Source organism: Lissotriton vulgaris, unplaced genomic scaffold, assembly GCF_964263255.1.
Source record: "Lissotriton vulgaris unplaced genomic scaffold, aLisVul1.2 SCAFFOLD_2894, whole genome shotgun sequence".
Lineage (NCBI taxonomy): Eukaryota > Metazoa > Chordata > Amphibia > Caudata > Salamandridae > Lissotriton > Lissotriton vulgaris.
In genome coordinates, this window is record NW_028252619.1 from 48,883 (window position 1) to 193,061 (window position 144,179).

General features: G+C 47.7%; 1 protein-coding gene and 1 long non-coding RNA gene across 2 annotated transcripts; both read right to left on the minus strand.

The window, feature by feature from the left end:
- Positions 1 to 3,981: 3,981 nt before the first annotated feature.
- Positions 3,982 to 46,030, minus strand: LOC147662095 (uncharacterized). The gene is given in 4 exon segments (XM_086951115.1): positions 3,982 to 5,136; positions 14,756 to 15,250; positions 22,509 to 23,961; positions 44,007 to 46,030. Coding segments are annotated over 4 exon segments (4,596 nt in total). The 5' UTR covers positions 45,500 to 46,030.
- Positions 46,031 to 46,348: 318 nt separating this feature from the next.
- Positions 46,349 to 106,728, minus strand: LOC147662096 (uncharacterized). The gene is made up of 3 exons (XR_015305981.1): positions 106,677 to 106,728; positions 49,794 to 49,874; positions 46,349 to 46,544 (listed from the first exon to the last, which is right to left on the minus strand). It is a non-coding gene; the product is annotated as an uncharacterized LOC147662096 (long non-coding RNA).
- Positions 106,729 to 144,179: the final 37,451 nt, after the last annotated feature.

Consider the following 144,179-nt stretch of genomic DNA (forward strand, 5'->3'; position numbering starts at 1 on the left):
TGCTGCGCTGCTTAGAGAACGATATCCTGTTTCAGGCGCGCCACGTCCCGGGGGTGGACAATGACATTGCGGATGCTTTGTCTCGTTCCCAGTGGGAGAGGTTCCATGGGCTAGCCACGGCGGCGGACGAGGTCAGGACGCAGGTGCCGAGAGCGATGTGGTCGGTGGGCGAGCCCGGGTCGTTCAGCTGGTGAGGAGGTCCGTTGCAGCATCCACGTGGAGGTCATACGAACAGGCGTGGGAGGAATTCATCAGGTCTGGCGCGGTAAGGCAAGGGGACCGGTGGCAGCGCGCGGAACAGGTGGTGCGGTTTATGCTGGCGCTCATGGACAAGGGATTGTCGCGGGTCACTATTGCGGGCAAGTTGTCGGCGGTGGCATTCATGGGGAAGTTGTGGTGGGGTTTCTCTCCGTCGGCGGGGGAGTTGGGGTCCCGGCTGCTGGAGGGGTGGGCGAGGGAGAGGATCGCGGCGGCGCGGTTGAGGCGTCCGATCACGGTGGCCTTGTTGGAAGCCATCATTGGCGCGCTGGCAGTGGTGTGCAGGGATGAAGGTGAGACTGTGCGATTCGCGACCTTGATGTCTTGGCTGTTCTATGGAGCGTTTCGAGTGTCTGAGCTTTTGGGTACGAAGGGGGTGCCAGGCTTGTTGTGGGAGGATGTGGACTTGCGGTCGCGTGAGGTGGCGGTGCGGCTGCGGCGTTCGAAGACTGATCAGAGGGGGGTTGGAACTTGGGTGGTCCTGGGCCCAGGGGTGCGGGAGGGAGTGTGTCCCGCGGCGTGGGGTAGGAAGTTGGTGGCTGTCCGGATGGAGGGAGTGGGGGAGGTGTTTGGCCGGGGCGGTGGGGGCGGAGTGACGGCGGCGCAGGCTTTGTGGGTGCTGCGGCGCGCCCTGCGGGGCTTGGGTGAGGACCCCTTAGCTTTTGGGACTCACTCCTTCAGGATTGGTGCGGCGACAGAGGCGGCGCGTAGAGGTTGGGGGAAGGAGGAAATACAGAGGCTGGTACCGGACGTATGTGAGGCTGCGTGAGGTTGAGGGGGTGTCGTTACTGTAATTCCGAATTCTGATATATGTCTCTTTGCAGGTGCTGTGGCGGGGCCAGAGGTGGCTGTGTTGAATTTGTATTTGGTGGGACACTCATTTGTCAAGCGGGCCGAACAGGCGGAGTGGGAAAAGCATCATGCACTCAATTTGGGATTGGATGGAGGACTATATCGTTGTCATTGGAGGGGAAAAGGGGGCATGCGTTGGCATGAATTGTTGCCTTTGTTGAATTCAGTGGTTCGGGGGGGTGTGTGTCCGGATGTGGTTGTGATTCATTTGGGGGAGAACGACCTTGTGCAGTGCAAAGGGTTGGCTTTGGTTAAACAAATGAAGAGGGACCTCAGGGAGGTCAAGAAGCAGTGGGCGGGGTGTCATGTGATCTGGTCCGAGCTGATTCCCAGGCGGGTGTGGAGGGGAGCTGAGCGCCCCGGGGCGATTGACAGGGCACGGAGGAAGATTAACCGTGTGATGGGGGATTTCTGTGCACGTGAAGGGGTGGGGAGAGTGGTTCATCCTGAGTTACGCTATGGGGCGGTGTATTTTTTCAGGGAGGATGGGGTCCACCTCTCCAGGTATGGCATGGAACTGTATATTGTACAGTTGAAGGAGGCGCTGGACGGTGCTTTGGGGGTGCTCAGGTATTGCAGGAGGCAGGAGTCCTAAGGGGGGGGTCGGAAGTCGAATCGGCTTCCGAGTGGCATGTTTTCCTAAGGAAAGGGGGGTAAGCACAGGAGGCCTGGGTCTGTATGGACAGATGGGGAAGCGGAGGTCAGGAAGGTCAATGAGGTCATTGCAGTTGGGGGTAGGTTGATGAGCGGATGTGGACACTTTATTGCATTGTTGGCGATACATTTAGGGGTGGGGGTGGGGGGGGCGTTAGGCAGTTGCTATTTAGCGAGCTTTAGTTTTGTTCGGCACAGGCCAGGCGGGTGTTTTATGTAGGTGCACCGGATTCCAAATAAAGCGGCCTTTATCACACTAAGTTGGTGTACGTGTCAGTGCTTCCCCCCCCCCCACCTACTGGTGTGCCCCAATGGGGATTTGGGGGGGCAGCCGACCAGCGGGAGGCGCCCACCCGGGGGAATTTGGGGCAGCAAGGGGGGGGGAAGGTGAGCACTGAGGGTTCCCGTAGTTTAGTAGCACTGGGCGGTTTTGGGCTGGTTGGGCTCCTTTCTGGTCACCTTGGGCGGTTTTGGTTAAAACCGGACATTTTGTGGGGTCAGGCACCATTTCAGGTGCAGTGACACGGCAGCCGGAGGGTGAATTTAGATCGTTGTCCCGCCCTCCCTCCCCGTTTCCCGTGGGGTGGAGGGGGGGTTTCAGGGTGGTCCAGGGGATTGAGGGGCTTTCTTGGTTGATGGTGCATCTGAGGTGAGGGTCAGGAGTTGTGTTGTCGCTGGAACAGGTGCTGGAATGGGTCCCTCTCCCCTTCTGTTCTACATTTTGGCCACAGGTGTGGTCTCCACAGGGCCTATATTAGTTCGGGGAGGGGGCCCTATGGCCCCTTTCTCCTTTAAAAAACAATGCCCTAGGTGATGGAGTCTTATGAGGCTCGGGGAGATTGGCCACATGGGGGGTTGGCTTTACATATGGTAATACAATATTACTTTAAGTTAATTTTTAAAACACTAGAAATTCACTAGAAAGACCAAAGGTTATCTGAAATCTGGCACAGACCATCTTAATGTCTGCATTTCTGCAAGTACAGCATTTTAAAACCTATTACAAGTTGTACTACACTCAGGGGAAAATAGCTAAATGGGGTGGAACCAGAAACAAGCACTGTTCCCGATGCCATTCACACGGGGCACATTTAATACGCTGTTTGCAACCTGCCCAGCCCAAGGTGGCCTCATTGGGGACATTACTGAGTTCCTGGAAGGAGGGCTGAGATTAAGTATAGTACAGAGCCCGTAACTTATATTACTGGGGATTAGTAATGAATCAATCCCTAGCCAGGCACAGGCATTTGTGTTTATTGTAATGACAGATTTTCGGCTAAGCTTGGCTACAGCATGGCAAGACCTCTCCGGACCATCGGTCCAACAATGGCTCGCTCGTCTAATGTGGGCACCTCTGTCGGGTGGGTGGCTACACTTGAAGAGGGATAGTAGAGCATTGTTCTATTCTCTATGAGATGTGGGAATAGGGGGTCAGTTGGGTAAATTTTTCCACAGGTGTCTCCTACGTGGGAAAGATAGGAATATATGTATAAATGTTTGATCAGTGTATAAGACGTGACATGAATTAACCTTAAGAATGGACTGTCCACTTGGAGAGGTACGTTTAAACGTAAGCTATAAAATGTGCAATAAAGATATGTTTAAAAGAAGAAAGGAAAACATCAAGTCATTCTCAAAGCTGTTGCAAAGGTAACCCATGAACCTTAGAAGAGGGGATGTGAACTGTGCCCGGTAGACCCAAAGACCTATTTGAGCAATTATCAGCGTCAACTTTTTGAGATTGGTAGTAAACCAGTTTTGCTCTTAGTTTAAGTGGTTTACAACCACTGCAATGGATATGACAAGTGCTTCTGGCAAAGGGTATATATTTAAGGTTTTTTACTCAGTGGGGGTTCTCTCATGTTGAAAGGCATTCATTTTACAACTCGTGTTCCTGACATTCAGATCAGTGATAAGGATTTGGCATAGGACGCGTTCTTGAATTTCACTGAAATTAATTTTATGAATAAAGCTTTTCTGGCATCCAGAACACTAATAAACACTTTTCCTTTAGAACATGGATCTTCCAAATGAATCTTTACATGCCTTCATAATACTCATACTTTTTTTTAGCTAGTATGGGCTTTTACATGTGGAGGGAGAATTATTTTATAACTAAAGCTTCTCTGGAATTCAGAGAACTGAAGAGGTTCTTCCCCCATTGTGTGTTCTCTCATGAACAGTAAGGTGACTTTTCACACTGAAGCTTCTCTGGCACTAAAGGCACTGATGAGGTTTTTCACCAGTGTGAATTCTCTCATGTAAAGTTAGACTGAGTTTATGACTGAAGGTTTTCTGGCATTCAAGGCACTGATGAGGTTTTTACCCAGTGTGAGTTCTCTCATGTAAAGCTAGACCGAGTTTATGACTGAAGCTTTTCTGGCACTCAAGGCACTGATGAGTTTTTTCCCCAGGGTGAGTTCTCTCATGTAAAGTTAGACTGGTTTTATAACTGAACATTTTAAGGCATTCAGAGCACTGATAAGGTTTTTGCCCAGTATGGGTTTGTTCATGGTGAGTGAGACTAGCTCTTTCACTAAAGTTTTTGTGACATTCACAGCACTCATATGGGTTCTCCCCAGTGTGAGTTCTCTCATGGAAAATAAAACCAGTTTTCAGCCAATAGCTTTTCTGGCATACAGAGCAGTGATATGGGTTTTCCCCGGTGTGGGTTCTTTCATGTTGAGTGAGAAGGTATTTACGACTAAAGTTTTTTGGGCATTCAGAGCACTGATGGGATTTCTGCACAGTATGGGTTAACTCATGCCGGCGTAGAACTTTTTTCCGACTGAAGGTTTTCTGGCGTTCAGTGCACTTATAAGGTTTTTGCCCAGTATGCGTTCTCTCATGTAGAGTGAGATCTGCTTTACATTGGTAACTATTTAGGCATTCAGAGCACTGATAAGGTTTCTCTCCAGTGTGAATTCTCTCATGTTGACCGAGAAGGGTTTTACAATTGAAGCTTCTCTGACATTCAGAGCACTGAAAAGGTTTTTCTCCAGTATGTATTCTCTCATGCCGAGTAAGGCTGAATTTACTTAGAAAACCTTTGTGGCATTCAGAGCACTTATGAGGTTTTTCCCCAGTGTGAGTTCTCACATTTCGAGTCAGATGTTGTTTGCGAGTGAAGCATTTCAGGCATTCAGAGCACTGATGAAGTTTTTCCCCAGTGTGAGTTTTCTCATGCTGACTGAGACTGGATCGACGACTAAAGCTCTTCTCACATTCAGAGCATGTATGAGACTTCATTTTGGAGCCAATATCTCCACATTCGGTTTTGTCTTGTATACATTCCATTATGAGACAAGATTTCTTTCTGAAGTTAATATCGCCAAGTTGGGATTTTTCTAGCAGAAACGCCATAAGACAAGGCTAAATCTTATTCAGGATGTGTTTAGCATCACCAACTCAAATGTGCTGCCCTTATTCAACTTAACACTTGGACATTTATTTAGCCAAAGATGACTTCTCTGTGGAGTTCACAGTTTATAACTTCTGTAGGCAACCTAATTCGCCCTACAACCTTAATATCAGCAGCCCCTGGTACTTATTGGGGAAGCTTCTCATGGTATTATTGCCTCTTCATTACATCCATGTGGATTCTCAAACCCTTTTCTCAAAATTATTCATTTATGAGTTAATGAGGCACTTATCAGGTCTTTGGTTGGTTTTCAGTATTTCAAAGCTAGGTACATATTCACTAAGCATGGGCGAATTTTGCGAATCTCGCGTTCGCGAATTTTGCGGATTTACGAACTCGCAATCCGCAAAATCGGCGAATTCCCGCGTTTTTTTTTTTTTTGTGTTCGCGCGTGTTTCTGCCAGTTCGCGAGGGTTTTTACAATTTCGCAATTTGCGAACTTACCTGTCGGGTCGCAAGTTTTGCGAACTTGTTGTTTCTACGTGTCCAGCCTGTTTGGGACACTCTTCTTCATCACTGCCACTCTCTGTCACCACTGCCACTCTCTGACTACTCATGCCACCCTCTGGCCCACCCATGCCACCCTCTGTTTCATCACCACACCCTCTGGTTGTCCAGTGTACATTATTTTCGGCAAAGCAAAGGACACCTTCCCTGCCTCAAGTGACCTGAATTAATTTGGGGCTGATTAATGTGTCACAGAATATTTTTTTAGCTGGCACCTGCTTCCTTAGTGCTTCCTGATTAGTGATCTTTTGCACTTGCTAAGTGCTTTCATTGTTGCAAAATTAGTTACAACACCTGCCCTGCCCCAACTGACAATAATGAATTAGGGGCTGATTAATGGATTTTAACTTCCAGCCTGGCTCCTGCTTGTCTCCCTTAGCTGTAATTCAGGACCTTTGTGGCATATGTGTAACTATTCTGAGGTTCAGAGCAGGGTCACATAATAGTTGCAACTGGCAACTGAACTCTGGAGAGGCCCCTCAGGAAGCACTACAGGAAATGGCTACTAATGATGAGCCTGAACTTTTGAACCTGGTAAGTAGTTTCAGTTTTGCTAAGATCGTATTTCTGCAATTTAGCACTTACTCGCGGGGTGCGAAGTTGTACTGGCAAGCCGCGAACTCACGCGAACAGTGCGAGCAAGCCATAAAATCCGCTGCTCGCGGATTTGCGGATTTCATGGGAAATTCGCAAATCTCGCGGATTGCGAATTTACCGACAATCCGCAAAATCCGCGAGCGAAACGGATTTTCCGCCCATACTTAATATTCACATAATGTATTGGCATGAACATTAAGAATACTATTGTGTATCAGTAGCAGCACATTGTTTCTTGTCACCCTTCTTACGGATGTCTTCTATGTCTGTATATAAGACTACAATAAGGATTTTGCAGGTCTTGCAAGGTAACAAATACCTGAGGTCACTTCTAATGGGTTAGAATGGTAGTGGACATGTGGACCTGGACTACAAGCAAAATGGTCATTGGTCACAGAGGAGCATTTATTTTCCCTCATTCTACTTCCCTTGGTCCCAGATATACCCACATCGCTAGTTCGTAACTAGCAGTTATCTTGGTCCTAACCTGACTACCTGGTCTTTTAAGCAGCTTCATTAACACTGTATAAGTGACCAACAGATATTTGTTTAAAGACAATTCACTGGATATGGTGCTCAAGTGTCCCATTTGCTGAGGTCTGTTAAAAACTCTTCAAGTCCCACTTGTTCTGTGTGTATTATCTTCTCTTGGATCGATTATAACTTTAGACTGATGCTTGTCCTCTCTGGTTCAGACAGATGATCTTCCTGCCCTGGGTTAGCATCTCCAGGAAATTCTTCATATACCATTAGAGCAGCTGGAAATCCATTTAGAGAAACTGCTTTGACATTCTTTATTTTACTCTAATCCGAGTTCCTCACATCTTTTTCCTGGATACTTTCCTCTTGTTGGAGCTCTGAAGGAACTTTACTTCTTTAGCATTTTTGCTTTAATTGTCTTCAATTATTTGCTTATTACCGACTACCATTTTGTCTTCAACGCCAACACTTCAATCATCTGTGGATTTAAAACCAGAGATTGTTAAAGAATGAAAACTGTAACAAAGGAATAACATTTATTAGCCAATACAGACATCCAGAGTCTGAGTTCATTTTGAGAGAGGGATGAGAGAGCTCAAGGCATTCTCGAGATAGAAAGCTTGAGAACAATGGAACACTAGGTTGAGGTCTAAAGATGGAAATTCTGATGAACAGTTTTGTGCACATGAGTAATCATCAGTAAGCTTTTCAAGTGTCTGATCAAAACTTTCTCCAACTCACTATGCGGTATACCTCTTTGCACAAGTCCCCAAACCAGGCAAGCAATATCTCAAAGAACAAGCATGCCCACCCTCATAAGAGTCTCCCCTTCCCAGCACCACAAATAATGCTACTTCTCCCGGGCAAGCATGTGTTAACAACTTAGAGTCGACAATAGACAAGATAAGAATAGAATTATGGAATATCATGGCCAACCTTAAGCTGGCAGTTGAAATAAAAACGGCTCAGGAAACTAGGAGACCGCATAGATCTCCAACCACCACAAACACACAGTATCAAGCACACCTAGATGGATCTCTATGCCTTTGCCAAATACAACTATACGCCTCAACAGGACAACAAACCAGATGTTAGTTGTGGACATTGATGACCTTTGCCAATCTTACATAACATACCCTCACCACGTAAACAACTTCTAAAATACACACTATAGCTGTAAATACTTCTCTGGAGCAACAAATCATAGCTTCTACTAAAAACCTCTCAAGAGTAAGACAGATCACCTTCATCACAGGTAATCAAGACAGAAAAAAGAGAGCCTAAAAAGACACTGAAGAGCTTACTGCACAACTGCAATCAGAAGCTAAATATGCCAATGACATAGCCAACCCCATCCTGTCACAATCTAGACCAGGGGTGTGGAATTTAATAAAATATCTACTTGTCTATGGGGCAGGTTGCTTCATAAATCTACTTGTCCTGTAACAAAATCCACTTGTCACTTTAGTGCCATGAAGTGTGGCGACACATTATGGCAGCAATCTCCTTATATAAGAGCTCTGATATAGCTTCTCGGATTATGAGAGGGCTCTTAGCAGAGTAGTGTTTGAATACTTGCGGTCTCCTTATGTTGCCACGTTTCTGCAGATCTACATACTGGGGCTTAAGGTAGTGGTACACAATAGTTCTAGGGTTAGAATGCCTTTTTGAGTCTGTGCAAACCTACTAACCTGTATATTTTAAGGGTTTTCAACAACTCTTCTCTGACCTTTTCCCATACTGAGAAATGTTGAAAATGTACTCCTTACAATGGCAGCCGTAAACCTTCTTCCAGAGTTGGGGAAAAAAGTGGTTAGTGGGAAAGTAAACTTGCAAACACTCAGATGTTCGCATGAGCAAAGATACACATGCATATTTGCTCATGACAAAATGCAATTCAGAAGTATTTCCTAGGGGTACTATTTTTTGTCCTACTTCTGTAAATTCTTGGGAGTTCATGAAAGCCGTATAGTTGCACTTAATGCAAAGGACATAGAATTCCTTTAATAATTGAGCCCTTAATTTGGTCTGGTGTTGACCATGACGCTTTGCATTTATTAAAATGCTGTCTCTCTCTCTCTGTATCGGCTGGCTTCACTGTGAGTGACAGCATTCTGCTTTCATAAGAAGCATATCAGCACACAGTAGTTTTGCTCAATGCCAGTAATTACTGTGGCAGTGTATGCTATTTGAGACCAAAAACAATTGTTGCTTTTTGCAAAGTTTGTTATAATGGTGAGGGGCCCGGCAGCTCCCACACCAATAAGGTTTTACAAAAACCATGCCAAAACAATTTGCACATTGACCAAACTAAAAAGCTGACCTGGAATTTCAGACCTAGTGGCTTGGTCGATGCTTGTTTATTTTTGTTTCCCATAATCTTACTGAAACTGTTTTTTTTTTTCCAAGACCTTTATTAGATGCACAGATTGTATACCCAGCTTTTTAATGCCCACAACCCGAAATAACAGGCCAGCAGCAATTGAATGTATTGTCGCAATATCCACCCAAGAGGTGGTGAGGAGCAGTTTGTTAACACAGCATGTCGCCTACAACCCTTCCGGGCCGGCCGCATTGTAAATAGATCAGAGCTGCTACATATTTCGTCATCTCACAAACATGTTCCAAAGCCAGTCTTAGGACAGCAACTAGACATTAGAGGTCTATTATTTTATTATTTTCACCCCCCTCCACCCCCTCCTCCCCTCAAAAACCTGAGAACAGATTTGAGGAAAACCAAAGTATACATTCTCTCCCTCATATATGACCACCATACATAGTATGTGACACAGCTGAGTTTCTGGGGCAGAGCGAGTGGAGGTACTGATCCCCCTTCAGGAGCATGATGAAAGCGCGCGTGGAGCACCCTGCCATCCCTTAGCTAAATGTACTGCAGAGGGAGCGGAACTTATGTGGTCTGTGAACATGTCCGCGATCAGGAAAGTGCACTATCTGCTCATGCGCTGCATGTATTTTGTGCAAGTAGTTGTGTGTTGGAGACTAGTGTGGGGTGAAAAAGCGCACCGGGTGTCCCTAGGCAGGCAGTGTAGGCAGGTTAGACTGAGGTCGGCCTTGAAGTATCCACTATAATTATGGCTCGTGTTCCCCCGACTGTCCCCGAGCCGACATTTATGCTTGAGTTGTGGAGGTGATTGTGCGGGGGGTCCGGGGAGTGGGGGGGAGGGGGGAGGGAAAAGGGGGGGTCTTAAGGGGAAAATCTATCAGGGGATGGGCTCTCTACAGGTTCCGTCTGCCGCTTTGCGCGGACCTGAGCTATTTGAGGGTCCGGTTCATCCGGTTCGTCGTCCTGAGTTCGGAGTAGGTAAGCAGTGAGAGGTCCCCATAGGTCCTTGGGGCGCATTTTATGGGGCAGCAGGTCAGCATAGTTGTGGAGTTGGTCCTGCCAAGTGGACATAGTTGACAGCCAAGTCTTGAATTTGGGGGCCCGTCCCCGTCCCCAACTGCAAGCCAAATGTCGTTTTGCCAGCAAAAAACCCAGTGCAAAGAATTTTCGGTGTTTCTTAAGTGAGGGGGGGGATTGCCCCAGGAGTGCTATTTTGGGGCAGGGAGCGATCACCAATCTCACCATGTCGGACATAGCATTAAAAACCTCGACCCAGTACGACGCTACAGCCTGGCAAGTCCAGGCAAGGTTGGCGAAGTCAGCACCCGCATGTTTACAGCGGAGGCAGCGCTCATCAGTGCGCAGTCCGAAGCGACTTAATTTAGCGGGTGTATGGTAAAGGCGGTGCAAGAATTTGAATTGTACCAGGCGGAGGCGAGCGTTACCCGTCACTGCGTTAGTGTGGGAGCAGCTTTCCTCCCATTGTTCGTCAGAGAGGGGGGCATCAAGGTCCCCGTCCCAATCCTGTCTAGCCTTGAGAGGCGGAGGGTCAGAGGCAGCATACGCGTGCTTGTACAGCATGGACACCACGTGTGTCGGTGTGGAGGAGGGCATGCAATGGGGCGACGGTTTCCGGTTCACCCGGGAAATCTGGAGTGATTGCCCGAATATTCTGCCTCGGTCTCGTGTACAGGAAAGTATCCATGACCGTAGGCATGTGCACACCAAAGAATTGCGCAGCGGTACGGAAACGGCCCTGAATATACAGGTCTCCCCACGTATGCAATGCCAGTTTAGTCAACATCTTGCGACCAATTTCTTCGCGGGTGATGCTTAGTCTTTGATCATGCGCCAGTACCATGCAAGGGGAGTATAGAATGGTAGCGCCCATTCGTTTCAGAATCCTGCGCCATGCTAGAACGGTGCAGTCCACTGTAGTGGGGTCGCGGTCAGTGACCCGCGTATCCAAGTAGAGGTAGCCAGACGGTTTTTCAGGTCTCATGTAACCGTCTTCAACAGCAAGGTGAGCCATAAAGGGAGGAGGGTGGAGCCAGTAGGCGGCAAAGTGGCCCTGCGCACAGTCATAGTAGAGGCGGAAGTTAGGCACGTCAAAACCCCCCTGATGGTAGGTAAGCATGAGAGTTTTTAGTCTGACCCTGGCCTGCTTTCCTCCCCATATAAGCCGGGATATCTGGGAGTCAAGGGCCCGGAAGAAGTATGCTCCAGGGCTGTAGGGGATATTAGTAAAGAGGTATAGCAGCTTGGGGAGCACCACCATCTTGATTAGAGAGATCCGCCCCGCCATAGACAGAGGGAGGTGGATCCACTTAGTGACACTGTCTGTCAGCTTATCAAGGACTGTGCCGTAATTTGCTCGCATAAGGGCTTTCCGATTTCTGGTGATATTTATTCCTAAATATTTTAGTTCTTCGTTTTCCCATACTAACGGGTAATCAAGAGGAAACTGTTGGGTCTTGTCTGTAAGGGGGAAAAGGGATGACTTCGCCCAGTTTATCTGTATTCCCGCGATGGCGCCGAATTTGGTGACCTCGCGCAAGATGGGATTTAAGTTTTCCTGTGGCTTATGAACATATAGTGTCATATCATCAGCATATAATGATATGAGTAGTTGTCGTTCAGGGTAGATAAGGGATCTGTGATTGTGGCTCTGCCGGAGTTTGGCAGCCAGGGGCTCAATTGCGATCGCGAAGAGGCCCGGGGAGAGCGGGCATCCCTGTCCAGTGCCTCTATATATTTCAAAGGGGACTGAGCGTGCGCCATTTAGGAGGACAGAGGCTTGTGGTTTATGGTACAATAGACAAATCCAGTCCAGGAAGCTAAAGGGGGTACCCATTCTTTCCAGCAGGTTTAGAAGGTAATCCCACTCTAGGGAATCGAACGCCTTTGTGGCGTCCAGGAATATCGCAGCGGCCTCGCAGTTGGGGTCTATGTCCTGCAACACCGCCTGGAGAGTGCGGAGGTTGTGAGAAGTGGCGCAATTTAGGACGAAGCCCACCTGGTCCGGCAGGACCAGGCGCTCCATCAATAGATTGAGGCGGGTCGCTAAGACCTTCGCTAGTATTTTGACGTCAGTATTTAACAGGTAGAGGGGTCTGTACGAATCGCAGTGCTCCGGTGGTTTACCCGGCTTTAACAGGGAGGTAATTAGGGCTTCCCGCATACTTGTCGGTAAAATGCCGTCGTCTAGGGCCGAGTAGTACACATTTTTGAGAATCGGGCCAGTAAGTATATAAAAGTTTTATAGAAGTCTATCGGTAGGCCATCAGAGCCCGGGGCCTTGCCCGATTTCATGGACATGATGGTGTCTTTGATTTCATCCACTTCCAATTCCAGGTGCAAAAACATTTGTTGGGTCGGGCCGAGCCAAGCAATCGCGGTGTCGTCTAGGTAGGTAGAAAGATCTAGCGGTGTCTGCCTATGGGAGGTGTATAGTGTAGCGTAATGATCCGTAAGAACCTTGAGCTGGCCTGCGAAGTCTCTCTGGGGCGTCCCATGACAATCAAGTAATGTAGTGACAAAGTTGCTGTGTCTGGGCGGCCTGATTGCAGAAGCGAGCGCTCTACCCGGTCTGTCCCCCTCTCCGTATATCCGTGCTGTAAAGGGTTTCCCCATGAATTTACATTCTTTGTCTGCAGCCTCAGAGTAGTCATTAATTTTTTCCCTGAGTTGAGCTTTGACTTCGTGTCCGCCTGACCCTTGGGAAATTTCGCTCTCCAGTCTGCCTATTTCCACTTCCAGTTTCCGCAAGTCACCGCGAAGGGACCTGAGGACTCACTTGGAGATGCACCAACCGCGCACAGTGACCTTGAACGCCTCCCAGACGGTGGTAAGACTGGAAACTGAGTCGACATTGCGGTCAAAGAAATCCGATATGTCTTGCTCTAGGTCAGCTTTAAAGGCTGAATCAGTTAGGTGTGCGTGGTTCAGGCGCCAGCTTAGGTAAGGGGAAGCATCTAGGGGAACGCGTAGTGTCAATAGAACCGGTGAGTGGTCCGAGAAGGTGCGGGGAAGGTGTTGTGCCTTGACAAGCCATGGGGTGAGACCAGCGGAAAGAAAGACATAATCAATGCGCGCCCAGGTGGAATGGATTGCGGAGAAATGTGTACCCTGTCGAAGAGAAGGGTGTAAGTGCCTCCATGTGTCAGTCAGGCGGTGCTCTTCTACAATGCCCAGGAGGGTGCGTTGTGTGTGCGTATAATGACTGGCTTGCGGGTGCGACCTGTCCACTGCAGGGATCAGTGCAGTGTTAAAGTCCCCGCCGAGAACTATGTGAGATATGCCAAGGGTTTGTATCTTGCCCCACATGGTGAGGAGGGCATCAGGGTCGTCAGTGTTGGGGCCGTAATAGTAGGCGAATAGGACAGTGTGTGAGTGTAGTTTCCCCCAAATCAAACAGTATCTTCCATCAGAATCTACCTCTGAGCCAAACGGGGTAAACACCATACCTCTTTTGACCAGGACAGTGGTGCCTCTAGCATAATTTGAGTAAGATGAGAACACTCTGCATGATGCCCATCGGGAAGCAAAAGAGGGGGACGTAGTAGGCACTAAGTGAGTTTCTTGCAACAAAGCGACCGAGACCCCATGTCTGTCCATATATCCCAGTATCTGTCGCCTCTTCCTAGGGTTATTCAACCCGCGTACATCCCATGCTACAAGCTGAAATTGCACAGCTGGTTGCGAGTTGTTCACGTCACCCATCCCACCCTAGAAATGAAAACATGGCACATGCACGCAGCGCGCAACAGCAAACAGAACATAGCAGTAAAACCAGTACTTTCGCATAGCAGACTTTCCAAGGCATTCCTCAAATTCCCAGTGATGTCCACCGCGGCTGCGCAGGTGGACCTAAAACAGGTAATATACCTAACTTGTCCGGCAACCCCAACAGGCCGGTAATGCAAAACAGCAGTAGCTCGTGACGTGTTGTGCAAAAACACAATGTGAGCTATCTCAGTATGAAGACAAATAAAGTCCCCACCCACACCAGCATTCCCAACTGGCCGGGAATCAAGGACTCCCTTTCCCCTCCCAAACTTTAACAACCCCAGAACAAAAAATACGATAAAGGTTTGTAGGGGATCACCCATTGGGGACGGATATCCAGGGGCGCCAAACCTGCCCACCACCTCCTTGCTTTCACCCGCAAGACGCACGGAGGCCCTAGCTATCCTATGCGGGACGGAGGTGGGCGACCAAGCACTTTCTCAATCTTAATCCAGTGAGATTTAAAACAGAAATTGTACCTCACCAATGAACGCAGATTTCCGTCACGTGGAAGGCCTCAGGCAGCATCGTTCTGATCAAAGCGGTATCTCAGTTTGTCAATCTTGTTGAGACATAGGGGACTGCGATCTGGAGCGTCGGGTTTCACCCTTGTCCCCGGCGCGTTCTTTTTGGTGGCGCTTAAGGAAATCCTCCACCTGATGCGGATTTAGAAAGAAATGTTGTGCACCCTGGTGCGATATTTTCAGTTTGGACGGGTAGAGCATGGCATAAGGAATTTCCAGGGATTGGAGTTTCTTCTTCACCCCTGCGAACTTACGTCGAGCCTCTTGGACTGAGGGGGTAAAGTCAGGGAAGAAAGAGAGCGTTGTGTTGCCATATGTCACTGTTCCCACCTCCCTCGGCTGGGCACCTGGTGGAGGGCGGGCAGCGAGAGATCTATGAGCTCTCTCCACTATGAGGTGCGGGGAGGACTCTCTACCAAACAGTTCCACGATTAGTTTTTCCACAAACACCTCCATTTTACCTGTGTTGGTGGACTCTGCAAGTCCCAGGACGCGAACGTTGTTGCGACGGGACCTCGCTTCTAAATCCTCGTTCTTGTCCGCTATTATTTTGAGCAGTCTGTCCATCTGCGTGACTTGCTTGGTAGTGGAGGCAGCGCCATCTTCAAGTACCGATATCCTGTCTTCAGTCTCCTTGATACGAGTGTCATGGTGTTCAACTTTCGCGACGACACTGTCCATGCGTGTATTAATGGTGTCTATTTTGGCATCAATCGTGGAGAGGCTCTGTCTCATGCCCAGCAAGAGCGTTTTCCAGTCTTCTTCCTGGGGCGCAGAAGCGGTGGGGCTGTCCGCTTCCTCCGATTGCGTTTTGGACGCCTTTTTCTGGGTTTCAAAGGGTATTTTTGACTGTCTAGCGTCATTGCGACCCATGTCGCGCCGGGGAGCCAGCGATGTTGCGGCCAAAGAGGAAGCCAGGTCGCGGGGCGTTAGCGACCGAGTGGCGGGCTGAAAGTGGCGGGAGACGAGTGCCACAGTGCCAGCGGGGCGCAAGGCTGCAAGTGTTTAGGAGCCTGGCTGGTGCGCGTCTCCAGCGTCGCGCGGCTTCCAGGTCCCAGGCTGCAGGAGAAGTGATCGTGTGGGTCGTCCGATTTGTACCAGCCGCCAGCCCGACCCAGTACCACCAATGTAGGGAGAGAGCAGCGTGCGGTCGGAGAGGTGGCTCACAGGCACTCGGGTGCCACTAGGCGCGTTTGCAGGGTTAACGCTATCGCTCCCAATCGAGAGAAGAGGAGGGTATAGGCCCGGCAAGGGAGGTCAGAAGGGCCCAATAGTAGGCGAGCCTGATCGCAGGCCTCCGTGGGTGTGCGTTGCATGGTCCCTCAGAGGCAGGAGGCAGGGGGGCCAGAGCCCGAGCCAGTGTTATGGCGGCCGCTCCGGTTCCGAAACAGTCCGGTCGCACGCCACAGCGCTGTGTGGAGTAGGTGCCGGAGTCAAGGAGGGTCTCGCGGGACAGTTGACAGCAGGGCGTTTAGATGAAGCACAGCGGGTGTAGCGCGGGCCGCCCCCGAGCCAAACCGTACATAGGGGCCCCAAGGATGGCAAGGAATCTGGGGAGGGGGGGGCAGCGCGTATTAGCCCACTTCCGGTCGGTGTAGCTGAAGGCGGCAGGAGGGTCGCAAGGCTCACCCACCTCTCCCACGTTTGGGGGCTGCACCACGTGTCCTCCAGCAATGGCAGTGAAGATGCTCCCAGACGACCGGCCGTGGGGGTGGGGGGGTCCCCCACGGCGAATCAGCCTGGGAGGAGCTGCGGGAGGAACTCTGGTCTACACTGGCTCCGCAGCAGGCGTGAGGGGGCCCAGTAGGTAAGCACTGTGGGGGGTTGCACAATGCCCAAGAGTGAAGCGCAGAGTTGAGGGCTGCCCCGGAGGCAGAGTTCAGCAGGTCCCTTCTGGCTCTGAGCTGATAGGCCGCAAGCCTCGGCCTGAAGTGAAGCTGGGTCCGGTGACACAGTCCTGCGGCAACTCCTCCAGACGTACGTAGGTATTTCAGGCGTATTGTAGGCGGCCTCCGGTAAATGCCGCGCATCAGGGGCCAGAAGTGTGTTGAGGCTCGGGGGGGGGGGGAGAAGTGCGAGCCGGCCCCTCCGCCGAACGAAGACGCCACGAACAACCGGCGGCGGGGGTCCTGAGGCGACGCGCACCACACCAGCAGTCGCAGAGCAGATATCAGCTCCCGGGAGATTTGCAGCAAGCGATAGTGCCGGGGAAAGAGAGGTCTTCCGGCCGGCGTGTGTAGGCCCAGAAGCACCGGACTTTCCCGACTGCCAGATCCATCGGCAGTGGTCGGGGTCCCGAGGCGCCACGCGCCACACCAGCAGTCGCAGAGCAGATATCAGCCCCCGGGAGAGTTGCAGCAAGCGATAGTGCTGGGGAAAGAGAGGTCCTCTGGCCGGCGTGTTTAGGCCCAGAAGCACCGGACTATCCTGACTGCCAGATCCGTCGGCCGTGATCCGGGGTCCTGAGGCGACGCGCACCACACCAGCAGTCGCAGAACACATATCAGCCCCCGGGAGAGTTGCAGCAAGCGATAGTGCCGGGGAAAGAGAGGTCCTCTGGCCGGCGTGTGTAGGCCCAGAAGCACCGGAATTTCCTGACTGCCAGATCCGTCGGCAGTGATCGGCCCCTCCAGCATCAGTGACAGTCAAGGGAGAACTGCTCCGTGGCTTCCGATCCCGTAGCCCTCAGGGGGAGATCTTGGTATTGATCTGTCCGTCTCGGCGCCAGGAACAATCCGGGATATAACACAAGCCGTTTGCACTGGAAAGGATGGTGAAGGATCGTGTGAGAGCGCTCGGTCAGTCGGGTGCCTCACACCAGTGCGGCCATCTTGGTTTGGCGCCACCTAGCGCCCCCTTACTGAAACTGGTTACACTGATTTCCCATAATGAACAGTTTTGGGAAATAGTAGAATGCATTAACACGTTCCTAAATGATGCTGCAGCTGCAAAGAAATGGTACCTGAAATTCTACAGTAGTTTAGCTAAATGTTTTTTTTTTCTGCATAGAGTTGCCAATTTAGATGCTTTGGGTACTTTGCACTGCTGATCAGTGTCAAAGTACAAGTGTTCCCTGTGTAAAGTGTAATGGTAATTGGTTGGCCATGATTGGTATGTTTGCCTTACTAGTAAAGTCCCTAGTGATGTGCACTGCGTGTGCCAGGCCTAGTAATGCAAAGGTGCGCGGAGAAAGGAACTCAGTCCGGCAGTGTAGGGCCTGCGCGCAGTTTGCTAAGTTAGGATGTTGTACTGACAATTGCAACCACTTGTCAGCCCTCATTTTCCCTTTTGCGTACACAGTGGGCACCCCTGTGGTAGGTCCCGGGTAACCTCTGGGCAGGGTACAGTGTAAGTAAAAGGCAGGTCATATACTGAGGTGTGTGCTACTTCGTGACAGGAAAAAACACTCCTGCCATCCTGCCCATAGAACAGACCCAACCGTCCAGTTATACAACCATTTTCTAACCTTAACTTCTCAAAAACTACTGAATGGATTTACATTAAATCGCAAAAAGAACAGTCTGTGGACCAAGATCTAGCTTCCTGCAGAAGTTGGTGTAATTCCATTAATCAGTTTTTGCTGTAGCCCATCCTAAAGAAGTCTATGAAAAATGCATGGGGATTTTGCGATTTGTGACCCTCCCTTTTATCTTGGCCACAGCTTGCTGTGTCACCACAAAACTTTCCAGGAAGGAGATGAGGTAGATGAACTCTTTTTTGAAAAGTTGGAAATTGGGTCAGAGTTATTACCAAAACACCCAAATACATTCTGTCTCGGAAAACAGACCTATCTATAACTTCCTAGTGACAACACCACTAGGTACGAATATGCTACTTACCAGTATGCATCTGTTCTTGGCATGTAGGGCTGCTGACATTCATATCTGTGCATAGATCGCCGCCTAGTGTTGGGTCCGGATGATTGCACATTGTTGTCCTGGAGAAGTCTTCGAAGTATCACGAGATGAATGGCTCCTCCCCTGGACTACAGTGCGCATGGGCATCCTCTCCATCCTCAGATTGTTTTTCGCCATTGTGGCAATGATGGAGTAGATTACGTAAGTGATGACCATGCTAACAGTAATTCTGAATGCTGCAGCCGCTACAGGCGCCGGGGAGGAGGGTGGGCGATATGAATGTCAGCAGCCCTACATGCCAAGAACAGATGCATACTGGTAAGAAGCATATTCGGTTCGAGGCATGTGGGCTGATGAATTCATATCTGTGCATAGATTGCATAGAAGTACCTCCTTTTAGCGGCGGCTGCCCGTGCCAGCTGCAGCAGTCTGAAAAAGAGTCTTGAGAACAGCCTGTCCTACAGCTGCTTGCTGTCTAGAGTGTACATCTACGCAGTAGTGTTTCGTAAATGTATGTATAGTGGACCATGTGGCTGCTCTACATTTCTCTTCTAGTGGAATGTTCCCTAGGAAAGCCATGGATGCTCCTAACTTGCGTGTTGAGTGCGCACGTGGAGGAACCGTTAAAGTGTGTTTCGCTTTTTCATAACATATCTGAATGCACTTAACGATCCACCGGGCTATTCCTGACTTTGAAATGGGGTTGCCCTTATGCTGTGGAGCAAAGGCAACAAACAGTTGTTTGGTTTTCCTGAAATCTTTCGTTCTATCTATGTAGTACATGAGGGCCCTCTTGACATCTAGTGTATGCAGGGACCTTTCTGCAACATTTTCAGGATTTGGGTAAAAAACCGGCAGTTCTATTGTTTGATTCATGTGGAACTGCGAGATCACCTTCGGCATAAATGTAGGGTTTGTACGTAGTACCACTCTGTTTGGGTGAACTTGAATAAATGGCTCTTGAATGGTTAGTGCCTGGAGTTCACTAACTCTTCTCAGTGAAGTGATAGCTACAAGGAAAGCTACTTTCCAGGTAAGAAATGGAATCTCACATGAGTGTAGAGGTTCAAAAGGAGGTCCCAATAATCTTGTAAGGACTACATTCAGGTTCCAGACTGGTGAAGGTGGATGTCTGGGAGGGATCACTCTCTTGAGTCCCTCAAGAAAAGCTTTAATAGCAGGCACTCTAAACAGCGATAGGTGCTGTCTGTTCTGCAAGTACGCTGCTATTGCTGACAAATGTATGCGGATGGAACTATAGGCTAGATTACATCTATATAGGTGTAATAGATAACAAATAATGTTCTGAATAGATGCATCTAGAGGGTTAATGTCATTATTGTTGCAGTATATGACAAACCTCTTCCATTTTGCTGCATATAATGCCCTAGTCGTGGGTCTTCTTGCTTCCTTGATGATGTCCATACATTCTGGAGGCAAGTTGAGGTATCCAAATTCTAGGACCTCAGGAGCCACATCGCCAGGTTGAGCTGTTGCGGATCTGGGTGCTGAATTTTGCCATGGTTCTGCGTCAAAAGTCTGGGTGTTAGTCGCAGCCGACTGATGCGGCACCACGGAAAGCTCTACGAGCGTGGTGTACCATGGCTGGCGTGCCCACGTTGGAGCAACTAGGATGAGTGTCATCGAGTGTTGCTTCAGTTTGCGTGCCACTAGCGGTATCAATGGAGCTGGGGGAAAAGCGTACGCAAATCTGCCTGACCAGTTCATCCATATCGCATTGCCCTGAGACTGCGGGTGTGGGAACCTGGTGGCGAAGCTTTGGCATTTTGCGTTCTCCCTTGTAGCGAATAGGTCTATCTCTGGATGACCCCACTGTTGGAAGTACGGTTGGAGTACTGATGGATGTATATCCCACTCGTGCATCTGACGGCTGAGCCTGCTGAGCAGGTCCGCCATCTGGTTGTCCTTGCCCGGGAGGTGCTCCGCCATAAGGAACATGTTCCTCTGAATGGCCCACTTCCACATGCTCTGAGCCAGATGAGACAACTGTGGAGAGTGTGTTCCTCCCTGCTTCTGTATGTAGTACATGGCAGTCATGTTGTCCGTCCGGATCAACACGACTTTGTTGCACAAATGTACTTTGAAAGCTTTCATTGCCATGAAGATTGCCATCAGTTCTAGATAGTTGATGTGCATCTTTTTCTGCTGTGTCGTCCATAGTCCCTGCACTGTGTAATGGAGTACATGAGCTCCCCATCCCTGGAGAGATGCGTCTGTCGTCAGTATTATCTGTGGTACAGGCTCCTGGAACGGTCGCCCCTTGCAAAGGTTTTGTTGATTCCACCAATGCAGAGAGTTGTATGCCCGACCTCTCACCAACACTAGGTCTTTCAACTGTCCTTGAGCCTGATTCCACTGACGTGCCAGGCACTCCTGAAGCGGGCGCATATGTAGTCTTGCGTGCGGGACTATGAAGATGCAGGAGGCCATCATGCCTATCAACTGCATGAACACTTTCGCTGGAAGAGAGTGTTTAGGTCTGAATTTCTGTATCAGCAATTGCATGCTGTTTATCCTCACTGAATTTGGCTGTGCTTTGGTCGCCAGAGTGTCTATTGTCGCGCCCAGATACTGCCGTACGTGGGCGGGTTCTAGATGTGACTTTGGGTAATTCAGTGAGAATCCCAGATCGTGAAGGAGATGAATGGTGTGGGACATGTGGTTGGCACACAGCTGGGCAGACTTCGCTTGGACAAGCCAGTCGTCCAGATAAGGGTAGACATGTATGTGCTGCCTCCGTAGGTGTGCTGCCACTGTCGCCAGACACTTTGTAAATACCCTGGGTGCTGTTGTCACTCCGAAAGGTAGGACCTTGAACTGGTAATGTTGGTCCTGAATGGTGAACCTGAGATATTTTTGTGTGATGGGTGTATTGGTATGTGAAAATACGCATCTTTCAGGTCCAGTGTTGCAAGGAAATCTCCCTGACTTAGCAACGGTAGCACCTGCTGTAGGGTGAGCATGTGAAAATGCTCTGACAGAATATACTCATTCAGAGGCCTTAGGTCGAGTATGGGTCTTAGAGACCCGTCTTTCTTGGGAATTAGGAAGTACAGTGAGTACACCCCTGATCCTTGTTCTGCTAGAGGCACAAGCTCTATGGCTCCTTTTTGCAGCATGCTGGTGACTTCCTGCTGCAATAACTGCAAGTGCTCTGCGGACATAGGACGGTGTCTTGGTGGTATGTTTGGTGGAGTGTCTGTAAGCTCTAGACAATAACCGTACTATACAATATCTCTCACCCACCTGTCTGTTGTGATGGACTTCCAGACAGGCAGGAACTGTTGTAGTCTACCCCCAACAGGTGTTAGATGGTCGGGGGCAGTGACAAGACGTCACTGTTTGTTGTTAGCAGAGGATCTGGAGTTGTTGTTTCCTCTTCCTCTGTCTTTGACGTTGTTTCCTCTGTATCCACCTCTGTTGTTTTTACTGTAGGTGGGTTGTGAACCTCCCTTGTTGAATTGGCCCTGTTGTGTATTTTGGCCTCTTGACGGTCCTCTGTTGCTTGAGCGACGAAAAGAACCGCCACAAAACTGCTAGGTCTGTAAAGCCCCCATTGATTTTGCGGTTTCCGTATCCTTTTTTATTTTCTCTAGTGTGTTATCTACCTCTGGGCCAAACAAGTAGTCCATGTTGACTGGTTGATTAAGAATTGTTGTCTGTATCTCTGGTTTGAACCCGGAGATTCTTAACCAGGCGTGACGTCTCAGCATGACTGAGGTATTAATAGCCCTTGCTGCAGTGTCAGCTATGTCCAGTGCACACTTAATAGAAGCATTAGATATGAGCTTCCCTTCTTGTATTAGCAGTTCTGCCCCTTCTTTGTGTATGTCTGGGAGGTGCTGCAGTAAAGCTTCCAGAGTGTCATAATGAGCTCTGTCGTATCGTGCCAGAAGTGCTTGTGTGTTGGCAATGCGCCAGATGTTTGCTGCCTGCGCTGCCACTCTCTTCCCCGATGTTTCTAGCACTTTGGACTCTTTATCTGGGGGAGGCGCTTCCCCGGAGGTTTGTGAGTTCGCCCTTTTCCTTGCGTTAGCTACTACCATGGAGTCTAACGGCAATTGTCCTCTAATATAGGGTGGATCCACCGGGGCTGCCCTATACTTTTTCTCTATCCTAGGGTTTATCACCCTTGCTCTGGTGTTTTCCTTGAAAATATCATTGGCGTGTTTGAGAACGCCCTTGAGCATAGGCAGAGTTTTTACATTTCTTTCAGAGGTTGCGAATGTGTCCATAAGGAAGTCCTCTTCAATGGTGTCACTGTAAAGTTCCACATCGTGGTTTAATGCGGCCCTTTCAATGAGGGCATTGAAAGCTGCAGTGTCTTCGGTAGGCGATGTTTTGACATGATAGACTGTGCTATCGGGGTCATTTCGAGGGTCGGCAGGGTCTGCCCATGTTAGTGTCTGATCGTCACGATCAGGGTCCATGGCGTCGTCATCACCATCATTGGTGTTGTCCTCTGCTCCTGCATCTGTAGGTGATTGGGGTTCTTGATTAAAAGTCTGCACCCTCTCCATCATTACCGGCGTTGATGGTGATCCCCTTTTCCTCTTCAGGGGTATCTTGAAGGGCTCCATTGGCTTTTCTGGGGTTATCTTCCTTTTGAGTATGGAGAGTCTCCCCGTCTCCGAGTCAATAAATTGTCTCGGTTCTTGTTCTTCGTCTTCTTCTGCAGCCCTTGGAATCGCTGTCGATGGTCTGACAGGTTCCGCAGTCTTTCTCAGCTGGAAGATCTTTGGCATGACTGGCGGCAGTAGGCCATATTTTATCGGCTCCGACGTAGCCAGTGCGGTAACCAGCTTCGTGGCCGTTGTTTTCTTTGTTCCGGGCATTGAAGCTTTATCCTTGATCCTTTGGAACGACTCCATCACCCTTATGGTCATGAATTTAGAGTCTTGAGCCGGTTCGACAGATGGTTTTGACCCAACGGTATTCTTCGGTCCCATCTTCGTCCTAGGATCGACGGCTTGTGTCGATTCGAGCCTCATCTGGGCAACGACTCTCTTCGGTGCCAGTTTCTTCGATTCGATGGCTTTCTTGGCCTTCGTTACCGTGGTACTCAAATCGAGGGCTTGCTGGAAGGTTCCAGAAGCGAAGTCCCTCATTTCTGTTGTCAGCTCCGAGGGTATCGATGCCTTGGCGCCGCCCATAGCCAGTTGCAGTTTCGGTTTCGATTTTGTCTGCAATGGCTTCGGTTTTGTTTTCATGAAATCAACTAAAGTTGGTTTCGAAACCGATGGCTCGTATATAATGTTTGAAGCCGGGCCTTTTTGCGGGGCTGTTGAACTTGATTGTAGATCTTGGGTAAGGCCTCGTGGGGATCCCTCGACCTGAGCCGAATCGATATTTTGTTCATCGGCCCCCGTTTCAACGGTTGGGCCTAGCTCCTCAGAGGTATCTTCTTCGGCCCCCAAGGCCTGAACGTCGTCTCCTACCTCGTCGACGACTTCATGCTCTTGTTCTTCTTCCTCAAGATATACATCTTCTTCTTCCTCATACTCCGATGCCTCTTCGGATCCATGTTCCGATGGCTCGGGCTGGGTCTGTATTTCGATTACATCATCGTCTCCGGTCTCGAAGATGTTCTCCGGCTCCGGCGCTTCTCTCCTCGATTCCAGTCGAGCCGCGCGCCGAGTTTTGAGGGTTTTCCTTGACCTGAATAGAGCACAGGCCATACACTGTCCCTCGTCGTGCTTAGGGGACAGGCATTTGTTGCACACAGGGTGTGCATCGTTGACTGCATACTTTGCATTGCAAAGTGGACATCTTTTGAAGAGGCCTCGACTCTCCGTGGTTAAAAAACTCGATGTGAGAGAAGAGCGGAAGCCTCCCGAAGTCGATGTCTAACGAATAAAGTCTATCGATGCCGATCGCAAACGATACCGACGCTCGAAAGCCTTCTGGCTTCAAACTAAAAGTTTCCTAACTTGAGCTAAGATTTTTACCATCCGAACCCAATGGTGGAAAAAAACAATCTGAGGATGGAGAGGAGGCCCATGCGCACTGTAGTCCAGGGGAGGAGCCAACTATCTCGTGATACTTCGAAGACTTCTCCAGGACAACAATGTGCAATCATCCGGACCCAACACTAGGCGGCGATCTATGCACAGATATGAATTCAGCAGCCCACATGCCTCGAACATATAATATATATATACACAGACTTCTTTCTCCAAGACCTGGTAAAATCTTTGCCTTCCTTTGTGTTAGATACAGGTGATTTCCTCAAGAAAGTGTATGATGTAAGGTGGAAATCTAGCTATCTACTAATATCTCTGGATGTAACCGCATTATACACCAGTATACATCACATGGACGGCCTGAGAGCAGTGCAGCACTTTCTAGGCTCCAGACCAGAGGGGTTAAAAGACCATACCCGCATGTTTATAGACATGATCAGGCTATGTCTGGAGAGCAATTTCTTTCTATTTGGAAAACAGTTGTTTCAGCAAATCAGAGGAGTGGCAATGGGGGCCTGCTTTTCTCCCAGTTACGCCTGTCTGCACATGGGCTACTGGGAGGAGCAGGTCCTCTTGTCGAAATTTGCAGACACCATGTCCACCAAAATAGTGAAATGGTTGAGGTACATAGATGACCTCTTTGTAATTTGGGATGGCTCAGCACAAGAGGCGACTGAGTTCATTGACAAATTACATGACAATGGTTTGAATCTACAGTTCACTAGTCCTATAAGTGACAAATCCATATGTTTCTTGGACATAGAAGTTTTTGTAAGAGGGGACAAACTTGAAACCAAGCTGTATCGGAAAAACACAACAGGCAACAGTGTCCTCCATGCAGATAGCCATCATCCTGCCCATCTTATAAGGAGCATACCTTATGGAGAAATGCTCTGTATAAGACGGATCTGCAGTACAGAATCAGACTGTAAAGCAGCCCAACAACTATGCAGCAACAGATTCAGACAGAGGGGTTACAATAGCGAGGTCATAGAAAGAGCAATGAATCGAGCCAATTCGCAGGACAGGGCATCCCTCCTATCTGTAACATCCCATGACGCAGTACCCTCACAGTCCACAACGGTGCATAATAAGAAAGCTAAAACCCGCAAAATTGAAAGTGAAACCAAATTGATTTTCACTTTCAATAACCAACACAGGACTATTAGAAATATAGTCAAGCGCAACTGGTCACTGATTACGAGTGACCCAGTACTGTGCAATCAAATTGGTGGGGCACCGAGTATAGCGTACAAGAGAGCATGAACTCTAGGCAATTGTCTGGTATCAAGTAGCCCTGAGATCAGGACTACGGGCTTGTGGTTAGATTCAAGCAAGGGGTTTCTGAAATGCTCATCTTGCAAAGCTTGCAAGAATGGAGTAAGCAGAACAGAGTATTCCACGCCATTCAACAGCATACCTACCACCATCAAGTACAAACTGACGTGCCGCACCGAGTACGCAGTGTATGTGCTGGAGTGTTCCTGTGGTCTACGCTATGTCGGTAGCACGAGACCACAGGTGTACAAACGTATACTCCAGCACTTAAGGGCCATTACCAACGGGAACACTGCGTACCCGGTAGCGAGGCACTTTGGTGAGACTCATGACAAGAAAGCATCTGAGTTGAGGTACTTTGTCATTGACACGGTCCCACCTCAGAGAAGAGGCGGTGACCGGGAACAACTATTGCGTAGGCTGGAAACTCATCACATTATCCTACTTGATACCAAAAATCCTCATGGACTCAATGCAGGGGAAGATTGCCACACCTATCTTTAGGAAACATGCAAACAGTAATATTTGTGGTATTCAGTAACAGGTTAGGTGCCTCGGCATTTTCATTTATATTTTAACTGCAATAATATTGCATTTTTCTAATATTCACGTCAACAATGGGTATCACGCAACCTTTTTTAGCCAAGATTCAGTATTTGCCAATTTTGTACATAGGTCCGCTTGTTGCACATTGTGGTTAAAAAGGCCCACTGGGGCATAATAATGGTAACCTTTGGTCTATTAATATCTATGAGTATCAATCAACATCGGATGTACAATCATAAAAGGTGGAGTGCAGGAATTACTGGGAGATAACAACTTCATTCCCAGAGTGAGAGTATATTTTTATATATATTTATACTTTTATATTCTGTTGTGTATTTATTTTGGAATATTCATATATTTATCTAAATATTAGCACATCCCCCTCCCCCTTTTCCTCCAATTGCTGCTTCAACTGTATATATATGAAGATATTGAAGAAGTGTGGCTCACTGGTTAGAGGCGGCAGACCCGTAAGCAGAGGACGGCCCGGGACCAGGGTTCAATTCCCGACGCGGCAGGGTCGTGGACCAGGGTCAGCGGACTCGATAATTCTCGCTTTGGTGCCTACTCTAGTCAGGGACCACACTCGGCAACTCTGGGCATTAGCTTGCCTCATCTTCACAACGGCCCCCCCAGACCGCCGGGGATACTTGGTCGCACCTTGGAGATACCCATTAGGGACCATCTCTCAGGGTGAGCCAGGACGGGTTCCCCAGCGGTCGAAGCGCAGAGATACTCCTCCGGGAGTTGATTCTAGCGCTATATAAACCCACAATTAATTAATTAATTAATTAATATTTATATTGGTGATTATATATTTGTATTTATGCATTTATTAGAACCGATTGCACAACATGTTATTTATTGTTGGGAATTTACTGACCACCTCAGTTTATAGACCATTGATAACCATGGATTAACTTTGCACAAGTGTGTGTTTCTACATTCATGCAGTAATGGACTTTTAACCGTATGGCTTTTATGTCTATTGCATTTGGCACTGTATCATGGTATCGTATCACTTTAAAAGGAGCACATCTGCCCCAAGACGTTGTCATGTGATCAAGGTGCTTCGGGCACCGAAATGCGTCTTGGTCGAGTGGTGAAGAGCACAATAAACTGCTGAGCACTATACCTGGGTTTGCTTCGTCTTCTTTTGCTGCCGGACCTCTGCAGGACGTCTCTATGCCGAATATATATATATATATATATATATATATATACATACACATACATACATACACACACACACACTTAAAACTAAATGTTTTAATGAACACATTCAGATTAAAATTAGCAACTTGAGTTTGTAAAGCTTGTAGATATTACATTTCAGTGCACATAAAGCTTTATTGAAATTAATTGCCAGAAGCATCATTCAACTTGAACATTAGTGACACTGTTACACAATAACAGGGCGCAGCCCCTCCAAGTTGATGAACTGATGAAATGCATCGATCAGGAAATGAAACACCAAAAGCAATTTTGACCGGTACAGCCAAAGATTCCATTACAGGACATAAAAACCCATATCAGCCATGGTGCAGGGTGTGGACACCACAAATGACTGCAGAGTAACTTGTGACCAAACTTTAGAGTTGTGCCAGAGGCGGTAAGTCTTGAAAAAGCTGTTTATTGTTTCCTGGAATTACAGTCCCTGTGCAGACATACAAGGCCAGGAAGCTCTTAAAGTACACACAATGGAGATGGAGCATGCGCTGCAGTAGAGCAAAGGAAAAATAGAAACAAACACATAGGAAAATAAACACCAAACAGAAAGTGAAGGGAGAATTGAGAGTGAAAGCACAGTGAATGGATATAGATTTCCTTTATAAGGCATTCTTCACCCTCTAAGTTTTAAACAAGCTGTACATAATTACATTACAACACAAAGGTTTTAAACAGAGGGACTCAAAGAACAGAGCAGGTGAATTTTTAGAGACAGGACACAACATGCTTGGAGAAGGTAGCAAGTTATCCATAGTTATAACTGTTAAGTTTCTCAGGTCCTGGAGTGATGTGCTGTGCTAATTTTATTTTTTCTTTTCATTCTAGGAGTTATGGTCTTGTTTTTCCATTAGAAAACCAAGATGTCAAGGACTGGGTAATAAAGTAGGGGCACACAGTTTGTTTGGTAATTGGACCTGTGCTGCCTTCATGATTTTCTCCTCCAGCATCAAGTATCCCAGGGTTGCTGGAGTCATCTTCGTCATCTGTAACTCATGCTCTCCTCCTAGTAGAGCCTTGAAATATGATGAGTTGCGAGTGATGGTGTTCTCATCTCACCAGGCTGTAGTCATGGGGCCATGGACAACAGTGATCACATAAAGCTGAGGGGCTAAGTCGGTATCATCCTTGTGATGAATCCTCGACTTGGCAAGTACCAGATCGCCTTGTTGGAGCTTCGACGACTTGGCTGTGTGGTGATTGTCAGCATAATATTTTATACATTTTTTGCATCCTCATCCTTTTGTTGAGTTTGACATGATATTCATGAGTTTGGACCCTCCATACAGTAGGGCGGATGCCCACAAAGGCAGCAGAAGAGGAAGATAAAAGACAATGCAAGTGGAGACGTACAGTTCATCGTTGAAAAAGATTCCCAGGTTTCTACCTGATATATTGGGATGGGAGAGAGGAACTAGACAGTGCCTAAAACTTTGGTGCTATTCAGACACAGCCAATTGTTTGTCAACCATTTCTGTATGTGTTGGAGGCAATGACGCAGTTAACTTTTTTCTCTAGTTCTTTTGGGATTGTATGTATTATGGTATTGACAGCATGGTGGTAGCCACTGTTGATGTTGTCGAGTATAGAAGTGAGTGGAGCCATTGTAGGTGGTGAATAGAGTTGGTCTGAGAGATGAACCCTCAGAAACATCACTGGTCATTGCAGTTAGTTCAATGCGATCTGAGCCACTGGAGTGAAACACATTTGAGTCCAAAGAGGTCTAAAGTTGAGAAGACAGAATGATGCAGTTGTCTGTATATAAAGCTGCGAACAGGACTAGGAGGATCAATATGCAGCTTTTACTGTAGTCCATGGCAGAGAGGGATGCTTACCTGAGGTTCAATAGGATAGTTTTAATAATTCTTTGGTGCCTGATGACTGGCTAGAAGTCACTAAGACACTTCCAGGATTTAGTAATACTGGTCTAGGCCAGAAATCAGTCTATAATTGGCAAGGACATTCAAGTCACTGGCAGGTGTCTTTACAAGAGGTGTCATTATAACAGCATGTATGTCTGGGATGTTTCCTACCAACAGAGATGTTTTGACAAATATGGTGATGATTGTCACGGGGGCATATTGGTCAGGTTAAATGGTTTTGGCACTGTAGGTTTTTGAGGAGGTGGTAACAGGTGTTAGTTTGTTGATGATTTTATTTACAAAAGTTTAACTAGTGTGGCAAAGGAATCCCAGAAGGGGTGTCGGTCTCAAAAGACAATGATCTCATTCTGGCGAATATGAGACATTTATATTAGCGAGGATATTAATGATCTTGCCATTGGAAAACTTCACGTCAAATATGTAAAACCAGGATCTGAGGTATATTTCTTTCTCCAAACGTCCCTCAGAACATGAATGGAGCCTAGATCCAGCAGAGAACGAAGAGCTTTAGATGTACGACCTTTATACTTTCTAGAGCCTGTGCCTACCAAATCCACATTCAAATTTATATAGAAATCCCCACACATGATAAGAGGGAGTGGCCATAATGATAACTCGGAGTTTAACGACACAAACACCACTGGGTTATCTAAGATTGACCCATATACTGAACAAAGTGTAAAACCTTCTTTGGGGAACTGACACTGAGCGATGACCCAGTGTCCATATTGGTCTCCCCAATAGTCATCCCCCTTGTGAATGACTGTCCGTCTACTTTGATGACCTCCCCTGCCCATACCCCACCGACCCCTCCCCCAACCCACCCTACAGCACCCACCCCCTCACCACCCCCACCTCAAACGAGCAAATAGGTCAGATCTGACCCTGTTAATGCCACCCACTCCACCTTTCCCGAAGTGCCCCCAGACTCCAACCCTCATGTAAAAACAAGGGCAGAAAAAAAAGACAAACTAAGGAAAAGAAAGATTCGGTGGTAAAGATAATATAAGTAAGAAGAAGAAAAAAAAGAGCCCTCTTCTTAAAGTCCATAGACTGCTGGCTGCAGAAATCTCTACACAGATAATATTAAGGGAAACGTTTCATTCTAATCCTGGAACCCTGGACCATTCTTTGATCTCCTTCAGATGCTCTTGAGCCTTCATTTCAGACGTAAAAAACTGCACCCTCCCATTATAGATGACTTTAAGACGGGACGGATTTAATAGATATGCCTCACTACCTAGTCCCTGAAAGGATGAAATCAGCTGGCGTAGTCACAATCGCCTTTCCACAATAGTGTAGCAAAATTCTGGGCGGACAAAGAACGTATGTACCTCATAGGTGCCCTTACCTTCCGCTTGTTGAATATGGCTTACCTGAGTAGGAAGTTACCCAAGAAAAATAAAACTGCCTGAGGCCATTCAGGTTGTCCTGCCACTTGGTTTTTTTCTTAGCGTAATCGGAAAACAGTGAGCTCGCTCCACCTCAGCGTCCCAGTTCCACTGAGGTAAGTCAGAAAAAACTCCCTTAGAAGTCCCACCATAATACATCTGATATCACTCCCCTCAATGTTTTCTGCTAGACCCAGAAACCTAAGATTGTTTCGGTGCTGTTGGCTCTTAAATTCCTCAAGTTTCCGCATTACATCCGTCATTTGCGAATAATGTGCCTCCTTATGCTTTTAGAGTTTCCTGCCTTCCCCCTCTGTTACTCCGGCCCTTTCCTCCATAAGGGTCACTCTATCCTTCATTTCTGAGCAAGTTTTACTGATTTTCCAAATTGACCCTTGCAATTTTTTGTGGCCTAGTGAGCCCAACGATTTTCCAACCAGGCCTCCCCTTGCATTTGCTTGAAGGCTGAGTAAATAAGTTCAAGAGGGAGGTCTTTTGGATCAGGGAAGTTGCCAGAGCAGACTTGAGTTAAGCTTTTTCCTCCCCCGTCCTTACTGTAAACCTGATGGGTAGTAGAATAGTTCCATCTTAGTTTGCCGTCAGTGCTGGTATTCGTATGTTGGCCGGTTCAGCTGGTTCTGATCTTCTTTCTCCATTTTTGAGTAGCGATTTTGTCAGGGACTACCTCCAGGGCTGACTGATGAGCCTCGGTCCCTAATTTTTCAGCTCCATATAAAGTTTATGCAAGGCTAGACTATTTTTTTTATTTCCCTAGATCTTTTGCAGGGTTGCCGAATAGAGAATTATCCCATGGTCACGTCAGACCATAACCCTTTGGTACTAGAGGTCCCTCATCTAGATAAGGTGGGTCAATTGCAGGGTTGGTCTTTTGAACGGGATCTGTTACTGGATGATGCATACCTCCATTTTATGCAGGACTGGATTCCAGTTTTTATGTAAAAAAACATGGGTAGTTCCCCCGTTGGGATAATCTGGGATGCCTTCCAAGATGGGGTTCGAGGCAAGACTGACCGGTACAGCTGGGCCGTCAAAAAAATGAGAGAGACTCTTTCTGGGTGACCTCTATAAAAGGCTGTCACTCGCAGAAGCTATGGTGAGGGAAACAGTGGCCTTGGGTATGGAGACTCAGACAGCACAGCTGAAAGTGGCTGTGGCTAAAGCAGCAACAGTGAGTCTTTGGACAAAGAAGGCCGCAGACAAATTTCTGGCACAGCAATAACATTTTTTACAAATACAGTGAGGGGTGGGTCATCTCTTGGCGGTGCGGACTAGGCAGCAAATAGCCCAGTCTCATATTCAGGAAGTTCAAGATCCTGTGTCAGGAATAGTCTCGGATTGAGAAAGAACAAGGGCTGCCTTTTAGAGATTTTACCAAAGGTATATACCGAGGATGCGGGAGAGGAGTCTGAGGACTTTATAAGATATTTGAACTCAGTGATGATGTGGAATATAGGAGAGGAAGACCAGTAATATTTAGATCAACCAATCACTGTAGAGGAAATTGAGTTAACAACCTCCGCCCTCGCAGCTGGAACGGATCTCATTCAGGGAAAGTTCTAGAAGATTTTGTCCTCCTGCCTCAATGAGTACCTGCTGGAACTTGTGCTGATAGTACAGGGAGGGGAGGCGCCACATGAATCTTGGGCCTTAATAAAAATGGTGGTATTCCCAAAACAAGGGAAGTCTCCATTAGAACTAGGCTCATACCAGCTGATTACCCTAATGAACAGTGACTCTAAAATCTACTCCAAGATCCTAGCTACAAGGCTGTCTGGAACAATCAGCAAAATTGTGTCTTCTTGGAAACACAGCTTTGTTCCGGGTCCAGGAACAACTGACCACGTCAGGCGGGTAAATCACACTTTTCGATGCAGCAGCAGTGAAGGGAGACTCTAGGGCTTCAATACTCTTGGATGTTGAAAAAGCATTTGACAGAGTCTCCTGGCACTGCCTTGGGTTAGTGATCAAGCAGATTGGATAGGGGCCAGGTTCTAAATGGTCTTGAAAGCATTGTATCAGCAGCTCAAAGCTTGGATTTCCATGATGGAAGGCCAGTCAGAACTTATAAAAATACAGTGAGGTACTAGACAGGGATGTCCTTGTTCTTCCTTGTTATTTGCCTTGCATATTGATCCTATGATAAGGAGGATAGTAAAAAATATATTTATTCAGCATATTAGGTCACATGATTGGGAAACAAAAATACTGGCCTACGACGATGGCTTGGCAGTAGTTACTACAGATCCCAGGGAAGCATGAAGAGAAATAAAAGAGCAGTTAAGAAGATTTTTGGGATATCCATTAAATCTCGATAAGAACCAAATTGTTAAAAACACAGAAGTGGAATGGGAGGATTGGCAAGTGTTAGAGGGGGCTACCTATTTAGGGGTAAAAATCATAGTTGACGTAGATAAAATTATACAGACAAAATTTGGATCCATTAATAACAAGCATTTGCAATGCAATAGGTCTCGCAATAGAAAAGTTTGAGCTTTTGGTGTGTAAAATGTAAAAAATTTGTAATTTTTGTTTATGTTTTTCAAAATATAAAAGTATTCATTTTGTTATTAGAAATGCCAATAGTTATAAAGTTAGCAAATGTTACATCTATAGCATTAGGAAAGGTATATGTTTAGTTTTCCCCTGTCTTACATGTATTGATCTGACAAATCACAATGTTTTAACAAGAACAGAAGTGAAAACATTTAACATCTTTTTATGACATTTGTAATAAAGCTTGAAACATTGACAGAAAATATTTGAACCAGTTGTTGTTGAATGGTTGCACAGATTAATGATGTGGTGGCGTTGAGTGATGTTGTTTTGGGGACAAGAGATGCTGTGGCGTTCAGTGATGCTGTTGTAGCGCATAGTGATGTTGTGGTGCCCATTAGTGATGCTGTAGTAGTGCTGAGTGGTGCTGTGGTGGTGCTGAGTGGTGCTGTGGTGGAAGTGTGCACTGCCGGCAGGTGGTGTGTGTGCCTGGTGGAAGCGTGCACTGAAGGCTGGTGGTGTGTGTGCCTGGTGAAAGCGTGCACTGACGCTGGTGGTGTGTGCCTGGTGAAAGCGTGCACCGACGGCTGGTGGTGTGTGTGTGAGTGGTGAAAGCATGCACTGAAGGCTGGTGGTGTGTGTGTGCCTGGTGAAAGTGTGCACTGACGTCTGGTGGTGTGTGCCTGGTGGAAGTGGGCACAGACAGCTGGTGGTGTTTGTCCCCTGCGAAAGCGTGCACTGATAGCTGGTGGTGTGTGTGTGGCTGGTGAAAGCGTGCACTGGTGGCTGGTGGTGTGTGTGTGTGGCTGGTGAAAGCGTGCACTGGTGGTGGTGTGTGTGCCTGGTGAAAGCGTGCACTGATGGCTGGTGGTGTGTGCCTGGTGGAAGCGTGCACTGACGGCTGGTGATGTTTGTGGCCGGTGAAAGTGTGCACTGACAGCTGGTGGTGTTTGTGCCCGGTGAATGCATGCACAGACGACTGATGGTGTCTGTGCCTGGTGAAATTGTGCACTGACGGTGTGGTTGTGCGTGTGGTTGTATGTTGTATGGCGGGCGTGAAATTTAAAGTACCGCCGGCCGGCCGTAAAAAAATAATTAGGGGAGGAGAAGCCCTTTGATGTGGTGTCAAGGCCTGGCAGCCGTTAAATAATGCAATTAGGAGGAGAGGGGAGAGTAGTGAGGAGAGTGGTGTTGAGAGAATAGAGTGGTGTTGAGAGGGGAGAGTGGTGAGAGGGGAGGAGTGAGTCAGGCCTGGAGAGAGTGAGGAGAGGGGTGAGTGAGGAGAGGGGAGAGAGGCGAGAGAGATGTGAGTGAGGAGAGAGAGAGGGATTGGAGAGGGAGCGTAGTGGTGAGTGGTGAGAGGGTAGAGTGTTGAGTGGTGAAAGGGGAGATGGGGAGAGGAGAGGGGTGAGTGGGGAGAGGGGAGAGAGGAGTGAGTGGGGAGAGGGGAGAGAGGAGTGAGTGAGGAGAGAGTGGGATTTGAGAGAGGGAGGGGAGGGTGGATAGAGTGTGATAGTTCGCTATCCAGATAAAGTGTATTTATGTGGCATTGAGTAGAGTGTAATTATGTTGCGTGTAATCATGTTGCACCTAGTCGTATTCGGAGTGTATGTTGAATTGAGTGCAGTATAATTATGTGGCATGAAATTATGTTGCACTGAGTGGTATTTGGAGTGTGTGTTGCATTGAGTGCAGTGTAATTATGTGGCTTGTAATTATGTGGTACTGAGTGGTATTTGGAGTGTATGTTGCATTGAGTGCAGTGTAATTATGTGGCGTGTAATTATGTGGCACTAAGTTGTATTTGGAGTGTATGTTGCATTGAGTTCAGTGTAATTATGTGGCATGAAATTATGTGGCACTGAGTGGTATTTGGAGTGTATGTTGCATTGAGTGCAGTGTAATTATGTGGCGTGTAATTATGTGGCACTGAGTGGTATTTGGAGTGTATGTTGCATTGAGTGCTGTGTAATTATGTAGCACTGAGTGGTATTTGGAGTGTATGTTGCATTGAGTGCAGTGTAATTGTGTGGCTTGTAATGATGTGGCATTGAGTGGTATTTGGAGAGCGTTGCATTGAGTGCAGTGTAATTATGTGGCGTGTAATTATGTGGCACTGAGTGGTATTTGGAGTGTGAGGGCGGTCGAGTGGTAGAATGAGGGCGGTAGAGTGGTAGAGTGAGGGCGGTAGAGTGAGGGTGGTAGAGTGAGGGTGGTAGAGTGAGGGTGGTAGAGGGCGGTCGAGTGAGGGCAGTAGAGTGGTAGAGTGAGGGCGGTAGAGTGAGGGTGGTAGAGTGAGGGCGGTAGAGTGCTAGAGAGTGCGGTAGAGTGAGGGCAGTAGAGTGAGGGTGGTAGACTGGTAGTGTGAGGGCGGTAGAGTGAGGGCAAACATGGCGGCCAGGCTGAGGGGTGAGCACATTCAGCGGGAGTTTAAGTAGGAGGCTGAGGGTGTCACAGAGCCCTGTTTACCCAAAATATGTCTCAGAAGTTAAATTAAATGCCAGGACAGAAGGAGTAGAGTAAAGACCGACGCCCATAAACTGAGGAAGATACTGGCAGGCATATCAGCACGGGGCAGAGAGTGACCGCCAGTCACCGGCGGACCACAAACAGAAAGCAACAGGAACCGAGTGCCCGACAAATACACACCGATAGCCGCAGCGAAGTGGAAGCAGTGGAAACTGACAGCTGCTTAGATAACCCCCACAAGGCTGAAAGGCACAGGGGCGCAGGCGGGCAGAGGCCAATCGACAGAGAGAGAAAAAAGATAGACGAAAAAAAAAAAAAACAAGCAGTAAAGTTTTGCGGATAGGTGTGAACCTAATACATCAGAGAGAGAAGGAGAAAGGCAGAGCTGCTACTAGAAAGAAAAAAAAATAGTCAGAAAGAAAGATAGAGGCTGGGGAATACAAATGGAAAGAGAGATGCGATGTCAGAGAGGTTGGGGCTCAGATTTGCATGCAGCCACTGGAAAAGCCTGCTTGTGGGGACTGGGAGGAAGGGTGACGAGACGCAGGCCCTGCAGTGAATAATTATGGGAGGAGAGATGCTGGCCTGAGGCAGAGCACACGCAGAGTGAGAGCAATGAAGTTGGAAAGGGATGGTATCACTGAGTTCTGTAAGCACGACAAACATGCACACACACTGTGGCACAATGGGGTTAAAACAAGCAGATGGGCCTAAAGACACAGAAGCAGGCAGACACCCTGATGCCCATAAACTGAGGAAGATACTGGCAGGCATATCAGCACAGGGTCAGAGAGTGACCGCCAGTCACCGGCGGACCACAAACAGAAAGCAACAGGAACCGAGTGCCTGACAAATACACACCGATAGCCGCAGCGAAGTGGAAGCAATGGAAACTGACAGCTGCTTAGATAACCCCCACGAGGCTGAAAGGCACAGGGGCGCAGGAAAAAAAACAAGCAATAAAGTTTTGCGGATAGGTATGAACCTAATACATCAGAGAGAGAAGGAGAAAGGAAGAGCTGCTACTAGAAACAAACAAAAAAATTGTCAGAAAGAAAGATAGAGGCTGGGGAAGACAAATGGAAAGAGAGATGCGATGTCAGAGAGGTTGGGGCTCAGATTTGCATGCAGCCACTGGAGAAGCCTGCTTGTGGGGACTGGGAGGAAGGGTGACGAGACGCAGGCCCTGCAGTGAATAATTATGGGAGGAGAGATGCTGGCCTGAGGCAGAGCGCACGCTGGGGGAAGGAGGCTGGGCTGCCTTTGATGTGGTAGAGGGAGGGGGTGGGCTGCCTGTTTAGTTCGTGTGTCAACAGATGGAGAGAGAGCCCACACACAGAACGGGGGCTGCAATAACAGAGCCAACTGGGATGGGAGGTGGGGGAAGCGAAACCACGACAGCCACAACACACTGAGAAGGAGAGGGCAGGGATGCTAAGTGGCAGAAGAGGCACACAGCATAAAAAGAGTCACGGGCTGAGCCGCCTAATAGAGAAATATTATGTGCTACATGCCAACGCTGCTTAAAATAACACGTCGCTCACAGCTTACACTGGCCCTTTGTTCTTATTTCGTTTTAAATGCAGGGTAATGTGTAGAATACAGTTCACTTTGTGTCCCAAACGCTAACAAGAGTATGTAAAGTTGCCCGTTTCTTACAGAGCTGATTCTTAACTAAAATGCACATTTCTGTCGAGTGAGCGCAAAGACCAAATGCCCTTCATTTGCTCTTGTAAAGCTCCTTGTCATTTAACTTGTAACTGTCCACTGCTGGCAGCTTCCACTGGCCCTTCGTTCCTATTTCGCTTTAAATACAATGTGATGTGTACAATAAAGTTAACCTTATGTCTTTAACGCTAAAATGAGTATATACAGTTGAGCGTTTCTTACATCGGCTATTTTTTTTACTAAAATGCACATTTCTGTGAGACGGGAATTCGAGTATATCACAGGAAGCAGGGGCGCAAGCTTCGCTCTCGTGCGCACAGATTATTTTTTATTAATTGACAGTTTGCAGACAGGCATTTCCCTTCCTTAATCGCCCTAGGCTGGGGAACCCTGCAGCCCATCACAGATTGTGCAGAGAACATGCTGTGACGCTGATCCTTGCTCCTCCATATGAAAGAACGCAGGGACTGCACAAACTGCGTTGCGCAGGCTGTGAATCGGCAAACTGCAAACAAAGACCCTAGGGTTGAAATCTGCTTGTTTGCCAAGAACGAGCACACCATGGATTTAGCTGGCTCTCTGGTGACACTGGCAATTTTAGCAGGGGAACCCTATCGAGCACTGCTTCCCTGAAGTAAAGACACCCAAGCTAACACCTCTGACTATGCTAGGCCCATTCATACGATTTGCCCATTTTGATCAGCCTCAAAATCTAGCTTCATTAAACAGGGCCACGGGGTGTTGTACATAAGTGTAAACCACTCCATGATTGCCGGCTGCCATTTACACGGCTATGGGATAACAACAGTTCTCACCACCCGCTGAGTGCCTGCCGAAACAGACGTGCTGCCATAAGCTTAGTGCTATACCATCGCACTACTCGACCATACCTGATAATCCACAGTCGCAAGCTGCAACTCTTCCTAGCTGCACATATGCGAGACGGCATGGGCAACAAGTGTACAAAATACAGTATGCACAATATCAACAAGAGAGGGAAAGAAAAGAACGAGAAGTGGATGATTCAATCAAGAGAAGGTAGAGATGAAGAAGGGATAGGGAAGAAAGCAAAGAAAAGGGAAATAACCAGAAAGGAGTAGAAAAATAACCGACAAAGAGGATGAGATGCGAGGAGCAGAAGAAAGGGAGGGGAAAAGGAGAGCAGAGGCAAAGGAGAGAAGAAAGGTAGAATGAGTAGGGGCAGAGGGAAAAGCAGGAATAGTGTGGGGATAAAGATGAAGGGAATAAGAAGGAAGGAGGCATATAAGTAGAGTATATGGGGAGATGGTTGAGGGAAAAGGAGTGAAAGTTTTTTAAAAAACGAGACACGGCCAGCCGACTCACAGGAATCCAAGGGGAACAGATGGCTCTGCAACAGATGGCCGTGCAGGGGGCGGGGCAGTGCTTGGGAAGCCTGTGAGAGGGTGATTGATGGGAATGCTGCTGGCAGGGGGAAGGCTCGGGCAAGCTTGTTCACGAGGAGTCCGAGACTCGTGAACTGTCCAAAATCCGCCGAATCCCCCTGCTTGTAGAGTGCCTTTTCCAAAGTAGTGGTTTGGCCGCAATAGTCCTCACCCCTTCTATTTCTGCGAAATAGAAAAGGGGCGAGCCCTAAAAAGTACAAGAGTAGAAATTGGCAGAATAAACAACTTACAAATGTCTTTAATAGGTAGAATCAATTTGAGCAAGATCCCTAAAATACTCTACTTGTTTAGGGCCATCCCTCTTGAAGTAGGGAACCAATGGTTTAAGGATATTGATGGGGCTTTTTCTAGGCTTCTACTAGGTCTATAATGGTGCTAAAATATCTGACCCCCCTGAGAGAGCTCACCTAATACAACAATCTACTACTGGGCCACTGCCCTGCAACAGATGTCTATTTTGTTGGGGATAAAATGAGAGGCTTATCAAAGTCCTAATCCCGTACAAGCTTCTGATGGGGAATGGGGTGTACTTTGAAGGCATCTTTAGTATGGATACTATAAAAGAGTATGATTTAAGACTCTCCGTTGTTTGTTCAAAATATGGGCCGTGGTCCGGAAGAAAGTAGGGCTGGGTTGGCTGAACTGCATTACACAAAAACTCTAATCACCTGGTAATTTTATAGGACTCCCATATGAATTGTTTGAGACCCTACTGCACAGGTTTAACCTAGGGCATCACAAGTTTTTAAAAATATCTTCAGCTCCATGATTTGTTACTGAAAAAAGCAGGAGGAGCAAAGGCATTTTGAGGGTTGAACTGGTTGATAGAGTCTTGATTTGCAAACCCCCCCATTGGGAAACTTTATCAGTTGTTGAATAAGCTCATGCCAGAGGATATAGAAAAACAGATAAAGTGGTGGGAAGAGAAGGTTCAAGCAGGAATAGTCGTCCTCTCAGAGTCCCGAAATCTGGCACAGACAATCTTAATGTTTGCCTTTCTGCAAGTACATCTATATAAATGTACCATACGGGTGTATTCAAATACTTATTACACTTTTTAATCAAGTCATAACTATGAACAAAGAAATGTATCACAACAGGGACATATTCAAACTAGATGTTTTAGTGCGAGTCAAAACATACTGTTCGGACAAAAGAGAGGCATGAGTCGGGCGTCTTTATCATCATCAAAAGGAACACGTCCTGTTTATTCACAGTCTTGTGAAGGCCTGGTGCTTTCTTAAACAATAAGATATTACTTAAAGGCAGGTTCTTATGCCACAGAGGTGTGACAAGCTGATACAGTACATATAAATGGGGTATTAAAACAAAAAAAACAACTGGGATAGGGGGTGACACCCCTGTGCAGATTCCTCGTTGTGGTCTGCAGACAGGACAGGTGACAGAGGCTTTTAAGAACTGCGAAAAGGATCAGACGGGAACACAAAAGGACAGAAGCCAGGATCAACCTGGTGAGTGATGACGCGCTGCTGTTTTCCCTTCTGATTGGTGGGTTCCGTCTCAGCCTTGAAGGTCTGGGAAGGGCTATGCTCAGAACTCCTTTAGTTCGTGACTCGAGTCTGATTGCCTAGTTCAAATTCAGAAGCTCTGTAATGACCCATCCACTCCCAGCCAAAAAGGGCTTCCAGGCACTGAGTCTGAGCACAGGCAGCACTCACCACAGCAAGAGAAAACAAACTCAAGGGAGCGTTTTACACGAGCAACAGTTACATAACAAAGGGACGCATTCATATTGTGAACAGGGGAAGGTGAAGCGATTTGCCTGGAATCACAGGGTGCTGAGCCGGCGCCTGGACTCGTCTGAATGACTAGTTCCAAAATCAGCAGCTCTGTAATGACCCATCCTCTCCCAGCCAATAACATGGAGCACTTCTAGGCACTGACTATGAGCACAGGACGAGCTCACCACAGCAAGAGAAAACAAAAGCGAGGGAGTGCTTTACACAAGCACAAGTTACATAACAAGTTATACGTTAAAGGCAGCTTACCTGTGCCTGTACCTTGGTGCAGAAGATAAGCGCTCATTTCTTGCCAGTCTGCCATTCTTTTCAGCAAACAGGACAAACAAGGGACGCCCACCACAGGTTTAGCCGAAGCGAAAGCGGGCGACCTCACGGGAACACACACGCAGTCCTTACGCACTGCACATGCGTGCAGCCAACTTTGCCTGGGGCATGGAGCGCGTGGCAGTGTCCGGGGCTCCCGTGAGCTGAGGGAGCCCCGCGTTTTTGGAGCCTATAGCAGAAAGAGCCCGGTGATGGGGGGCGGGGGTGTGTGTGTTTGTGTGTGTGCGCGTGTGTCTGCGTGTGTGTCTGCGTGTGTGTGTGTGTGTGTGTCTGTGTATCTATGTGTCTATGTGTGCCTGTGTGTGGGTGCGTGCTTCGCGCGCTTTCGCCAGGGGGAGACCTAAAAAGTTGTATTTATAGAATGAATTTAAATCAATCGACTACCTAGCAACACTGTCACTAGTAAATCTATTTCACAGTTTTCTTAGTGTAACACCCTCTTGTAAACATAGCTAACTCACAGTTCACAGGTATTTTTCAATCAGAAACCTTTTTATAGTTTTGACAAATATATACAAAACAGGTGTCAGAAAATCTGACAAACATACAAAACGGGTGTAAGGAAGTCGACGTTTCGGTCTTTAGTAGGTCATACAGATCCATAAGACCATCCTCAGGACACAGCGTTGCTTAGTATCCAACCATTCCAACCACAGAATAAAAACGATATACACAACCATGAATATCCCCTGGGTCTAAAAGTATTGTCTGCTCACTCCGCAGTCCAATTTCAGTGACTGACCCATCAAGCATGCCTAATCAGAAAGACAAGCCTCAAGATACTACAACTAAAACTACACCAATATGTGTGGGAAAGAAAACCAAACCAATTGAAAACACTCAATGTGCCCATAGTGCACAAACCTGTGACCAACACCACAACATAGAATCCTTACTCTATATATCCAATTGCATTTCCATCCTGCCTTCTCAAACATGTCTCTAAAGCAAAGAATAAGGTCAATATTAAAATTCAGAATTGTAACTCATTTCATCATAGGAAGCCAAAATCAATCAAAGGCCAACAGAGCAGTCACTCTTACCTGTGTCAACAACAACCATTTTGTAGCTGTAGAAATGGAAGAAAAGAAAAATCAAACTAATCTAATCACTGCCGACTTCATCTATCCATATACTCTCTTACAAACCAGACAACTAATATTGTACTCACATTTCGTATTATGCATGAAGAATCAATCTCCAAGTCCGTTTGAAACCGCCAGCCTCACACTGAACTTTAACCCTGTTTACGTGAGAGACGGCGTGGCGTGACCGCCATCTTGGAAGTATTAATAGACTATTACGGCAGATGACTGAAGCATTGCACTCATAAGTGCAGAGAATCGGGACAGTGAAAAGTAATGGATTACATAATCAGTACAATACAACGGGAGAATAAGCCATCCCCCTTAAGGACAGATCAGCATTTAGGATATCAATTAGTCAGTGGCTCGATTCAACCAAAACTAAATATGTTGTGACAATACTTGGATCGTAAATGAGAAGCCCACAGTTCTCAGAACATAAGAAACCACAGGACCATCTGTTTCGTTAAAAATCCAACGCAGACCAGACAGGATAAAGTTCTTCAGTACATCACAGCAGCAAATGCCTCGCAAAAATATCACAAAAATCTAGTGATACAGTGTTGCCAGAGTATATCACTCCAAAAAAGAATTGAGTCCCTTCTCTACAGTCTTAGCAGACCAGATCCATATGTTTTCCTTCAGTGTGAGTAGGGGATCAACATTGCGTCACCGTCTAGAACCCTTAACAATCTCTAGTACAAACCATTGCATATCTGTTGGAACATGAGACATAAGCAAGTAGTGCTCTACAAGAGGTGCAGTTGTTCCTTTGCATCGTATTCGTGTTTGATGTTGTATTATGAGTTTTTTCACCTCTTGTGCAGTTTTCCCAATGTAAAATAATAGGCACGGGCATTGGATACAGTATATTACATTTCTCGACAAACAGTTAGAATGATGTTTCAACACCTATTGCTTATCGTTCAGAATGCATGATTTTACCACTAAAGTGGTAGAACAGGCGGCAGTGCCCACATGGGTAATGATCCACCACTGGCATAAGGCCCCACATATCCTGTAACGCTGTAGTTTTAGGTTCACTGTATGCCCTAACTAGATGATCTCTAAGATTTCCCCCACGTTTGAATGCAAAACGCGGTTTCTCTAATTGTGAGTCAACCTTTCTTATCAAATGCCAGTTCTTAAGAACAATTTTTCTGATATCATTGGATTCTGTGCCAAAAGTCGTCACACACGTAATCGCATTGTGATAAGCATTCTGTCCTTCTTTAACCTGTAACAGCATTTTAAAACAGATTACAAGTTGTACTACACTCTGGAGAAAATAGCTAAATGGGGTGGAACCAGAAACAAGCACTGTTCCCGATGCCATTCATACGGGGCGCATTTGATACGCTGTTTGCAACCTGCCCAGCCCAAGGTGGCCTCATTGGGGACATTACTGAGTTCCTGGAGGGAGGACTGGGACTAAGTATAGTACAGAGCCCGCAATTTATATTACTGGGGATTAGATATGAATCAATCCCTAGCCAGGCACAGGCATTTGTATTTATTGTAATGACAGATTTTTGGCTAAGCTTGGCTAAGGCATGGCAAGACCTCTCAGCACCATCGGTGCAACAATGGCTCGCTCGTCTAATGGCTATTTATCATACGGATGTGGCAGTATATGCAAAAAAAAGGCAAAGGGGCTAGGAGGAAAGGGTCAAGGGTGGGGGCACCTCTAACGAGTGGGTGTCTACACTTTAAGAGGGATAGTAGAGTATCTTTCTATTTTCTATAAGATGTGGGAATGGAGGCCAATTGGGTACCTTTTTCCGCAGGTGTCTTCTACGTGGGAAAGATAGGAATATATGTATAAATGTTTGATCTGTGTATAAGACGTGACATGAATTAATCTTAGGAATGGACTGTCCCCTTGGAGGGGAAAAGGAAAGCATCAAATCATTCTCAAAGCTGTTGCAAAGGTAACCCATGAAACTTAGAAGAGGGGCCTGTGAACTGTGCTTGGTAGAACCAAAGACCTATTTGAGGAATTATCGGCATCAGCTTTTTGAGATTGGAAGTAAACCAGTTTTGCTCTTAGTATAGATCGTTTACAACCACTGCAATGGATATGAAAAGTGCTTCTGGCAAAGGGTATATTTTTAAGGTTCTTCCCCCATTGTGTGTTCTCTCATGAACAGTAAGATGACTTTTCACACTGAAGATTTTCTGGCATTCCGAGCATGGGTGTTTCCCAAGTGTGAGTTCTCTCATGTGAAGTTAGACTGGATTTATAACTGAAGCGTTTCTGGCATTCAAGGCACTGATAAGGTTTTTCCCCAGTGTGAGTTCTCTGATGTACAATAAGACTGGTTTTATAACTGAACTTTTTTAGGCATTCAGAGCACTGATAAGGTTTTTGCCCAGTATGTGTTTGTTCATGGTGAGTGAGACTAGCTCTTTCCTTAAAGTTTTTGTGGCATTCAGAGCACTGATATGGTTTCTCCCCAGTGTGAGTTTTCTCATGCAAAATAAGACCAGTTTTCAGCCAATAGCTTTTCTGACATTCAGAGCAGTGATATGGTTTCTCTCCGGTGTGAGTTCTCTCATGTTGAGTGAGAATGTATTTACGACTAAAGTTTTTTGGGCATTCAGAGCACTGATGGGATTTCTGCCCAGTATGTGTTAACTCATGCCGGGTGAGAATGGTTTTCCGACTGAAGGTTTTCTGGCATGCAGAGCACTTATGAGGTTTTTGCCCAGTATGCGTTCTCTCATGTAGAGTGAGATCTGATTTACATTGGTAACTATTTAGGCATTCAGAACACTGATGCGGTTTCTGTCCAGTGTGAGTGCGCTCATGTTTACGGAGATCGGCTTTTTGAGCGAACCTTTTGTGACATTCAGGGCACTGATAAGGTTTCTCTCCAGTGTGAGTTCTCTCATGTCGACTGAGAAGGGATTTACAATTGAAGCGTCTCAGACATTCAGAGCAATGAAAAGGTTTTTCTCCAGTATGTATTCTCTCATGTCGAGTAAGGCTGGATTTACATCGGAAACCTTTGTAGCATTCAGAGCACTTATGAGGTTTTTCCCCGGTGTGAGTTCTCACATGTCGAGTCAGATTATGTTTGCAAGTGAAGCTTTTCAGGCATTCAGAGCACTTATGAGGTTTTTGCCCAGTATGCGTTCTCTCATGTTGAGTGAGATCTGCTTTACATTGGTAACTATTTAGGCATTCAGAGCACTGATAAGGTTTCTCTCCAGTGTGAGTTCTCTCATGTCGACTGAGAAGGGATTTTTGAGTGAACCTTTTGTGACATTCAGTGCACTGATAAGGTTTCTCTCCAGTGTGTGTTCTCTCATGTTCAGTAAGTCTGAATTTAGATAGGAAACCTTTGTGGCATTCAGAGCACTTATGAGGTTTTTCCCCGGTGTGAGTTCTCACATGTCGAGTCAGATGTTGTTTGTAAGTGAAGTGTTTCAGGCATTCAGAGCACTTATGAAGTTTTTCCCCAGTGTGAATTTTCTCATGCTGACTGAGTCTGGATTGACAACTAAAGCTCTTCTTACATTCAGAGCATGCATGAGACTTCTTTTTGGTGCTAATATCTCCAAGTTCAGTTTTGTCTTGTATACATTCCATTATGAGATAAGATTTCTTTCTGAAGTTAATATCTCCAAGTTGAGATTTTTCTAGCAGACACACCATAAGACAATACTAAATCTTATTCAGCATGTGTTTGGCATCACCCACTCAAATGTGCTGCACTTGTTGAACTTTACACTTGGACATCCTCTGTAGGCAACTTAATTCACCCTACAACCTTAATATCAGCAGCCCCTGGTACTTATGGGGAAGCCTCTCATGGGATTATTACCTCTTCATTACATCCATGTGGATTCTCTGACCTTTTTCTCATACTTATTTTTGAGTAAATGAAGCACTGATCAGGTCTTTGGTTGGTGTTCAGTATTTCAAAGCTAGGTACACATTCAATAATGTTTTGGCATGAACATTCAGAATACTATTGTGTATCAGTAGCAGCACATTTTTTCGTGTCACCCTTCTTACGGATGTCTTTGTCTGTATATAAGACTACAATGAGGATGTTATGGATTTTGCAGGTCTTGCCGGGTAAAAAGTACCCGAGGTCTCATCTAATGGGCAAGAATGATAGTGAACATGTGGACCCGGACTACAAGCAATAGGTCCTTCCCTTGGTCCCAGATATACCCACATCACTAGTTCGTAACTAACAAGTATCTTAGTCCTAACCTGACTACCTGTCTTTTCAGCAGCTTCGTTTACACTATAAGTGACAAACAGATATTTGTTTTTGATTTAAAAGCAATTCACTGGATATGGTGCTCAGGTGTTCCATTTGCTGAGGTCTGTTAAAAACTGTTCAAGTCCCACTTGTTTGGTGTGTGTTATCTTCTCTTGGATCGATTAGAACTTTAGACTGATGCTTGTCCTCTCTGGTTCAGACAGATGGTCTTCCTGCCCTGGGTTAGCATCTCTAGGGCATTCTTCATAAACCATTAGAGCAGCAGGAAATCTATTTAGAGAAACTGCTTTCACATTCTTTATTTTACTCTAATCCAAGTTCCTCACCACATCTTTTTCCTGGATACTTTCCTCTTGTTGGAGCTCTGAAGCAACTTTACTTCTTTAGCATCTGTCCTTTAATAGTTTTCATTTATTTGCTTATTACTGATCACCATTTTGTCTTCTACGCCCACTCTTCAATCACCTGTGGATTTAAAACCAGAGATTGTTTAAGAATGCAAACTGGAACAAAGGAATAACATTTATTAGCTAATACAGACATCCACAGTTCATTTTGAGAGATGGATGAGAGCGATGAGAGGGCTCTAGGCATTTTCGAGATAGAAAGCTTGAGAACACTGGAACACTAGATTGAGGAGGTCTAAAGATGGAAATTCTGATGGACAGTTTTGTGCACATCAGAAATCATCAGTAAGCTAATCAAATGTCTGATCAAAACTTCCTCCCTCTCACTGTGCGGTATACCTCTTCGCACAACTCCCCAAACCAGGCAAGTAATCTCTCAAAGCGCAGGCACGCACACCCTCATAAGAGTCTCCCCTTCCCAGCACCACAAACAAGGCTACTTCTCCCGGGCAAGCATGTGTTAACAACTTAGAGTCGACAATAGACAAGAATTTTGGAATATCATGGCAAACCTTAAGCAGACGGTTGAAATAACTACGAATGAGGAAACTAGGAGACCGCATAGATCTCCAACCACCACAAACACACAGTATCAAGCACACCTAGATGGATCTCTATGCCTTTGCCAAACACAACTATACGCCTCAACAGGACAACAAACCAGATGTTAGAGGTGGACATTGATGACCTTTGCCAATGTTACATAACTTGCTCTCACCACACAAACAACTTATAAAATACACACTATAGCTATAAATACTTCTCTGGAGCAACAAATCATAGCTTCTACTAAAAACCTCTCAAGAGTAAGACAGATCACCTTCATCACAGGTAATCAAGACAGAAAAAAGAGAGCCTAAAAAGACACTGAAGAGCTTACTGCACAACTGAAATCAGCAGCTAAATATGCCACAGACATAGCCAACCCCATCCCGTCACATAATCTAGACCAGGGGTGTGGAATTTAATAAAATATCTACTTGTCCTTGTAGAAGGTTGCTTCAGAAATCTATTTGTCCTGTAACCAAATCCACTTGTCCCTTTAGTGCCATGTAGTGTGGCGACAAATTATGGCAGTAATCTCCATATATAAGAGCTCTGATATAGCCTCTCTGATTATGCCAGGGCGCATACCATGATAGTGTTTGAATACTTGCAATCCCCTTATGTTGCCACATTTCCGCAGATCTACATACTGGGGCTGAAGGTAGTGGTACACAATAGTTCCAGTGTTAGAATGCCCTTTTGTGTCTGTGCAAACCTACTAAGTTGCTGTTTTAAGGTTTTCAACAACTCTTCTCTGATCTTTTCCCATACTGAGAAATGTTGGAAATGTACTCCTTACAATGGCAGATGTAAACTTTCTTACAGAGTTGGGAAAAAGAGTGGTTGGAGGGAAAGTTAACTTGCAAAGCTCAGATCTTCGCATGAGCTAAGATACACATGCATATTTGCTCATGCCAAAATGCAGTTCACAAATATTTTCGAGGAGTACTATTTCTTGTACTAGTTCTGTGAATTCTTGGGAATCCTCGAAAGCGGTATAGCTGCACTTAATGCAAGGACATATACTCTGTGTGCACTTTTTAGACTTTCTTTAATAATTGGTTGCCTAATTTGGTCTGGCGTTGACCATGACGTTTTGTGTTTATTAAAATGTTGTCTCTCTCTGTATCGGCTGGCTTCACTGTGAGTGACAGCATTCTGCTCTTTCACAAGGAGCATATCGGCACACAGTAGTTTTGCTCAAGGCCAATAACTACTGTGGCAGAACATGTTATTTGAGACCAAAAACAATTGTTGCTTTTGCCAATGTTTTTTATAATGGTGAGGGCCCGGCAGTTCTCACACCAATAAGGTTTTACAAAAACCATGCCAAAACAATTCGCATATTGCTAAAACTAAAAAGCTGATCACCAATTTCAGACCTACTGGCTTTGCTGATGCTTGTTTATTTTTGTTTCTCATAATCTTCCTGAAACTGGTTACAATGATTTCCCATAATGAATAGTTTTGGGAAATACTAGCATGCATCAACACATGTTACTAAATGATGCTGCAGCTGCAAAGAAATGGTATCTGAAATGTTATAGTAGTTTAGCGATTTTTTTTTTGCTTTCATTTATTTATGAACATTTTATTTTGAAAGCAGAGAATCATCAATCTTGCTTTCGATTTTCTGCAAATATTTGCATCAAATAGGAGCATTCTGGGAGCATTATACATAGCCTCATATTGCCAAACTTTGAAAACGTGAGCAGACGTTCCTATAGTGGAACCACGGTAAGTAGTGCAGTTGGAGCTTACAACATTTACTCTAGCCCTAATAATAAATGCTTTTTTTTAATGAACCATAAATACAAGCTTGAACAGCATTAATATATGGACAAAAATATTACCTTAACTGCAGACAGTGCCCTTCCCTGATCCATAATGTGGTAATGCAAACTGGCAGCCAAAGGGTTTGTGCTGGAGGGGGTTGGGCCTACTTGTCCCAAGGACAAAATTCAAATGAAAACTTGTTGCCCTTGGCCTCAAACAATATGTCCTGGGCGTCGGCCTATAGGAATTCCACATCCCTGCTAGACACAACAATCCTAACAGTGACCTGACTAAATAACTCTTCCACACCACTATTGGATATCTTAGTTCCACCTAACTACAACATCATTAGACTGGACCACACACTACAACCAAGTTGGGGTCGTGTGGGCTGCGTGCATTCACAGATCAGCCTTACAAATCAAACGATTCCAAATGAAGAAGATATCCTCCTGTGAACATATGGGAGTTGAAGTCCTCATGGGTTAGGGGGATTTATTCCCTGACCAAATTACATATTATCTACCACCCTCCTGGAGACAAACAGACCCTCGTGAGCAATTAACAATCACAGTACAGACCTTAAGGCACCCGAACACAATCTTTCTAGGTGACTTCAACCTAAATTGCAATTAAATTGAGGACCCACATGTGACTGCACTAAATCTTTTTTCAAAGACCATAATCTGGTACAATCATGCAATCAGGGGAGAGGAGTTGGCCCAACGGCTAGGGCGGTCAATCTTGTATCTGGGGAACTGGGTTTGAGTCTCTGCAATGACGCTAAACATGCTGCGATTCTGGGCAAATCATTTAATGTTCCTGTGCCTAATAAGAATGAAAAATAAAAAAACGTGTCCTCATGTAATGCAACTGGTGCTTTGTAAAACGCTCTGATACCCGATCTGGGTCAAGATTGCGATATATATAACTCTTTAAAAAAAACATGCACAGGTCGAACACACAGCAAAGGAACATCACTAACCCTTATCGCCATGGCAGAAGCTCTATGCATAGACTCCATAACGGCATGTGATTCACAGCATCTCATTCCACATCTCAGCTCCTGTAGCAAAGTCAACAAGATAAGAGGTTAGACCTAGACTGTGGGTCAGGGATACTAGAAATAAGAATAGAGATGATCTGTATGATCTATGCCAAAGAAAACTTCAACCCCAGGAAAGCATTTCCGAGGTTCACAAACTCATGGAACACAACAGAACTATGAATGACAAAATGGAAAAATGGAGACGGTAGCCCCCCATCCCCTATCAAAAAAGGATTAAAAACAAATGAACACAACCCTGGTAGAACGGTCACCAAAATGAAGAAAGAAGCAGACTCCGATTTGCAGAGAGACGATGGAGGCTAGCACCCTCACCACACCTAAAACAGCTCAGGACTCTGAAAAATTTATATAAAAATGTATATTTATTTATTTTTATTTATAGTGTTGTATCGCGCGAACATGACCCTTGCGGGTATTGGAACACTTTACATGACCAGAGGCAGAGTAAATAGAGTTAAAAGCTTGATTTCAATAATAGTCAGCAATAAGATGGTCAAGCATCATAAAGAGTAGTTAGTATGGTTACATTTTAATGAGCATAAATATATTGTCATAGGGTAAAAACTTAGTCAGCAGAAAAGAATTTGCTTCTTTTTTGAAGGCGGTGGTAGAAGAGATTAGACAAACTTCCGGTGGTAAAGAATTCCATATCTTAGGTGCGACCACCGAGAACGCGCTGGCGCCTGTTTTCTTTTTATGGGTTCACTTGGTTTCAGAAGCAGGGTGTGCGCACTTCGCAAAGGTCTGCAGCCCCCTCACTGTTTAGCTTTTGGGCCTGATATCTGGAGGTATTGATGTGTAGCACTTTATGAGTCATGCATGCAATTATTTGTTGAATTCTTGCTTCGTACAGTCGCCAGTTCAGGGATTTTTGTTCCGGAGACAAGTATGGCTGCCGTGATGAGGGAGGCTCTTAGAGAGGCCAACTTGTATCGAGGTAAGCCACATAGAGGGGCACTACCATAATCCAGTCTGGGCAATACAAGAGTTTAGACCGCTTGTTTTAGGTCTTCATGTGGAAGGTAGGGTTTAAGTTTCCGCAGAATGCTCAGCTGCCAATTCGCTCCTTTAGTGACTGCGCTAAAGTGATCCTGCATATTCAGATGTTTGTCTAATGTAATACCCAAGGATCTAGCGGAGTGTATGATGTGAGGAGAGTAGTTGAGGGCTGCAAGAGGTTTCAACCAAAGATCGATCTTGGGGATGTTATTCGGCGGTGAGATGAGAAAGAATTCCGGTTTTGCAGTAGTGAGTTTGAGATGGTTTTCTGTGAGCCAGTCAGTCAGTGTACATATTACAGTGGATGGCAGCGGATTTTAAGTGGTTTGCCAGGGGTTCCAGGAATAGATTGAAGAGAATGGGTGAGAGAGCAGATCCCTGTGATAAGCCAAGAGTGATCGCATGGGGCTTAGACAGAGATGGATTAATTTGGACTCTCTGAGATCTGTTTTAGAGGAATGAGGAAAACCATTGCAATACGACCACTAATAAGCCCATCCTCTGTTCCAATAGTTTCAGTAGTCTATCGTGATTAACTGTCAAAGGCAGCCATAAATTTGAAAAGTAGCATGAGGGATGATTCATTTAGATCCAGTGATCCAGTGATACTATGTCATCCACAAAATGAGTAAGTGCAGATTCAGTGCTGTGACCTTGACGGAAAACTGATTGGTGTTGGTCAAGGAGTTAAAAGGAGTTAAAAGTTGTCTATGTGGTTGTAGAGTTGGATATAGGCACATTTTTCTAAGGAGTTCACAAGAGTAGGGATGTTGGAGATGGGCTGAAAGTTATTAGGATCAGAGCAGTCTGCCTTTTTTAAGCGGGGGTTACTTGTCCTGCTTTTAGGCAATCAGGGATAGTGTTTTGATGTAGCAAGGCATTTACTATCTTAGACCATAGGGGAGAATGAAGGTTTTGATCTCTTTGAATATAGATGGAGATAGAGGGTCAGTGAAGTGATTAGATGGGTTTAATGATGAAAGGATTTTGTAAATGTCACTTTCGTTGATTGAGGAGAAGGTGTGGCAAGAGGCATTGTTTTTGGAAGGGTGCCTGGATGGATCACTACCTTCAGTATACTTGGTGGTGAGTAAAAAACTGAGTGAGGAAGCCGGTAGTAGTTTATTCACTACTTGTAGTTCAGTCTCGATCTTTGTGGTTTTTTCCATGAAGAAGGCTGCCAGTTTTTCACAGTTTGGGAGGGCGCTGGTTCCGGCGTGACTGCTGCTTGACTATTTCAAATAGTTTTTGGGCGCATTTCTGGCTTGGTCAAGCTGTGCTCTAAAGAAATTAGCTTTCATTTGCCTTATTCTTCTGTTGTATGTGTTCCTCATTGATCTTAAGCATTTTAGAAGTTCTATGGATGGAGAGGATCTCCAGGCTCTTTCTGCTAATCTTCGATTACGTCTTTCGGTGTTCAAGTTGTGGGTGAAACACAAAAACTGAATAGACAAAGAAATCCTCAGCACACCGTCAAAGGTGTATCAACAATTTGTTAAGTGCACGATGTAAGCACAAACTATACACAAGTTATTTCAATTTTTTTCCAACCTACAAAGGGATTCAGTATCTTGCGCGATGTCAATAAGGCAGTCCATGCATCTGAGGGATCCTATTTTGTCCCAAAAATGTGAGCTTGTGAGTCGGACGATCTTGTCCCAAACGTCGCTCTCCGTGTAGCTCGAGGACGATTTCCCTTTGCAGCGGTGGCTGTAGATTGTGCAGTTGCACACTCTTGACCCTGCTGGAGTCAAGGAACAGTTGTTGTTAGACCCGTGGCCCCCTGGACTGTGGGCGGAGAGGTGGGGCCTTGATTGCTGCTGAGCAAGGCCAAGGGGGAAATCTCCTGGGGTGCTGGGGACTCAACTTCTCCTTGAGGGTGTTATGCGGAGCATGGGATGCTGCACAATATCACAGGCAATTACAACACATTTGACACAAAGGGTTTTCTGTCGAGCTGCATGTGGCCTGGTCCTACTGCTGCAGGCCATTTAGGTCGGCAACGGGGGGGCGAGGAGCTGTTCACTCTGGAGTCACTTGTGCAGTCACTCTCACTCTGCAGTTCACTCTGCAGTCACTCTCACTCTGCTGTTCACTCTGCAGTCACTCGTGCAGTCACTCTCACTCGTGCAGTCACTCTCACTCTGCAGTCACCCTGCAGTTACTCTCACTCTGCAGTCACCCTGCAGTCACTCTCACTCTGCAGTCACTCTCACTCTGCAGTCACCCTGCAGTCACTCTCACTCGGCTGTCACTCTCACTCGGCTGTAACTCTCACTCGGCTGTAACGCTCACTCGGCTGTAACGCTCACGCTGCTGTCACGCTCACGCTGCTGTCCCGCTCACGCTGCTGTCACTCACGCTGCTACTCATGCAGTCGCAGTCACTCACGCTGTTACTCATGCAGTCGCAGTCACTCATGCAGTCACTCATGCAGTCACTCTCACGCTGCTGTCACTCTCACGCTGCTGTCACTCATGCTGTCACTCACTCTGTTGTCACTCATGCTGTTACTCATGCAGTCACTCTCACTCATGCTGTTACTCATGCAGTCACTCATTCTGCTGTCACTCATGCAGTCACTCTCACTCATGCAGTCAAAGTCAAAGATAGCTTTATTCGATTACAATGTTAAAATCATAAAAGCACAGTTCAATACATACATACATTAGGAATATTTTTATCTTAATAAGAACCCTAATTCATTCATAATATGGGGAGTCACTAAAAGAACACTAAGGTGTAACAGTAGCATGCTTTAAATACAATCGCTTCCGAATTAGAAATGTTCGTTTGGAATATAAGACTAATGCATAGTCGATCTGCATCTAATAATGGACTTAAGAAACAGATACAACATGTATCGACATTTCATCATGAAGTTGTTGGATTTTAATCAAAGCTGGTCTGCACTGTCTCAGACCCCAGATTTTTAACAATGGTAACAAATACCTCTTTCTACTCCACATATAAAATTGACAAAATAAAATACAATGTATTAACGATTGTGGAGATAAGTCATCGCATGGACAGTTAATTAGATGTTTTAACCAGTCATTAATGGCTGGAAAAGTAATCAGCCTAAAGAAACTGCCGGTTCACAATCATGCTAATAGCATCCTTGTGTAACAGGACTGATCGGGGGACTGATAATTATGTAAACCGGGTCCCTGAATTAAAGAATAGTGTTGTAAAACAGAAGCCTTCTTGCTCTCTACCTTCCATCGTTGATCATCCAGAAAAGGTAAACAATGTTCCTTCAAGGTTCTTCTGGAGATCAAGGACAGTGTAGTTGGTGTACTAAAGAATTCTGGGTGACCAAGTTTAACCAAGAAATCCTTAACATAACTGAGCCACTGAATATTTTTTGACCCTACATGTTTAATACAGTCCTGAAGGATGGCCCTGTTAAACTCTGTAGCCAATGAGGTCCATATTTTATGCCAGAGCAACACTGGGCTTATCCTAACCAAGTCTGAAATGTGAACCAGCGCAAGTTCTTTATGACAGACGTAAGTGGGGGTAGATTTGGGGACAGCTAACAAATAACGCAGAAAGCTATTTTCACTTATTTGTAAGGCCCTGCAATCAGCGACCCCCCAAATGTCAGCCCCATACACTGTCGTTGATACACATTTGGCTTTGTAAATGTCTAACAGGATGCGAACTGGTCTTCCCCCCAACTGATTAGAACATTTTCTAACAGCACCAATAGCGCGAGAAAAAGCTAAGTTCCTTGAGGTAATTGCGGAGGTCCACCTCTTTTATTAAAAACAATCCCTAGATAAGAGAAGGTATTAGTTAAACCTATCTTCGACTGTTCTAAAAAAGTGTGCATGAGACTTTATTTTTAGATGAGCAGCACATGGTAAAAGTTTTCCCAATGTTAATCTCTAGGCCCCTAGATCCCATATAATCTGAGAAACTAGTCAATGCTTTCTGTAGGCCTTGTAACTTGGGTTCTTGCCATTATCACCGCATCATCTGCGTACTATAAAATTGGTACTGCAGCACTATTAACTTGGGGGTAATCCACCTCTAATTTTGTTAGATGTTCAGCCACATTGTTAATGTACAAATTGAAAAGAAAGGGTGCCAGGATGCAACCCTGGCGGACACCTTTCTTTATTGGAAATTTAGTGGTGCATTCACCCTTCATGCCAAATCGCACCTTAGCCCCTACTCCTCTATATAATTCTTTAAGAAAATTTAAAATATTATAATCAATACCAAGGTCAGCTAAAGTGCCCCACAAAATATCATGACTTAGACAGTCAAAGGCTGAGCTGAGATCTACGAACGTAATAAATAAGTTCCCCTTTTTTGCCACCGTGTATTTTCCTATTAACATTGCCAGGTTTAAACCTTGCTCGACCGTGCCAATGCCCGACTTAAACCCGTACTGGAATTTGGATAGAATGCCCTCGTCTTCCGCCCATGTTTGCAATCTATTTAGGATAATTCGACCTGCGACTTTCATCAACGAGTCGAGTAAGGAAATGGGCCTGTAGCATTTGGGATCAATTTGATCTCCCTTTTTAAATATTGGTATAACTACCGCTTCCTGCCAGGTTGATGGAAATCCTTTAATGTTACAGCTGTTAAGTACATTAGTCAGGAGCGGGGCCCATAAGTCAGTGTTATCCTTGAATATATCAATAGGTACCCCGTCCGGGCCTGGAGCCTTGCTGTTTAAACTTTCAGCGATTACCTGTTCTACTTCTTTTAAAGAGAAGACTATCTCCAAGGGAAAGAGATCCGAAGCAGCGGATTCCATAGGTACTAAATAGCCGATGGACTCTGCTCTGACCAGGTCATCTTCCTTGTATAACTCAGTGAAATGGTCAACCCAGACAGACTCATCAATGGCCACCTCGACCGGGTCAGTTTTTCTATCGACGAAGAACGGGGCATTTACCGCCTTCCAAAAAGCGGTATTATCTCTCCGCGAGGACACTTTAGACAATGCATCCCAGGCAGCCATCTTTAGTTCCTTTTTGCGTTTTTTTAAAGCAATTTTATAAAATGCCCTGGCAGACCTAATGCCTGACCTATTTTTGGGTACTGTTTTTAGGGCTTGCATTAATAAAGAGTGAGTTCTACTACACTCTGAGTTAAACCAGCCGTCTGCCTTAGGTCTCTCCCCTTCCCGTATGGTGCCTGTTAAGTTGCTACTGATCTGTGCGCTGATTTTACAGAATGCTGCTATAACCAGGCTTGAGTTTGAGTCTTCCGCAAGACAAGTCATACATTCTTCAAGTTGCCCCTTGACAAGATTTTCAAAAAAATTTGTCGGGTTCACCTTCTTCCATTTTATGCGTAGCCATTCGTTCTAGACAGAATGACGCCATGATGGTATAAGTTATCTGCCACGTTAGAGGTCTGTTTACCTCCTAACCCAATATCATATACTGAGCTGATTGGGAAATGATCGCTTAATGCGATATCCTCTGTTTTGAATGATAGAACGCTGGTATAATAGCTGGCGGAAGCCAAGGTGTAATCTATAACGGAGCATAGTCCCCGCCCATTAAATGTTGGTCGAAAACCCGCCTGAGGATTTCAAAGCTCGTTTACAAATCCTAGATCCCACTCGGATATTAAGTTGTTAAATACATTTCCAATCGTGGAGTGTTCAAAGTGGGTGCAAGGGTCACCCTTGAGATTTGCCATACCACATATACGTTGACTGCCAAAAGGGCAAAGGTGGCAAATAAAGTCGCCTGTTAATATTATACACTTCGCCCTAAATTCTGGACCTGTTCCGTTATGTAAGAATTTATTTAGTTCATCCACTACCTTCATTTGATCAGCCTTAGGTATATTATTATAAAAATTTATAAGAGTGAAATACTGATCACGGCCCGCCTTGAGTGAAAGTACCTGGTAAAAATAAGTACCCCCATTTAGTAGACATTTAACAGTCAAGTTGGCTGTATTGGATATGAAAGTGCAAAGCCCTCCAGAGCACCTCCCTCTGCTAGTCTGCTGTGCTGCGGAGAAAAAGGTTCGGAACTCGTTTATATGGGTCTCGACCAAATCCCAGCATTCCTGTAGACAGATAACATTGAAGTTATCAATGAATACCAGGAAAGTAGGGTCCGAGATTAGTTAATAATATTCGATACGCAATAGAAATATGAGCATAGGGCATAAAGTGATACGGAGTATTCTGTTTCCCGACAGACTAAGGAGGAACAGTGCCGCACCTCCAAAAGAGCATCTTCACGTCCGCCGAGGGACGTCACCCCCTAAGGTAGACTGATTTAAGAATTTGGTCGTGTCAACCACATAATATAATTTTGCCCCATCCATCTGTGCAAACAGTTCCAACTTCAATTTTTCTTGCATAGGGAGGACAATATCGAACACCATAAACACCATCGAACACCAGTGAAGTAGTGTGGCTCACTGGTTAGAGGCGGCAGACCCGAGAGCAGAGGACGGCCCGGGACCAGGGTTCGATTCCCGGCGCGGCAGGTTTCTGGACCAGGGTCAGCGGACTCGATAATTCTCTCGCCTCGGTGCCCACTCTGATCAGCGATCACACTCGGCAACTCTGGGCATTAGCTTGCCTCATCTTCACTAACGGCCCCACCAGACCGCCGGGGATGCCTGGTCTCACCCTGGAGATACCCATTAAGGGACCATCTCTCAGGGAAGCCAGGAAGGGTTTCGCAGCGGTCGAAGCGCCTTGGGACCCTCCGGGTAAGTAGTGCGCTATATAAATGCCTATACATACATATACATACATACATAAACAAAACATTAGCAGAGCACAGAAGAGGATAAGGAGAAATCGGATACTGACCTTAAGAACAGCGGTGCCACAAACAGGTACGAAATATGAGCACCGCCCGGTAGTTAGGAGAGATCACCCCACAATTACCACCACACTAATAGATCAAACTATCTTACAGAATATCCTGAGACGTAGAAAAAGTGAGAAGGCTGTTGAACCCCTTGGATCCGGCTACACGCAAAGTTACAGGTACACAATTGCTAATAGACAGAGGTCAAGCGAAGCGCAATGGGGGAGAACAAAATTACTAAAGTGTTGTTCCCTCTCGTTTGCACACTTTCCAGATAGAGAAAGAATAGAAGTGACAAGGCCCTGATGAGACCCCGTGTATTGAGTTTACGGGTTCGAAACGCGTCGGCATCAAGAAGGCTATAAAAGTGCACAGGATTTATTGCGATATTGCATTCATTGATTTGTATCTATTAGCCTTTTTGCAGACTCTTTTGTCCTTCAATGACTCTTTGAAATTTTCATTTCATGATACAGGCATTTTGGAAAATAATGTGCAAAATGTTGTTTGTTTTTTCACTTTTGTTTAGACTTAATGTTCTTGCAATGAATGTGTTGTTATTCATGATTTGTATTTTTTTGATTAAGTGTTATATGTTTCGTGTGTTTCTCATACATGCAAAAGAAACCTATTTTTGTATTTGAATTTAGAAAAAGTAAATGGTGAAACTAAATAAACCTACATAATCAGAAGTAGCCCTGATTTATGTGCTTGCATTAACAAGCAACAAAGAAGTGTGAGAGGGGCAAATTGTATGTTAATCGAGGAAAGTAGGGTCAACATTTTGTGCCACTATGTCAAGTTCCCTAGGATCGGCAATGCTTGTTATACAGATTCTGAAGTATCAACTACACTCTTCTTGGTCACACTTGTACTCCGTGACTGGACTGACAGGCTTTCTATAGCTATTTTATTACCTCTAAAATCTGAATTTATCGATCTGTCGCCCTCAATAGTTATTTGATATTTTAAAATGGGTGCAATAGCATCATCCTTGTCTCTATTACTTAATGATGATGTAAAATTGCAACACGCCAATGGGGTAATTCTGCTCTTTGCCATACGGTGTCCTTCCCTACTCCCATTTATAAAATTAGTAGGTGTTAACCGTCAGTCTAAACATTTTTAAAATTGTCACCTAAACTTAAATTCAATCCACCTTTTGATTAAACACTTCCCATTCCAGCAAGCTTGTACAGTGGTTACTGTCATCTGCTCACCTACATTATGCTTAATATAAATAGTGCACAATTTAGGGGTTTATGTCTGCCTACAACGTGGACCTGATACAAATAACAGTACCTACAAGGTGGATGTTACAATTCAACAAGAGTCTAAGATAGTCTGCATCAACATTACGGGGCATCAGTCTTGATGGCAAGCCAACTTAAAACGTATCCGTATTGTTTACCTTATTATCAGAGACTATACTTGTCTCTTGGATAGAACTTTACAACAGAATTTTATAAATTTTCGTTCAGTTGTGTGTATATAATAAAACAACCTACTCACCATAATTGATCTATCTATTAATCTTTTTTGGTTCTGGAGTAGCATGCTACTCGCCGAAAAGCGCTTCAACACTTCATCAGGGGTAGCAGGCACTATATAAATGCAAAACCTTCCCTCTTCTATCCCTCCACTATCTTTTTCAACCCAACTAACAGACCAACATGTCCAGCTCCCAAAATATTTTTTATATTTCCCTATACTAATTCACCACTAATCCTTTTTGGATCCTGGAGCAGCGTGCTACTCGCCGAACGAGCGCTTCAAAGTTCGTCAGGGGTAGTAAGCGTTATATAAATACAAATACATTACAATTACACTTTACATCGGGCTGCACTAACACGAGGATAGAAGTTGAGTGGGGCTTATCTGCCCAGAACGAAGCATACTACAGAAAGTGTGTGAACAGTCTATATGTTGTGCGCCAAGAGAGAAAAAACAGCATAAATATGTATCAAAGAGTCTATTGGCTCAGTCAAGGCTTCTATTTTTAATACAATTCATGTTTGCAAGCACAAGGATAGGAAAAAAGCTTTCTTATTATACAAAAGAAAATTGAATGAGTTTGAAAAAATTTCCGGCCCACACCCATCTCCCATATAGCAGGAAGGATACACTGTGAATGCAATATCCTCTGTGGAAATGTGCGCCTTTACAGGAGTTACATTTGAATTATCAAAAACATACCTCCTCCCAAAAAGAAAATGTTACCAGGCCAACTGGAAAGTAAATGTAAAGGAATAAATAGGCACTGTATCAATACTGAAGGCATTTTGGACAAACCGGGGTTAAATGTTTCAGAAGGCAACAATTCGATGAACCAGGCTACCAAAGCACAGGAATGTGGCGGGATCCTCCAGCTCTGGGTCAGATTCCTGTAATGATGCACGCGCTGCAGAGAACAGATACAAGGGGCACACAGCGTTCCCGTAAACTACCTTGACCTATATGGTGCAAAAATCTAGGCGCTTTCATAATTTGGTATTAAAACACATAGATATAGAAGACAGACCCCACGCTCCGGACCGAATGGATTCTTAGGCATTCTGGATTTTTTGTGCAAGGAGGGATTTAAAATGAACTACATTGCCTGCAAAAGGTCAGAGGGCACAACATGCTCTGGAGTGTGCATGATTTTGTTCCCACAACTCCTTGCAAGAAGGAGCTTGTGAATTTGAGTCTCCGCAGAGCTGCTGCGGGATCTCTGATGGGTCAGTTCATCTGTCCAAGCTATTACGCAATTCATTTCTCCTTAGTTAATGCTCAGAAACCGGCAAACGAGGTCCATTTTTCATGGGTTCATCGTACTCCAATCTGCCATAGCTTCCAGGCACAGGGTGATCAAAAAAAAGAACAACGATCGGTCAGCAGGTTTTACAGCTTTTTGTTAAACATTGAAAAGGTCCTAAATCAAGAGAGGGAAAGGCAGAAAAGAGGAAGGTGATAAAGAGAGACAGATAGAATGAACAAGCGCGGCCGCGCGCGCCAGGTCGGCGGGGAATGTGAAAGAGCCGCGTTTGGAGCAAAAGTGCACCAGGGCCAGCGCGGCCGTCATCTGTTCCCAATTAACGAGACAGCGAGATGTGGGCGTGATAAATGGAAACAGATGGCGCTGCTGCTCGGTCCCAAGCTGCCTAGGCCAGGGGAGAGGGAAGGCAGGACATGCACCCCCCTTTGGCCAATTGCATGCTGTCTTTCTTAGAAAGACAAATGCAAAGGCCGATAGCTGGTGATGAAAAAACAAAAAGCACACACACGAGCGTGTGTTCAGAGTTTAAAGCCCTTATTAAAAGCCCTGCAGAGCAGCGCATGCACGCTGGCTCAGGCGAGACCAAAAATTGGTGTACGAACCAATATAAGTATACAGAAGGGTTTTAATGTACAAAACCATCCAGTGATCATATTAATCTTCATAGAGTGGTGAATTTACTGGTGGTACCTAAATGAATACATACATAGGAAAAATAAGAATGGTTTGAAAAAATCTAGGTCAGACATTTGAACAACTGTGCTAGCGTTACATTTCAAAACTATTCAGTCCAGGACATACAAAACCATCTGAACGGGACAAACATATACTGTATAGTCAATGTCTGTTATTCTCAGTATAGGTGAAAAATAAAATAATTTTTATACAACAAGATTCACTACAATAACAATATTCTGTAGAAGGGTTAATCCGCTTATGTTGGGATATGTGCCTCAACTCACCGTGGCATGCGGCTCAGGGTGACTCTCCGCCTTATAAAATAAATATGGGAAGGGGAGCATGGTAAGAAAATAAGTCTTTTGAAAGGCTGTAAGAGTTCTAGGTATTTCACAAACAAGTGTAAAGATAAAGTGTGCCCATGTAGATTAAAAACCATCCAAATACTCATAGGCGGTGTCTGCAACAGTGATTGAGGTATTTTCGTATGGCTGTGAAGTTCCTAATAGGTTCCCCAAGCATGTATTCAGATGTCACTAAGGTCTATCGAGACAAGCGGGCAGCGTACTGGTGTTGAACACTAGGGGGAGACACACCAAGACAATAGAGGCAGTCGTGTGTCTGCCTTGAAGTTTGTGTATCAATGCATTTGATGGTCCGTGCCTCATAACAGGCCTGTGTTAAGGCGGCACAGGGTGAACAAAGGCAGAACCTAGTGCAGTAACTTCCATAGCAAACATGTGGTGTTATGGGGGAACAAAATGACTCTTAGAGCTAGTTGGCCTAACAAACAAGTACAGTGTGCTCAGATTTCAGAAGCAACTGCCCCATCAAAATATGCAGCGGTAAGGCACATGATGACACTGCCTTAAACATAAATGCAGCATTCTTCAAGTGAAAACAGCGGACGTATTTGATGTGCACTGCAATAACAAGGCTGCAATGTATTGGAAGAAATGCGCTTAAAATTGTTGACCTCAGCATGGGTGCAGCGTGCTTTGTTTTCAAGACACAACACCTGCCACATGTGCACTGAGAGCTTTCCTACGACATGAGAGAGTGTGCTTTGAAACTTCCATATCTTTAACACAAATGCAACATTCTTTCCGTTTTCATAACAAACAAAAAAAAGAAAAGACGCGCTCAAGGCACAAAAGATTCAAGTTAAACAAAAAGGTAGGTTCAGGGACCCATTTCTGTATACAAGGAACATGCTGCTTCGGTGCAGAAAAAACTTACAGATATAACAAACGTAGAGTCAGAGACCCATACCTATATACGGGGAGACAGAAATCCGTTATACCACTGCAGATGAAGGACGGTGCCCAGAGTAATTGCTTTTGCTTGAATAGAGGATCCGGGGCTAGCTAAAGCCGGATTTGGTGTGTGGCTACTCACTCAGGTTGTATAATCGAATCACTTTGATGCAGTCACGTGACCACGTGTACTTGGGAAATGTAGTCCCATGCCGGCAGCATGAATCTGAATGAACACGCACTAAATGCTGAAGGCTTTCGTGCCTCTGTCACATGCAGCTGCTTCTTCACGTGGATTAGAATCACTAACTACGGGCCTCCATCGAAGTTAAATGCAAATGTCACGATGTACTGGCATGTGTTTTTAAAGGGTCAGCGCCATATACCCATTTGGAAAATCAGCACACCCGAAAACCAGATTGCTCATAGTAGAAATGAGTGATGGGTTTGTAAACCATGTCCCTTTTACTATGCATGTATCCTGTTGCAAGCGGTCAGCCCCATATGTCTAAGGGTATGGAGAAGTCAGTGCACCCGAATCAGAGTGCCCAGTCTTGTATGGTTTCACTGACGATCAGATCTCCCGAGGCTTCGCCGGGAGCAACAACGCTACCTGGTGTGGCGCAACTTTGTGTTTTAAATAGGAAAGACTTTTTTAATAACTTTACGTGGGGTGGGAATGGCGAGTCAACGTGGGGTGGGAATGGCGAGTCAACTTCAGACTTCCCGGTGGAAAGGAGGGTCCGACAAGGCTGTGCCATGGCACCCTTACTCTTTTCATTATTCATTAATGGGATTGTTGAGCGAATGTTGGAAGCAAGCGTAGATGCTCCATCGTTAGGGGACATCAGGGTCCCCATCCTGATGTTCGCCGACGACACCCTGATCATGTCAAAAACCCCTGCTGGGTTACAACTCGCATTAAATATATTTGATGTTTTTTGCAAGGAGCACGGCCTAGAAGTAAATGTGGGGAAGACGAAACTAATGGCCTTCTCCCCACGCCGTAAAATTTATCCTAAGGTAACCCTGAACAATAGCAAGCTAGAGACTGTCAAGGAGTTTACATATCTAGGGGTACAGATAGCTGAGGGCCCTGGTTGGTCACATCACTTGGAAAAAACGGCCCTAAAACACCAACAACTATCAGGAGCATTGCGGGGGGAACATCGAAAATCCAAGACGAAACCGATCAAACCTGCCCTTATAGTCTATGACGCCAAGGTCTTAGGCGCGACCTTATACGATGCAGAGTTATGGGCTTGGGACAATCTCTCGACCTTACAGACATCTGAGAACAAGTTTCTCAGAGGGATCACAGGCCTCCCACAGAGCACCCCCCTAATACCACTGTTTCTGGAGTTGGGTACACGTCCAATTAGTGATAGAGCGCGACTGCGCCCTGTTCTCTATTGGAGACGTCTTTGGACAACTCCCGAGATTAGGCAATATGCTGAGGGTTTCCTCTCGATAATCAAGGAAGATAACTTCCACAAGATAAAGTGGTTAAAAAATTTAAGGTCCATGTTAATTAACCTTGGGTTTTCCACCCTTTGGACCAATCCACTGGGGGAGGTCTTCTCAAGCAAGGAAGCCCTCAAATTACAATATTGGGACTGGGTGGGCAGTAATTTGTTGAGAAGTGTTAGGTCTGACTCTATGGCGGGTCGCTTCTTGGAGACAAAAATCTATCCTATCTTAGAAAATTACTGGGATACTATTACGGTCCCAATGGATAGGAAGCTAGTCTTCCAGTTTAGATCTGGTTCAATTCCCCTAAAAAAACTAACTGCAGGTTGGCAGAGGTCGACCAATATGTTATGCCCAGTATGTGAAACAGCTGAGGAAAGCCTAGGCCACTTTCTATTTGTCTGTAAAGCCTATTCTTCACCTAGGAGGGTATGGCTTACACCTGTATGTAAAAACCTCGGGACACGAGATAGCGTTGTGGCACTGAGAATTTTGTGCACATCAACCCAGGAGTCGATAGTTATTGGGGTAGCCAAATACTTGGGGTGGGCCTGGGCAATTAGGCGGCGATTTTTGGGGGGGCCCAGTTAATCAGGTTTTTAATTGTCTTATAAAATCTAAATCTAAATTGTTATATACGTAATTTTTTTTATATAGGTATTGTGTGAGCTTGCACAAAATGTTTACATGAATTTGTATTTGTAAATGATATGTTTTATTCTGTCATGTTCAATTTTATGCTGTGCTTTTATGAGAAATTATCTCGAATAAAGCTTGTACAACCTTAACCAACCTTAATAACTTTACCTCTTCCTGCTCTGGGGCTGCGCTCTGGACATCGCGCACCCCTTGCCGCCACTTCATCCCCTTGGCTCCCGCTGCCAGGGCGCCCCACGCTGATCGTTCTCCCCCCTCTGACGGGCAGGTCACTGGGGCGGGGACGGGCGTGGCCACCATCTTGGGCTGCTCTGTGGTTGGTGGGGCAGCTCCTCTGTCCCTCCACCCCTGGCAATTTCTTCCGGACTGGTTGAGTCCCGCCCCAGCTTTCACTGACGATCAGATCTCCCGAGGCTTCGCCGGGAGCAACAACGCTACCTGGTGTGGCGCAACTTTGTGTTTTAAATAGGAAAGACTTTTTTAATAACTTTACCTCTTCCTGCTCTGGGGCTGCGCTCTGGACATCGCGCACCCCTTGCCGCCACTTCATCCCCTTGGCTCCCGCTGCCAGAGCGCCCCACGCTGATCGCTCTCCCCCCTCTGACGGGCAGGTCACTGGGGTGGGGACGGGCGTGGCCACCATCTTGGGCTGCTCTGTGGTTGGTGGGGCAGCTCCTCTGTCCCTCCACCCCCTGCCACGCCCCTACTACTTCCGGCGGCCTACATTATGGCTCTCCTATCCCGGCCGCGCAGCGGACGAGCGCAGCGGGTGCGACGAAGGCGTGCCGAAGTTGCGCCTAAGTTAAGCCCGTCTGCGCCCGTCCGCGACGGGCCGGGACCAGGGGCCACAGCCCCTGCCTCTTTACTCGCATACTCCTCTGCGCAACTTCTCTCCTGCTCTGCTGATGTGCCCCTTCCCCTTTCCCTCACGCAGCATCTCACTTCCCTAGGTATCTATGCCCCCCATCCTGCCCGTGCCACTTTCCCGCGGGCCATTCCTTCCTTGCCTTCCCAGGATCCTATGCTTTCTACCACCACACCTTCTCCTTCTCACATTGCCTCTGCCTGCCTCCTTAACACTCGCTCAGCAGGCAAGCATCAACTGCAATTATTTAACCTTCTTACCTCCGATTCCCCGGACATTCTGTTTTTAACAGAAACTTGGTTCTCGGAGGCTTCACTCCCCGATATCCTGGCCATCCTCCCCGATTCCTACTACGCCCTCCGGGCTGATCGCCCTGACGGCAGGATCGGAGGGGGTGTAGCCATGATTGCTCGGGCCAGTCTCCAATTCCAGCTTCTCCCTCAATCTTCCATAGCTGGAGTGGACTTTTTGGTTGCCCGTTCCACTAACCTTCCTGCCCCTCTGACAGTTGTCCTTGTGTACCGCCCCCCCTGAGCATGCCTTTGTTTGTGGCCTCCCTGCAGGAACTCCTTGCTACTCTAGTAGTTAACAACTCCTCGGTTCTCCTGCTGGGAGACTTCAATTACTGGCCTGGTGATCCCAGGGAGGACCTGGCGTCCAAGGACTTCACGGCCACCCTCTCCTGTCTCATGTTTCTGCCCCCACCCATAATCTTGGTCATACATTGGACCAAGTCTGGTCATCTCAGGACATTGTCTCTCCCCCTAGCATCCTTCCTTGCACCTGGTCTGACCACTCTCTTATTTCCTTCACTATTAACCTCGGGTTCCCTTCACAAATCCTCTCGCCCCAAGAACATCTTTGCACGCAGCTGGAACCGCGTGGACCTCCATTCCCTTTCCCTCTCCCTGGCATCCTCCCCTCCTGACCTCAACGGCCTTCCTCTCGATCTTCAGGACGTTGCAGTCAGCAATTGGTTATCTTCTGGTTGTGATCTAGTTGCCCCTCTTAAAATAGTCAAGTCTATTCGCCCACACGAGGCCCATAGATGGTTCAACTCTGAGCTCAAGGTCCTTAAACTGGAACTCAGACGCTCTGAGCGTCTTTGGCGCCACAGTTATTGCCCCGATCTCAAGATTAAATATAAATGTCTCCTTAATGATTATAAGAAAGCTATCCTTGTGTCCAAGACCAAGTATTTCTCTGAGCAGGTAGCATTATCCGCTAATAAATCTAAAGAGATCTTTTCCTTGGTCACTAATTTGGCCACCTCTGATAGTGTCTGCCCCAAGCGTATCCCTTCCCAGGCCCTGTGTTCTTCTTTAAATGACTTCTTTATCGAGAAGATCGCTAAAATTAAATCCAACATTCCTACCACTCCCTTCCCTCCCCCTCATCCTGCCCTCCCTGTGTCTAATTTTTCCTTTGATTCTTTCCCACCTATTTCCTTGGATTCCTTTCTAGCCTTACTTACCAAAATCAAGTCTGGCTCCCCAGCCGATTGTGCCCCTGCCCGCGTGCTGAGAACTCTCTTTACCTCTTGTCCTACTACTCCCCTTTCCTTTCTTAAGGCTTCCCTCTCAACTGGCTTGGTCCCCTCTTCATTTAAATCTGCGATTGTTTTTCCTATCCTCAAAAAACCTGGTCTTGATTCTTCCCTCCTTTCTAATTTCAGACCTATTTCTCTTCTTCCCTATCTTGCCAAAATCCTCGAAAGTTATGCCACCTCCTGTCTTTCCTCTTATATTGAGCAGAACCATCTCCTCGCTTCCCACCAAGCAGGCTTCCGCTCGGGCCACTCGACCGAGTCAGTGGTGCTTGCGGTTCTCGATGAGTTGAAAGCCAAGGCTGACACCAACTCCCCCCAAGCTCTGGTTCTCCTGGATTTATCCGCTGCGTTTGACACGGTCGATCATACCATCCTTCTTGACCGTGTCAGCGCAGCGGGCATTCGGGGCTCCGCTCTCTCCTGGATCACGTCCTTTCTTTCAGGACGCTCACAAGCTGTTCACCTCTCCGGTTTCTCTGCCTCCCCCCTCCCGGTGTCCTGTGGGGTTCCCCAAGGGTCCTCTCTCGCCCCTCTTCTTTTCAATCTTTATATCCGCCCTCTTATTGTTTCTCTTCTCGATCTGGGGGTCTCTGTGTACAATTACGCAGATGACCTCCAGCTCGTCTTTGATCTTTCTTCCTCTTCTCACTCCTTATCTTTTTTCCGCTCCACTCTGGTTTTCATTTCCGGGTGGATGAGCGCCAATCACCTCAAGCTCAACCCAGATAAGACTGAGCTTGTCTTGACTGGTGGCTCATCCAGCCCCTGGTCCTCTGCTTTCTGGCCCCCTATTTTTGGTCCCCCTCCTACCCCTGTTCCTTCCGTCAAAACGCTGGGCATTAAGGTCAGCCATGACCTGTCAATGCACGGCCGATCAGTTCTGTAGTGTCTTCTTGCTTTCTTTCCCTCCGTCTGATTCGTAAAATCTCCCGTTTCTTTTCCCTTGATTCCCTCAAAATTATTATTTCGGCCCTCATCACTTCCCGCCTTGATTATGGAAACAGCTTGTTCGTGGGTATCCCTGCCTACGAAACCCGTCGTCTCCAAGCAATCCAAAATCAGGCTGCCCGACTTATTTTTCATTTTCCCAAAACTCACCATATCACTCCTGTCCTCAAATCTCTCCATTGGCTCCCCGTTCTACAGAGATCCCTGTTTAAACTAGGGTGCCTAGTCTTCCGGGCTGTTGATCGCTCTGCTCCGGCGTTCATCAATTCTTTGATTTCCACTCACACTCCTGCCCGCACCCTCCGCTCATCCACTTCTGCCCTCCTCACTGTTCCCCTCTTTCGTAAATCCCGCACTGGTGGAACCAGATTCTCTGTCCTTGCCCCCCGGTTCTGGAACTCCCTCCCTCTCTCCATGCGTTCTATTCCCATCTTTTCACACTTACGCAAAGCGCTCAAAACATTCTTGTTTGCTCAGGCCTACCCCTGCTAACTTCCTTGGCCCTGTCTGTTCTGTTCAGTAGAGCTCTCAGCGCCAGGAAGCCGTTTGGCCACCGTGCGCTCTATAAATACCTTATTTCATTTCATTTCATTATGGATAAGTGTAGGATGTTTGGACCATGTCCAACGGACAGTCTGTGACAGGTATCTGGTGGAGGTAATCTTCTTCTGAGCTTATGAGAGGACAAAAAAAAAAGATGTATATGTAAATATAGGAAAGAGCAGGCAGTGTTCAAGCACAAAGTCTCCCTCTAGTTTCCACTTCCAAAGGAATTGGAAGACATATTTCACCAAGCAACACTGGAAGACCAGTTCTCTGGGGCCTTTGGAAATCATGGCCAAGTAAGCAATCCTACTGGCAAGTATGGCAGCTGCACCTGAAACTAAAAACCACAGAAGCAGGATTGTACTGAGAGTTCACTGGTTTCCAAGTATCTCCTACCTGGGCCTTTCACATCCAGGGGCTGGTGAGGTCAAAGAGTCAAGGTTTACACTAAAAAGTTTCTTCTGGGGTAGAGCGTTAATTCAAATAGTAAAATAACCCCTGTAATAATCTATGTCCATGCATTTATATTTTTAAGTAAAAGAAGACTTTCTTTCTAATATGTTAACACTTTTTAGGAATGAAGTTAAATAACCTACATGCTATGTCCTTTGACAAAGGAACTACGCACACCCTAAACTGGTCTCATTCAGCATTACAGAAAGAAAAAAAAAGCAAAGTACAAAGTCTAATAAAAAAAATACAAAAGTGTCAGTGGCTTTCAAGTATTTCTCAGCTCATCTGGCATCTGCTCAAAGAAGCTGGGTTCTTGCAGGGGAATAGTACGAGTCTGGACACAAAGTTTCAGCTTCTCAGCTTGGGAGGGCATTCACACATCATCGCCACTGAGAGGCAACCAGCAGTGGAATGTAAGGCTCACAGGGCTAAGAAATGTGCTAAAAGCCACCTATTTGTTTTATTTATTTGAAAAGTTTTATATAGCGCTGGCTAGATCCGGAGGTATCAAAGCGCTTAACATGAGGACAAGCATGTTTACAAGCATAGTTACAGATTACATAGTTACACAGTTTCAGAGCATAATTACAAGTTGCTGGAGCGTAGTTACATGTGTTAAAAAACATATACGTAAGGTAAAAAGCAGGTAAGGGGAGAGATTCAGGGGAGAGGGGATAGGAGTAGGGGAGGTAAACAAAGAATGAAAGCGGGAAAGAGGTGAGGGAGGGTGAAAGAAACAACCGGGAGATGATGAAAAACAGTGTCCAACGACCGGTGTGCTGTGATCCCAGTGGAAATGGTGTCATTCCCACATCTCCGCTGTGTGTAGCTCCCTTTACACTGTGGACTGTCCCAGAGGGGTCTCGGAGACTCCATGGTATACATACTGGATCCCTCCCCAACAAGGATAGAGGGAGTGCTTTGGCAAGGGGCGCCATTCCCACACATTCACTGTGTGTGGCTCCCTTGATGCTGTGGACTCTCACAGAGGGGGCTCTGAGACTCCAGGGTATAAATGTTGGATCCCCCCCAACAAGGAGAGAAGGAGTGCTTTGGTTAAGGGAACATGGTTACAATAGTTAGATTTGCAAAAGTCCAAGACAGAAGAAACAAGTCCCCAGGATAGGAAAGAGGGAAGGGGGGCAGGGGTGCAGGGGACTGGAAAGCGGGTCAGATCAGCAGTGGGAGTTAAAAAACCTCTTGGGGGCCTAAGAAGGTAGAGTAAATTGCCCCCACGGTCAGATGGGGTCTCAGTCATAAATTGAAGTCTGGGCACCATTTTAGAGCAAGGCAAGTCTCAGGTAGCTGGGCACAATGATCCCTAGGCACAATGGCTGCTATCTTAGGGTCAGGCAGCTGGGATCTGGTCAGCCCGTGCATCAATCCCCCAGAGTCAGGGTATCTCAGAGCAGGTCTGATACAGGACAGTGCGATCACTTCTCAGCAGGACAGGACTGTGATACAGGACAGGTCAAGCACTCCTCAGCAGGACAGTGATATAGGACAGTGCATGCACTTCCCCGCAGAACTATTATATTAGATAGTGCGATTACTTCTCAGCAGGGCTGTGATGTAAAACAGTACTAACGCTTCTCAGATGGGCTTATGTGCAGTTAATGGGACAGTGCAAGCACTTCTAACCAGGGATTTGCTATAGAACAGTAAAGATGTTTTCAGCAGGGCTGATGTGCATTTAATTGGGCAGTACAAGCAATCACTCCTCACGAGTGATTAGATGTAGATCAGTCCAATGGCTTTTAAGCACAGTTTGATATAGGAGAGTACAATCACTCACTCCTCACGAGTGATTAGATGTAAATCAGTCCAATGGCTTCTAAGCAGAGTTTGATATAGGAGAGTACAAGCACTCACTCCTCACGAGTGATTAGATGTAGATCAGTACAATGGCTTTTAAGCACAGTTTGATATAGGAGAGTACAGGCACTCACTCCTCACGAGTGATTAGATGTCGATCAGTCTAATGGCTTCTAAGCAGAGTTTGATATAGGAGAGTACAAGCACTCACTCCTCTAGAGTGATTAGATGTAGATCAGTACAATGGCTTCTAAGCAGAGTTTGATATAGGAGAGTACAAGCACTCACACCTCACGAGTGATTAGATGTAAATCAGTACAGTGGCTTCTAAGCAGAGTTTGATATAGGAGAGTACAAGCACTCACTCCTCACGAGTGATTAGATGTAGATCAGTCCAATGGCTTCTAAGCAGAGTTTGATATAGGAGAGTACAAGCACTCACTCCTCACGAGTGATTAGATGTAAATCAGTCCAATGGCTTCTAAGCAGAGTTTGATATAGGAGAGTACAAGCACTCACACCTCACGAGTGATTAGATGTAAATCAGTACAATGGCTTCTAAGCAGAGTTTGATATAGGAGAGTACAAGCACTCACTCCTCTAAAGTGATTAGATTTAGATCAGTCCAATAGCTTCTAAGCAGAGTTTGATATAGGAGAGTACAAGCACTCACTCCTCACGAGTGATTAGATGTAGATCAGTACAATGGCTTCTAAGCAGAGTTTGATATAGGAGAGTACAAGCACTCACTCCTCTAGAGTGATTACACGCACTCACACCTCACGAGTGATTAGATGTAAATCAGTACAATGGCTTCTAAGCAGAGTTTGATATAGGAGAGTACAAGCACTCACTCCTCACGAGTGATTAGATGTAGATCAGTCCAATGGCTTCTAAGCAGAGTTTGATATAGGAGAGTACAAGCACTCACTCCTCACGAGTGATTAGATGTAGATCAGTCCATTGGCTTCTAAGCAGAGTTTGATATAGGAGAGTACAAGCACTCACTCCTCTAGAGTGATTAGATGTAAATCAGTCCAATGGCTTCTAAGCAGAGTTTGATATAGGAGAGTACAAGCACTCACTCCTCACGAGTGATTAGATGTAGATCAGTACAATGGCTTCTAAGCAGAGTTTGATATAGGAGAGTACAAGCACTCACACCTCACGAGTGATTAGCGGTAAATCAGTACAGTGGCTTCTAAGCAGAGTTTGATATAGGAGAGTACAAGCACTCACTCCTCATGAGTGATTAGATGTAGATCAGTCCAATGGCTTCTAAGCAGAGTTTGATATAGGAGAGTACAAGCACTCACACCTCACGAGTGATTAGATGTAAATCAGTACAATGGCTTCTAAGCAGAGTTTGATATAGGAGAGTACAAGCACTCACTCCTCTAAAGTGATTAGATTTAGATCAGTCCAATGGCTTCTAAGCAGAGTTTGATATAGGAGAGTACAAGCACTCACTCCTCACGAGTGATTAGATGTAGATCAGTACAATGGCTTCTAAGCAGAGTTTGATATAGTAGAGTACAAGCACTCACTCCTCTAGAGTGATTACACGCACTCACACCTCACGAGTGATTAGATGTAAATCAGTACAATGGCTTCTAAGCAGAGTTTGATATAGGAGAGTACAAGCACTCACTCCTCTAAAGTGATTAGATTTAGATCAGTCCAATGGCTTCTAAGCAGAGTTTGATATAGGAGAGTACAAGCACTCACTCCTCACGAGTGATTAGATGTAGATCAGTAGAATGGCTTCTAAGCAGAGTTTGATATAGGAGAGTACAAGCACTCACTCCTCTAGAGTGATTAGATGTAGATCAGTCCAATGGCTTCTAAGCAGAGTTTGATATAGGAGAGTACAAGCACTCACTCCTCACGAGTGATTAGATGTAGATCAGTACAATGGCTTCTAAGCAGAGTTTGATATAGGAGAGTACAAGCACTCACTCCTCTAGAGTGATTAGATGTAAATCAGTCCAATGGCTTCTAAGCAGAGTTTGATATAGGAGAGTACAAGCACTCACTCCTCACGAGTGATTAGATGTCGATCAGTACAATGGCTTCTAAGCAGAGTTTGATATAGGAGAGTACAAGCACTCACACCTCACGAGTGATTAGATGTTAATCAGTACAATGGATTCTAAGCAGAGTTTGATATAGGAGAGTACAAGCACTCACTCCTCTAGAGTGATTAGATGTTGATCAGTCCAATGGCTTCTAAGCAGAGTTTGATATAGGAGAGTACAAGCACTCACTCCTCACGAGTGATTAGATGTAGATCAGTACAATGGCTTCTAAGCAGAGTTCGATATAGGAGAGTACAAGCACTCACTCCTCTAGAGTGATTAGATGTAGATCAGTACAATGGCTTCTAAGCAGAGTTTGATATAGGAGAGTACAAGCACTCACTCCTCTAGAGTGATTAGATGTAGATCAGTCCAATGGCTTCTAAGCAGAGTTTGATATAGGAGAGTACAAGCACTCACTCCTCTAGAGTGATTAGATGTAGATCAGTCCAATGGCTTCTAAGCAGAGTTTGATATAGGAGAGTACAAGCACTCACTCCTCTAGAGTGATTAGATGTAAATCAGTACAATGGCTTCTAAGCAGAGTTTGATATAGGAGAGTACAAGCACTCACTCCTCACGAGTGATTAGATGTAAATCAGTACAATGGCTTCTAAGCAGAGTTTGATATAGGAGAGTACAAGCACTCACTCCTTTAGAGTTATTAGATGTGGATCAGTACAATGGCTTCTAAGAAGAGTTTGATATAGGAGAGTACAAGCACTCACTCCTCACGAGTGATTAGATGTGGATCAGTACAATGGCTTCTAAGCAGAGTTTGATATAGGAGAGTACAATCACTCACTCCTCACGAGTGATTAGATGTAGATCAGTACAATGGCTTCTAAGCAGAGTTTGATATAGGAGAGTACAATCACTCACTCCTCACGAGTGATTAGATGTAGATCAGTACAATGGCTTCTAAGCAGAGTTTGATATAGGAGAGTACAAGCACTCACACCTCACAAGTGATTAGATGTAGATCAGTACAATGGCTTCTAAGCAGAGTTTGATATAGGAGAGTACAAGCACTCACTCCTCACGAGTGATTAGATGTGGATCAGTACAATGGCTTCTAAGCAGAGTTTGATATAGGAGAGTACAATCACTCACTCCTCACGAGTGATTAGATGTAGATCAGTACAATAGCTTCTAAGCAGAGTTTGATATAGGAGAGTACAATCACTCACTCCTCACGAGTGATTAGATGTAGATCAGTACAATGGCTTCTAAGCAGAGTTTGATATAGGAGAGTACAAGCACTCACACCTCACAAGTGATTAGATGTAGATCAGTACAATGGCTTCTAAGCAGAGTTTGATATAGGAGAGTACAAGCACTCACTCCTCACAATTGATTAGATGTGGATCAGTACAATGGCTTCTAAGCAGAGTTTGATATAGGAGAGTACAATCACTCACTCCTCACGAGTGATTAGATGTAGATCAGTACAATAGCTTCTAAGCAGAGTTTGATATAGGAGAGTACAATCACTCACTCCTCACGAGTGATTAGATGTAGATCAGTACAATGGCTTCTAAGCAGAGTTTGATTGAGGAGAGTACAAGCACTCACTCCTCACGAGTGATTAGATTTAGATCAGTACAATGGCTTCTAAGCAGATTTTGATTGAGGAGAGTACAAGCACTCACTCCTCTAGAGTGATTAGATGTGGATCAGTCCAATGGCTTCTAAGCAGAGTTTGATATAGGAGAGTACAAGCACTCACTCCTCACGAGTGATTAGATGTAGATCAGTACAATGGCTTTTAAGCAGAGTTTGATATAGGAGAGTTCAAGCACTCCCTCCTCACGAGTGATTAGATGTGGATCAGTCCAATGGCTTCAAAGCAGAGTTTGATATAGGAGGGTACAAGCACTCACTCCTCACGAGTGATTAGATGTAGATCAGTACAATGGCTTCTAAGCAGAGTTTGATATAGGAGAGTACAAGCACTCACTCCTCACGAGTGATTAGATGTAAATCAGTACAATGGCTTCTAAGCAGAGTTTGATATAGGAGAGTACAAGCACTCACTCCTTTAGAGTGATTAGATGTGGATCAGTACAATGGCTTCTAAGAAGAGTTTGATATAGGAGAGTACAAGCACTCACTCCTCACGAGTTATTAGATGTGGATCAGTACAATGGCTTCTAAGCAGAGTTTGATATAGGAGAGTACAATCACTCACTCCTCACGAGTGATTAGATGTAGATCAGTACAATGGCTTCTAAGCAGAGTTTGATATAGGAGAGTACAATCACTCACTCCTCACGAGTGATTAGATGTAGATCAGTACAATGGCTTCTAAGCAGAGTTTGATATAGGAGAGTACAAGCACTCACACCTCACAAGTGATTAGATGTAGATCAGTACAATGGCTTCTAAGCAGAGTTTGATATAGGAGAGTACAAGCACTCACTCCTCACGAGTGATTAGATGTGGATCAGTACAATGGCTTCTAAGCAGAGTTCAATATAGGAGAGTACAAGCACTCACTCCTCACGAGTGATTAGATGTAAATCATTCCAATGGCTTCTAAGCAGAGTTTAATATAGGAGAGTACAAGCACTCACACCTCACAAGTGATTAGATGTAGATAAGTACAATGGCTTCTAAGCAGAGTTTGATATAGGAGAGTACAAGCACTCACTCCTCTAGAGTGATTACACGCACTCACTCCTCACGAGTGATTAGATGTAGATCAGTCCAATGGCTTCTAAGCAGAGTTTAATATAGGAGAGTACAAGCACTCACTCCTCTAGAGTGATTAGATGTAGATCAGTACAATGGCTTCTAAGCAGAGTTTGATATAGGAGAGTACAATCACTCACTCCTCTAGAGTGATTAGATGTAGATCAGTACAATGGCTTCTAAGCAGAGTTCGATATAGGAGAGTACAAGCACTCACTCCTCTAGAGTGATTAGATGTAGATCAGTACAATGGCTTCTAAGCAGAGTTTGATATAGGAGAGTACAAGCACTCACTCCTCTAGAGTGATTAGATGTAGATCAGTCCAATGGCTTCTAAGCAGAGTTTGATATAGGAGAGTACAAGCACTCACTCCTCTAGAGTGATTAGATGTAGATCAGTCCAATGGCTTCTAAGCAGAGTTTGATATAGGAGAGTACAAGCACTCACTCCTCTAGAGTGATTAGATGTAGATCAGTACAATGGCTTCTAAGCAGAGTTTGATATGGGAGAGTACAAGCACTCACTCCTTTAGAGTGATTAGATGTAGATCAGTACTATGGCTTCTAAGCAGAGTTTGATTTAGGAGAGTACAAGCACTCACTCCTCTAGAGTGATTACACGCACTCACTCCTCACGAGTGATTAGATGTAAATCAGTACAATGGCTTCTAAGCAGAGTTTGATATAGGAGAGTACAAGCACTCACTCCTCACGAGTGATTAGATGTAGATCAGTCCAATGGCTTCTAAGCAGAGTTTGATATAGGAGAGTACAAGCACTCACTCCTCTAGAGTGATTAGATGTGGATCAGTCCAATGGCTTCTAAGCAGAGTTTGATATAGGAGAGTACAAGCACCCACTCCTCACGAGTGATTAGATGTAGATCAGTCCAATGGCTTCTAAGCTGAGTTTGATATAGGAGAGTACAAGCACTCACTCCTCACGAGTGATTAGATGTAGATCAGTACAATGGCTTCTAAGCAGAGTTTGATATAGGAGAGTACAAGCACTCACTCCTCTATAGTGATTACACGCACTCACTCCTCACGAGTGATTAGATGTAGATCAGTACAATGGCTTTTAAGCAGAGTTTGATATAGGAGAGTACAAGCACTCACTCCTCACGAGTGATTAGATGTAGATCAGTACAATGGCTTCTAAGCAGAGTTTGATATAGGAGAGTACAAGCACTCACTCCTCACGAGTGATTAGATGTAGATAAGTACAATGGCTTCTAAGCAGAGTTTGATATAGGAGAGTACAAGCACTCACTTCTCTAGAGTGATTAGATGTAGATCGGTCCAATGGCTTCTAAGCAGAGTTCGATATAGGAGAGTACAAGCACTCACTCCTCACGAGTGATTAGATGTAGATCAGTACAATGGCTTCTAAGCAGAGTTTGATATAGGAGAGTACAAGCACTCACTCCTCACGAGTGATTAGATGTAGATCAGTACAATGGCTTCTAAGCAGAGTTTGATATAGGAGAGTACAAGCACTCACACATCACGAGTGATTAGATGTAGATCAGTACAATGGCTTCTAAGCAGAGTTTGATATAGGAGAGTACAAGCACTCACTCCTCACGAGTGATTAAATGTAAATCAGTACAATGGCTTCTAAGCAGAGTTTGATATAGGAGAGTACAAGCACTCACTCCTCTAGAGTGATTACACGCACTCACTCCTCTAGAGTGATTAGATGTAGATCAGTACAATGGCTTCTAAGCAGAGTTTGATATAGGAGAGTACAAGCACTCACTCCTCACGAGGGATTAGATGTAGATCAGTACAATGGCTTCTAAGGAGAGTTTGATATAGGAGAGTACAAGCACTCACTCCTCACGAGTGATTAGATGTAGATCAGTACAATGGCTTCTAAGCAGAGTTTGATATAGGAGAGTACAAGCACTCACTCCTCTAGAGTGATTAGATGTAAATCAGTCCAATGGCTTCTAAGCAGAGTTTGATATAGGAGAGTACAGGCACTCACTCCTCTAGAGTGATTAGATGTAAATCAGACCAATGGCTTCTAAGCAGAGTTTGATATAGGAGAGTACAAGCACTCACTCCTCACGAGTGATTAGATGTAAATCAGTACAATGGCTTCTAAGCAGAGTTTGATATAGGAGAGTACAAGCACTCACTCCTCACGAGTGATTAGATGTAGATCAGTCCAATGGCTTCTAAGCAGAGTTTGATATAGGAGAGTACAAGCACTCACTCCTCACGAGGGATTAGATGTAGATCAGTACAATGGCTTTTAAGCAGAGTTTGATATAGGAGAGTACAAGCACTCACTCCTCACGAGTGATTATATGTAGATCAGTACAATGGCTTCTAAGCAGAGTTTGATATAGGAGAGTACAAGCACTCACACATCACGAGTGATTAGATGTAGATCAGTACAATGGCTTCTAAGCAGAGTTTGATATAGGAGAGTACAAGCACTCACTCCTCACGAGTGATTAAATGTAAATCAGTACAATGGCTTCTAAGCAGAGTTTGATATAGGAGAGTACAAGCACTCACTCCTCTAGAGTGATTAGATGTAGATCAGTACAATGGCTTCTAAGCTGAGTTTGATATAGGAGAGTACAAGCACTCACTCCTCTAGAGTGATTAGATGTAAATCAGTCCAATGGCTTCTAAGCAGAGTTTGATATAGGAGAGTACAATCACTCACTCCTCACGAGTGATTAAATGTAAATCAGTCCAATGGCTTCTAAGCAGAGTTTGATATAGGAGAGTACAAGCACTCACTCCTCACGAGGGATTAGATGTAGATCAGTACAATGGCTTCTAAGCAGAGTTTGATATAGGAGAGTACAGGCACTCACTCCTCTAGAGTGATTAGATGTAGATCAGTCCAATGGCTTCTAAGCAGAGTTTGATATAGGAGAGTACAAGCACTCACTCCTCATGAGTGATTAGATGTGGATCAGTCCAATGGCTTCTAAGCAGAGTTTGATATAGGAGAGTACAAGCACTCACTCCTCACGAGTGATTAGATGTGGATCAGTCCAATGGCTTCTAAGCAGAGTTTGATATAGGAGAGTACAAGCACTCACTCCTTTAGAGTGATTAGATGTGGATCAGTCCAATGGCTTCTAAGCAGAGTTTGATATAGGAGAGTACAAGCACTCACTCCTTTAGAGTGATTAGATGTGGATCAGTCCAATGGCTTCTAAGCAGAGTTCGATATAGGAGAGTACAAGCACTCACTCCTCACGAGTGATTAGATGTGGATCAGTCCAATGGCTTCTAAGCAGAGTTTGATATAGGAGAGTACAAGCACTCACTCCTCTAGAGTGATTAGATGTAAATCAGTACAATGGTGTTAGAAGGCGACCTCAGGGGAGGTAGGAAGTGTACCTGACCACCCTGTGACCCACCCTCGAAGTATCGTAGCCGAGCACTGGCGGGAGACTCCTCAGGGGAAGAATCTCGTATCTAGGATCGTACACGCGGCACAAGCACCACACGACAACGAGACACCACAGTGTAGGTTCTTAAGAACAGACCTTTATCTAATCAGCTTCGTAGGATCTTTATGATCAGCAAGATGGATATGTACAAGTAGAGCACGGGCTCAAAGAGTCTCGATAGGGGTAGCGGGACAGTCTTTGTGGATCAGGGTCAATGCAGGTGCGTATCCGGCGCACAGCTCACAATCCTCGAGCCGGGGGATACTTTGGGGTCTTTGGGGTCCAGCCGGACCGAGAGAGTCTTAGGAGCCGCGAGTCACTCAGCAGGGCTCAAGCAAGATGTCGGAGGTCTTACGATCTTCAGGGGAGCCGCGAGGCACTCAGCAGGGCTCAGGTGTTCCAAGGTTGCAAGGGAGCCGCGAGTCACTCAGCAGGGATCAGATGGTTCAGTAGAAGTCCTTCTCTACCAGGGGAGCCGCGACCACGTCAGCAGGGCTCTCGTCATTCCAGAATCGAATCTGCCAGATAGTCCAGAGCACCCCTTGTTATAGGTGAACTCCTCTTTGATATCCGGAGTCTGTCCAGGCAGGGGTCTTAGCACCTGGGGGTCGCTTGTTGGGGTTTCCTGCCATGTCGTCCTTTGACCCTTTCAGGACCGGGTCGGGGGGAGTCCCAGACACACAGCAGGCGTGGAGCCAGCCCTCAGGGAGGCCGGAGGGGCGATCGAAACCCTTCTCCCAAGGGGAGGTCGAAGGTGCGATAGAAACTGCTCCTCCTTCTCTCACTCAATGGGAGCGCGCTGTCTTCCTGCCGGGGTGGCGCCTCTAGGCCTGGGTCGTGCTGGGGCCGGGCGTCCATCTTAGGTGCACGAAAGTGGGCACACGGGCCTTGTGGTACTGGGAAGATGGAGGGCATGGACGGGGAAGTCCGGGTCGTATGTGTGTGTGTTCTGGCGGGAAGGATCGGCTAGGCCGTGTACTCGGGGGTTGAATGAGGTGTACGGGTCAGGGTGTGTGGCTAGGGGTCAGGGAGGGCCACGCCACGAGGCTGGGTCTAACACGCATACCCCCAGCTGAAAGCCAGAGAGAACTACCCATCTTTTTGGGGGTTCTCTTCGCTGAGGCGGAAGAACCGGGAGAGGCCGTCAGCGTTGGTGTGGTCAGTACCAGGGCAATGCTCTACGGTGAAATCCATCCCCTGGAGGGAGATTGACCATCGCAGTAGTTTGGGGTTTTCTCCTCGCATCTGCATGAGCCATCGCAAGGGGTGATAATCGGTTTGGACTTTGAAATGGGTGCCGAACGATAGGGTCGTAATTTCTTGAGTGCCCAGACTACGGCGAACGCCTCGCGTTCAATGGTGCTCCATCTCTGTTCTCTGGGTAACAGCCTTCGGCTGAGGAAGGCTACGGGCTGGTCTAGGCCTTGGTCATTCACTTCTGACAGGACTGCTCCAATGCCATGCTCGGAGGCATCAGTTTGTACCACAAACACTTTGGAGTAGTCGGGGGCTTGGAGCATGGGGGCAGTACACATGGCCGCTTTCATGGCATCGAACGCCTCCTGGCTGGCAGGGGTCCACTGCACCTTCTTGGGCTGTTTCTTGGACGTGAGTTCCGTGAGGGGACCTACGAGGTTGCTGTACCCTCAGATGAATCTCCGGTAGTAGCCGGTGAGGCCCAGAAAGCCTCGGACCTCTGTTTGGGTGGTGGGTGGTTCCCAGGCTAAGATGGCATCGATCTGAGGCTGCAGACGGGCGACCTGCCCGCTTCCGACCTGGTGCCCCAGGTAGACCACCGAACCTTGCCCAATCTGACACTTGCTGGCTTTCACTGTGAGGCCTGCCTGGCGCAGGGCCATCAGCACCCTCCAGAGGTGCCAGAGGTGCTCACTCCATTCGGAACTGAATACCTCGATACCGTCCAGATATGCGGCGCTGAACTCTTCCAGCCCGGCCAGGACTTTATTTACCAGTCGCTGAAAGGTGGCCGGGGCATTTTTCATCCCGAAGGGCATTACGCGAAAGCGATAGTGCCCATCCAGGGTGGAGAAGGCGGACCGCTCCTTGGCTCCCTCTGTGAGCGCAATTTGCCAGTATCCGCAGGTCAAATCGAAGGTGCTGAAGAAATGAGCAGACCCGAGACGGTCAATGAGCTCGTCTGCTCGGGGAATGGGGTGAGCGTCGGCTCGGGTGACTTCATTGAGCCCCTGGTAGTCCACGCAGAATCGGAGTTCTGGGGCGACACCGGGGGCAGCTGCTTTCGGGACCAGCACCACTGGGCTGGCCCAGGGGCTGTCTGAGGGTTCGATCACCCCCAAGGTCAACATCTTCGAGACCTCGGCCTGAATGCAGGACCGGACTTGATCAGGGACTCGGTAGGCTCGATGCTTCACCGGCGGGCTGTCTTCAGTGTCCACGTCGTGGACACACCAGTCGGTGACTTGGGGGACAAAAGAGAACAAGTCGGGGAACTGCCCCAAGAGATGGCGGCAGTTCTCGCGTTGCTGGGGAGCGAGGGATGGAGAGAGGTTCACTCCTTCCACAGAGCCATCCTTCTCCTTGGTACACAGGAGGTCAGGGAGAGGATCTGACTCCTCTTCCGCCCCGTCATCTGTGGCCAGCAGTAGACTCAACTCCGTCCGCACGAAGTGAGGCTTGAGGCGGTTCACGTGAAGGACCCGAAGGCGGTCCTGAGGTGACTGGACGTCCACCGAGTACGTGACTTGGCTCTTCTGTTCAATGACTTTGAAGGGCCCGGTCCATTTATCCTGGAGGACGCAAGGTTTCACTGGGGCCATGACCCATACCTGCTGGCCCGGCTGGAATTCGACCAGAGTGGCATTCTAGTCGTACCAGCGCTTCATTTCTTCCTGGCTCGCCTCCAGGTTGGCCTCGGCCAGTTCTCGAAACTTCCTAGTCTGGTTTCGGAGGGTCAGAATGTATTGGAACACATCTCGTGGGGGGTCTCGGGCGCCGTCTCCCACCCTTCCTTGACCAGGCTGAGGGGCCCCCGAACGGGATGTCCGTAGAGTAACTCAAACGGGCTGAACCCCAAGGATTTCTAGGGAACCTCCCGGTAGGCGAACAAAAGGCAGGGGAGCAGGACGTCCCACTTACGCCGGAGGGGCTCTTCTAGGCCCGCGATCATCTCCTTCAGAATCCGGTTAAACAGCTCTACTAGGCCATTTCCTTGGGGAGGGTACGGGGTGGTGAACTTATAGGACACGCCACATTGTTGCCACAGGGATGTCATGTAGACATACCTGGCATGACAAATTGATTTTTTGTTTGTATATAATGATAACTGATTTTGTGATTGTGACTGGCAGCATTGGCAGTTCTTTGTTACAGATATAGGCAGTGGTTTGGCCTCGCTGCTTGGGAGCCCGTACCCAGTGGTGGTTAAAGAAAACTATTTAATTAAGGCATCACATGCACTCAGGTGCTTACTATAAACCGGTGACTAACGGAACTTGGGGATGTTTAAAAGCATTTCAAATGCTGCAGCTGCACATTTCCTTTGAGATTTGCAGCCAAAAGATTTATGTGCGCACAGAGCCACTTTAAAGTATGTTTTTGATGGAAATTTAAATATGTATTTCTAATAAAAGGGCGCGCCTCGCACGGCAAGAAAAAACTGCATTTAGAACTTCCTGCAGCCAAATACTGAAACATGATAAATCGGGTGTTGGTTATTAATACAGTAGCCATTTCCAACAAAATCGACTACAAATGTCACTCGAGAACCCTTAATGAGCAACTGGACGCTGCCAGCGCCTTCAATCAACCTTCGCTTTCCTTAAAGTTCTTTCCCCTTTATCCTTTAGTAAGGAATATGCTACTTACCAGTATGCATCAGTTCTTGGCATGTAGGGCTGCTGACATTCATATCTGTGCATAGATCGCCACCTAGTGTTGGATCCGGATGATTGCACGTTGTTGTCCTGGAAGAGTCTTCGAAGTATCACGAGATAGGTGGCTCCTCCCTCGGACTACAGTGCGCATGGGCATCCTCTCCAGCTTCAGATTGTTTTTTCGCCATTGTGGCAGAGATGGAGTATAGTACAGTAAGAGATGTCCATGCAAAGAGTGAATGCTACAGCTGTGACAGGCACTGGGGAGGCGGGTGGGGGATATGAATGTCAGCAGCCCTACAGGCCAAGAACAGATGCATACTGGTAAGTAGCATATTCCGTTCGAGGCATGTTGGCTGCTGAATTCATATCTGTGCATAGAATATATAGCAGTCTCTCCCTTAGCGGTGGCTACCTGTGCCAGCTGCAGCAGTCTGAAAAAGTTTTTAGAACAGCCTGTCCTACAGCAGCTTGCTGTTTGGAATGCACATCTACACAATAGTGTTTTGTGAAGGTATGTATGGTAGACCATGTGGCTGCTCTACATATTTCCTCTAGAGGAATGTTTCCCAGGAAAGCCATGGATGCCCCTAGTTTGCGTATAGAATGCGCTCTCGGGGGAACAGTTTAAGTGCGTTTTGCCTTTTGATTTTTTTTTTTTTAAGACCAATGGTCCCAGATTTTATTTAGTTTCACAAGCAATAAGGCAATAGATCATACAATGCCATAAAATCTGCAAACATAATCCAGCCAGTAACATTTTCGACATGTCAGTCTTACATAGGTGAAAATAAACAGTAGCCAGGGGAGATGCTTTAGTCCACAATTATCAGTGCCAGGAAGAGTCTCGGGTTGCAGTGTCTGCAACATTCAGCACAGCAAAAGGACCAAGGTGGTCATAAAAGCCAACAACGAGTGTTCTAGGCTGCGTTCCCTGGTTGGCACGGATAAAGTCAAAGGTAGGAGTCACATCCCATATTACCATATGGGTCGCTGGGCTACATTCTTGTGATCATGGCAGTGGTCAGTTAGCATCGTGGAAAGGGTAAGCGGGGAGGGGAATAAAGAACATCACCGTGAGTACAGTAGAAACAAACCCACTGCCAACCAAGAGATACAACAGGGAAATAACGAAAAAGAAAAAAAGAGGGAAAACATTTCAACAACAGTTGGACTAGTATTAGCGTGTACAGTAGTGTATCAGTGACCCTAGCGGCGTGTGTTACGCCATATATGGACAGTATGGGGGCGGGGGCGGCTGTAGATGGAGGGCTGCTGTGGCCGCATGGCGGAGGGGGGGGGAATGATAGCAAGCAGATTTTGTTGGGCATGTCCCCAGTGGCGGAGGGGGGGGGGGGCGTCATGTCGGGCGGCGGATGCCAGGTCTCTCATCGCTCCGTGTCTAGGCGGTTACGTGATACCAGCCTGGGTGCAAGCCCGATGTTACGCAGTCAGGGTAGTGTCCCAGTCCTGGGCAATCGGGTACATACGGAGGCCCACCGTCTCTTCTCTGTGTAGAGACACGCTCTCCGCGCAAGCCCAGTTGTCAAATGAGCAACGCCAGTCTGCAGGTCGCGGGGGGGGCATCATTCTTCCATCGTTTCGTGATGAGTCGCTTAGCCGTGATGAGCCCCAGGTCCCAGAAACGCGCCTGCAGTTTGGTCTGTTTGGTTCTTTTGTAGAGTCCCAGCAGGCATGCTTCCCATGTCTTGGGGAGGGTATCGCCCGTGGCCGCCGTTAATGTGTCAGTGACTGCCGACCAGTACAGAGTGAGGTGAGTGCAGCTCCAGAGTGCGTGCAGCAGGTCCGAGTTCAGGAGGCCGCATCTGGGGCATGCCGACGAGGTGAGGCCAAAGTAGCGGTTCAGTTTGTCCGGGGATAAATATGCGCGGTGTATTATGTAGTATTGGATGACCTTAAATCTCGCGTTGCGAGGAATGTTCCTGGCGCCTGCCAATACCGCGGCCCACTGTTTGTCTGTCCATTCACTACCCCTGTCGGCCGCCCACTTCTCCCTCAGTCGTTGGGAGGAGAATTGAGTATGACAGTTCAGTGCCTGTGCCAGCCAGTGCACTATATGGGAACCATCGCCCATCACGTGTAGGTATTGAATGAGCATATGCGTGGTCGGCTCGTGGGTCAGGTCTCCCCATGCCTCCGTCAGCACACGGAGAAGCCTTGCATGCGTCAGAAACTGGCCTGCCGGTAGGCCGGTGTCGGCGGCCAGAGTCTCGAAGGACAGTAGCTCCCCATCGTCATACAGGACACCTAGGCCGTCCAAGTCTGCCGCCGTCCAACTGCGTAGCCCGGACGAAGACAGCACGCCGTTTCCCAAGGGGGTCCCCTGCAGAGGCAGGTTCGGGGCATAGGGCACCGTGCTCTTGGTGAGTCTGAGGCTCCGCATAAAGCACTGCCTTGCGACAGCCACATGAACCTGGTTGGGGGGCCGGCCCCGCGTCAGGGGGTGGAAGAGCGTCAGTACCTGCATGGGGGACAGGGTAGTGTCCTCCGTGGCCGTGTCCATCAGGTTCTTACCACTCAGCCAATAGGAAACCCATTGCAGCTGGGCCGCCAGGTAATATAGTTCCTGATTGGGAACCGCCAAGCCTCCAGACTCCGAGGCCGCGTAGAGGGTCCTCAACGCCACCCGGGGGCATCCTTTATTCCAGATGAGGCGCCTGGTGAGGGCTTCCAACCCCTTAAATATGCGTGTTGGTACATACACCGGTAGGTTAGCATAAAAGTAGAGGAGCCGGGGGAGCATTATCATCTTCGTCAGTGCCACTCTAGCCGGCACATTCAGTGGGAGGGAGTTCCAGAACGGGACTTGGGCTGACAGCGAGGAGATGGCCCTCACAAGGTTGCCCTCCAGGAGATCAACGGGGTCCCGATATATGAGGATCCCCAGGTACCGGAATACCGTTGGGTGCCATCGGAGCGTCTCTCCCATCATGCGCACGTCACATTGTGGCATAGCGGCACTGAACGCATAAACTCCCGATTTAGACCAGTTGACGCGGAGCCCCGACATGTCCCCGAACACCCGAAAGATGTCCGTGATTGTCGCGGGTATATGGGTGAGGTCCCTGATATATAACAGTAAGTCGTCGGCATACAGCGACACCGAGTGGGTGCCATCCACCAGCGGGATACCCCAGGTGGCGCCGGAGGTCCGGAGCAGTTCTGCCAATGGCTCCATCACGAGTGCGAATAACAGGGGAGAGAGGGGACATCCCTGCCTGGTGCCCCTCCCAATCCTTAATCTGTCAGAGAACAATCGCCCCGTCCGGACTCGTACCTCGGGTGCCTGGTAGAGGAGCCCCACCATCTGGACATAGGCATCGCCTAGTTCATACTTTTCGAGGACTCGAAGGAGATAAGGCCACTCCACCGAGTCAAACGCCTTTTCGAGATCAAGTACTATGCACCCTGAACGTGGCCAGGTGGAAGTCGCATATCGTTGGACTCTGAAGAAGCGGCGTATGTTGTAAGACGTGCTGCGGGTGGGCACAAAGCCGTTTTGGTCAGAGTGCACCAGTGTGGGAACTAGGGGTGCAAGCCTCCGAGCTAATGTCGCGGCCAATATTTTGTAATTTGTGTTGAGGAGCGCCAATTGTCTGTACGATCCCAGCTCGCACGCCTCTCTGCCTGGCTTTAGCAGGGAGATCACATTGACCTCGTTCAGGGACGCCGGAAGTTCAGCATCCTCAGATGCCGCCTTGTACACCCTTAACAGTTCGGGTATCAGCACCAAGGAATAGGCCTTGTAGAATTTGGCCGGGAGCACGACCGGGCCCGGCGCCTTGCCATTAGAGAGGGAAAAGATCACCTCTCGCAGCTCCTCACTGGTAAGCTCCGCCCCCAGCTCCGCCTGTTGGGCGTGAGTGGCCACTGGTAGTTGCAGTGTCGCCAGGTAGTCCGCGATCTCCACCTCGGTGGCTTCCAGTCGCGAGCTGTATAAGGACCTGTAGTGTGTCGTGAACGCCTCATGTATCTGCTTCTGGGTGAAGACTTCAGTGCCCTGTGTCGTTCGGACCGACAATACCGACGCAGACTGAGTGTCTTGTCGTATCAGCCACGATAGGAGTCTGCCTGGCTTGTCACCAGTGTTGTGGGTGCGTGCGGAGTGCGCTGCGAAATTAATGTTCTTCAGCCTCTCCATCAAGAAAGCGTGATCTGCCCTGGCCGAGATCAGTCGGGAGTCATCGCCCTCCGCCGCTTCCCGCTCCTTGTCTAGTAGTGACACTTCAGCTTTCAGCAGATCTCTCTCCACTTGTCCCCGTAGGCCTGCCTGCACGCCGAGGCAGCTCCCGCGGGTCACTGCCTTAAAGGCGTCCCACTCAATTTTCGGGGACGAGGCTGATTCGCCATTGTCCTCGAAGTATTGTATTATCCTCCTAGATATCTCCTCTCGGAATGGAGTATCGATGTAAGAGATCCGGTTGCAGGCGCCATGTGGGCACAGGTGGGCGCGGGCGCCTCCACCCATAAACCATAGTGTGTGGGTTATGGTCCGAGTGCGTTCGCCCCAGGTAGTCAGCGTCTGTTACGGAAGGAATCAGGTCGCGGGACATCATATACCTATCCAGTCTGACGTGCAATGAGTGGGCCCCAGAGTAGTAGGAATATACCCGGGCGTTGGGGTTTCTGACTCGCCAGGCATCTTGTAGGTTCCACTGCGCCGCCCAGTCAAGTAGGGCTCTGGAGGCTGTTTGGGCTGGGGCGATAGTCGCCGGGGGAGACGAGCGGTCGAGGGATACATCTAGGACACTGTTATAATCACCACCTAACAATAGTGGCACGACAGGCCAGGGCGCAATCACTGCTGACAATGGCGTCAGGAACCTCCCCTGCTCGACATTGGGCGCGTAGATGGAGGCTATAACTATCTGCTGCCCGTCCAGCCTGCCCTGTATGAAGACGTATCGCCCCTCTGTGTCAATGTTGCTGTGTGTCAGTGCAAAGGGGACCCCTGGCCGTACCCAAATCAGAGCCCCTCGTGCAAACGCTGAGACGGTCGTGGCGAATATTTGCCCCCTCCATTTACGACGAAGTGTGGCTACCTCTTTGGCTACCAGGTGGGTCTCCTGCAGCAGTGCGATCTGTATCTGATGTCTTTTAAGATAGGAGTACACCTGGTATCTGCGTGAGGGTGTGTGCATTCCCCTGACATTCCAGGTACAAAATTTAACCGTAGGCATCCCAGTCTCCATCTCGCCCAATCACCCGCACACCCCCCCCAATCCCCCGCCCGCCCCGGCCACACATGCACAGCAGCAGACATCAATTACCAGTATTCCAACCCGCCGTCCCGCACAGACCCAGGGATGTAAGCTGTAACACTTATGTGCCGACACTAGTCTAAAAAAGAACATTAACAGAACCATAATGCCAAAAGGGCGACAGCAAAACATGTCGCCGCCCAAACGCTCTAATGAGCTCAATCAATCCGTGAGTTCAGTGGGGGGATGACAAAGTACGTTACTTAAGCAATATAGGATAGTTCACTAGGCCAAGAGAGCCGTGGTGACTCCCCTCCACGGGCTGTGGGCCAAAGGGCATCAGAAGTCAATGTCAGTGCCCACTTTCAGGGCCAGAGTGTCTAATGTCACAAAACCAGGATGCTCTGTTCCGGGGGGCCTCCTCTTCCCCCCCCCCCATGGGGCACTCACCTCCGGGGGTCCGTCCACCCCTTCAATACAATTTGTCCGGTGTTGCTCAAGTAGAATAGGTCCGATCCCCCTCCCGGCGGCGAGGGCAGCCCAGGGTGCACTTGGGTAGGAGGGGGGCGGAAGCAGGGCACAGGCCCCGGGGACAGTGCCGACAGTGTCAGCCAAAGTCTTCAGAAGTGTCGGTGGGGATGTCCAAGCGGGTCATCCAGTGAGAGCAAAGCCTGTTACTCGGCGTCAACCGCTGCGGTCCATCTAAGACTAGGGTGAGAAGGGTCGCTATGCTATTAGGTCCGCCGTTTGGGGTGTGACCTCCGGTAGGCCCTCTGTAACCTGCTCATCCGGCAGTCCGTACAAGTATTCGTCGTCCTCGCTCCCGCATGATCTTGGGCTGGCGTTGGAGATCAGGATAGGCGACTGTGATCCACTGAGCTCGGCCGCTATCCGGAGGGCTTCTTGCTGTTCACTTTGTATTTGCTCTGGCGTGGGACCTATGTCCGTGTCCGCTGCGGATGACCTGGTCGGCGAGGGGCGCCGGTGCCTTCGTCTGCGGGTGCCTCGGTTTCTACGCTGCTCTGGTGGTGCGGGCCCATGGCCCGTGTCGATCCCAGAATCCAGCCAGGACGCAGCCGCCTCAGGAGTGTCAAAGAAATGAGTCTTGTCCTGCGCCACCACCCGGAGGCGTGCCGGGAACAGTAACGAGTACTTGAGAGCCAGACGCCTGAGTCGTAGCTTCGCCGCCATGAACGATTGGCGTTGCCGTTGGACTTGCACTGTGTAGTCGGGGAAGAACATCACCTTTGCATTGTCCACTTTTATGTCCGATAGTTTCCGGGTTTCACGCAGAATGGCGTCCCGGTCACGGTAGTTCAGCACCCGCATAAGCATTGGCCTGGGATTGGAGCCCTCTGGGGGTGGACGGGACGGCACTCGGTGTGCCCTTTCCACCACAAAGTGCGGTGACCGTGTGCCCTCTGGTAACAGGTCTCGGAGCCAAGCCTCCATATGTTCCGCCGTCTCCCTCCGCTCCCATCGTTCCGGCAGACCTACTATGCGCACATTGTTCCTCCTGGCCCGCCCTTCCGCATCCTCCGCCCTGTCTTCAAGGAACTCCACCCGGTTGAGGAGGTCGCGTATGTGCTTATCCGTCTGTACCAGCTTGGGCGAGGCCTCCGCCATAGTTTGTTCCAGGGCCGTGGTGCGTTCGGAGAGTTTCTTGTGTTCCGTCCGGAGATGCGTCAGGTCCACCGCCACCTTATCTATCTTGGTCTCCAGCGAAGTACGGGTCATCTGTACGGATTCTTCCAGGCGCTCCATGGCCGCTAGCATGGTGTCCAGTTTGGAGGCAGTCTGGTCAACCTCGTAGTTCTTCACCATTTTGCCCTTGTTCAGTGTCCCACCGGTGCCGGTCTTCGCTCTAGTCCTCCCTGACATGGGACTGGTCAACGCTGCAAAGCAGCCGGGCTTGCAGGCCTCCGCAATCCACACCGCGAGGCCCCGTGCGCGACGGCCACAAGGTCAGGCACTCCGCGCCGTTCGCTCCGGGCGGCGCGCTGCTGGCGAGGGGACCGGTATACGGCCAGGGCCCCCGGGATCTCGCTCAGTGTCACCACTTAGGGAGGGTGAGAAGGCTGTGTCGCAGTCGGCGCGGGAGCTCCTGTGTGTCGCTAGATGCCATTCCGAATGTCCCCACAGTGAGCCATCTCCTGGTAGTGCCACGTGCAGGCCGGCTAGGCCGGACCACGTGGCCTCTCTGGCCGCCCCCGTCCCCCTGGGTCCGGGAGGTGTAGTCTGTCCGGGCGTCACTAGACACCACCCAGGGTTTTGCAGGGCGTCGTGCTACTCGGCGTGGGGTGAATCACGAGGTGTTGTGTGCGGGATCACTCGGGATCCGCTCCCACGCGGTTAGAGTCCAGCATTCCCGGTGTAGTATCATCCACCAGCGGGGCTGCTCAGGTGCGGCTGTTGTCGTCACTGGGTGCAGGCCGGGTCCCCGGAGACAGGCCAGGCTCGACGTCGGCTAGTGAGCACTGCAGGGTAGAGAGGGGGAACAGGGGCCCAGTGTGTGCGCTTGCACCGGTCCTGCTGGCAGTTGCAGGGGCTCAAGGGTAACAGGGTCTGTGGAGGCCCCCAAACGGTGGAACGCGATCCCTTTCCGAGGACCACGAGGCTCAGCGGGGTGTTCCTGGCGCCGTCAGGCAGGCGGGCCGGTGTCACAGTTCGTAATGGCCGGGGGTGTCGCCTCCGCTCACAGATGTAGGGGCTCCTGGACAGTGGGGTCGCTGGGGGCGCCAGGCGCAGTGGCGCGATCCCGCTCCCCACTCACTGCAGATCGGGGGTGGGTGCGCGCGGCACGGCCTACCTCGTAGGGCCGGATCCCCGGCCTCTGGTGATCGGGATTGCCGGCCGGAAGTGGGCCCAGGTCGGGTAGCTGCCGAGGCCGCCGCCGGTCGGAGGGTCCGTGACTCCGATCCGTCCCAAAGTCGCACCGGCGATCTATCAGGCTCCAGGGTGCACTCGGTCCAAATCTGGGACTGCCACTGGTGAAATTAACGGAGAATTGGCCCGTGGTAGGGGAGCTTCACTCGGAGCTCAGCCCGGGCACGTCCGTTCACATCGCGTGCTAAGCCACGCCCCCGTGCGTTTTGCCTTTTGATAACATATTTGAATGCACTTAACAATCCATCTCGCTAACCCAGATTTTGAAATGGGGTTGCCTTTGTGTTGTGGTGAGAATGCCACAAACAACTGTTTAGTCTTTCTAAAATCCTTAGTTCTGTCAATGTAGTATAGCAGAGCTCTCTTGACATCTAGTGTATGTAGTGCCCTTTCAGGTACTGACTGTGGATTTGGAAAGAACACTGGCAGTTCTATTGTCTGATTAATATGAAAGTGGGATACCACCTTTGGCATGAATTTAGGGTTTGTTCTGAGAACTACTCTCTTTGCATGTATCTGGATAAATGGCTCTTGAATAGTTAGGGCTTGCAGCTCGCTAACTCTTCTTAGTGACGTGATAGACACAAGAAAAGCCACCTTCCATGTTAGAAATTGTAATTCACATGAATGTAACGGCTCAAATTGTGGTCCCATCAGTCTGGTTAAAACAATGTTTAGGTTCCAGACTGGTGAAGGTGGGTGTTTTGGGGGAATTATTCGTTTGAGTCCCTCCATGAATGCTTTAATTGCTGGCACTCTGAACAGCAAAAGATGCTGTCTGTTCTGAAGATAAGCTGCTATGGCAGCTAAGTGTATTCTTATAGATGAATAAGCTAAATTGCAACGATGTAGGTGCAAAAGGTAGCAAATGATGTTGCACCACCTTGGCCTAGAGGCTCCCGGGACAAGTTGGACAGACATTTTCAGTATTTGTTAACTTAAAATGCAATTTTTACAATTTAAATTGGCCACCTTGTGTGTGTGTGTGTGTGAAGTCGCAAACCGTGTACTTTGCAGAACTGTTCATTTCATGAAAGCTGTCAGCTTTGTAAATGTGGGCAGTTAGCAAAAGACAATGGCTAAGGAAGGGAGAGGAGGACGTTGAAACGTAATGAGAGCTTCCTCAATAACAAGCAGCAATATCGAGAGGTGGTGGGGGCAGGGTGAAGGGTTAAGGGGTAGGGATAGACGGTACAGGCTGTGCGAGGCGGGCAGAAAGGACGGCCGTGGGAGGTGGGAGGGGGAGAGATGCTGATGTCAGATTAGCTGCGGAGCGGATCTCTTTGAAGTAGCTCACGGCCTCGAGGCCGTAAAAGTTAAAGCAATTAGGGGGGTGGTGGGAGGGAGGCTGATAGGCAGAAGGCTCGGGCAAGCTTGTGCATGAGAGCGCATGCACTCGTGGAAATCCGCTTGGAAATCCGCTTGGGAGACCTTAGTCTAAGTCTTGGTGTGATGGCATTAGACTCGCCTACTCATTCCTGCGGAATGGAGTAGGCTCGACCTAACAAAGGTTATAAATTCAATATTGTGTCAAATACTTAAACAAGCATTTGCAATGGAATAGGTCTTGCATTTATGCGAGTTTGAGCTATTGGCATTGTAAATGACAGTGCCTTTTATTTATGTTTTGATTTTTAAAACATAAATCAAAGACATTGTCATTTAAAATGCCAATAGTTTAAACTATTGCAAATGGGAGACCTACTGCAGTGAAAATGCTTTTTTAATTATGAAAATAGTGAATATTGTTCACTGTTAGTGTAATATAAAATGGAGTACATTAGCTAGAATATGACCCTATCTGGAAGCTAAGGTAAGTAAAAAAAATATTGTTAAATGTAAGTTGTATGCATGCTTGTGGGTGAGAGAGTGCATGTGAATGTTAGTATGTGTAAGCATGTGTGCGAGTTAAAGTACAGGTCTGATGGCGTGTGATATCATTTCCACTACCCCAGGTAAAATTGACGTCCATGTTTCGAAACAGTTCTATTTTAAATTATGTATGTCTTTCCTAATTTCCTTCTCTCTTTTCTGCCTTTATCTTTTTCTTGGTACAAATCGGAATACGTTCACAGCCCCAATAATTAGGGCCTGGGCCCACCACATGTGACCACCTGCACAAATTATGCACTGTCTTTTTGTTGCCCTGTCTCCAAGGTGATGTGTTTTGGGCTGCATTTGTACCCTGTATGAATAATGACCATGTTAATACTAGAAAATTAAATAATAGAAATATAATTGATATATACGTTTATAATAAAACCAATTCTAATGATAATTTCATTAACTATAGTGCGAATAAAATTGTACTAGTGTTTTTACACCATTGAATGTCTGTATGAATTATTATTACAGTATACTATGCAACAATACTATTTTTTTTGTTACGGAATTTTATATAGTGCGAACTTGACCCGATATTATTGATATCAACAAGGAAAATGACAATTCTGTCAGTAATATGATAGAACACTGCTGTAATAAACCAATCTGGAAGTGAACCCTTCTGTCATTACAGTCGCAGGCTACAGAAAAGAGCACTGGGCCATGTGTTCACTGTCATTACACATACACGCCCCACACTGGCATCAGCCTGTCCCTCAGTGACATTAAAACTGAGTGACCCCACACTGACAGCCTACGATTTCAACTGTTGGTAAAATGAAGCCCTTAGACACCTGCTAAAGGCGTGATGCTTCCTCTCATTAAACTGAGCGATGCAGCCCAGAATTCAATTAAAATTAAAGACAAATTGATTTCTACACGGGCGCGAAACTGAAAACGCGGTGGTGTCGTAATTTGACGGTGATCGAGTTAGCGTTAAGCTTTGCTACACATACCTTTCCCTTATCTTGACTATAGTTGTCGGACGCCATTTTGTATGTATCGGCGGCCATTTTAGAGAATGCGTTGCCTCGTGGTCAGCATGCCTTTTTGTCCTTCTTCTGTACCACTGACCACTCGAGTTTGCCCAGCAACAGGCTATTTTTAGTAATGGTCAAGCTCACACATGTGCAGTTTAGATTGACCAGTCATCACTTAGGAATGTTCCGCCAAACTGACCAGCGGTGTTGTAGCTCCTCCCACGAGTTGGCTGTGTTCCAAAAATGACCATATATGTACCTAAAACTCTGTAACTGTGTACCGCCTCTGTTTTATTGCTGTAAAACTGTATAAAAGAAGGACTTGCACCGATGTTCGGTGTGATACTTCTTGCATTACCGAAGGGTGCTGTAGGAATGTACCACCACCCCATGGGGTCTTAATAAACTTGTCTTTTGCATTTTCTAGTTTCGTGCCAACAGTTCTTATGGTGTAGAGGGTATTCTGCGGAGTATGTAGGCCTGGAGAACACGATACCACAAATTGGCGACCACGAAGGGACTCATCGGCGACTCGGATGCCCGAAGGAGAGGTCGTGACGAAGGATTGGAAACTCGCCATGGACGCGTACGCTGCCTCTGAGTGACCCGAGTCTTGGCACCCACGGTGTTTTCTTCCTTTCCTTCCGATCTGACCTTCCAGGTGGCGCCGGTCCCCGACAGAGATCCTGCTCGTTCGAGTTGTCGTACAGTGCCGATTTGCCTGTTTTGATCACAGACCTTGGCAGTTGGAATCTGGATATCTGAGATTTTGGTAAGCTTGTGAGTGGTAAGGTAGTCTGCGGACGCTTACTGTGGTTCTATGAATATGTTTTGAGTTAGCTAACATTTGATTCTATGATTTGAACTATATGTGCAGTGCACTTCACATAGGCAGGCATGTGGAGATATTTCTCTAAGTTTGTTTGTGTTTGAGCGGCACATTTGTGTGAAGTATAGTAAGTGCCATTTTTTGTGCTATCACGTTTCCTTGATACTTTTTGAACATGCCTGTTTTAAGCACACTCCGAGGAATGTGCTGTTTTGGAAATGGTACCACTTATCGATTAAATGAATCTCAGCCGGCTCCCCCAGAGGGGACTCCCAATCGAGAGATGTACATAAAATTCTGCCTTCCCCCTATACTGTACAGTAAATTATGGAATAAATACATCAAATCTGATCCCGAGTTGCAATGGCCACTACATGGGTCGTTTGATTTACGAAAGGTTCAGTTTGTGGAGCAATGTTTGTTTCAGCGCAGATCTAGACAAAATATGTTTGATTGTGTACGAATGTGGGAGAAAGCAGTGCGTGAACGAATGAAGCGTGAAATAGCCTTGGCGGAAAAAGAGCAGCGCAAGGCTGCTCGAGATAAGGCTTTACAGCTGGAGGAGAAGGAGTTGCAGGAAAAGAAAGAGAGGGAGGCACGGGAACGTAATTTGCAAACGAGCGGTCAATTTCCTATTCGGCGTCCGCTTTATCCTGTCCTTACTAATGAAGTTGATGATTTTTCATTACTAGATCGGTGCCCGCCTCCGTACGTTTCGCCTACGGCCCCGGACGAGGATTCGGACGACGATGGTCGAGGTAGTAAGAGTAAGAGGTTAACTGCTAGTGAAGCTGCGGAGTTGCGCAGTTTTGCTCGCAAACTTAATTTGAATAAGATAACGATGTCAGAGCTTAACATTGAAAGAATTAAGTGGTCAGAGCGAGAACAGTTGTGTTTTTTAAGTGCTTTCGGAGATGAAGTCGTAGAACGATTTAGGAAACATTCGATTGATCTAGAGCCTAAGGATATATCAGTTCATCGTGAGAATATGCGTAAAGGTTTATTTGTTATTACAGATGCGGATGGGTTTTTCCAGCGGTTGGTCCACCTACGGGATGAGGCGTCCAGATTGCGTGAAGCACGAAAAGCAGCAGACGTGCCTGCGCCGGGGTCGACGGAACAATCCAAAGAGTGTTCTATCTTTGGAGCAGATAAGAGTTCTAAAGTTCATGTTATGCCTATGCGTGAAGCCGCACCTTTGTATGTCCCCCCCAAAGGGCAAGGTACCAGTGATGATAAATTGTCCGGGGATGCAAAAGGGTATTTCATATATAATTGGGTGTATACGCCTTGGAATAGAGCAGATTTTATGGCATTGAAAAATGCTTTACCTGATCCCCGTAAAAATCCGGCAGCTTTCTATGAAGGAGTGGAGGGGGCTATTTCTTCATGTGTTATGACGTTAGTTGATATTGACCTTTTCTTTGGGTTAATACTACCCCCTGATATGTGGAGAGCGATTCGTAAGTTTGATGACCAAGCAATTTTAGGAGCGGATTGGAAAACTATAGCTCAAGCTGATTTAGATAGGGAGCCTGCATGTAAGCCTTGCCAGTTAATTCTAGACCTCCCAACAGCTATTTTGAATAAATTAAAAATGCTTGTTCCCCCTAAAAAGATTGATTGGACTATGTTAGCCTCTTGCAAACAGAAACAGGATGAGTCAGTATCTGACTTCTTTTCACGTTTCGAAGAAGCGTTTCATGATTACAGTGGGCAATTATTAACGGATGATACGGGTAGGCATTTGTTTGTTGATAAGTATGTGGCTAATCTCCTCCCGGAGATTGCAAAACGATTGAAGACTAGTGAAAGTTCCTGGACCACGGCGACCTCTGCGTCCTTGTTAACTATGGCTCAGTATTATGAGCGGCAGGAATTAGAGGCTAAAGAAAGTACCGATAAGAAGGTGAAGGAGTTAAAGACGAAGGTGATGTTGGCTCAGGTTCGTGCTACGCAACCAAGAGGAAATGATAGAGGCAGGCGAGGAGGGTATGGCACGTTTTATGGTCGTACTGACATTGCTGAGGATCAATGTGCATACTGTAAAGAGTTTGGGCATTGGGCCGAAGATTGTCCGGTGCTTCGTGAGCAACGTAATCAGCGTGGTCGAGGAGGTGGAAGGACACAGAATAGTTATTCGGGGGCAAGAGGTGGAGGAAGTGATCGTGGTAGGTTTGAGGCGAGGGGTCGTGGTCAGGATGATCGTAATACTTTCGATCAACGGAATCAGTACCAGATATCGGAGGGTGAGTACGTGGAGTCTCAGGATTATGTGCACGCATAGGATTGCGTAGGATGGGGTGTGGAATCGGTTGAAGTGCCAGTAGATCAAAGAGGTCCATATGTATCAGCGGTCGTTTTGGGTTCTACTGATCAGTTTTTGGTTGATACAGGAGCTACTCGCAGTGCTCTGTCTAAAAACTTGGTTCCAAGGGCTCCCCTGTCTGGCGAAACGATTACATGTATAGGGTTTGATGGCACACCCTCTCCAAGCCCATTATCACAACCACTTACATTTTGCATTGACAGATTCTTTGGTCTATGTCCATTCTTTTTTTTTTTTTTTAATTTTTGAAAACCTTTATTGTGCACGAAATAAAGAACAAATACGGGCCCACAACCATCCGGCCGGCCACAAACTCGCATATAGCACTAATGCATGCAATACGATGACATAGTAATACAGCAGCACATCGGTCATTAAGCAGAAATCAAACTGGAGGACGCCGCAAGACCATGACACAGGAGTAATGAAGGTTAAGTTTTTTTAAAGTTTTTTGTGCAACTATTGAGTTCAGGTCGTGTTGTTCCGTACTCGTAAAATAATAAAATAAGAGCAAGGACCGTGCAGGTGGGACTTGACATTAGCTACAGTTTCCGGTCAATCCACATCTCGACAAGCAAGTCCCGACCAGGCAGGATGGCCACACAATATCCACGCTACAGGGTAGCAATCTCAACATCCCATTCGTATCTCCGCCGCCACCCCTCACCCAGTATGCCTGAACACGGGCCAAGAAAAAAGAAAATTATAAAAGAGCAAAAATAGGTCCCATAGAAACTAACAAAAAATGAAATATAACCCCCCACCCTACACACATGCAGAGGCTATGGCCTACCCCCCCCCCCTAGCAGAGTGTCTGTCGCCCCATAAACCCGAAATACAGCAAGAGAAGAGAAGAAGAAAGAAAAAGGCGAGAGAAAGCAAGAAAAATGTAGAAAGAAGGAAAAAGAAAATGATAATAAACGAAGAATTTCAACACTTGAATATAGGGAGGAAGAAAAGAACAAGCTGATCTACCACTCCCAAAAAGAAGGAGGCGGGGAGGAGCCCACACAATAACAGATCTCCCGGACTCCCAGCCATTTGCAACCCCTACGCCGTTTAGTGTTCCGGTCCGGATCCCCCCCGGCTAATCAAATACAAGGTCCGCAGCCATCAACCACAACATCTGCCCCTGAACCACCAGCCCGCAAAAAACAGTCGCCCCATAAAGAAGAAACGAAAATGATATAACACAATAATTGCGGCTTGAAATGGAGAAGAGGCCAGCGCGCAAAACAGAGAGTACACTCTGAAATGGGCAATAATCGCATATTATACGTAATCAATGCATCAGCGAGTGTTTCAGTCCGGGGTCACAACCAGGCAGACAGTCAGTGCCAGCGAGGGAAGAATCATCAGCCCTGTCCCGAACGTCGGAATCCCACTAGGCATAGCCACAGCTGCATGCACACTTTAGACCGGACAAAGGAGCAAGATGGCCGCTCTCGAAGAAGCAGGGGAAGAAAGGGGGAGTGTCCCCAGGCACCCACCAGTTCAGCGTCCAAAATAACGGGCTCTCCTTTTGTACCAGGATGGCATGCATTCCAATAGTGTAAAGAAGACGATGTCAGCAGTTGTAGAGGCAAAGTCTCAGTTGTCGGAGTGGAGGGAGACACTGTTACTGTAGCATTGTCTAATGTTAAACACTCAACACTGTAGCCAGGGAACGGGCAGCCCTCCGGATGCCCACGTTGCAACACTGTATCCACCCCGAGAGCAGTGGGGGGCAGCAGGGAATCAGCCAGCCGTAGCTGCTCCATGCCAGAAGTAGCTTTATCGATCGTCCACTCCAGTTCTTGGGCATTCCTGAACCATGCCGACCTAAGATCCGCGAGGGCCATCAGGATGTCGCCAGTAGTCAGGTCCCTTCGCAGTGCTGGCCGATCAGCATTGCTCAGTGGTGCTCCCAGAACAGCCTCGAGCTCTAGGACAGGCAGGGCGGCAGATGTCGAAGACAGGGGAGCCACAACGTTTCCAATTCGATTTGCAGGCGCCATTGCCACCCGTCCAGACCACCCGCGATGGAGTGAGGGGGGGGGGGGCGACCACAGCACCAAACGGAGCAGCAGACTGGGCCACCAAAGGTAGCGTGGCGCACAGATTAGGGGCCGCGCGGAGCAAGAGCCTCCTCGCTCGCTGCGGGTGCAGGCGCTTACGGCGGTGGAGACGGCCAAAGATGGAGTCCGCCCAGGCTGCCCGTCCCTGAACAAAGGAAAGTGCCGTCCGCACAGTCCCAGTCCCTTCAAATAAACGCTCGCTGTTAACCGAAATCGCGTCCAATAATTAAGAATATTCAGCCCAGTCTTGTGATGGATTACGCTCCCAAGGAGATCGGCTCTGCCACATACAGACCCAGCGACCATGTCCAGCGGCGACCGGCGGCGCTCATCGGGACAGATTCCAGGGGCCGCGCCGGAGGTCGGCAAACGCCGTGAGTTCACGAAGAATCCAGCCGGGAGAGACCTCAGGAGAAAGCCAGTAGGTCCGGCACGTCCATGGCTTCGGTGAAGCACGGTACAGTCCAGGATATATAGCAGGATTTTAGTTTAAAGGCAGACAGGCTGCGGAGCCGGGAGCTCACACGTCCGTTCCGTCCGCCATCTTGGCTCCTCCCCCGGTCTATGTCCATTCTTATTGTCGCCACATACCCCAGACAATATTATGTGCATAGATTTGCTTAAATATTTTCGAGCAACAATACGCTGCGCTCCTGAAGGAGTGCGGGTTATTTTGAATGACAATTACCCGGATGTAGGAAGACTATGTACTATGTAGGAAATTGAAGCATTAGCCTCTCTCCCACATACGTTATGGGCTACATCAGACACGGATGTGGGACAGATGCTCATTCCGCCTATTCGAATAACTGTTAAGGAGGGAGTGTCTTTGCCACGTGTGCCCCAGTATAAGATATCTAGAGAAGGTGAAATTGCCCTGACGCACATTGTTCAGGATTTAATTATTGCGGGAGTTGTGGAGGAAGTTCCCTACAATGTTTGTAACAGCCCGATTCTTCCAATTCTGAAGAAAGACACTGATGACAAAGTCTATCGATTTATTATTGATTTGAGAGAAATAAACAAAATTGTAGTGCCCCTGTACCCGGTGGTGTCTGATATCACCACCTTACTTACTTTGGTCCCCCCCACTGCTACCACGTTCTCTGTAATTGACCTTAAAAATGCCTTCTTTTCCATTCCCATCCATCCCGACAGCAGATATCTATTTGGTTTCACGTTAAATAATAAATCGTATAGATTTTGTCGTGTTCCTCAAGGCTATACAGAAAGTCCTAGTATTTATAGCCAGGCTTTAAAGAGACAGCTTGATTCTTTTGATCTGCAATCTGGAGTAGATCTTATCCAGTACGTGGATGATCTTTTACTGGCTGCAGATACATATGCGCAGTGTGAGGAGAGTACTCTTGCTTTGCTCTCCTTTCTTGCTCAGAACAATCACAAAGTTTCTAGGAAAAAGTTACAATATTGTAGACCAAAGGTGACCTACCTTGGTCATCTTTTGTCTAAGGAGGGACGTGCATTAACATCTGATCGAATTCAAGCAATTTTAGATACACCAGTCCCCCGCACTCAGAGAGATGTACGTGCCTTTATAGGTTTAACGTCCCTTTTGTGGACAGTGGATAATGGGGTTTTCACACATTATAAAACCTTTGTTAGCATTATTGTCCAAAACTACACCAATGCCTCTTGAATGGACAGATGAATGTCAGAATGCTTTTGAACAATTGAGACAAGCCCTTTGTTCTGCACCAGTGTTAGGTACGCCAGATTACACAAAGATTTTCACGTTGTATGTGCACGAGAAAGATGGCTGTGCATTGTCGGTGTTAGTGCAGACACACGGGGATAAGCAGAGGCCCTGCGCATACTTTTCGGCAATACTTGATCCTGTGGCACGAGGATTACCTGGGTGTTTCCGAGCAGTTGCAGCAACGGCAGTGGCTATACGGCAGAGTGAGGGAATAGTTTTGTCACACAAATTGTTGGTGTTAGTTCCCCATGCGTTAGATGCTTTGTTAAATCAAACGAAGACCCAGTATCTCACAAGTGCACGTTTAACAGGATATGAGCTCACACTGTTGGCGCCACACATCACACTAAAGAGATGTGCTACCCTGAACCCTGCCACTTTATTGCCGTATCCGGTTGCTGAGGGCCAGGAGGAAGAACACCGTGATTGTGTTTTCCTGACCGAAGAACAAACAAAGGGTCGTGTCGACTTACAGGATACGCCACTTCCAGATGTGGATGGGGAACTGTGGGTTGATGGATCGTGTTTAAGGCTGCCAGATGGCACAATTTCTGCAGCATATGCGATCACGACACTTAAGACAGTGGTAGAAACAGCACGAATACCACAGAAATCGGCCCAAGCAGCGGAGTTAATAGCTTTGACAAGAGCCTGCGAATTGAGTGCTGGCCTATGTGTGAACATCTACACAGACAGCCGGTACGCCTTCGGAGTAGCGCATGACTTTAGCCTACTTTGGAGAGAACGCGGGTTTTTGACGTCGCATGGAGTACGCATCATGCATGGAGAACTAGTGCGTGATCTCTTGAATGCGTAACTTTGTCCAAAGAAAGTGGCGATAATCAAATGCAGTGCACACAAAAAAGTCACTGACAAAGTGGGACAAGGTAACGCTTTTGCAGACAGTACAGCAAGACAAACGTTATGTTACGAAATGACACGCCAATGTACGTGGTGAAATCACAGGCTGAGCGATGGCATGATGCTAGAGAAGAGATACTAGACATTCAGAAATCAGCGTCTGAAGCAGAACTGGCAACCTGGGCAGCAGAGGGAGTGCTGGATGATGAGGGTTGCTGGAGAAGCAAAGATATGGAAAGATGGAAATTGCCTGCAGCTTACTTGCAAGCGATGGTCCAAATGACACATGGATTGCCACATGTTGGAGCTCTTGCAATTACTCGATTGCTAGCACGGGTTTGGGAGCATCCTGAGATTGCCAATACGGCCAAGAGAGTAGTGCAGACCTGTTTGATATGTTTACAGCACAATCCTGCAAAAGGGACTCATACTCCGAAAGGAGGGTTTGTTCCACCTACTGCACCGTTTGAAGTACTGCAAATGGATTACATCCAGCTTGAGCGTTGTAATAACCTTAAGTATGTCTTAGTGGTGGTATGTGCTTTCAGTAAATGGATTGAGGCCTTCCCCACGAAGGATAATACAGCGTTGACAACAGCTAAGGTTTTGCTCAAAGAGTACTTCCCTCGATACGGCGTTTGTAAATTTTTGTGGAGCGACAATGGTCCTCATTTTGTTGGGAAAATTGTGGAATACGTGATGAAGGGATTGGGAATTCAGCAGAAATTTCATGCTGTGTTCCACCCTCAGTCAGCAGGTCTTGTTGAAAGATATAACGCTACTCTGAAATTAAAGCTAGCAAAGATTGTGGCATCTACGTCTTTGAAATGGCCGGACGCTCTGCCTCTGACGTTGCTATCTATCAGATCAGTACCCCATTCCCGAACTGGCCTCACACCTTACGAAGTGGTGTTTGGAAGGCCAATGAATATATGGGGAGTTCCTAAGCCTCGATTGTTACATGATGTGCCTTGTATAATGATGAACGATTATTTGGCACGATTAACAAATGATTTACTTTCTATTCATCAACAGGTTCGAGAAGCGCTCCCCGACAATTCCATTGGAGAAGCTCACAATCTTCGTCCTGGCGACCATGTAATGATCCGCTCTTTCGAGAGAACAAGCAGCCTGGACCGAGGTGGCGCGGTCCTGAGCAGGTATTACTTGCAACTCGTACGGCTGTGCGAGTCACCAACAGGAAGCGGTGGGTGCACTCTACTCACTGCCGCCGTGTCTCTCCGGATTTGGTGAGCCCAACTGTGCTGTCTGATTATCGAGACATCTTGGATGAGGAGAAGAGCCCAGCTGTAACGTCTGCTGAATCGGAGGGAGCCTTCCCGGACCACACTGTTTCTGGAAGAGAGAGATACAATCTACGACCACGATAAGCAGTTTTTTTCTTTGTGCGAGACTGGTTGAGTTACCGCTCCAGGTTTGTGAAACGGAAGCCAGGAATATCAAGGGGGGGGGATCTGTTCTGCCAAGTGTAGCGACACCCGTCTTGAATCTCGGATAAGAAACCAACGGCTACCTCAGAGCTCAGCACTCATATTTTTATTTTTTAGTTGTGTTTTTGAGACATTTTGAACTTTGAACAATGGCATCTTCTGCAGTACGAGACAAGAGAGTTCTTGGCGCAGTGCTATTTGTTCTGACAATTGTTGTAATAGCTGTGATAGCTTGGGTAGTAGAACATGTGGTGCCGGTACGAGAACATTTGTTGCCAACTACCCCGATTCCATCTGAACATTTCCATTTTACTCTGCCCTATCATGAAGAACGGCACCGACAGACTTATTTGAACAATAGTTTTATTCAGATTCTGCATCACACCCATAATATGACTAACACTTCGAACTGCTGGGTATGTGGGTTGTTGCCAGGGCATCAAAAGAAAGGAGGCACACCGCTTATCCCACTCCCGTTTTCCCATAATGGTTCCTGTAATGCCTGGTATGCACTCCTATTCACTTTGCGATGGCCAACGAAAGGGGGGCTGCTCTTTCGACTCAACAAGATATGCTACCATGATCGAGATGGCTATCCGCAAGCTGAAGGAACTAAGTTTGAATGGGAGGAGTACCGCCTCGACAACGTGTCAGCACCACGAGTTTATAATAATCAACGGAGTGTTAATATGTCCAGTTCACATGTAATTACTGTTATTGATACTAAAGCTGATCTCTGTGTTCGTAATAAAGATACAATCCCAGTTGGCAGAAGTGAATGTAACACCACTCTTACCTTCGATACTCCAAATGGCATTTCATTTGTGGCCTCCCGAAATACGTATTTTATATGTGGAAATAAAGGCTATCATCGTCTCCCTATGGGATGGTTAGGAACATGTTATATATCTTTTGTATTACCCCCTGTGTATCATAACAATTACATCCTTTATCACGACTTCATATTGAATAGGGCAAAGAGAGCATTAGTCCTTGAAGACATTGACCAAACGGACACTGCGTTGCAACAATATGTCGATTTTAATTTGGGCCTGTTTTCTTTTGTTGGGGCTGCTCTAAATAGTCGAAAAATAAGACGGTTAACTCGTGTTGTAGAAGCGGTTGCTAATGATACTGCTTTTACTCTAGGAAACTTAACTGAAGAACTTCAAATTACTAGAATTGTAACGCTCCAAAACCGGATGGTATTAGATGTAGTATTAGCTGATCGTGGAGGAGCATGCTGCATTATCGGAAGTAGCTGTTGTGTATATGTGCCAGATAATTCACCTTCTGTGTACGATGCAATATCCAAATTACATAAAATTGCTGCTGAGATACATCCTGATAATGGTACATGGACATTTTCGGGGTGGTTTTGGTCAATACTTAGTACCTGGGGTTGGAAGTTACTGACGATTCTATGTGTAATAATTGGGATATTATTCTTTTTATGCCTCTATCCAGTGTGGCCCTGTATTATGCTCTATGTGCCTTTCTGCTTGTATTCCATCCAAACGAGCTTTTGCTAAACATGAACAAATGATTCATAAAGAAGTAGCACAAATCATGTCTATTGATATTGAAGATGAGTACCCCGATTACGTCCACTATGAGGTAGCTTCAGCTAAACGCTAAAAGGGTCGTCTGTCGTAATTTGACGGTGATCGAGTTAGCGTTAAGCTTTGCTACACATACCTTTCCCTTATCTGGACTATAGTTGTCAGACGCCATTTTGTATGTATCGGCGGCCATTTTAGAGAATGCGTTGCCTCATGGTCAGCATGCCCTTTTGTCCTTCCTCTGTACCACTGACCACTCGAGTTTGCCCAGCAACAGGCTATTTTTAGTAATGGTCAAGCTCACACATGCGCAGTTTAGATTGACCAGTCATCACTTAGGAATGTTCCGCCAAACTGACCAGCGGTGTTGTAGCTCCTCCCACGAGTTGGCTGTGTTCCAAAAATGACCATATATGTACCTAAAACTCTGTAACTGTGTACCGCCTATGTTTTATTGCTGTAAAACTGTATAAAAGAAGGACTTGCACCGATGTTCGGTGTGATACTTCTTGCATTACCGAAGGGTGCTGTAGGAATGTACCACCACCCCATGGGGTCTTAATAAACTTGTCTTTTGCATTTTCTAGTTTCCGTGCCAACAGTTCTTATGGTGTAGAGGGTATTCTGCGGAGTATGTAGGCCTGGAGAACCCGATACCACAGTGGGAGCGCACGAGACGCCGTCGCCGTGAGCATGCACGCAAGCTGAGGGTCGCCGGAGAAGACACGGAGCCAGATGCCGAGACTGACCCACTGCAGAGGGAGAAGGACACGTGGAAAGAGCCCGGTGAGTAGGGGAGGGGAATGTGTGTGTGCGCGTGTCTGTGTGTGCGGAGTGGTGCTTAGTTGTAGGGGGGAGGGAGGGTGTGTGTCTTTGTGCGCTTGTGTGTGTGTGTGTGTGTGTGCGCGGCGCGGGGGTGTCTCTATGTGTGCGTGCATGTGCGCTCGTGTGTGTGTGCGCTCGTGTGTGTCTGCTTACAAGGAGCTAAAAGGGAGACAGGAGATGGTGAACGCGCGCGTGACCTGATCTGATCCGATTCCGCTAGGCTGCGCATGCCCATCTCTTGTCTCCCTCTTAGCTGGTTGGCGTGTTGACGCCTGAGCGTGTTAAATTACCTACTGACAAACATGAATAATCAAGAACATGAGTTTCTGGAAAACTATCAAGCACAAAATGAGAATCAGCCGCCCTTCACACCCAGGAAATCCTACTCTATGGCAGGGTGCTGCCTGCCACTATATTGCAGGTTACTTCCAACATAATCTGATTTATACATACATACTCCAGGGTGCTGCCAGCTATCGGGTCTGCACACAGCAGTCTGGAGCCACTCAGGAAGGAGGTATGCTCTACATTTCATCTTAAGGAAAGGAAATTCACATGGTACGCTCCTGTCAGATGTCTGCGTTCCTCCTCAGCTAATCTGATTTGTGCTCCCTGTGTGACTAGGGTCCGTATGGGTGGTAGATACTTCTCATTCACAGCATCCACACTTTGGAATGCCCTTCCTTTGGATCTGAGACTAATAAATAACCTGTCAAGTTTCAGAAAAGCACTGAAAATGAGGCTGTTTCCTAGAGATTCGCTCCCTACTGTTGTGGGTAGTATTCGCAATAGCTGATTGGTAACTCTAAGCGCCAGGATACCCTTTGGGTGATAGTGCGCTATATAAATGTACCTACATTATATTAAGCCCATAGGTTACATTCACAGCCAGATGGGTCCGGAGAACTTTATCTGCGCTTTACCTGCACCGAGCAGATAGACGTAGCTCATCATAGGCTGTGTTGTGTGCTGGGTGATGCCTGGCATCTTATTATCGTTGGCGGGAAGATGAAGCTCTGATAGGAGCTACTACAAGAAGAGCAGAGAAACAGGACCACAGATCGCCACAGAGCGACAACTGCCCAGAAGCGGAAGAAAGAACTCTGGAACGGTAAACCTCCTACACCCTGGAGATTTTCCTGGATAAGCAAATGATGGTAATGAAATAGAAACTGCAGCATTAATGTCACACACTACAACATATTTCCCTTTAAACCAAAGGTAACAGCCTACAAGAAAAAACTAAACAAAAAGCAACAAAACTAGAAAATGCATTTCCAAATGATGCAAAAGAGAAACAGTTAATACGATTGAAAAATATTAAACTTTGTTGGTACCTTAGTAATGTGCTTACTTCTGGGCTTCACTCCATCTGCAGCAATAACGCTCTGAAAGGAGAAATTACTGCAGTGAGTCTCAGAGTCTTCAGTGTTACTGGTCTCAGTCACGAAGACTGTGGTGTCATAAGATAACTTTCTCTTATTTGGCTTTATAGTTCCACCAGGCACGCCATCGCTTTTAGCAGACATGCTACTGTCAGGAACATCATAACTTCAGGCAGACCAACAATGTGGATCTCACCACTCACATTGGGTGAATATTCAACAAGCACGGTCTCGGCTTGCCAAGCAGAACAAAAGAATCGGGTCTCATAACCATACCCAGAGCCACAGCTAGCTCTGCTGCCACTTGAGCACACCCAAACACCTCAGCACTTAAGCACCAGTCCCAGGGGAGACCATCTGTGAAGTCCTTGTTAACTGGCACCACTCCTGGGTCAGCACAAGCAGCATCATGGACAGCGTCTAACACCGCTACCACAAACATTCATGAACATCCAAATTCTCATCACCCAAACTACCCAAAAATGGCTTTCTAGATAAGCAGCCAACCCTGTAGTGTCTGTCTCTGTGCACTAATTTGATGTCAAAGTTGTAATTTTAAAAACAGCCATAGCAGCCTTACAGGGGCCTTACTGACACCATTAAGGATGGATTCAAACCAAAGGGCTGTGGTCTGTGAACTTCAAAAGATGCATGCCCCCAGATCTCTTCTGGACAATAAGAAATGGTGAAACCATTCAGAGGAATTGGTGACATCATAAATCATGTAAAAGGGCAGTAAGCTCACTCCGTACCCTCAGAAAAACAGAGCGCACTCTATGAATGAGAGGTACTGCCCGAGTTTTAAGTTTGATACAATGCTCAACCCATTCACGGCTCCCACTCGGTAAACATCAGGCGAATGAGGTAAAGTATTCTTAATGTCATTGGCATCAAAATCTACATTAGATACCAGCATGTCACTCAACACCACTGCATTATCAGGACCCGGCCTCATAGCGAAATCAACTTAGTCTGATTCTGCCATCCCATCCCTTACCTTCCATTGATAGTTACATCCATTTTTGAGGTAATCTTTTAACCCAATCATTCCAGCGGACTAACAAAGTAATTCAGTATAAATCGATATCCTGCTCACCTAAGGCTTTGGGATTTATATTGGAGCTGGTCAGCTGTTTCTCTCATCTCTAGTTTTATCAAAGGCTACATCACACAAAATCTTGATGGGTAGTCCTGAATCCGCCATTCCATTTAACAGCATTGTACCAGCATGAACCATACACAAGGACACATTACCTGTCGCAGGAAGGTGGAACGAACTATGGAATCAATTTCTAAAACTAAGTTATTCCCTCTGGAGACATTCTTCCTCATGAACATCAATTGTGCCGACTTTTACAGTAGTGCATACACTCATACTGCTTGAAAATGCCCCAACACTGCAACACTGTCCTTGATCCGGGCATTTCTCATTACTTCCCACGTGTGCCTTAAACCCACACCTGTAACAACTGCCATAATGAGCTTTCTCAGCCCAATTCCCATTTGTTCTGTCTCTGGAGTTCACAGAACAACCCAGAGCAGAATGCGACTCACTGGTGATGCGCCCTCCTCAGAGGTCAGTGTCTTAGATGAAAGCGGGGAGCGCTCTGTGCTTTTAGGAATATTCACCTCTCAGGGAGAGTTGGGTTCCTGCATCTCAGTAATCTCTCCTATAACTTCTTAGAAAAAGAGTTAAACACAGACTCGTCTCTGCTACATACATCCACTCTGTTCTCAAATTTGCTTGGGGCTGTCAAAATGCAAAGAGCTGCAATATATTCATCACACTTCCCTGACTACCGTGTTTTAAAAAGTTGTGACGTTCAAGCGTGATGCTTGGTTCATCTCTAAACTGAATTTTTTAGAGGTTCTGTTCCGGAACGATACTCGTCCCATATTCCAAGTGCTTCCACCCTGGTAGGTTATCAACTGCCTATTTGCAGATAATTTCTAAAAACTCTCTGCTAGTTTCTGCAAGAAATTGAATTATTATTAGTGGTGAAAGAGGAAAAATCACAACCCCTGTCAGAGTGAATTCTCAACGCCATTAAAAGTAACCTGGAGTCAACGCTCTGGTACCTAAGGCACGGAACAGGCAGGCTTAACTTAGGGCAGTATGTAAAATATTTATGCAGAAACCAAAACAGTAAAAGTCAAAATGCAAAACAATAAAAATAAAACAAGCATTTGCAATGCAATAGGTCTCGCATTAGGAAAGTTTGAGCTATTGGTCTTGTAAATGACAATTTTTTTATTTATGTGTTGGTTTTGAAAATAGCTAAATTAATAGCTTTGTCATTTACAATGCCAATAGTTATAACTTTTGCAAATGTGACACCTATAACCTGGGGTTGCGCTGTGGTGGTGCTGTAGTGGTGCTGAGTGGTGCTGTGGTGGTGCTGTGGTACTGAGTGGTGCTGTGGTGGTGCTGAGTGGTGCTGAGTGGTGCTGAGTGATAATGTGGTGGTGCTGAGTGGTGCTGTTGTGGTGCTAAGTGGCACTGAGTGATAATGTGGTGGTGCTGAGTGATAATGTGGTGGTGCTGAGTGATGATGGGGTAGCGCTGAGTGGTGCTGTGGTGGTGCTGAGTGATAATATGGTGGTGCTGAGTGATAATGTGGTGGTGCTGAGTGATGCTGGGGTGGCGCTGGGTGGTGCTGTGGTGGCGCTGAGTGAAGCTGTGGTGGTGCTGAGTGGTGCTGTGGTGCTGCTGAGTGGTGCTGTGGTGGTGCTGTGGTGGTGCTGAGTGCTGCTGTGGTGGTGCTGAGTGATAATGTGGTGGTGCTGAGTGATAATGTGGTGGTGCTGAGTGATAATGTGGTGGCGCTGAGTGATGCTGGGGTGGCGCTGAGTGATGCTGGGTTGGCGCTTAGTGATGCTGTGTTGGTGCCGAGTGTTGCTGTGGTGGTGCTGAGTGATAATGTGGTGGTGCTGAGTAGTGCTGTGGTGGTACTGAGTGATGCTATGGTGGCGCTGAGTGGTGCTGTGGTGGCGCTGAGTGGTGCTGCTGAGTGATGCTGTGGTGGTGCAGATTGGTGCTGTGGTGGTGCTGAGTGGTGCTGTGGTGGTGCTGAGTGGTGCTGTGGTGGTGCTGAGTGGTGATGTGGTGGTGCTGAGTGATAATGTGGTGGTGCTGAGGGATGCTGGGGTGGTGCTGAGTGATGCTGGGGTGACGCTGGGTGGTGCTGTGGTGGCGCTGTGGTGGTGCTGAGTGGTGCTGTGGTGGTGCTGAGTGGTGCTGAGTGATAATATGGTGATGCTGAGTGATAATGTGGTGGTGCTGAGTGATGCTGGGGTGGCGCTGAGTGATGCTGTGGTGGTGCTGAATGTTGCTGTGGTGGTGCTGAGTGATAATGTGGTGGTGTTGAGTAGTGCTGTGGTGGTGCTGAGTGATGCTGTGGTGACGCTGAGTGGTGCTGTGGTGGTGCTGAGTGATAATGTGGTGGTGCTGAGTGATAATGTGGTGGTGCTGATTGGTGCTGTGGTGGTGCTGAGTGGTGCTGTGGTGGTGCTGTGGTGGTGCTGAGTGGTGCTGTGGTGGTGCTGAGTGATAATGTGGTGGTGCTGAGTGATAATGTGGTGGCGCTGAGTGATGCTGTGGTGGCCCTGAGTGGTGCTGTGGTGATGCTGAGTGGTGCTGTGGTGGTGCTGAGTGGTGCTGTGGTGGTGCTGTGGTGGTGCTGAGAGGTGCTGTGGTAGTGCTGAGTGATGATGTGGTGGCGCTGAGTGATAATGTGGTGGTGCTGAGTGATAATGTGGTGGTGCTGAGTGATGCTGGGGTGGCGCTGAGTGGTGCTGTGGTGGTGCTGAGTGATAATGTGGTGGTGCTGATTGGTGCTGTGGTGGTGCTGAGTGGTGCTGAGTGGTGCTGTGGTGGTGCTGAGTGGTGCTGTGGTGGTGCTGAGTGATAATGTGGTGGTGCTGAGTAGTGCTGTGGTGGCGCTGAGTGGTGCTGTGGTGGTGCTGAGTGATAATGTGGTGGTGCTGAGTGATAATGTGGTGGTGCTGAGTGATGCGGTGGTTGCGCTGAGTGGTGCTGTGGTGATGCTGAGTGGTGCTGTGGTGGCGCTGAGTGGTGCTGTGGTGGTGCTGAGTGATAATGTGGTGGTGCTGAGTGATAATGTGGTGGTGCTGAGTGATGCGGTGGTTGCGCTGAGTGGTGCTGTGGTGATGCTGAGTGGTGCTGTGGTGGCGCTGAGTGGTGCTGTGGTGGTGCTGAGTGATAATGTGGTGGTGCTGAGTGATAATGTGGTGGTGCTGAGTGATGCGGTGGTTGCGCTGAGTGGTGCTGTGGTGATGCTGAGTGGTGCTGTGGTGGCGCTGAGTGGTGCTGTGGTGGTGCTGAGTGGTGCTGTGGTGGCGCTGAGTGGTGCTGTGGTGGCGCTGAGTGAATGTGGTGGTGCTGAGTGATAATGTGGTGGCGCTGAGTGATGCTGGGGTGGCGCTGAGTGATGCTGGGGTGGCGCTGAGTGATGCTGGGGTGGCGCTGAGTGATGCTGGGGTGGTGCTGAGTGATGCTGGGGTGGCGCTGAGTGATGCTGGGGTGGCACTGAGTGGTGCTGTGGTAGTGCTGAGTGATGCTGTGGTTGCGCTGAGTGGTGCTGCGGTGATGCTGAGTCATAATGTGGTGGTGCTGAGTGATGCTGAGTGATGCTGGGGTGGTGCTGAGTGATGCTGGGTGGTGCTGTGGTGGCGCTGTGGTGGTGCTGAGTGGTGCTGTGGTGGTGCTGAGTGGTGCTGAGTGATAATATGGTGATGCCGAGTGATAATGTGGTGGTGCTGAGTGATAATGTGGTGGTGCTGAGTGATAATGTGGTGGTGCTGAGTGATGCTGGGGTGGTGCTGAGTGTTGCTGTGGTGGTGCTGAGTGATAATGTGGTGGTGCTGAGTAGTGCTGTGGTGGTGCTGAGTGATGCTGTGGTGACGCTGAGTGGTGCTGTGGTGGTGCTGAGTGATAATGTGGTGGTGCTGAGTGATAATGTGGTGGTGCTGATTGGTGCTGTGGTGGTGCTGAGTGGTGCTGTGGTGGTGCTGAGTGATGCTGTGGTGACGCTGAGTGGTGCTGTGGTGGTGCTGAGTGATAATGTGGTGGTGCTGAGTGATAATGTGGTGGTGCTGATTGGTGCTGTGGTGGTGCTGAGTGGTGCTGTGGTGGTGCTGTGGTGGTGCTGAGTGGTGCTGAGTGATAATGTGGTGGTGCTGAGTGATAATGTGGTGGCGCTGAGTGATGCTGGGGTGGCGCTGAGTGGTGCTGTGGTGATGCTGAGTGGTGCTGTGGTGGTGCTGAGTGGTGCTGTGGTGGTGCTGAGAGGTGCTGTGGTAGTGCTGAGTGATGATGTGGTGGCGCTGAGTGATAATGTGGTGGTGCTGAGTGATAATGTGGTGGTGCTGAGTGATGCTGGGGTGGCGCTGAGTGGTGCTGTGGTGGTGCTGAGTGATAATGTGGTGGTGCTGATTGGTGCTGTGGTGGTGCTGAGTGGTGCTGTGGTGGTGCTGAGTGGTGCTGTGGTGGTGCTGAGTGATAATGTGGTGGTGCTGAGTAGTGCTGTGGTGGTGCTGAATGATGCTGTGGTGGCGCTGAGTGGTGCTGTGGTGGTGCTGAGTGATAATGTGGTGGTGCTGAGTGATAATGTGGTGGTGCTGAGTGATGCGGTGGTTGCGCTGAGTGGTGCTGTGGTGATGCTGAGTGGTGCTGTGGTGGCGCTGAGTGGTGCTGTGGTGGTGCTGAGTGATAATGTGGTGGTGCTGAGTGATAATGTGGTGGTGCTGAGTGATGCGGTGGTTGCGCTGAGTGGTGCTGTGGTGATGCTGAGTGGTGCTGTGGTGGCGCTGAGTGGTGGCGCTGAGTGGTGCTGTGGTAGTGCTGAGTGATGCTGTGGTGGCGCTGAGTGAATGTGGTGGTGCTGAGTGATAATGTGGTGGCGCTGAGTGATGCTGGGGTGGCGCTGAGTGATGCTGGGGTGGCGCTGAGTGATGCTGGGGTGGTGCTGAGTGATGCTGGGGTGGCGCTGAGTGATGCTGGGGTGGCACTGAGTGGTGCTGTGGTAGTGCTGAGTGATGCTGTGGTGGCGCTGAGTGAATGTGGTGGTGCTGAGTGATAATGTGGTGGCGCTGAGTGATGCTGGGGTGGCGCTGAGTGATGCTGGGGTGGCGCTGAGTGATGCTGGGGTGGTGCTGAGTGATGCTGTGGTTGCGCTGAGTGGTGCTGCGGTGATGCTGAGTCATAATGTGGTGGTGCTGAGTGATGCTGAGTGATGCTGGGGTGGTGCTGAGTGATGCTGGGTGGTGCTGTGGTGGCGCTGTGGTGGTGCTGAGTGGTGCTGTGGTGGTGCTGAGTGGTGCTGAGTGATAATATGGTGATGCCGAGTGATAATGTGGTGGTGCTGAGTGATAATGTGGTGGTGCTGAGTGATAATGTGGTGGTGCTGAGTGATAATGTGGTGGTGCTGAGTGATGCTGGGGTGGTGCTGAGTGTTGCTGTGGTGGTGCTGAGTGATAATGTGGTGGTGCTGAGTAGTGCTGTGGTGGTGCTGAGTGATGCTGTGGTGACGCTGAGTGGTGCTATGGTGGTGCTGAGTGATAATGTGGTGGTGCTGAGTGATAATGTGGTGGTGCTGATTGGTGCTGTGGTGGTGCTGAGTGGTGCTGTGGTGGTGCTGTGGTGGTGCTGAGTGGTGCTGTGGTGGTGCTGAGTGATAATGTGGTGGTGCTGAGTGATAATGTGGTGGTGCTGATTGGTGCTGTGGTGGTGCTGAGTGTTGCTGTGGTGGTGCTGAGTGATAATGTGGTGGTGCTGAGTAGTGCTGTGGTGGTGCTGAGTGATGCTGTGGTGACGCTGAGTGGTGCTATGGTGGTGCTGAGTGATAATGTGGTGGTGCTGAGTGATAATGTGGTGGTGCTGATTGGTGCTGTGGTGGTGCTGAGTGGAGCTGTGGTGGTGCTGTGGTGGTGCTGAGTGGTGCTGTGGTGGTGCTGAGTGATAATGTGGTGGTGCTGAGTGATAATGTGGTGGCGCTGAGTGATGCTGGGGTGGCGCTGAGTGGTGCTGTGGTGATGCTGAGTGGTGCTGTGGTGGCGCTGAGTGGTGCTGTGGTAGTGCTGAGTGATGATGTGGTGGCGCTGAGTGATAATGTGGTGGTGCTGAGTGATAATGTGGTGGTGCTGAGTGATGCTGGGGTGGCGCTGAGTGGTGCTGTGGTGGTGCTGAGTGATAATGTGGTGGTGCTGAGTGATAATGTGGTGGTGCTGATTGGTGCTGTGGTGGTGCTGAGTGGTGCTGTGGTGGTGCTGAGTGGTGCTGTGGTGGTGCTGAGTGGTGCTGTGGTGGTGCTGAGTGATAACGTGGTGGTGCTGAGTAGTGCTATGGTGGTACTGAGTGATGCTGTAGTGGCGCTGAGTGGTGCTGTGGTGGTGCTGAGTGATAATGTGGTGGTGCTGAGTGATGCTGTGGTTGCGCTGAGTGGTGCTGTGGTGATGCTGAGTGGTGCTGTGGTGGCGCTGAGTGGTGCTGTGGTGGCGCTGAGTGGTGCTGTGGTAGTGCTGAGTGATGCTGTGGTGGCGCTGAGTGATGCTGTGGTGGCGCTGAGTGATGCTGTGGTGGTGCTGAGTGATAATGTGGTGGCGCTGAGTGATGCTGGAGTGGCGCTGAGTGATGCTGGAGTGGCGCTGAGTGATGCTGGAGTGGCGCTGAGTGATGCTGGGGTGGCGCTGAGTGATGCTGGGGTGGCGCTGAGTGATGCTGGGGTGGCGCTGAGTGATGCTGGGGTGGCACTGAGTGATGCTGGGGTGGCACTGAGTGATGCTGGGGTGGCACGGAGTGATAATGTGGTGGTGCTGAGTGATAATGTGGTGGTGCCGAGTGATGCTGGGGTAGCTCTGAGTGATGCTGGGGTAGCGCTGAGTGATGATGTGGTGATGCAGGGTGCATAAAGGCACAAAAAACGAGTCTAACAGAGGGCAGAAAAAAGGGAAAAACGAGTCTAACAGGGGGCAGAAGGGCACAAAAAACGAGTGTAACAGAGGGCAGAAAGGCACAAAAACCGAGTCTAACAGAGGGCACAAAGGCACAACAAGTAGACTGAGGTGGCATTGATAAGTGTATTGTGAGTGTTGAGGTAGACATAGGTGAGTTAAAGCAGGGCTGGTTTTGTACGCGAGGTGCATAGAGATGTAGAAAGAGGGTAAACGGGAGGTAAAGAGGAGTGAGGTAGAAGAGATGAGATAACATAAGGAGAGATGGGATAGAAAGATATGTGAGTGAGACCGAGAGAGACAGGCAGAATGTAGTAGAGAGGTGAGACAGAGATAGAGAGAAAGGGAAACGGAGAAGCGAGGTAAAGAGATGAGCATGAATGTTGTAATTGGTGAGGTAGAGAGAAAAGATAAATGAAGACCGATTGGGAGGTACGGGCGTGAATAAAGATTGTGGGAATGACTGCAGGGGGTGCACTAATGGGGCGTAAGCACTCACACATCCGCTCACCCACCAATGTAGCCATTCACACCTACACTTACTCTCCAGTACATCCGCTGGTTCCAACAGTAGTTGAGTGCAAGTTCGGTAAATCATGAGTGCCAGTCCAGCAGAGGCTCAAGGCGAGCCCCACAGATCATTAGTGCGTGTGCCCCAGATCAAGAGTGCCAGCACCACAGAAGATAAGTGATATCCCGCATGGGGGAAGCCAAGCCCTACAGGGGCCGAGTGCGAGCTCCACATACCCTTTTCTGCAAGGCGCACAAAGTGACTGTTGTATTTGGAATCAGAACTGCCAGTCACTGCCATCTTCGGACCTGCAACCCCCGCCTGCTCTTCAAGGGCACATTTAAAAACGCCAGCCCTTGGCAGCCTGAGCCGACAGGCCTTGCCTCAAAGGCCGTGTGAAGGGCTTCCTGCAGCAGGGTTGACATCGCATCGCACGCTGCGGATTACACACATGTAAGTTAAATAATCCGGCTGGTGATTCTATTTTTCCTCCGGAGAGGTTAGAGTTTTGTTGTCTAGTGGCAGTTATGACTGACCAGCATGGCTAGTAGCTCTGAGGGTTAATTATCCTGCTCCAAAGAATGCGTACCAGGCTTTTATCGCAACTATGACTGTATTTTAGGATTATAGCAATGAGTTACTGGTTTTGTCATATAGATCCGTTTGGTACTTGTGTTACGTCTGGTGCACTACAACACCTAGCACTGATCTGGGGGAGTGGAGGGCCAGGTGCTGTGTATTCAGAAATAACATGGGTTTAAAACCACCTGCTGCCAAATTCATTGTGTGTACAAGAGTTCTCAGCAACAATAAAAATGTAAAGATGCCTCCTGTGAATAATATTTCTGCTGGAGCGAGATCAGCGTTTTGTCTAGTGGCAGTTTTCCCTCATCATGAAGTAGCAGAGAAGGGTAATGTGACTGCTATAAAGAAAGTGTGCCATGCAGATCACTTAACTCAGTGTTATGTGGCCAGCTCAATGAGTTACTGCTTTCATTACAGAGGTCCTTTTGTTACTTGCAGTTCATGAGTTACAATCCTAATAGAGCACAGTTAGGTATGAACTCTCTTCAAGAACCTGCATTCAAACTGTGTGTTACAGGTTAGAACATTCTTTTCCGCCCCAGTCTTTTATTATCCTAATGTTGCTAAAAAGGGTTCAATGTGCATTCTTTTTTAGTAAAGTCAATCACTGTAGTACGCTTTTTTTTAAGTCATGAGTTTGTGCTTCTCCAGACCAAACACTCTTAAAATATGCTGCCTACCAGTATGGATGACGTGATTTCTACAACTTGTAATCCTCACCGTCATATGTAACATTTCCTATAGTCTGATTTACACAGTTATGATTCAATGTCTCTGTATAATGTGTGTATGATGTATAGTGCTCTGACACCCTACACTGGTATGAGGAGCGCTATAAAACAAATGAAATGTATATGAGAGAGGTAAGTGCCTCTTCATAACTTGATTTTGATAGTGACAAAGTGTCACACATTTGGTTGTTGGAAGTCACATGATCCTAGATGCCCTAATATTGGCATGATCCTTCACCTACATTAGCCCCCTACACTACATAATTACAGGCTCTTAGGATTGAACCTTTGTCTAGTTTCAGTTCTGGTGCAGAAGGAGGGTTTCCTTAAACAAAGGCCTCCTATAACATCTCAGATGGGCTCATACATTATGTATGAACATTATCTATGTACAACGTTCATCCCTTACGTCTTCCTCAGTCCGACAATGGCCCATACAAACCACACAAGGAGAAAGAAGCCCCAGATACTTTTGGGTATAAATACACCACATCTTGCCATAGTAAGTTAGAGGAGACTGTGACTTCCCAGCTGCCACACTGACCAGAGGCGCCGAGGCTCCTTCATGCAGACGCTCCAGCTAGCAGTGGTCTAACATCCCTCGCGGGGGTGTTAAACTCAAGACCAGAATGGGGTCCCACATTTTTTCATTACTAGGTAATGGTGTTGAGAGAGATCTGGGCCTAAATCCATCGTTTTTTTGCACTTCACACCACCCCAGTTCAGACATGGCCATATGCAAATCAGTCTGACCCTGTGCCTCATGGGTACAGTCCAGCCCGAACTGCCAAGCCATGTCTTTCCTGGACCGGATTCTGGCATTCACACCTACAGGCCCCACCCCCACAGGCCCGCCCCCGCCAGAGGAGGAACATTCACACCCACAGGCCCCGCCCCCAGAAGAGGAGGAGCATTCAGACCCACAGGCCCCGGCCCCAACCACAGGCCCCGTCCCCAGCAGAGGAGGGGCTTTCACATCCACAGGCCCCGCCCCACCCACCCCTCCCGCCCCCCCCCCCCCGCAGAGAGGCGCATTCATGCGCACTCTGAAACTAATCACTCAATTCCCCCAGGCTGGGCGGAGTTATTGTTTTGACCCGCCCTCCACATTCACAGGCCCCTCCTCACACCTACAGACCCCGCCCCACCCATATCCACAGACCCCTCCTCTCCCATTCACAAGCCCCGCCCCAACCACAGGCCCCGTCCCCAGCAGAGGAGGGGCTTTCACACCCACAGGCCCCGCCCCACCCACCCCTCCCGCCCCCCCCCTGCACTCCCCCCCCCCCGCCAGGGAGGCGCATTCATGCGCACTCTGAAACTAATCACTCAATTCCCCCAGGCTGGGCGGAGTTATTGTTTTGACCCGCCCTCCACATTCACAGGCCCCTCCTCACACCTACAGACCCCGCCCCGCCCATATTCACAGACCCCGCCTCTCCCATTCACAAGCCCCGCCCCAAACCACAGTGGCCTCCCCACACCTACAGACCCCGCCCCTCCCATTCACAGGCCCCGCCCCCACTACAGTTCTTATACTTTACTTAACGCTCTCCGACCGCTGCCTCGAGGCCATTTCGTATCTTCCGTGTGCGCTCGCGCTGTGAGAGGCGGAGCCACGGCCTGGCACTGAGGGGCCCCCCGAGGGCCCCGCGCGACTCCGGCTCAGAAACACAAACAAGCAAGCAACGCGCGGGACAAGAGCCGCCGAAAGGATCCTGCAGCTGCACATGCGCTCAAGACTCTGCCTCCAGCAGCAACTGCGCATGTGCGGAGGACAGACGCTGCCTTCCGCAGTAGAGCGAGTGTTAAAGAGGGGCTGGGATTAACCACTGCGCATGCGCTAAAGGGAAGCGTACCAATGCAGTTTAGAAACGGAGATAACTGCAGCCAGGCTTAAATTAGTCACTCAAGCGCCGTGCAACTGCGCATGCGCTGAAAACAGACACTGTCTCCAGCATGCGCAAAGCGTACAGTAACTGGGATTAGAATGCCTCACCTCTCGTTGAACACCGCTCAGTGGAGGCTGCAGGGACTGGGGAAGAGGTGGGGCACGCTGGGGGCCCGGATGCCTGTGAAGAGTGTGTCCCGGTGTGTTATTGCCCCCGAAGCGACGCGCGTGCTCACGGCGCTGCACCAGCCACCATCGCGCACGAAATAAAACATGGCGTCTCTCAGCTGCGCATGTGCGGAGCGAGCATACCACTTCCTATCGCTGAGTTAGGACCTTGCCAGTGTACTATCAATAGACCCACCCCATCTGTCTTTACACCCCCCGCGTTTCCACGCATGCGCATAATTCTGCGCAGCCGCACTATGGTCCATGTCTTGGCTGCATGTATTTTTAAGCTCCCCACTCTTCTGCCGGTTTAGTGCGCATGCTCGTGATTGCACTTTCAGTTTCAAGATCCAGACACCGGCGTCACCCTTTCGCAGGAAGCAGACTTAAAAAGAAAAACTCAAACACAATGATATAACGCAATGTAGGTAGACAAGAGCAGGAGAGAACTGGGAACACTGCTGCGCTTTAACAAGACATTTAACAGCTAACTGTAATTTACATATTATCCATATTAAATATATACAGCTGTGCTGTCCTATATGACCAAGCATCTGCACAGATCTGGTTTGAGAGAGTTGGCCGCTGTAGGCGATGCTCACACACCTGGCCTGGTATTGTGAAAGAGTTTTGGGCACGATCCTGGAAGCGGTGGGTGGCACCTGCTATTGTGTCCGTTGGGACTTATCGGACACTTAAAACCACAGGACTGGCAGGTGCACTTTTGCTAACAAAGAGGAAAGTGGTCTAAACTGCGAGGGGAGAGGTGTCCCCAAATTGCAGCACTCGTTAGTGGATATCACATGGTGTAGGGATCAGTTAACCAGTATGTGGAGGGGCTCCCAGGACCGTCCAGACCGAAGGACATTTGGGCCCCCTTTAGTGCATATTTGCTGGCAAATCAATGTGAAAATTCACCTGATGGCTTACCCAGCGTTTGATCTTTCGGCCAGTTCCTGACCCCCTCATGAATATTCTATGCTGTATAAGAAACAATATGTTGTGTAACCGCCCCGAGTACAGTAAGAGCAATGTGATGTACTTTTGTATGGCTTATGATTGACAAAATCAATCAAAATTAAATAAAGAAGACCTGGCTTTTTGACCAACACACAGCGCCCAGATACCCCTAGTGATGACAGTGCTGCGCTATACAAATGCGAATTGATTGATTTGTGTTTGTTTTTATCCTGTTAATATTACTAACAAAAGATAGGAAAGGAGGCCTTTACATTCCTTGGGCGCTTTGCTCTTAAAGGCGCTCCTTTCATAGCAGCAAGTTATTTTCAAGCCGAAACACGTACTTTATCAGTACAACCTTTTTGTCACCAATTTCTTTACAGCACTTTCATGCACCCAAAGTGAAAGCACAGTTTTTAAATATTTGAAATAAATAACGTTAAGAAAGAGAGACAAGGAGCAGAGAGATGGGGGGACTGGAGGCAAGTATGGCTCGGCCGTTACTCTCAAAAGCCTTAGGTAGTAAGTACTCAAAACATATGAAGGTCTCACCAATGAGAAAGAAAGAAGGAATTGGAAGGGTTAGAAATAGAGAAATAATACATTGAAGTGAGTGGCAAAGAGAAGAAGGGCTTCAGGGAAATAAGAAAGGAGGCGCAGGCACGAGACAGTCTGTGGGAGCCTGAGAGGAGACAGGCGCAGGGAAGAGACAGTCTTTGGGGGCCTGAGAGAGAAGAGACAGGCGCAAGGAGGACACAGACTGTGGGAGCCTGTGAGGAGACAGGCGCAGGGAAGAGACAGTCTGTGGGGGCCTGAGAGAGAAGAGACAAGAGCAGGGAGGAGACAGTCTGTGGGGGCCTGGGAGGAGACAGACGCAGGGAGGAGGGCAGTCTGTGGGTCCTGAGAGAGAAGAGACAGGCACAGGCAGGAGACAGTCTGTGGGGGCCAGAGAGAGAAGAGACAGGAGCAGGAAGGAGACAGTCTGTGGGGGCCTGAGAGAGAAGAGACACGAGAAGGAAGGAGACAGTCTGTGGGGGCCTGGGAGGAGACAGGCGCAGGGAGGAGACAGGAGCAGGAAGGAGACAGTCTGTGGGGGCCTGGGAGGAGAGAGGCGCAGGGAAGGGACAGGAGCAGGGAGGAGACAGTCTGTGGGAGCCTGAGAGAGAAGAGACAGGAGAAGGAAGGAGACTGACAGGCTGCCCCGGGACACCAAAGGTGGCTACCTGCGAGGGCGGCCATCCTTAGTGCCATAGGATGGCACGGACCTTTAGCGGTCTAGTGGTTGGCTGACTCGGTGGTCAGCCAGTGGTCAACCAGGGATTCCCCCACGCGTGAGGTCATTTCTTGTCCTGGGGGGAGGGCTATATAGCCCGGGGGCGAGGGTCTGGCGTCCTCTTTTGTTCCTGGGCAGCGGCGCGTAGACCCTCGCCCCCCCACCTCTGGCGAATCCCGCAGCGCGGACCCGGACTGCCCGGCGTTCTTTCTCCTGGCTGCTGCTCGCGTGACCCTCGCCCTCCCCGGACCCCGGGCGGGTGCTGCCCGTTGCGGTTTTTTCGATAGGCCCGGCGGCGCTGCTGGCAATTCACTAGGTGAGAGGCCTCACGGCGTAGCGAGAATATTGCAGGGCATGTAATTTTAAATTAGGTTAGTAGCGGGATTGTATGCGGTAATGTAACGAGGGTGGCTGTGGAGCGCGAATGTCTGCGGGACATTACTGGCAGTGTCAGATCACTTTAGAGGGAGCTAGAAAGTCCGTGCGACTTCAAGGCGGGTATCAGTATGAGGTCGGCAGGGGGGTGCGATATATTACTGCCACACGTAATCGAACACCGTTCCTCACATCTCCCGTGTCACGGTGCGCCCCTCCTTAATACCGGTCACGTGAGCCAGGGATCGGTTAGCCATAAATGAGGGGGCGCCTTTATTATACGCGATTAGGAGGGGGCCACAGGGGGTAGCGCTGCAGAGCGTAAAAGGTATTGGCGCTGGGAGCCCGTGAACTTTTTGTAAGCGCTGCTGAGCGTACGGATGTGCCGCGTTGCTTCTCCTGTGGCATGGGGGGGGGGGGGGGCTGTGCTGAGGGAGGCGAGGCTCGCTGCTGGGGCAGCTGGTGCTAGTTCTCGTACGGGGAGGGGGGGGGCCGGGGTTTCCTGGGGCTGGGGGCCTTCCTTGTTTCGCGAGCGGTCGGGAGGCTCCCCCTCGCCTGTGTTTGTGTTCCGTTCTCGGGGCCGTCGGTGCACCGGGCGTATGTGCCCCCACTCACAGTTGCCGCTGTCCGCCACCCCCTACCCCACCTTTCGCCTTCCCCTGTTGCTCCATGAGTCCCGCTAGCCCTGTGATTTAGGAGCTGTTCCCCGGCTTGCCTGGGGCGGGGGTCGGATCTGGGTCGCCTTTTCGGCCGGTGTTTGGTGGGGCGCGTGGGGTCTTTGCTCCCTCTGGCCCGTCCAGGCGCATGCTTGCGGGTGGGCGTGGGTTGGCTTCCTCGGGCTCGGTTCGGTTGCGGTCCCTCGAGGGAAGGGGGGGAGGTGTTCCGGGATTGGGACCTGCATGCACAGGGTGTCATTTATTATTTTAATTTGCATTTGTAATTAGCGCGGACTTCGACCCGAGGGCGTCAGAGCGCTTCACAGGCAGGGTGTGAAGAGAAACCCCAGATGATATTTGCCTCCTTCCCATGTCCGTATGCGGTGCGCGATAAAGAACTTTCTTGTCCATGTACCTCCTTCAGTTAGAGCCACCAGAAATTGAAGTTTAAAAAAAAAAAAAAAAAAAAACTGCTTATATGAAATATGGTAAAAGCGAACGTTAAGAAGGCTCCTTTCGCTCTTCTAACAAGTTAGTCGTTCTAATTTTGAGTTTCAGCATTTCACAAAGGCTTCTCCCCCGGGAATCGCTTCACATTAAGAACAGTGCGGTTCCTTTTTTGGAATGGGTTAAATTGTTTTTATTATGATCGTGTGGGTCCTTCCGGTCATTGTTTACAATGAGAGCATCAGAGCGCTTCCCAAACGAACAGAAATTAGTAATAAACAAATTACAAAAGCAGACGATAAGTTACATGAAGTAAAAGTGACAATGGTGAGCAATACAAATTCCACGAGGTAGCGCCGAGGTCTTTGGATGGGGCAGCATAGCTCAATGGGTTAGAGCGCAGTGCTAATAACTCCAAGGTCACGGGTTCGGATCCCGTGCTGATAGCTGTTCCCCTTACCTGTTGTTTCTGCTTTGCGATCAAGGGGTTCACTTTTATTACGTATGTGGCTGTCAGATATCATGTTGAGCCTTTTTCTAATGATGTGGTTAGCAGTGCTGGCTTCTACTTCTGCCTGTTTCATTGTTTGTTTTAAGATGGCAACATTTATATTTGTTGTGAGTTTTACAGGTACAAGCAATTATATGGGATAATGTGAATTAAAATGTATGTTTGATGGACGCGCAGACATTTATAATGGAAAGTTGTTTGTAGGGAGTACACAATTTTAAAGCACTGCTATTAACCTTTTAAGAGACTGGGGCACATTTCGCTTTTAATGTTTGTATTTATGTTGAAGCATTTATAAGTTAATTGACTTGGGCTCTGGGTGGTACGTCCCCGGCTCCTCGAGTGCATGGGGCACGTATGTGGCACAGCGGCGCGCTCGCCGCGTGGGCATGCATTTTCGATTCCTCCTCTGCTCCTCGTTGGCGGGAGGGGATTCCCACCCTGTGCAAAGAGGCGGCCCTACGCCCATGGCCCGCCCCTGGTCCTTTCTAAGGACAACCAGGCATGGCCGTCGACGATCTCGCAGGCTGGAGGGTTCGTTCCTCAGCGCTGCTGTATCCTTTTTAGTGTCCTCACTTGACTATTTCACGTACAGTTCAGGGGTAAGCGCAGGAAGCTGCCAGTCGGATACACGCCAGCATCAGCAACACGCCTTTCCATGCCATTGGCCCCGCATTGGACAGTGCGATACTCGACCAGACCAAGGTTATGCTGCACTAGCCTGGTGCTTCATGCCTTCCCATGCGTGGAGGCTATTTACTATCAGGGGCAACCTTGCGGTTGCTCCCCTTCTGAGTGCAAGTAGGCATCGCCCTAGGGGCAGGCAGTGGTCAAACGTTTCTTGACCACTTTTCCGTTCAGTGCATTTACTAATCAAGCATTTGCAATGCATTAGGTCTTGCATTAAGTTAGTGTGAGCTATTGTATGAGACAATTTTCCCTTGGTGATTTTGTTGAGGGAGTAACTAGAAGGGCAATCGGGGCTGTTATATGTTACATATAAGGTTGCACTAACATGCGTGTACTTTCAGGATGGTACGTGTACAGCTGGGGAGGACTGGAGGAGAGGAAGCTGAAATACGGTGGCATGACGCCGGAAGCTGAAGGAGCACAACAGATTAAAGAGCTCATTTCAAGAATGGGGGAACGTTGTGACAATTTGTTTTATTTTTCAGGATACAAAGCAAAGTAATTAGCGCAAAGGACGAGGAAGCGGCACAGGTGGCAATTGGTGGGCCAGAGACAGGTATATGGCGAAGGACCAGTCGTTGGTGTGGATACAGAGGGGGGCACATGCACACAGAAAGGGAGAGGGAACACGCCAGTGTGTTGTCTAGTAAATTGTCACCTACAAGTGTGCCAACTAACATTACCTATTTCCCTCCATAGCCCCTTCTCGCTCTCCCTCGCTGATTTCCTCCGAATTTTCCACCTTGTCGCACCATTGTAATTTCCCGGGTGGGCGAACAGAAGGGAGAATGGACAGCCAACGTTCCCCTCCCCTCTTTCAAGAATATACCCAGGTGGAGGACTCGTTGCCGGACACCTCCCAGGACGCAGTGTGGGGAGACTTTATGGAAATGGCAAAGCTTAAAGGCCTTGCTTGGGCACAGAATCTGATGAACACGCCAGTGCCAGACGATGCTGGTTTCCCGGCTGAATCCCCATCTTCTGATACCCAGAACAGTACCGATGCCGCTCCCTCCAGGCCCAAACGGATCAGAAAGCCCAATGTTAGGGATTTCCCCTGGAATCTTTGCCGCTGGCACAAAGCAAATCGGTGGCGAAACCCTGTGAGGTTCCGTCACAGGGGGCAAGTGCTACGCCACCGCCCCTGGTCCTTTCTAAGGACAACCAGGCTGCCCAAGGTAATTTCGATACCAGAGATGATCTGAACAAAATATTGGACACTTATAACAATTTTAGAGTAGGGGTGACCATGGCACAAGAACATTGCGGGCCTACCCGGGGGAATTCGGCCTTGCATGAGGTTATGGGTGCATGAACTCTTAACAACTTGAAGCTGAACTCTTGGGGAGCGAGAATAGATTTAATCTCTCAGTTAAACGTGGAAGGACTGACCCAAGCTTCGTTCTAGAGGCCCGCCGCCGAGTAGACGGTGTAGTATAAGGAAGCTTGTTGCAGGCTCTGCAGTTCTATTGCGCTTGGCGTTGGAGCACGGACTTTGCCCGAATGGGTGTCAGAACGCTTCTCAGGGGGGGGGCAGAACAGTCACTCCCATAGGTGTTCTCAGTACATAGCTACGCGAAGTTACTAGAAGCAACTTGCAACAAGAGCTGATAGTAGAAGATGCGTGTACGTAAACACCTTCAGAGCCTAGGAGAGGAGTGTTCGTTTATGAATGGACTTCCTTCAATTAATAAGGGAAGTCCTCTTTAATTGTGGAAGGGTGCAGGTAATGCTAACTAATTAGTGCTCGGACCCCCCATCTGGCTTGGGTAGTGTGTGGGCATTGAGGGCCATGTCTCATTGCAGAGAATGCAGATGGTGGATCGGGGGGGGGACATCTTAATCAATGTTTTCTGTCTCCAATGCAGGAACCGCGCAAGAGAACTGCCCCACCAACATGGGGGACCACCTGAATTATCAACAGGTATAATGATCATAGCACTCTGGGGGCAGTGTGTTAGGGTCTGGGACTCACATGTTCTCCCCAGTTGTCATTACTATCCGGGGTGTGGGACGCGTGCTGGTTTCACTCATGGAAGTAATACATGGAATGGGAGCTGGGACTTATTAGGCAGCCCTGTGCAGAATGGGATGTTCTCTCTTACTTGAGTCTGGATAAAGTGTTTTTTGGTGCAATAATTGGGTTGTTCGCGCTGGAGGCCGTGATAGAACAGGGGCTATTCATGCATTTTTGCGAAAGATAATGGAAAATGTGTTTTCAGCTCAACAGCGGGTTGATTTGGGCATATCATGCCTCTCATGTGCATTAATGGATTGCTGTGCCGTTTGTTCTCTTTAATTTATTAGCTGTTTGAACAACTGAGGCCCCATTCACTGAGGGATGGGTGGGTGCTCCGATACCTGCAGCACATTAGAAAACCCATGTTGAGGACCACTCCTTTGGCACAAGATGACTATATCCCTGTACACCACTTCATATAACCTAGCAATACATTGTGTTACTTGGTACATGTTTTATGGACCTCCTAGGGGGGAACAAATGTTATTGCTTTACCTAGTGCTCCGTCGATGTGCAGCAGAGGCTATGGGGCCGGTGGGTGCAACTTGCGTTGGCACCTTGACTCCCTATTGTAGTAGGGTCTGTCTCTCACTTGGACACCCCAAGGGCAGGCATGCTTCGTAGACATGCAGCCTGATTCCAGGGTCCTCTCAGAGCCTGGGGGCGAACAGGCACTCATATGTACACCAGGAAGAATGGCCACCCTTGGCAGTGGAAGTGGCAGTCATCGGGGGGCGGCCAGCTCTGCGGAGCTACACGCGGGGCGATTTGGTAGCTCCTTTATCTGGTGTTACGAGGAAGGAGCGACTATGCCAGCCTTGCATATTTTCATGGGAATTCGGTCATTGTTGCCCTGAGGGGGGGGCATGCTCATTGTCAGATTGCCCGCCAGATGTAGCATTCCATCTGGTCTGGTGGGTGGACAGAGGGGCCTGGTTGGCCAATGCAGACATTGTTCAGCTTGCAGGTGAGACCAGTCCACTACCAGTCCACTTGAGCAGCTTTCATCTGCTAGGTTTTTCAAGCTAGTCGGCAAGTTATACTATGATAAATGCATGCCCATGTGGTGCGATATGTACGGTGCTTGTTCAAGGCTGTCAGTGTTTCTGCAAATGGGCACTCCAGGACACGTACGTTGTGGAAGGGGTGCCTCATTGCTGGGTTGACTTTTGTCATTTGGGAACGACGGGACACAGCCTTGTTCGCAGGCCTGGTAGACTGCGTCCTTCTTTCAGGACAACTGGGGGTATTCCTTGCACAAGGGAGAATGGGGGCCAGCGCAAACTTTGCTTTCCTAGGTATAGAGAGAGTCACATATGCGGGGGGCCAGATGGCCGGTGGCTAGGTGCACGACTTGGCAAGGTAAATCCAGCCTATGGTAGGCTTTGACATGGCCTCCCTGGGGGGCATCTGGGTCTCCTCAAAGTTCGCGGTGGCTGTTAGTTTGTGCCCCCCCCCCCCCCCCCCTGACCAGGTACCGGCGGCGGCACTTCATGGATACTTGCTTAGAGCTACCTGGCAACAACAGACAGGGGAAAAGGTTTTGTAATCACTCGTCTAGGACAGGTGCTGCGACGACAGCTTTTCAGGCAGGCCTGGGGGCACTGGGAATTCAGCTGTTACAATCTGGACATACGCTTCTAGGCGGGTTGAAACAAGGGTGATTGGTGGGCATTTGTGGTTCATATGTATGTGACGTGGAGCCAATTGTACGGGTTGCAGTGTATAATCTGGATATGTAGTAAACGTGTTTACACGTCCGATCTTTTTATTTGGTAGGTAAATCGGTCCGGGTGGAAATGTGAGTACAAAGGGTAGCCCGGTGGGTTGATAGCAAAGAATGGAAGCATGGTTTTGCAACAAGCAAAAATCATGTGGATAGTGTCGCCCGACTTGCAGTGCAGTAGCGCGCACCGCGTATTTCAGCAACTATTGGACAGGGGTGAATCTCCACCAGGCGTGTTAATGGGGCATTTGGGGGGCGAGGAATTGGTCCCCCTTGGAGCGCATGGCCCTCCTACAGTTAATGAGGGGCACGCTGAGCGATTTGAGCAATCGGTTGGGGCTGTGCAAAGTATGATGGTCCGAGATCACTCCTAGACTACAGTGGAAGGACGCTAGATCAGGGGTGGCCATCCAAACTTCCAGCAGACGAGTGAACAGTGCCATAGGCAAATTCGCAGAGGGGATTCGGCTTCATAAGACAGTTGGTTGCACACCAATGTATGGGCTGTTTTGAAGAGGACGGCGTCCATCTATCAAAGTAGGGATAGCCATTTTCCTGCTGGACCTATCTGAAGCGATGGGAGCAGCGGGTTGCAAATAGAGGAAGGCTAACGGATGGGGGGACTCTCGGACGGCGACTGCCGCACCGAGAGCCTTGGCGGAGTTACAGGGCGATCCAATACAGGAAGGTACAGAAGGGTACCCTCTACAGGAGCACCGGAAGGGTGCGTGAGCGATATATCCCCCAGGGAGATCCACAGTAAAAGGATCCTGGGGGACTGACGGCGCCCCGTTAGTCCTTCGGGCGGTTGTGTACCTGAGCAACCGGGGGTTGCCAACGCTCTGCCCCCCGAGGGGGGGGGGTTTGAGTAAATGGGCGAACGAGAGGTTCGCCGGGGGTAGGGGTTAGACCTTCCCCCCCCAAACTGATAACGCCCCTAAGGTTTTAACACCGCGGGGGGTTATAGCTCGGTCAGGTGGGCGGGTCGCGAGGGGCGGCCTGCTCTGGATCGCCCGTAAGTTAACCCAACATGTTGGCATAATGTATATGCTAATAAAACTGCAACAACTTTCTCCATCAACTTGTGTGGTGTCCGTTATTGTGTGATGGGGGGGTTGTGTGTAAGCAGGTACGGGCCGATATTGGCACTAAGTCTGTGGGGGCCTGGGAGGAGACAGGCGCAGGGAGGAGACAGGAGCAGGAAGGAGACAGTCTGTGGGGGCCTGGGAGGAGACAGGAGCAAGGAGGAGACAGTCTGTGGGGGCCTGTGAGGAGACAGGCGCAGGGAGGAGACAGTCTGTGGGGGCCTGAGAGAGAAGAGACGGGAGCAGGGAGGAGACAGTCTGTGGGAGCCTGTGAGGAGACAGGCACAGGGAGGAGACAGTCTGTGGGGGCCTGGGAGAGACAGGTGCAGGGAAGAGGCAGGAGCAGGAAGGAGACAGTCTGTGGGGGCCTGGGAGGAGACAGGCGCAGGGAGGAGACAGGAGCAGGAAGGAGACAGTCTGTGGGGGCCTGGGAGGAGACAGGAGCAAGGAGGAGACAGTCTGTGGGGGCCTGTGAGGAGACAGGCGCAGGGAGGAGACAGTCTGTGGGGGCCTGAGAGAGAAGAGACAGGAGCAGGGAGGAGACAGTCTGTGGGAGCCTGTGAGGAGACAGGCACAGGGAGGAGACAGTCTGTGGGGGCCTGGGAGGAGACAGGCGTAGGGAAGAGACAGTCTGTGGGGGCCTGAGAGAGAAGAGACAGGAGCAGGGAGGAGACAGTCTGTGGGAGCCTGTGAGGAGACAGGCACAGGGAGGAGACAGTCTGTGGGGGCCTGGGAGGAGACAGGCGCAGGGAAGAGACAGGAGCAGGAAGGAGACAGTCTGTGGGAGCCTAAGAGAGAAGAGAAAGGAGCAGGGAGGAGACAGTCTGCGGGAGCCTGAGAGAGAAGAGACAGGAGCAGGGAGGAGACAGTCTGTGAGAGCCTGTGAGGAGACAGGCACAGGGAAGAGACAGTCTGTGAGGGCCTGAGAGAGAAGAGACAGGAGCAGGGAGGAGACAGTCTGTGGGAGCCTGAGAGAAGAGACAGGAGCAGGAAGGAGACAGTCTGTGGTGGCCTGGGAGGAGACAGGCGCAGGGAGGAGACAGTCTGTGGGGGCCTGAGAGAGAAGAGACAGGAGCAAGGAGGAGACAGTCTATGGGGGCCTGGGAGGTGACAGGCGCAGGGAGGAGACAGTCTGTGGGAGCCTGAGAGAGAAGAGACAGGAGCAGGGAGGAGACAGTCTGTGGGAGCCTGTGAGGAGACAGGTGCAGGGAAGAGACAGTCTGTAGGGGCCTGAGAGAGAAGAGACAGGCGCAGGGAGGAGATAGTCTGGGGAGGTCTGCAGAGGGAAGAGACAGGAGCAGGGAGGGGACAGTCTGTGGGGACCTGAAAGAGAAGAGACAGGCGCAGGGAAGAGACAGTCTGTGGGGGCCTGAGAGAGAAGAGACAGGAGCAGGGAGGAGACAGTCTGCGCAGAGGTCAAGTAGGATGAGGGCGACAGTTTCTCCGTTGTCCAGTAGTGTTCGGATGTCGTCTGTTGCTGCGATGAGGGCGGTCTCAGTGCTGTGTTTGGCTCGGAAGCCGGATTGTGAGGGGTCGAGGGATTTGTTGGATTCGAGGAAGGCGGCAAGCTGATTGTTGACAGCTTTCTCAATGACTTTGGCAGGGAATGGGAGGAGCGAGATGGGGCGGTAGTTCTTGAGTTCAGTGGGGTTTGCTGTGGGTTTCTTCAGGAGGGCACTGAGTTCGGCGTGTTTCCAGCTTTCCGGGAAGGTAGCGGAGTTGAGGGAGCAGTTGATGACATCTCGGAGATGGGGTGCGATAATGGAGTTTGCTTTGTTGAAAATGTGGTGGGGACATGGATCGGTTGGTGATCCTGAGTGGATGGAGTTCATCAGGCGGATGGTCTCTTCGGTGGTGATTGGGTTCCAGGCGCACAGAATGTTAGGTGGGTGTTTTAGTTCGGAGGTGGGTGGGGTGGATTGGAATCCGGCCTGGTTAACAAAGCTGTTATGTATGTCTGCGATTTTGTTGTGGAAGAATGAGGCTAGGGAGTCGCAGAGTTCTTGGGAGGGAGTGATGTCGTTCGTGCCGGCGGTGGGGTTGGTGAATTCTTTGACAATGTTGAATAGTTCCTTGCTGTTTTGGGCATTGTTGTCGAGTCGGTCCTTGAATGCTGATTTCTTGGTGGAACGAATAAGTTGGTGGTGTTTGCGGACAGCGTTCTTGAAGGCTGTCTGGTTGTCAGTGGTTCGTTTTTTTTTCCAAGCACACACACACATGTGCACACACACACGAGCGCAAACACACACGAGTGCACACACACACCACACACCCCCCTCCGCCGCCGCTGCCACCCCCAGTACAACTAAGCCCCACTCACCGCATCAGCGTCACTCCGGACTGATGCAGCCTCCGTGGGGCTCTCCCTCGGGCATGGGAGCCCTGCGTCACCACTGTTCCTCTGGGCCAGCCACTCTGTGGGCGCGGGCTTAAGCCCCGCCTCACGACAGGCTTCAGTTTCGGCAGTGCACGCTCACGTCTTGTTTTCTCCCTTACAGAGCCTGTGCACCATTCGCGGGACTCTCTTCTTTATGTCAGGCGCGTTTCTGATTTTCTCCACAGTGTCGGTTTAGCCCCGCCCTTCCCTTTTCATGCCGTGCAGTTCATTTGTATTTATTAAGGAGCTGCAGCGAGTTTGGGCTTGAGGGTGACTGTGTCTGTGCTGCTTTAGCCCCACCCTTACCTTCTCAAGTTGTGCAATTCATTTGCATTTACTAACAATGCGAATATTGATTTCTTTATGTTGAACAGTGCCCAGAGCGCACTTTCACGTTCCTACTAGCTGCTACACGCTCTACGCCTTCCAGCGCTGCTGCTCCCCCGGACTCCTATGACACCCCCACTCTCCAGCCCCACTCCTGAGCAGCAGAAGCCAGGAGCAGTGATGTCACCCAGTCTCAAATGCCATCCTGCAGGAAGAAAGCAGGCGGCAATGCAAGGTAAATTGCACGAGATCAGCTTTTGTCAGTGTGTCCCCTTGAAGTGGATGTGTGGACATTGCAAGCAGGAGTTACCCTCGGAAGTATGAACGCTTGCAGGTCATTCTGAACATAAAGTTGCAAATATTCCCTTCCTTCGAGGCCTTCAATTTCACAGCACTAACCGCTTGTGCCATTATGCCATCATGAATACATGCCCCGACCAGTTAGGGACGCGAACTTCGGGCCTGTTTTTGTTGGTGAATAAAATATACACTGTATAACAAGGTTTTGTACAACTTCGGATCAGAGTCTCAATGTCTCATTGCTTGTGTTTGTGAAATCATTTGTAAAACACGCTACTTGGGCGCCATGTGCTCCTGCTGCCTAAGAGCACTTGTTTCATAGATCTCGTTACAACATACTTGTTCATCTTCATGGTTCCCAGTAAGTCAGATCAGCTTTATGCATCATGCCTCAGTATAACAAGTGAAAGTACCAAAGGTGCAGTACAAACAAGCATATGCAATGCAATGAAAGTTTGAGCTACTGGCGTTGCAACAATCTGAAACCTTGACAGCTATGCCTCTCTCCATATCTGTATCCCAAGCCTTTGCATCTGCACCTGCCAGCTGCCCTCCATGCTCAGTCCTACACTCACCTTGCCATACAGCTCAAGTTATCCCAGCTCTAAGGCCAGGAGCCTCAAACGATTTGCATTCTGGGACTTGTAGTTCTAGATTTATGCTGGAAGCTGGGTGGCCTAATCACACTTCACCTCGACCCCTTTAAATTGTGAACTGTGACACTCACCCGTCCTGGTAGCTGACAAGGATTAAACGCTGTTGAGTGAGATGCAGCCTGTTTAGTAAGAAGTGTCTTACATGTGTCCAGATTGACAACATCCTCGCAGTTCTTTTCCATACTCTTAAATCTTTACCCAAAACCATAACACGCGTCATGCATAACCACACTGCAAAAGTAAATAGAATTAACATTGATGCTAGAAAACTACTTGCACACTTTACATATCACTGATGAAGCAACATCTATCTTGGCTAAAATCTCCCTCGTGCTGCGCCCTCCTCCACCAGAAGGTCTCCACTTCATGGTCACTTTAAGCACTGGGCAGAGATGTTTCTGAAGGCTCAGTTAATGCCTACTTTAGGGTATCCACATGGGGTATACTTGAATACAATCCTCTAAATGAGAGCCTTTTACAGAGCGAATGCGCTGAAAACCTGGGACAGACCCTGCCCTCTTAGAGCGATGGACACTCCTGTGGGGTAAAGCACAGTTAGCATAGCAAAGCCTCCCTGATTGTTGTGGCACCTTCCCTGCACGACTGTCTTTCCTCCAAGTATCTTTTTTTAAATTTCTTGTTTTAACTGTCACCTGCCCAAGATGAGGAAGCAGGCATACAGAACCGGCACCTCCTCACCACTTCTTGTCAGCCAATAGCAACCCCCATGCCCAGCATACACAGAGAACTACACTGCTATGGCACAGCACTACCAACGGCATACCTTCCTGCCCCTACACTGTTACCCCGCGGTGCAGCCACAGGACAGTGGCTACATTGCCTGTGTCTGCCCCGCAACACGTTGTTCCTGCCATGGAGGATTCCCACAGCCGGGTGCAGTTAATAAATACAGGGACCCAAAGATATGTGGCATCGCAGAATAAGAATGGGCATGGTACGCGTAGGCATTTTTTTATTTATTAGTTTTCACTTTTATATAGCGCAAACTTTACCTGCAGGTATCAGAGCGCTTTAAATCAGCATTCTTATAACAAGCAAGACTAGCACTATATTACTGCCAACTTTGCATCGCATAAGCAACAGCTAACCATTCACAAACAATGTTTATATACCAATTGCAAATAAAAAAAAAAATGAATGCAAAGCATTGTCATTTACAATGCCAGTAACTCAAACTTTAATGCTGCGAGACCTATTGCATTGTAAATGCTTGTTAAGTATGTGGTTCGGTCTCCCCCAGAGCCTGCTGTGTATTGTGCTACTTACATAGTTTTATTGAAACGTATTGATTGCTTATTGTGTCTATTCTCACATTGGGAATAGTAGAGAGTGTTTTAGAAATAAATACATATTTTTATATAAACACTTTGTGGTTCTCCTTTCATCGCATACCTGGCCGCCAACTAAACAAAGCCGGTCAGTCAAGGAACCTAAGGAGTACCAACACTCTACTTCTCATCCCGCCAAAAACTCACAAACATAAAGCCTCATCACGCGCCTTCTCTGGAAATGCGCCCAAAATGTGGAACTCCATCCCAGTTCATATCAGGACTAAACCCGCCTTTCCAAAATTCAAAAGCAAGCTCAAAGACCTTTTCCTCAACCCAACTCTTCCGAATGGATAGCTGGCGCTCTACATCGAATTCCGGATACTGCAATATACAGGCACCCTGTTAAGAGGACCGATACCTCTCTTACTTCTCGTCTCTCTCTGGTGCTCCCCTTCACCGATCTGGAGTTGTCACGAATCATGGAGTCTATCGGCTACTCTCTGTGTTTGAACTGTACTCATCACGTATCATTACATTCGATTTGCTACTCTCTGTGTTTGAACTGTATTTGTCACGAATCACTATGTTCTACTATGGTCATTTCTTATGTTTGATTGCATCTTTGTTACATGTTGTAAAGCGTTCCGATACTCTCTGGTCTGGTTAGCACTATATATAACTCCTAAATAAATAATAAATGTTGTTCACACCCCAGCCGCCTGCGGGTGCTGCTGGGGAGGGTGTAGAATAGGCTGGGTTTGTGATAGCGTCTGCTGTTCACAAACCAGCTGCCTGCAGGTGCTGCTGGGGAGCGTGTAGAATAGGCTGGGCTTGTGATAGCGTCTGCTCTTCACACACCAGCCGCCTGCAGGTGCTGCTGGAGCGCGTGTAGAATAGGCTGGGCTTGTGGTAGCGTCTGCTCTTCACACACCAGCCGCCTGAAGGTGCTGCTGGGGAGGGTGTAGAATAGGTTGGGCTTGTGATAGGGTCTGCTGTTCACACACCAGTACACCAGTCTTCAGCAGGTTCTGCCAGGGAGCGTGTACCGTAGGCTGGGTTTGTGATTGCGTCTGCTCTTCACACACCAGCCGCCTGAAGGTGCTGCTGGGGCGGGTGTAGAATAGGCTGGGTTTGTGATAGCGTCTGCTCTTCACACACCAGCCGCCTGTGGGTGCTGCTGGAGAGGGTGTAGAATAGGCTGAGCTTGCGATAGCGTCTACGCTTCACACACCAGACGTCTGCAGGTGCTGCTGGGGAGGGTGTAGAATAGGCTGGGCTTGCGAGAGCGTCTGCTCGTCACACACCAGACGTCTGCAGGTGCTGCTGGGGAGGGTGTAAAATAGGCTGGGCTTGCGAGAGCGTCTGCTGTTCACACACCATCTGCAGGTGCTGCTGGGGAGGGTGTAGAATAGGCTGGGTTTGCGATAGCGTCCGCTGTTCACACAACAGCAGCCTGCAGGTACTGCAGGTGAGGGTGTAGAATAGGCTCAGATTGTGATACCGTCTGCTGCCAGCCAATAATCAATTTGGGTGTGAAGATTATGATATGCTGAGTAGTGTGAAGCCTCCTCTGTTCGGGTATCTCTGTCAACACACATCACTTAAATCGAACCTAACTATCGCGCTCTCCACTGCTCTAGCAGGTGCTGTGATATGTCTCTCCAGCCCCCCGATCTATCTAGTCTGGGGTCCCTAACCATGTTAAGATTACCCCCCCAAAGCTGTAGTCCCTCGCCTGCACAAACTATTCTGTCCGACAGTGCCGAAAAAAACTCAGGGTTGTCGAAGTTAGGGCCGTGGATGTTAACTATGAGTAGGTCCATGCCCTTCCCCCTGCACCTAGAAATTGTGTATCTACCGTCTCTGTCCGTGTCTACCGGTTCATGGGTGAGGGCCGACTTAGGGTTGACCCAAGTGAGAACCCCCGCACATTTGTGGTAAATCCTGCATCATGAATGTTGCCTTGTAGGCCTCTGCTATGCAACATTGGGCTGTTGGGCGGGAGATGAGTTTCTTGTAGCAGGGCAACATCTATTTCTTGTCTTGTCAAGTATGTAAATTTTTGCATAGCTTCCAGTAATCATTAAGCCCTCTAACGTTCCAAGTGAGTGCTCTGAGAGAGTCTATTTTTGTTTCCCTACTGGACTCAACAGGATGCATCATGGGGTGGGTCTATGTTGTCATTCCAACTCTGTCTGTGGTGTGAAAATGAAGTGCAGAGTGCTTGTGTAATCAAATGTGCAACACAAGATAGGTTATGTGGACTGAGTCTCATGTTCCCTCCACCGCCACCCACGTCAGGAAAACCACAACTGTAACCCGACGAAGTACACCCAAAAACCCTTCCTGAGCATAACATATGCATTACAGTGCTAAACAACATACGTGTAGTGTTGAATCTCCCTCCCCCCCATAAACAATCCCCAAACAGTGCTAGACACACGTGGAACCTCCGCAACAATGCTAAAAAGATAAATTCCCAGTCTCTTGCGGGTTCCATGGAGGGAGCCTTACGTTTGCCATTGCCTGATAGAGCCACAACCGACCTGGTCAGGAAGCGGATCTGTAGGGAATCAGTCTTGTTCATCTAATTGGCCACCAACTGCTCCTTCCAAGACGCTGGGTTTTGGGCTAATCCATTGCTCTTTAGCCCACTCCTTTAAGGCCTTTGCAATAATTTTGGGGTCTGTGAAGAGTGCCCTTGGTGGTTCACCAGCAGGCGGGCCGGATAGAGCATAGTGTCGTCAATTTGCTGATCCCTTAACTGTCGCTTCAACGGTGCTCGCTGCCTGCGTGCCTCCTGAATCCGAGGCGTGAAATCCGGGTACAATGAGATGTTAGAACCTTCACATTGGAGTGATTGTTTTTCTCTGGCTGCTGACAGCACCATGTCTCTGTCTATGTAGTTCAGTAATCTCGCAATTATTGGCCGTGGAGGGGCTCCAGGGTTAGGGCGAGGGCCCAGGGATCAGTGCGCCCTTTCTACTACGAACATGGGGGAAAAGATCTCCTCGCCAAGGAGGGCAATCCAAAGTTTCTCCACAAATTTCTCTGTATTACCAGTCGGTGTCGACTCCGGCAGGATGCATTATCTCGCGTTTTCATTTTCGTTTGTTCAACCGTGAGTTTGGGCTGGGATCTATCGACTCTCCCCATCTAGAACTGTACTGGACAGCGCTCCGTTCGTGGAGCACACTAGTGTCAGCAAAGATATTGACCTTCAACTACCTCTGCAGGTGTGTCAACTTAAACTGCAGGTTGCCCCCAGTGAACAGTTCATCCCATCGCACCAGATCCCGAGTCGGCAGCTCTGTCCGCTGCACCACAAACTCTCCCTGCTGTGAAAAACCGTAGTATTTGGATACAAAGAGACGCCATGCAGTGCCCTTCCTGGTAGCCAGCTTCAATCCTGGCGGCCTCACTTGATTGAATTTCAAGATTGCAGTGATACTTGTAAACAAGGGGGGATTGAAAGAAGCACTACAAATTATTCACTGTGCCTTATAGCAGGCAATATCTTTTTTGTCATGATTTACCCCTTGCTAATATAGACACGTGCTCGAAGCATCAATTGGAGCTATCCTGCCACAATCATGACCCTAGGCCAGGTGCCTTCACCCACCAAGCTATCTTACTGCAATCTGATTGTATACAATCACATAAGCGCCAAGTACTATTATTAACGATCCTAACAACTTTCTCTGTTTGCAAACGTCTGATATGCACCCTACGCACATTTCTTTCAGCTCTCAAGTGTGGTGTGCTTTACTCCTGCTCAGCAGCAATAGAAATTTAAAGTGGCATTACACATGTCCATAGCGGACTCACATTCGTGTCAAACTTTATCACTGAAAGGAAGGTTTCTGTCGGCACAATGTGCTCAAGAACCCTTAAGGAATTCCAGATTGGCACTGTCATCACTGTGGACATTCTATTTGTTTAATTTCATGCCACTTGTGCATATTTCCCACGAGTATTCGTTTCCGTAGTTACTTTTCGAGCAACATCTGTCTTAATTCCGCACTGAGTTGCCACTCACCTCCTTGTGTCCGGGTGCATTCACTCTTTGGGTGGCTGTTCGTAACGGGGCACATTTGAGATCTCTGTAGTTTATGCTGAAGGCCGTGCAAGGGCCTTTTCAGTGGGCAATTTAACAATTCATGTGATTTATTTGGTCCAATACAGAGATACTTAGGTTTATATCAACTAATGAAAACTATTTACAAAGCGCGATGTTACCCCCAGTGAAAGGATGTCCAGGCGCTAAAGCTAATTAAAATTCGGAGGCCTCATCACAGCTGTTCAACTAAACAATGTTTTAAGGAACTCTCTAAAAGAAAGATAATCTGTTATCAGTCTCACAGTCAAGGTCTGCCTGTTCCTTACCTTTGTATTTTACAATTACAGCTGTTGTGTGAGAATGCATTTAATGAAAAGGAATATAAAGTAGGGTTGCCAAACGAAAAATGCCTGCCTGTTTTGTTTAAAACGATACAAATAGGGAGAGTTCAGAAGTTGTAAAGAGGGGTGAAAGAAAATGGCCTGTATAGTGAGAGAGGGATCCAGGGTTAGGAGAGGAGCGAGGGATTGAAGGGAAGGGGTGAGAAGAAAGCTGCATGGGTAAACCGCTTAACTCTGCACAAAACCGCCAGGTTTTTAAGGGACCCCTGCTTCTCCTGGCCAGGGCCAGGTGAGCTTCTAATGTGGCAGCACGTATTCCTGCGGAGTGGAAGGCCCTTCTCAAAGGTTGACTAGAAATCTTTATGATGTTAATTGCTGCATTTTGGTTATAAACGGGTACTGATGGGGTGAAATCTTTCCTCAGTGTTACTGTGTGTAAAAATGTCAACATAATGAAGCAATGCTATCCCAAAATATGCGGCATAACATCACTTACGTTTTCTTCCCACACAATTTAGTCAAGCCTGTCGCGTAATTTGGTCATCACTGTCTCATAATTCTAGTAGCCCTGCCTACAGGATTAGAAATTTTTGTCAGGAGGGGGTCCTTAAGCCTCAAAATGTTGACCGGGGGGGTCTCGCCATCCAAAAGTTTGAAGACCTCTGCTCTAGACCATCTCGTAATGCAGAAAATGTACTGCTTGAGCCTCCCACTTTCAAGAAGGAAAGATCGATGGCCCAACCCTTTTCAGGCAACGCACTGAGAATCTGTTACTCACTTCCGCCTCAGCTCCGGGCCACCAACTCCTCCCAGGCCTTCAAAACGGACCTCAAAGTTCTCCTCCTCCAAAGACACCTCCAAATGTAATTCACGCCCTCTCTATTATCTGTAGGAAGACCTCCCATTATTGAAAATTCTATTCTCCATGACTATGGAATTTCCTTTGCAGTGTGTTCTTGTGGTGTGAGTGTTTACCATTTATTGCAGTATTATCCTTGTACCTGTGTTTGGTACCCTTTTGTAACTTGCACACATCACTTTTCTCTTGTAACACACTGTTTGCTACCTCTCACATTTTGTTTGCTTTAGATACTTGCACAAGTGCCACCATTGCCTACGTAATGTTTGTTCTTGTGCTGGACTGTTTGCCATTTATTGCAGTATTATACCTCTACTTGTACTTTGTACGCTCTTATAACCTGCACACATCACTTTTTCCTCCTGAATTGTAACGATTGCTACCTCTTGTATTTTGGTTGCTCACTATTGTCACTTTTGTCTCATGTAACTTAACGTTTGCTTCTATAATTTTTTCACTTGTAATCTTCTCCTCATGTATCATTACTGTTCCTATTATGAAGCGCTCTGACACCTTCGGGTAAAGTCTGCGCTATATAAAATCGCATAAATAAATAAATAACAGCCTGACAGGAGCACCGTACCAGGTCTCTAGACTGAAGCACTGGAGGGAAAGGGGAAGAGCAGTCTGCCCATGGGCACTCTGAATGTAGCCAGCCCTCAATGCATTGAGGGCGAAAGACGACAGCCTTCCCTCATGTCCCCTATGCCTGCATACAGTGAAACGCCCTAGTCCCCCCTCCCCCGATGGCATTGTCCACACTGCCCCTTGCCTGTGTGCCCCAAACCATCAGCACACCCTGCAAGCTGTCCACTTCTCACACACCCTTTCACCCTGTTCCTCGCCACTTTATCCCGCCCAAGCCCCACTGCTCCTGCAGCCCACCCCACCCCCTCCTCACCTCACAGTATGCAGAAACAGCACCTCTCTTCTCTGGTACAATTCCCAGGAGAAAGAGAGCCCTGTGACCAACGTCTGTGCTTAAATAACCCCACCGTATCTCCCTGCCAAATTCCTAAGATGAAATTTATGACTTAGCAGACCCCCACACTTGGGGTCTGCTGGTCCAGCTCCTTCCCTGCCTCCATTCCCTATCACTACCCCCCCTCCCCTAGGGAATGGGGGGCTGAACCAAGGGGCATTCATCTTTGGGGAGGAGTGAATAAACGAGGGAGGAGTCGGTGATACGAAGCATAAAGGATGTTTTCTACCATTATTTATCGTAATTGCTTTCTTAGAATTACTCCTTGAGGACCCCCCTTTCTCCCTCCCCCAATCATACTTCTGCAGATGTCATCTACAGCGAAGCCTCTTTTAGGCAATCTTTTATTCCCTGCAGTCCGTAAAGGGTTAAAAACATCTGAAATAGCAAGCAAGGATGAAACCACGGCATGAAAAAGTCTGTCAGATCAGCTGCTTCCGTGTTGCGTTATAGTTGATACACTGTATCAGGCGCGCAACACCCATTGGCATCAAAAGGCTTCTGCCCCCACTCATCCCCCCCGTTGTGAGTGGCAGCCCGGGGCCGCTCACAGCTGCACCCGTGGTACAAAAGGGGGTGGTGATGGACGGAGCATCTGAACCAATCAAACACTCACACCCAGTCAACAGATCTGGGTTTAATCCATCACTGTTCTTTCGCCCACTCTGCCACCCCAGTTCAGATATGGCCATATGCAAATCAGTCTGACCCTGTGCCTCATGGGAACAGCCCAGCCCGAACTGCCAAGCCATGCCTTCCCTGGACCGGAAACAAAATTCCGAGGACCGGTTTCTGGCATTTCAGCCGTCTTCAGCCCGGCTTGCTTGAATCCAGTGGCAAAGTGAGCAAGGGACTCACGTCGGAGCATACCCTGCCAACTTATGGCGAACAAAGTGGTACAAAAGGAGGTGGTGATGGACGGAGCATCTGAACCAATCAAACACTCACACCCAGTCAACAGATCTGGGTTTAATCCATCACTGTTCTTTAGCCGCACCCGAGCACTTCACAGGTCTTTAAAGAACTTGTGCATGTTAATAGGGCTTTGTTGTTGTTTCACCCCTTCTAAGAGCCCCTGCACCACGACTCTGCTGATTGCCGGCAGAAGTCATCTCATCTCATCTCATCGCGCGACACACCTCTGGTTGGGGCGCGACACAGTAATGTGTCGCGCCACACGGTTTGGAAAGCTGTGCACTAGTATATGCAGTAGATCTTTGTACTCTCTACCATTCCTATGTGACTCTTAGAGTATATCCATTTGTATCCCTTTCCCTATGTATATAGAGATAACTCTAATCACTAGTATATGCAGTAGACCTTTGTACTCTCTACCATTCCTATGTGACTCTTAGAGTATATCCATTCATATCCCTTCACTAGTATATGCAGTAGACCTTTGTACTCTCTATCATTCCTATGTGACTCTTAGAGTATATCCATTCATATTCCTTCCCTTTGTATATAGAGATAACTAGTCCATTCCCACATCCTTTAACCCTTTTCCTCCCTGACGATCCTCAAATGTTTCTTCCCTTTTCTGATTTGCCCTTTCTCCATACCCTTGTATCCCTCCCACCCTCCCTTGGTGCTGTGACTGCATCCCCCCTCTGACCCCACTTAATGGAACTCTGCTTTTCTGTATATAGAGATAACTCTAATCACTAGTATATGCAGTAGACCTTTGTACTCTCTACCATTCCTATGTGACTGTTAGAGTATATCCATTCGTAGCACTTCCCTATTTATATAGAGATAACTCTAATCACTAGTATATGCAATAGACCTTTGTACTCTCTAGCCCCTGCAGCCCGACTCTGCCGATTGCCGGCAGAAGTCATCTCATCTCATCGCGCGACACACCTCTGGTTGGGGCGCGACACAGTAATGTGTCGCGCCACACGGTTTGGAAAGCTGTGCACTAGTATATGCAGTAGATCTTTGTACTCCCTACCATTCCTATGTGACTCTTAGAGTATATCCATTTGTATCCCTTTCCCTATGTATATAGAGATAACTCTAATCACTAGTATATGCAGTAGACCTCTGTACTATCTACCATTCCTATGTGACTCTAAGAGTATATCCATTCATATCTTACCATTATTATTATTTCCTGAGATTTACTGGGCACACAAAGATCTCCGCAGCATGTGCCTTAAACACACAAGATATTTTAAAATACAGACTTTGCAACCAACTAAGCAGAAGAAATTTGCTAACACATTTTTCCTTGTTGACAATTTCTTTTTTCTAGATTTTTAAAAAATGAATGTGTATGTTGTGGGCGGTGTAGGAAGCTGGCTCTCCATATAGTATATCAAAAAGAGGTATACTGTACAAAGAGTTCAGGTATTCCCTCACGAGTGGACTAGGGCTTGCTCTAGCAATCCCACGGTGCTCTTCTAGGGGTTAGTGTGGTCGAGCAGCCTTAGGCTTATCAGAGAGGAGTATACACACAATAGTCAATAAATGATCACACGACTCAATAAGGAGATCCACACCAATTTATAAAAATAACACGCATTTACATATAACCTTAGGCCCCAAGATCATCAAAATCAGGTAAGTATTTTTTTTAAACAGCATGTTTGAAGAAAACAGGTTTTTGACACTTTAAATTGTGATTAAAGCCTTTTGAGGTAATGCTAAGCGTTGGAGAAAACATATGTTGCATCAGGTTATGTAAAAAATGACTTATGGAATCTTTCCCCAGGATTTAAGGTGAGTAAAGAGCAAGGTCCAAGGCAGCACTAATAGGTCACCTCGGGGGGTACTGCGGCGTCTGGATGCAGAGGTGTGTTTTTCAGCGTCGGGTGATTGTGTTACTTTAAATCGTAATTGAAACACTTCGGTGTGATGTTAACCTATGTAGGAAAAACATATATTGCATTTGGGCACTCAACAGCGACTAATGGGACAAATCTTCTGGACTTAAGGTGAGTGTTAAGACGCATTTGAAGAAGTTCCAGACACTCTGTGAGCTGAATTATGAATGAAGTTTATTTCAGAGGTAACCTGCATCCGACAGCTTCGACGGTCAAGTAGCAACTGCCACCAATCGAGTGTCGTCTGCCTCACATTCTAAGGAATGTACAGGTAAGGTAATTCTAACATGAGATCACAAGGTAAGATGAAGCTTTATTTAAATATAACATCACAACACATCCTTCCTCTTTAAAAAGAAAAAAAAAAAGAAAGACGGAAAGAAATGAATAGAGAAAAAATAGCTAAAACAAAGAAACAACATTATCAAAATAACATAAAATCTTTTAAGGAAATTATACAGTTACATAGTCTTGCAAGTAAACAGGAGGTCTGCGGATTCTGGGAGCTACATTAACAGAAGTGTCCAAGCTAGATCTTGAACTTGTAGCAAAATCAGGAATAGGGTTATATTCATCAGAACCATTCTGTTCATCAACCAACTGACCCATCTTCTCTGTTTCAACATTAAGATGATGATCAGGAATGAACATAGCACCAGAACATCCTTCATTGTCATTAGCCTGTCTGACCACAGAACACCTCCTTTAATAAAGAGCAACCCTCCTTAAGTTCCACTTCTGCCCACCTTCAAGCACCACAAAATGTTTTCGAACATTAATGATTCGCTGAGGATCAGAAAATTCAGAGAGACCACCCTTAACCCTTCCCTTTACCCAATCTCCAATCCTAAATTTTGAATCAGAAAAAGCTTCAGGAGACTCCCCTCCAGATAAAACCCAATCTTTAAGCCATGCTGGAACTAACCTAGAACCGGGTAACCGCCCCCTCATGACTTGAAAAGGTACAAGGTGAGTAACACTATGTTCAATAGAACGATATGCCCACAACATTTCATCAATCAAATTTCTCGGTGGAAGACGATTTACCAAAGCTAATTGTAATGTCCCTTTCACCAATCTATTGGCCCTCTCCACCATACCATTACCCATGGGATTGTATAAAGAAGTACAAGAATGTTTAAAGCCACACTTTTCAAGAAAACAACGCATTTCACCAGAAGTCAACTGCGTACCATTATCCGTCAACAAAATATGAGGAACACCCTCATCAAGGAACAATTTTTCCAGTACATCAATAGTGGATTTAGTAGTAATGTTATTCAGAAACTTAACAACCAACCACCGCAAATGAACATCAACAATGACTACTGCAAACCGCATATCACCAGAAAATTCAGCAAGTATACCGATGAAATCTAAGCAAATAGTATTCCAAGCCTTGCCTGGGTCAGTAATATGATCAACACAGTTTTGAGCGCCAACTTTAAGTCTCTTCTCACTTTCTTTACACGAGACACAACTTTCAACACATTTTCTAATCTGATCCTCCATACCTGGCCACCAAAACTCCTGTTTGATCCTCTTAATTGTCATCCCTTGGCCAAGATGACCTTCATGGGCAAGTTTAAAAATATGAACACGAAGACCACTTAGCGGTACACACCTATCACCTCTTATAATGACATCATGATTGCACACTGATAATTCATCCAAGAGTTTCCAATATGGTCTAACTCCAATAGACACCATATTTTCTCGTGGTGCTCCATTCTTATTTAAAGAAAGAACTTCTTTCAAAATAGAATCAGATTTCATCTCCTGCACCCGTTGTGCTTTTGAAAATGCACCCAAATCACAATCCGAGACTTCACA